Raw genomic sequence first — 144,179 nt, 5'->3', positions numbered from 1 at the left:
TTCTCCATTCTCCTGTAACTTCATCCCTCTTAGCCCCAAATATTTTCTTAAGAACCTTATTCTCAAATACCCTTAATCTCTGTTCCTCTCTCAAAGTGAGAGTCCAAGCTTCACAACCGTATAGAACAACCGGTAATATAACTGTTTTATAAGAAATCTACTAATATTTATGCAAATATGCTCTTCAGACGTTCAAAATATGCCACTAATAAATTAAAAGAAATCTCTGATTTAAGTTCTGGATGATATGTACATCTATTATCAGTAGGGAGCGGATTTTTCTGTGCTAAAAAATTTAAATATATTTATTTTTTATGTGCTAAAAAGTACGAAAATATTTGCTAAAAATAAAAAAGTATTTTTTTAATATGACAAAAATACCTTACTTAGCTGGAAAAAAAAAAAGTTACTAGATACTCACTAGCCACACTTGAGTGCTAGTAGTTGGCCGAGAATTGCAGTGAATAACAAAGGTCATCTCCAAATTCTCCATCACAAATGCATGCCGATTATCTCTGAACAACGACTGTGAAAACGATCTTTCCATATCACAGGATGTCAGACATGCATATTTAAAGGAAGGAATGTCACAAACACATACACCGTCAATTTCACCTACGGGCACATCTTCCAATACTTGAGCAACTTTACTCATTTTTTTATATCCACTGTTTATCCCAAACACATTCTGGAATTTGTTCCTTAGTAATTGTGCTTCTGAACCTAGTAGCGAGTCTAGTTTAATTTCCACGCCACGCACCTCCCTGTTTCAGACAACAGGTTTTTGGGCATTTCTAGATTTTATGGTGTCACACAAAAAGCTTAGATTTGCTAATAGGAAAGCCAAATCATTTTTTAAATAACCATCTTTCAGTATATCTTGAAGGATTGATTGACGAAGCCCGATAACAGGGAATCACAACAAGATATATTTATTGCCTTACTTGATAGGCATGAGCGAGAGGCGAGAGATTTGTTTAAATTAAATAATGTTCATACCCGAGCTCTTATATGTTGTGTTTCACAAACAAAGCGTGGGATGAAATCATCTTCAGCAACAATAAACATTCCTAACTATGTGTTGCAAGATCTCTCCTCCTTGTCCATGTTAATTTATTCTCTAATAATAACACTGATATGCTGCCTAGCAGTTCTCAGAACTTGAGGCGATACTACTACAAAAATGGATCACGGATACAACACACAGCGCTTAGAAACACGAAGCAACAAAGAATTCTTAAAAAAAGATAACGTACTTCTGAATTATATAATTGATTTAGTTTTAAAATAATTAAAAGATCTCGTAAAAAAATTATTGAAGTAAAAAAACTCCAAGATTTATGTGTTTATAATAGATTCCCTGAAAATATGTATTTACATAATGTTTTTTGTGAAAATATGTGTTTTTATGTGAAATAAAATTCGGGTTTTAAACTTGAAACTTCATGTTCGGAATTGTTAACTTTGTTAATTGTGTTTTATCACACGCAAAAAGAATATTTAATTGCATAGGAATCCGCTCCTTAATTATCAGGCAGTACATCTCACTTGACGATAAGTGTCAGAGGAAGAATAATTGTTTGTATACATCTGAAGTCTGATAAGTGTAATATCTATGTATAGTCGCGTCGCTGTTATTTCCGGCGTGACTCCTCCTCTTTGCTTACGCCTTTTATAGGAAGTGAAGGTTGTATAAAGTCTAGGTAAGTAGGTCTAGTATCATTCGTAATTTTTGTTCTTTCGTTGCCGAGCTACCAGACGAGGAATCTATTTGCCGCACCGTTAAACATTATCATGTCGTAGCTCCTATGATAATAAATCAAACGCACTGTAATTGAGCAATTAATTGAGCGGCAAATAACGTCCCCGTGTGCTTTCTGCGAACGCCAACGAAAGAACGAAAATGGCGGGCGATTATATTAAGTATTTATCGAGCCTTAGGAAGTGCCTAACGTCATCAGCAGCGAATGACAAGACGCACACATTTAAATGTAGCCGACCTGCAACGTGATTGGCTGCCGGAAATAAGATCGACGGGACTATAGCTAGTTGGAGATGTATGTAATGGAGGGGGAAAGGAACTGGCCATCCTACCCCATTGTCTCCTGTCTTAGTTGCCTCATGAGTGGTGCCTCATTGGTATCACTTTTGGGGTTCAGTCCTGTCTTAGGACAGTTGACTAAACAACAAATTTAAAAAAATTACTATTCCCGTAACAATACGGATGTTAAGTGAGTATTTTTTTTTTAGTCAGCAGTCAGTCCGAAGACTAGTTAGAATCATAAGTGTTTTTGTTTTTTTCTTATGACCCGAATAGAATACTTCATGCTTATAGTGTTTGAATCAGTGCAACAAATTTATGGAATGAAATATAGGATATCCCATTTAAAAACAACTTTTTGTTAGGGGCCTACTAGAAATTTCTGTAACAGCCTATATAATTATGCATTCCAAACGGCAGGCTTTCTTCAACCCTATAACGTAAACACAAAATTATTTTAGATACAGTCAGATACACTACTTATGGGAATGTCCTAAAGATTTTGGGACACTCTATATATAACTTGATCCTAAATGAAATGTATTAAAAATAAAAAGAATAAAAATCGATTCATAGACCTACACATCAACCTAATGTCTTAGAGCACACTTCCAAAGGTTTTACTGGATTATCGACCTCTAAGAACCAGAAGCAGACCTATTTGTGGGCATAAATAAAAATTGAAGGATATTTTACTCGAGAGCGGAACTGGTCATGCGCCTAATCCCTAATCCTTGTTTCGAAAAGAAGATAATACTATTAATACTGCTGCTAGTTCTACTACTAAAACTACTACTACTATTACTACTCCTACTACTACTACTACTACTACTACTACTACTACTACTACTACTACTACTACTACTACTAATCTATACTAATAATAAATCTGTAGCCAAAATTGTTCTGGTAATTTTCGATTTTCCAAAAATAATTGATGTTAACATGTATAATTAACCATCCTGAAACCGAAAATCGCTTTTTTGAAATTTTTGTTTGTATGTCTGTCTGTCTGTATGTTTGTTACCTTTTCACGCGATAATGGCTGAACCGATTTCGACGAAAATTGGAATAAAAATTAAGTTCGTTGTAACTTAGATTTTAGGCTATATGGCATTCAAAATACGTTATTTAAAAGGGGGGTTGTAAGGGAGCCTGAATTAAATAAATCGAAATATCTCGCTTATTATTGATTTTTGTGAAAAATATTACATAACAAAAGTTTCTTTAAAAATGATTTCTGATAAGTTTTATTCTTTGAAACATTTTGATAGGACTGATATTTAATGAGATAAATGAGTTTTAAAATTAAAATAACTGCCATCTAAGGCGGTGATATAAAATAAAAGCAAATGACTTCGTCTATAAGGGGTCTTGGACACAGCAATCGAAAGCTATGAAACATAGCCTACAAACAATGTTTCTGTGTTTGTATTAAGTAATATAGGAAGCTAAATTAACCGATTTGTATAATTAATTATTATTTCAACATTGGAAAGTGTAGTTTCTCTGGATGGACATAATGCTATAATGTTATTACAGTAACTTGTGAGTGAATTGAGGACAGGTAAGATTAAAATAGCTTCTTATGCACGGAAAACTTGATAGGTTAATCTGTATATTCATTTCCTGTATTTCTTAAAATAATGTTTATGAACATATTCATTTTTATCTCAGAGAATTAACGAACAACGAGAGTGTATTGATTTAGTATGCAGTATTAGTACGTTAGCTTAGCAATCCATTATTGTATAATTCAAATTTTAACTATGCTCAATTGAATCGTGTTAAAATACATAAAATATATATGCAATAAATGCAATGCAAAAAAATTGGGTAATGAGCCAAGCAGATTATGTTGCGCTGTTGTAAAAGCTGTTCCTCCTGAGATTCAAGAGCTCCCACAACAAATTAAAAACTTTCTAATTCGAGTACATCCGTTATCAATACAATTTTTACGTAATATTATATAATATAATATAAACATAATAATAAATTTGTACCCAAATTTTTTCTGTTAATTTTCTCTTTTCCAAAAATAATTGGTAATAACAATTAAGAAACATGTTAAAGGAATTGTCATTGCACCAAATGAGTGGTCTTTAGATCAAAATGATCGCATTTTAATATTTTAAATACAAGTTAAATTAAGTAACATATTAAACGATTTTTCCTTCTATCAAACACGAATATTCCCTGGATCAAATGTCCTATTTTAATTATGTAATTACGTTATATTTATTTCTAACGGGTGCAGCGGAGCGCACGGGTACGGCTAGTAATAATAATAATAATAATAATAATAATAATAATAATAATAATAAAAATAATAATTTATGAAAAGATGCATGATAAAATCACAATCTTCGGATCTCTTCTTGTAAAATCCAGAAATAATCTTGAATGGATCTCAGATGTACAACACACAAATTTTTTCTCTATTTCTAAACACCCTGTATATGCAATAAAATTATATTGGAGTTGTCAGAAATAGTCGAAATTCCCACCACTCCCTTCATGTGTAAAGTCCTTTGGCCCATTCCGTTTTCACCCTTGTGAGATAATTCACAAGAAGTTGTCATGTGATCAGCAAGGCGCTGAGTCACCGTTTACAACAAAAGAAAAAACAACAAAGAATACACATCCAGAGAGTTGTAAATGTCCCACGTTCTAGGGAATAAAAAACGAGTACGCTGCATTTAGAGCTACAAGAAACGCTACTGTTTGAGCAATATCATAGGCGGGGGGAAATAAATTTAAAAAATTAAAAGAAAGTTAGTACTTTGGAAAGAACATGTTACGTTTGACATAAATGGTTTAAATCAAGTTATAAAATTATTATTATTATTATTATTATTATTATTATTATTATTATTATTATTATTATTATTATTATATTACTTACTTACCTACTTACAAATGGCTTTTAAGGAACCCGGAGGTTCATTGCCGCTCTCACATAAGCCCGCCATTGGTCCCTATCCTGAGCAAGATTAATCCATTCTCTATCATCATATCCCACCTCCCTCAAATCCATTTTAATATTATCTTCCCATCTACGTCTCGGCCTCCCTAAAGGTCTTTTTCCCTCCGACCTCCCAACTAACACTCTATATGCATTTCTGGATTCGCCCATACGTGCTACATGCCCTGCCCAACTCAAACGTCTAGATTTAATGTTCCTAATTATATCAGGTGAAGAATACAATGCGTGCAGTTCTGTGTTGTGTTACTTTCTCCATTCTCCTGTAACTTCATCCCTCTTAGCCCCAAATATTTTCCTAAGCACCTTATTCTCAAACACTCTTAACATATGTTCCTCTCTCAAAATGAGAGTGCAAGTTTCACAACCATAAAGAACAACCGGTAATATAACTGTTTTATAAATTCTAACTTTCAGATTTTTCGACAGTAGACTGGATGATAAAAGCTTCTCAACCGAATAATAACAGGCATTTCCCATATTTATTCTGTGCTTAATTTCCTCCCGAGTATCATTTATATTTGTTACTGTTGCTCCCAGATATTTGAACTTCTCCACCTCTTCAAAAGATAAATTTCCAATTTTTATATTTCCATTTCGTACGATATTCCCGTCACGAGACATAATCATATACTTAGTCTTTTCGGGATTTACTTCCAAACCGATCGCTTTATTTGCTTCAACTAAAATTTCCGTGTTTTCCCTAATCGTTTGTGGATTTTCTCCTAATATATTCACGTCATCCGCATAGACAAGCAGCTGATGTAACCCGTTCAATTCCAAACCCTGTCTGTTACCCTGGACTTTCCTAATGGCATACTCTAGAGCAAAGTTAAAAAGTAAAGGTGATAGTGCATCTCCTTGCTTTAGCCCATACTGAATTGGAAACGCATCTGACAGAAACTGACCTATACGAACTCTGCTGTACGTTTCACTGAGACACATTTTAATTAATCGAACTATTTTCTTGGGAATACCAAATTCAATAAGAATATCATATAAAACTTCTCTCTTAACCGAGTCATATGCCTTTTTGAAATCTATGAATAACTGATGCAATGTACCCTTATACTCCCATTTTTTCTCCATTATCTGTCGAATACAAAATATCTGGTCAATAGTTGATCTATTAGGCTACGCCTAAAACCACATTGATGATCCCCAATAATTTCATCTACATATGGAGTTAATCTTCTCAAAAGAATATTGGACAAAATTTTGTACGACGTCAACAAAAGTGATATTCCTCGAAAGTTACTACAGTTAGGCCCAATTGTATAAAACTCCCTGACTAAAGATCAACTTCGATCGAAGATCGAAAAGTGAACCGAGTTCAGACACTTTTTCTATTGTATAAAACTTTTCTGCGATCAAATTACCTTGGTTCAAATGCAATCTAAGTTCACGTGAAAAGGATTTGGCAACATCGCATAAAAAGGTGAAATACGTGATGCGCGGACCATGTTATACAGGTTTGTTCAGTGTTGCCAATTTAGCGACTTCAACGCTTTTTCAACAACAATTTCTTTTAACTTTTGTATTCCTTAAATAGGGATTTAGTGACCTTTTTAGCACCCCATAGTGACAAAATTTAATCTTTCTTTGTTGATAATGAGAAATCTAGCGACTTTACAACTACTTTTTCGCGACTTTCCGTACACTCTGTTGCAGACGCTGTTTTTTTTTTTTTTTTTTTTTTTTTTGTGCAACGTAAATAATGGCGGACAAAAAGAAGAAGGCTGACTGTTCTCCAAGTTGTTACCATGTTATGGTGTTTGATACTGCTAAACATAATAAAGCTTTATAAAACGACAATTTTCGTTTAGTAATACAGTTAATTGAACATTTATGAATGTACCTATCATATCCATTAATAATTAATGGTTGTTATAAACATAATATAACTATAGGTTATGTTATTTGATACTGCTGAACACGATAGAGCCTTATAAAATATAAGAATGTTTGTGTATTAAGGCAAGAAATTGAAAGAAATATATATAAATGTACCTAACATATCTATTAATATTAATAATAATGGATATTTTATTTGCACAATCTGTCACTCGTATATTTCAAACAGAAAAGAAATAACTGAACTTGGATCATCTAACTTAATCGGAGAAATTTCTTCAGTCAAAGTTGACTTTAGTTTGAGACAAATTAATCTCAGATTAGACTTTATACAACACAAAATTCCAAGTTCAGATGAAACAAGGATTAATTTAACCTCTGATCTAAGATTAAATGGTTTATACAATCGGGCCTTAGTCTTGTCCCCCTTCTTAAAGATAGGTACGATAATGGACTCCTTCCATTGTTCTGGTACAATTTCCTTTTCCCAAATAACAATTACAAGTTTATAAATTTCGTTAGATAATGCGCTTCCACCCTCTTGTATTAATTCTGTATTCTGCTGGAATTTGATCGATACCTGGAGACTTATAATTTTTCAGATTTTCTATCCCAATTTCGACTTCAGAAAGTGTGGGTTCAGGTATAAATGGCTCAGCAGTTTGTATTTCAATTTCGTACCGATCATTTGTATTTGGATTATTATTATTATTATTATTATTATTATTATTATTATTATTATTATATTATCAATAGCAGTAACAGGCATGGCAGGCCACAAGGACTGAGTGCAGCAGACATGTCCCGCTATCATTTTCCGGTGTGTTCAGCTATGATGCGAACGAGACCCCCTGGATGTGACAGATCCTTCAACCACCCCCGCCAGCTCGCTCATTCAGCCCGTAGTGGCTTGTCCGGAGTATCATCATGTTCAACTGTCAAGGGACGAGAGAAGAGGACGAAATAAATAACGGAGCGAAGAGGAAGAGAGCGAGGCCGCTTTAAAAACCACGTCCGGCGGCGGTGAGCCGGTCTTCCTTTGTCCATTACTGAAATACATTCCAGCCTGTTTGTTTCTTTCTGGCTATTTAAAGCCGCTTGGGCCGCTTTGATCTGCTTACTACGATAGCTTGATCACGTAGCGGGATTATTTCCTCGTCTTATTCCCAACTCTGACCACTTTATTCAATTGTTTTCCCTCGTTATACGAAGCACAGTGTATCGTGACGGTGCCGAAATTGGTTTGGATGTTGTCATGAAAAACATCCGTTTTCAGCATTTTCGACTATTATACGATTATAGAACACAAGAAAAACAGTTTATGACATTGCATCTGTCTGTATTCATATCTCAGTCTGCCTGCCGCTATTTTTACCGTCGATTGTCTACCCGACATTTGACCATCTGCGTTGTCGGTACACCCGGTATAGCATACTGTACTCCAACCACGAGAAAGTCTCAGGGGAATGAGACGCAGCGGGGTAATGCTGTGAATGAATGTTGATGTCATAAGATGTCATAAGGTCACACACGTGGGTACACGCATCTCCATTGGCTAACTCTCAGAGCACAAACGATAACACTGATATACACATTTTTATACTACCCTAGTTACAAAATTAGATCACGGTTAATTTCCTGGTCTTTAATCCCTCCATACAGGAAATAACAATGCAGGAGAGCGCATGTTTTTTAAACTGACGTTATAACAGAACATCCTTCTACTCATCATCTTTCAGCATATCTATTCCACGCCTCTGGAATTCTCTCCCTGACCATGTCAGAGACTGTCGGACAATATCAAAATTCAAATTTAAATTAAAAAATCACATTCTAGTTCGTGGAATAGCTTGATGAACACATGTCAGGTTGCGCAACTTCACCTTAACCCATGACATATAGTAAATATTGTAACTATGCTGTTGTAAAATTGAAAATTAATATGAAATGTATTTATTATTATTATTATTATTATTATTATTATTATTATCATCATTGTCAGTTATCAATATCATCATTGCTATCTCTGTTTTCTTTCTTTTTTCTTGTATTAGCTCGATGAGAGCTCTACAGTGTTATTTTGACTCTGTTGACCCTCTATAGGGCTTTAACTTAATTTGTATTATTTTCATCAGTGTTTGTATTTCTTTTTTGTATTTATATGTGCTATCTGGTAGAATGGAAGATAAGGCCTTATAGCTTTAATCCTGTCAGATTAAATAAATAAATTACTAAATTACTACTATTATAACGGTAATATTATGTACTGTACTCCAACCACGGGAAAGTCTCCAGGGAATGAAACGAAGCTGGGTGATGCTGTGAATGAATGTTGATGTCATAAGATGTCATAAAGTCACACACGTGGGTACTCGTATATCCATTAGCTATCTCTCAAAGCACAAATCATAACATTGATATACACATTTTTATACTACCCTAGTTACACAATTAGATCACTGTTAATCTCCTGGTCTTTTAATCCCTCCATAAAGGAAATAACATATGCAGGAGAGCGCATGTTTTTTAAACTGACGTTATAACGGTAATATTATGTACAATACTATGCTCCAACCACGAGAAAGTCTCCAGGGAATGAAACGAAGAGGGGTGATGCTGTGAATGAATGTTGATGTCATAAGATGTCATAAGGTCACACACGTGGGTAGACGCATCTCCATTGTCTAAAGGCCCATTCACAATGAAAATTAAACATAACCGTAACATAAACACAGAAGTTTGCGCCAAGGCTACCAAATGGGATCATTCACAATGATTCACATAAGCATTGACATAAACATTACCGTAAGACGTTAACATGAAAGTTTGCAAACTCCAAACTTTCATGCTTATGCTTACGTGATTTGCAAACAGAGCACAATCGCGGAGCACTGAAGTATACGACAGAATATGAGGAAATGGCGTCGTTGTTATGTTTCCATGGTTACCAAGTATGTTTGCTGTTATGTTTATGTTCCCATCGTGAATGATGGTATGACTTCTTGATTTTACTGAAACGTTAAGTTAACGCTTACGTTATGTTTAATTTTCATTGTGAATGAGCCTTAACTCTCAAAGCACAAACGATAACACTGATACACATATTTATACTACTTCAGTTACAAAATTAGATCACGGTTAATTTTTTCCTAGTCTTTTTTTTTTTTTTTGTAGGTTATTTTACGACGCTTTATTAACATCTTTGGTTATTTAGCTTCTGAATGAGATGAAGGTGATAATGCCGATGAAATGAGTCCGGGGTCCAGCACCGAAAGTTACCCAGCATTTGCTCAAATTGGGTTTGAGGGAAACCCCCTGAAAAAACCTCAACCACATAACTTGTCCCGACCGGGAATCGAACCCGGGCCACCTGGTTTCGCGGCCAGACGCGCTGACCATTACTCCACAGGTGTGGACTTCCTGATCTTTTAATCCCTCCATGCAGGAAATAAGATATGCAGGAGAGCGCATGTTTTTTTTTTAAATTGACGTTATAACGGTAATATTATCTATCTACTTCGCTCCAATAGATGACGCAATAGTAAGCACATTCCTTTCACGGTTAATCTCCTGGTTGGAGAACAGTAACATAGTTGTACCATCAGTGTAGTATATACAGTCACGAAGCTTGAGTTGTTGAGGCTACTAGAAACAATATACTATGCCGGTACTAATTTGCATTGTCTTTAATGAGGCGATAGTAGCGATCCTAGTGGTTAGCAACTATCTATGGGTGCATATTTACTACGTATTGAACTTCGTGACTGTATGTACTAGACTGTGGTTGTATCCCCCGGTCAATCAATAGGCTTAGACATGGCATAGTTGCGCACCGACGAATTCTGGTAGCAGAATGGATAGGGGTATACAGAGTATTCCAAAATTAGACCGCATAACTTCAGGATTGTGTTCCTCATACGTAAACAATGAAAATAGCTTATACAGAGTGATTCAGGATCTCTGCGACAAACTTCGAGGATAGATAGATCTCGCAATGAAAATCATTTTTTCGTGAAATAACTCATGTTCTCCGATGCCTCGTTTAGAAGCTGCGCGACATCGGAAAAAAGATAGAGTTTTAGTGCTATTTACAATTAATTAAGAAATTAATTATTCATTTATTTCTTCAAGTACTCTTGCGGACAGGTTACAAGTGTCCTGTCATTTTACTGCCCCGTTTGAATGGAGCGCCCTTCGGAACATGCTTCACGCTTCCGCTGCTCATGGAGGATGTACTATTCACCATTGTTTATTTTCTTGAACGGGGCCAAAAATATTTGTTCAATATTTTGTTTTCAAAAATTATTAGTGCTTTCTCTGTTTTCTGTATTGTATTCCACGTTTCTGCTCCGTATATTAAAACGGGAAGAAATATTATTTTGTGTGAGATCGTGCGTATTTGCTTGGTTTCCGCACAAAACTAACCCGCGGTAAGTCTAAAATTCCACATTCAGTATTCCCAACCGAACACACATAACAATTTCCCTCTTCTTACCACTTAAGTGACATATTGATTTTACTGCTTTAGGCTTTTAACATATTATTTTTAGAGACGTTCAATATAGTAATAATTATAAATTGGAAACTTACCACTGCAGTTTCACCTAAATTGCACTGTTAATTATTGTTTTTAAATATTTGCAAAAATTAAGTAAACTCTACAACTCCACTAAAGTTACTGCATTTCGTGATGCATGTAACATTAAGGAAGCCGTTTGTTTTAAGTTCACATTTATAGACTGGGGGAAAAAAAAGACAGACGTATATCACGGCCTGCTGCAGTATAGTAAACACAGAAAACATTTTATAGGAACAATGTTGAAGATAGATATATTTGTTTTCCAAAGTTGCCGTCATTGAACAGAAACCAAGATGGAGATTTCATTGCAACTAATTAGAAATTCCTCTTTCAGGTATGTAATAAACGATCTTCGCACAAAATAATGTACGATACACGAGCGGTATGTTTTCTTTCAATTCTCGGAAATTAAAAAAGCTCAACTACGTTTCGCTTTTTCAAACTTTTCCTCGAACATGGAAACTTCAACATACCGCTCTTGTAACGCATAGGCCTATTATTATTGTAGAATCTTATTTTTGTGGCTATAGTGCCCTGCCTTTAGTTACTTTTAGGGCATTTTTATGTAAATTTAAGGGCATTTTGTTGGTCACTTTTCAGCTGTTTTATGTCATCAACATCCGGTCCCTATTTATAGCCTTGGATTTGTCCATAACAAATGCCACTTGGCCGAAATTTGAACTCAGTTCGCGACAGTTATAAGCTGCGCTCTGCCGCCGACTTACACTTAATGTCCTGGATAAATTAAAATTTAAGCAATGAATACAAATATAATATGCACCGGTTTTCAGCAGAAATAAACAGATATGTACAGACGTTCAGAAAAGCGGCGTACCGAATAAACAACTTTTCTTTATGAAAAAAATGCTGAATTGCTGAAAAATGGAATATCTTAATCTTTATGTGATGATAAAATAAAAACAAATCTATAAGTAAGAATTAATTTATATTTAGAAATATAATGCTTGTGTTAAGATAGATGTAGAATAAGGAGCGATGAAAGTAGATGTAAATCAAGCTGTTTCGAAAGTAACTTAAAGAACAATAGAACGTGGTAGAAGATTAATTAAATAATTATGTATTACTTTATATTAATTCTGTATTTTCAAAGTCAGTAATTAATTTTAACTTTCTTGCCTCCGCATTCTTGCTCTTTTCGCTCGCTTTTGTAAGTTCGATGCTATCTTCTCCCCAGCTATTTCTTTTCATTTCATTTAAAGGAAGCCAGCGAAACATTAATAATAATATGGATTCCCTTCCAACTCCGCTCTCCGTCTCACTGTCACACTTTCTTTTGTTTTAGAAATTAATTCTTAATTCGTTTTACTCAGCAGTTTCTTCTTTTTTGTTTCAGAAGTATAGTCTGTATATATGAAGCTTCCTCAAGTATCAGATCATTAAGTCTCGAAGTTAACACCGACGTATTTTATGTAGACGGTTACTTCTCACGTGGTGCAGTCAGAAACAAATGAACGCCGTGAAAGAATCAGAGTCAATTGAATGATCTGTTACGTCACGCAGAAACAAATGAATAACTAGGTAAGAAATTAAAGCCTTTAGATGAAATTAACAAGGACTTCAAAATCGTTTTGCTGTTAGTTAAGAAGGCAAGGACATTATAGGCGTGTTTAATTAACAGAGGAGACGAAATCAGTAATAAATCTTTCTCCCAGTAAATGCTATATTGTCCGTCGTTATGAATATCACTCCTCGAACCGAGATACAAATGCCATTGTTCTCATCCGCTGTGAAAGCAAGGGCTATGCAGGCGTAATGAATGGCTGACGGGTGCTGAAAAAGACTGACAGATACGACTGTCTCGTGCATACTATAAATACCGCAACGATTGATAAGGTGATAACATATCGAGTTTCATCTCCGGAATGTGCCTAACTAGAAGTACAGGGTGTTCATGTCACAACTATTTCATAGAAAATACACTCAAGTGGAATACATACTGGAACTCTAGTGTTAAAGGCTCTGTGACCAAGAAATTATTCTTTCCCAATGTACAAGACAGACTATGTTGCAGTCAGTTCTCAACCGACTTCTTTTACACCCAATTTATGACCGGCCATGGAAAATTCGGTTCCTACTTTGAAAGATTTAGGATCAAAAGTGCAGAAGAATCTCTGTGCATATGCAAAGAGAATCAGACTGTTGAACATTTGATTTTTCACTGTCCAGTGTTCGAAAGGAAAAGGCACTTTTTAAGATATCATATCTCGGACTGCAATTTAAATTACTGCACACCCCTTTACCATTTACTTAAGAAAAAATGTTGTTACAAACAATTCACAGAGTTTATACACCACATCCACGCTATTAATTGTGTGTAAATTAATGATGATATAAAATCCTAATGCACTATCTAAAACAAGGTGTCTCTCTTTGGGACATAATGATAGTAATAACAACAATAACTGTGTATTATAGATTTTACTATTATTCAGTATTTGATGACAGGTATATAGTTTGTAACCATAAGTAATTTTGTTTTTTTTTTTTTACTATCGCAAACCAACTATATAATAGGTGTTTTATTTGTAACTAAGCCAATTCTGTGCATTATCCCATTACTATTGCTTAAAATTATGTATAAAATCACAAATTAATGTAATAATCTTGCAATTTCTCTACACCTTCGATTATAATTTCTAATTTTATTTCATTTTGTTTTAACTGAAAGTAATTATTGCATAACGTATTTAGTATTGTTTACTGTCTCTTAATTAGTGTATTTATATTGTAACTATGACTCAGACCTACTATTAATTCTTTAAAATTGTGTATTATCACTACATAATGTATTTCACATGTAACAAACTACAACCCTAATATACCAAAGGTAAAATAGGGTTTCAATATTTGGATAACAATAATAAATTACTGTCGGTGACTCAGGAGAAGACGAGAGCGGACTGAGGAGGAAGGGATGTGAACAGATAACGTACGACAACACGTGCAATATTTGTACTGCAGTAAGCGGAAACATTAGGTCTCCTTCTGTTCAACTTAGCTTTAATTTCCATACGCATTGTTACTCATGTTTCCTGCACGAGTAATAACCTGGCTACTGGGATGATTATCTGAGCGATGTTTATAATAATCAGCATCGATAGTCAAGAAGGTCACATTCTTTCCGCTCGTCTTCTCCTGAGTAACGGACAGTACTTTCCTTTGAAAAGTCTTAAGAGCAGTTTGGCTTCAGAAAAGGAGAAGGTACAAAGGATGCAATTGGACTACTACGAACAATCGGCGAAAGATACCTAGAGAAGAATAAAGAAGTGTATATAGGGCAAGTATTTGTCGACCTAAAAAAGACGTTTGACAGAGCGGATTGGAACAAAGTGATGGACATCCTGAAGAAAATAAGTGTGTATTGGAAAGAAGGGAGGGTGTTCAGTAACCTATATATGAAACGACGAGTCAAAGTCAGGATAGGAGAAAAAATGTCTGAAGGAAGTGAAATAGGGAGAGGAGTACGACGAGGATGCCCTTTACCATCTACTCTGTTCAACATGTACTTGGGGGATTTGTGAAGAACTGTTTTCAGAATATGGGAGGCGTAAAAGTAGGAGGAAGAAGAATTAGAGTGCATAAGATTTGCTGATGATATGGCGTTGATAGCAGAAGAGGAGACGATACTGAAGGATATGCTACTGGAGCTAAATAACAGCTGTAAACAGTATGGGATGAAGATAAATTTAATGCATACAAGACGAAGACCATAGTTGTCGCAAGATAAATAAAGGAGGTAAACTTGCGAATTCTAAATGAGACAGTAGAGTAAGTTAACAACTTCAAATACTTGGGGTGTATTATAAGCAGTAACATGAGCTGCAGCCAGGAAGTCAAAAGGAGGATAGCAACGGCCAAGGAAGCTTTTAATAGAAGAAGGAGTATCTTCTGCGAACCTCTGGAAAAAGAACTAAGGAAGAGAATAGTGAAGTGCTTTGTGTCGGATGTGGCATTGTATAGGGCAGAAACAAGGACATTACGACGAAATGAGGAGAAACGAATATAAGCATTTCAAATGTGGATATGGATAAGAACGGAGTGTGTGAAGTGGACAGACAGAATAAGAAATGAAGTTGCGTTGGAAAGAGTGCGTGAAGAAAGAATGATGGTGAAACAGATCAGAAAGAGAAAAAGAAATTAGTTGGGTGACTGGCTGAGAAGAAACTGCCTACTGAAGGATGCACTGGAAGAAATAGTGAACGGGAGAAGAGTTCGAGGCAGAAGAAGATATCAGGTGATAGACGACATTAAGATATATGGGTCATATGCGGAGACTGAGAGGAAGGCAGAAAATAGAAAAGATTGGAGAATGCTGATTTTGCAGTAAAAAACCTGCCAGTATGTATGGTCTAGTATCGGCAATTCTGCTGTCTTTGTATACATTAGAGAGCTACAGAACAGGGTTTATAACCAGTTTAGATTCGACCAGTCAGAGAACTTCCGATAAGGATGAGCATCCGACCGAATGTTCGAATTTCAAGTGGTTACTCCTGATGTATTTTAGGGTAGACAGAACACCAGGAACACTTCATAATACGAGATAATTCACATTTTCTGAGTACAAAAACGGACTAACAATTGAAGGAAATTTACTTTAATTAATCGAAAAAAAATCGAAAAATCGAAAGAGAATTGGGAGGACAAATTTAAAAGGTACGCAAAACGCGTCCTTGCAAGGGGTTGGGGGCTGTACAAAACTAAATATGTGAGCTCCAAGCCTGTTGGCTACTAGTCTCACTCCGGGTTACGCTGCTCCACTGAAGGAGCTCTAGAAAATTTTGAAGGGGAAGCCGAAATTGGACGTAACCTCTTAGGTACCACATACGCGAGGGGGACGGAGATTTGATCAAGTGATCACGGAACGGGGCGAGGAGGAGATGGTTGGTGTTTGCCGTTAGGATGGCAAGACGCTGTCATCTGTTGTTCGATGACAAGGCATGTGAAGGCCGTCGGAAGAAGCGCCATGAAATCTAAATCTGCAATTTGAGAGAGCCCTGTCCCTTCAAATTGCGACTAATTGAGTGACCTCTTACATTTAATAGACAATTTATAGGTTCTGAACTAGGGCATACGTCGTTTACAAGAAAAGGGGAATATACTTGGGGAAGGGCATATAGGTCCGTGGCCCATTTCTTATAGGACTCATCCCGACATTCGTCTTACGCCTTAGGAAAACCAAGGAATAGGCAGGATGAGTTGTCTCATATATAAGAGACTAGCCAATTTGGCTATTATGCAGGAGGTGATTGTTGTCATGAGCCTTGTTGAATCGTCTCAATTTAGAGACCAGCCATTTGGCTTTATGGTGACTCAATTAAGAAGAGAGGGGAGAGATGTAATTATTAATTAATTTAGAGTAATTAGGGAGATTCATGGGGATATGAGTGCAGGTCCGTGGCCCATTTCTTTTAGGGCTCATCCCGACATTTGCCTTAGCGCCTTAGGAAAACCACGGAAAAACCTTAGGCAGGATGAGTTGTCTCAATATCAGAGACTAGCCAGTTGGCTCTTAGGTAGAATGACTCTACGAATCGATGGATATATACTAACCCATTGGCTCTATGATAGTTCCATCGATCAACAAAAGTAGATATTGTTAGGGAGGGATTTACTTTAATTAAAAAAAGTGTTTCTTTTATTTAGGCTTACAATTTATTGGATACTTGAATACATTTATCTTCATAAGTAGGCCTATTATATAAATGAACAAATGGACACCGATAATAGCAAAGGAAATAAGTGTATCGTGGGTGGAGGTTTGCCTTACAATTTTATGATTACGCTATGTGTATGCGCAGTCTTAATTATGAATGCCACCTAAACTATCTATTCACTATAAGTGGGCTTATAGAAAACTTTTAAGACACACACACACAAAGACATGAAAGGTGTGGTCAAATTAAGGCCTTTTGAGGCAAATAGAAAATATTAAATAAGGTGTATAAAAGTATGATAGGCCTATATATACAGAAATAACTAAGGAAGTGCTTCGTGTGAAGTGTGGCATTGTAGGGGAGAGTCGGGTAGTATCGGACATCGGGTAATATCGGACAGTGAGTTTCTTTCATCTACCACACGATGATAGTACCTGATTGACATGGTTACGTTTCTGTGATGTCGCACAGAGAAACGTAACCATGTCATTCAGGTACTACCATATGACGGTAGATGAAAGAAACGCACTGTCCGATATTACCCGATGTCCGATACTACCCGATTCTCCCCTATAGGGCAGAAACATGAAAATTACGACGAAGTGGAGAAAAGCGACTAGAAGTATTTGAAATGTGGATATGGAGACTAATGGAGCATGTGAAATGGACAGACAGAATAAGAAATGAAGCTGTGTTGGAAAGAGTGGGTGAAGAAAGAATGATGCTGAAACTGATCAGGAAGAGAAAAAGAAATTGTTGGATCATTGACTGGGAAGAAACTTCTACTGAAGGATGCATTGGTAGAAATGGTGAACGGGAGAAAAGTTCGTAGTAGAAGAAAATATCAGATGATACACGACATTAAGATATATGATGGATCATCTGCGGAGACTAAGAGAAAGGCAGAAAATAGGAAAGATTGAAGAATGCTGGGTTTGTAGTGAAAGACCTGCCCTTGGGCCAAGACAATGAATGATTGAATGCAAAAAGATTAACTTTTAAGAATACGTGAAATCAGAACGTGTGGTCATGAGAAGTCCCCATAGGTGGTACAAAATAGTACAATGTTAAATCAGTGATATGAAAATAATTTTAAAATATAAATAACAATAATAATAATTATTATTATTATTATTTATTTTAGCTGGCAGAGTTAAGGCCGTAAGGCCTTCTCTTCCACTCAACCAGCAAAAAGTATATATACATATGCATGAACTTACAAAGAATTCAACAATTTGATTTAGATGAGAGTTACATGTATACAAGAGTTATTTACGAATTAAACAACAAAATACTATGAATTATTAATTAAACACTGAAATAAACTGTGTAGCAGAATTAAGTTAAAATACATATAATGTCAATATATTTCAAATAATATTAGATAATAGAAAGAGATTATTATGAGAATTTTGAAAATACAGCACTATCAGGATGATGTCTAAAGAAAGAAGTAATAATGTAGTCAGTGATAGTTTAAATCAGTATCAAACGGGCTATATGGATATAATAAGTGCGAATAAATGTGAATCATAAATGTAGACAATCTAGAAAACAGCAAGCGACAGCGATAGACGAACGTTTAAGCTCACATCTCCTTAATCTGACTTCTCAGACTCCAAGTTCCTATCTCAGAATGTTCTGCAGAGCATCCCCTATTTGCTGTTCAATTTGTGCAAACTTTTGCTGAATCACCGTATATGATGCACTTATACTGCATTACACGAGTATATTTCTAGAATCATGGGAAAAATTCTTTTATGAACAGATTTTTTGTAAAAATTTTCCGTTGCATGCAGCTTGCATTGTATTATAAATGGGAATCAGCAACTGACCTCGTGAACCGAGACCTTCAACTTCTTGTATTTGCTTCTCCTATTTTAAACCCATGAACATAATGATCGTATTAAAGTTGAATGAAAGCATTATAGATTGTGTTCGGACGTTCGCAATTCCTGTTATGACTTCGATGAAAACTTGAACTACAAAACAGCGCGATTGAAAAAGTTATACAATGATTTATATATTTAAAGGTGAAGGTATTAAATAGAAAAGTGTTGACACAAACCTTTATGCTTTCAAAACTATGAGAGTAGAGGAAAGAATGGGGTTTTCGTACACAGTGGATAATAATGGTACGCACCGAAGTTTTAGGATATGGCAGCGCTCTATGGCAGTGTTCTGTTAGTTAATATAGCGGCAACATCGGTAACGTTAATCTACACCTTTTCCAGTTGTATTTCAGAAATTATCAATTGTATTTCAGATTTGTCAATTGTATTTCAGATGGTATCAATTGTATTTCAGATTTGTCAATTGTATTTCAGATGGTATCAAATGTATTTCAGATTAGTCAATTGCATTTCAGATTTGAGGGGCTTAGAACAAAAAGCAGGTAAGTGACATTATTTAAAAAAAAAATGAGGTAAGTGCGTGTTGTGATAGCCCAAACGATGTTTCTTTGGGATAAAATCAGGTAAGTGATCACACTGTGCGGTGCTGCTATATGGGCATCATTTCACCGAACTAGTGTATAATATTCCATTGCATGTAGAACTTTAACTGTAATTTTCTCAAAACTAGGTTTCCGTCACTTACCTGCTTTTTTGTTCTAAGCCCTTCATTTGTCAATTGTATTTCAGATGGTGTCAAATGTATTTCAGATTTGTCAATTGTATTTCAGATTTGTCAATTGTATTTCAGATTTGTCAAATGTATTTCAGATTTGTCAATTGTATTTCAGATTTGTCAATTGTATTTCAGATAGTATCAATTGTATTTCAGATGGTATCAATTGTATTTCAGATTTGTCAACTGTATTTAAGATAGTATCAATTGTATTTCAGATTTGTCAACTGTATTTCAGATGGTGTCAATTGTATTTCAGATTTGTCAACTGTATTTCAGATGGTGTCAAATGTATTCCAGATTTGTCAATTGTATTTCAGATTTGTCAACTGTATTTCAGATGGTATCAATTGTATTTCAGATTTGTCAACTGTATTTCAGATGGTATCAATTGTATTTCAGATTTGTCACCTGTATTTCAGATGGTATCAATTGTATTTCAGATTTGTCAATTGCATTTCAGATAGTATCAATTATATTTCAGATGGTATCAATTGTATTTCAGATTTGTCAACTGTATTTCAGATGGTGTCAATTGTATTTCAGATTTGTCAACTGTATTTCAGATGGTGTCAATTGTATTTCAGATTCGTCAATTGTATTTCAGATTTGCCAACTGTATTTCAGATGGTGTCAAATGTATTCCAGATTTGTCAATTGTATTTCAGTTTTGTCAACTGTATTTCAGATGGTATCAATTGTATTTCAGATTTGTCAACTGTATTTCAGATGGTATCAATTGTATTTCAGATTTGTCAATTGTATTTCAGATGGTATCAATTGTATTTCAGATTTGTCAATTGTATTTCAGATAGTATCAATTGTATTTCAGATGGTATCAATTGTATTTCAGATTTGTCAACTGTATTTCAGATGGTGTCAATTGTATTTCAGATTTGTCAACTGTATTTCAGATGGTGTCAATTGTATTTCAGATTCGTCAATTGTATTTCAGATTTGTCAACTGTATTTCAGATGGTGTCAAATGTATTCCAGATTTGTCAATTGTATTTCAGATTTGTCAACTATATTTCAGATGGTATCAATTGTATTTCAGATTTGTCAACTGTATTTCAGATGGTATCAATTGTATTTCAGATTTGTCAACTGTATTTCAGATGGTATCAATTGTATTTCAGATTTGTCACCTGTATTTCAGATGGTATCAATTGTATTTCAGATTTGTCAATTGTATTTCAGATAGTATCAATTATATTTCAGATGGTATCAATTGTATTTCAGATTTGTCAACTGTATTTCAGATGGTGTCAATTGTATTTCAGATTTGTCAACTGTATTTCAGATGGTGTCAATTGTATTTCAGATTCGTCAATTGTATTTCAGATTTGCCAACTGTATTTCAGATGGTGTCAAATGTATTCCAGATTTGTCAATTGTATTTCAGTTTTGTCAACTGTATTTCAGATGGTATCAATTGTATTTCAGATTTGTCAACTGTATTTCAGATGGTATCAATTGTATTTCAGATTTGTCAATTGTATTTCAGATGGTATCAATTGTATTTCAGATTTGTCAATTGTATTTCAGATAGTATCAATTGTATTTCAGATGGTATCAATTGTATTTCAGATTTGTCAACTGTATTTCAGATGGTGTCAATTGTATTTCAGATTTGTCAACTGTATTTCAGATGGTGTCAATTGTATTTCAGATTCGTCAATTGTATTTCAGATTTGTCAACTGTATTTCAGATGGTGTCAAATGTATTCCAGATTTGTCAATTGTATTTCAGATTTGTCAACTATATTTCAGATGGTATCAATTGTATTTCAGATTTGTCAACTGTATTTCAGATGGTATCAATTGTATTTCAGATTTGTCAACTGTATTTCAGATGGTATCAATTGTATTTCAGATTTGTCACCTGTATTTCAGATGGTATCAATTGTATTTCAGATTTGTCAATTGTATTTCAGATAGTATCAATTATATTTCAGATGGTATCAATTGTATTTCAGATTTGTCAACTGTATTTCAGATGGTGTCAATTGTATTTCAGATTTGTCAACTGTATTTCAGATGGTGTCAATTGTATTTCAGATTCGTCAATTGTATTTCAGATTTGCCAACTGTATTTCAGATGGTGTCAAATGTATTCCAGATTTGTCAATTGTATTTCAGTTTTGTCAACTGTATTTCAGATGGTATCAATTGTATTTCAGATTTGTCAACTGTATTTCAGATGGTATCAATTGTATTTCAGATTTGTCAATTGTATTTCAGATGGTATCAATTGTATTTCAGATTTGTCAATTGTATTTCAGATAGTATCAATTGTATTTCAGATGGTATCAATTGTATTTCAGATTTGTCAACTGTATTTCAGATGGTGTCAATTGTATTTCAGATTTGTCAACTGTATTTCAGATGGTGTCAATTGTATTTCAGATTCGTCAATTGTATTTCAGATTTGTCAACTGTATTTCAGATGGTGTCAAATGTATTCCAGATTTGTCAATTGTATTTCAGATTTGTCAACTATATTTCAGATGGTATCAATTGTATTTCAGATTTGTCAACTGTATTTCAGATGGTATCAATTGTATTTCAGATTTGTCAACTGTATTTCAGATGGTATCAATTGTATTTCAGATTTGTCACCTGTATTTCAGATGGTATCAATTGTATTTCAGATTTGTCAATTGTATTTCAGATAGTATCAATTATATTTCAGATGGTATCAATTGTATTTCAGATTTGTCAACTGTATTTCAGATGGTGTCAATTGTATTTCAGATTTGTCAACTGTATTTCAGATGGTGTCAATTGTATTTCAGATTCGTCAATTGTATTTCAGATTTGCCAACTGTATTTCAGATGGTGTCAAATGTATTCCAGATTTGTCAATTGTATTTCAGTTTTGTCAACTGTATTTCAGATGGTATCAATTGTATTTCAGATTTGTCAACTGTATTTCAGATGGTATCAATTGTATTTCAGATTTGTCAATTGTATTTCAGATGGTATCAATTGTATTTCAGATTTGTCAATTGTATTTCAGATAGTATCAATTGTATTTCAGATGGTATCAATTGTATTTCAGATTTGTCAACTGTATTTCAGATGGTGTCAATTGTATTTCAGATTTGTCAACTGTATTTCAGATGGTGTCAATTGTATTTCAGATTCGTCAATTGTATTTCAGATTTGTCAACTGTATTTCAGATGGTGTCAAATGTATTCCAGATTTGTCAATTGTATTTCAGATTTGTCAACTATATTTCAGATGGTATCAATTGTATTTCAGATTTGTCAACTGTATTTCAGATGGTATCAATTGTATTTCAGATTTGTCAACTGTATTTCAGATGGTATCAATTGTATTTCAGATTTGTCACCTGTATTTCAGATGGTATCAATTGTATTTCAGATTTGTCAATTGTATTTCAGATAGTATCAATTATATTTCAGATGGTATCAATTGTATTTCAGATTTGTCAACTGTATTTCAGATGGTGTCAATTGTATTTCAGATTTGTCAACTGTATTTCAGATGGTGTCAATTGTATTTCAGATTCGTCAATTGTATTTCAGATTTGTCAACTGTATTTCAGATGGTGTCAAATGTATTCCAGATTTGTCAATTGTATTTCAGTTTTATCAAATGTATTTCAGATGGTATCAATTGTATTTCAGATTTGTCAACTGTATTTCAGATGGTATCAATTGTATTTCAGATTTGTCAATTGTATTTCAGATGGTATCAATTGTATTTCAGATTTGTCAATTGTATTTCAGATAGTATCAATTGTATTTCAGATGGTATCAATTGTATTTCAGATTTGTCAACTTTATTTCAGATGGTGTCAATTGTATTTCAGATTTGTCAACTGTATTTCAGATGGTGTCAATTGTATTTCAGATTCGTCAATTGTATTTCAGATTTGTCAACTGTATTTCAGATGGTGTCAAATGTATTCCAGATTTGTCAATTGTATTTCAGATTTGTCAACTATATTTCAGATGGTATCAATTGTATTTCAGATTTGTCAACTGTATTTCAGATGGTATCAATTGTATTTCAGATTTGTCAACTGTATTTCAGATGGTATCAATTGTATTTCAGATTCGTCAACTGTATTTCAGATGGTGCCAATTGTATTTTAGATTTATCAATTGTATTTCAGATAGTATCAATTGTATTTCAGATGGTATCAATTGTATTTCAGATTTGTCAACTGTATTTCAGATGGTATCAATTGTATTTCAGATTTATCAATTGTATTTCAGATGGTGTCAAATGTATTCCAGATTTGTCAATTGTATTTCAGATTTGTCAACTGTATTTCAGATTTGTCAAATGTATTCCAGATTTGTCAATTGTATTTCAGATTTGTCAACTGTATTTCAGATGGTGTCAAATGTATTCCAGATTTGTCAATTGTATTTCAGATTTGTCAACTGTATTTCAGATGGTGTCAATTGTATTTCAGATTTGTCAATTCTATTTCAGATTTGTCAACTGTATTTCAGATGGTGTCAAATGTATTCCAGATTTGTCAATTGTATTTCAGATTTGTCAACTGTATTTCAGATTTATCAATTGTATTTAAGATGGTATCAATTGTATTTCAGATTTGTCAACTGTATTTCAGATGGTGTCAATTGTATTTCAGATTTGTCAATTGTATTTCAGATTTGTCAATTGTATTTCAGATAGTATCAATTGTATTTCAGATGGTATCAATTGTATTTCAGATTTGTCAACTGTATTTCAGATAGTATCAATTATATTTCAGATTTATCAATTGTATTTCAGATGGTGTCAGATGTATTCCAGATTTGTCAATTGTATTTCAGATTTGTCAATGTATTTCAGATGGTATCAATTGTATTTCAGATTTCTCAATTGTATTTAAGATGGTTTGAAATGTATTTCAGATTTCTCAATTGTATTTCAAATGATAGCAAATGTATTTCAGAAAATGAACAATGAATTTAAGATTACGTAGTCACTTTTATTTCACAAAATAACAGACGTACACCTAGGCTTACTTGAGATTTTAACATATATATAAAAAAAAATGAAAAATGGATTTAAAGAATCCTCAACGTCATTGCATTTTAGCGTCTGATAAGCATATTCTCCATAGCTAAATCTGCAGCACGAACACAATCATCACCAACAATATTGTGTGTGTTGCTTCATCAATTTTACTCTCTACAGTACGGTAGGTTAATTAGCCAGTGTGTGTTTTGCTTCATCAATTTTACTCTCTACAGTACAGTAGGTAAATTAGCCTACAACACCAGGAGTCATGACGTCAGGAATTCCAAGATGGGTGTTTACGTACGTCTTCACTTTACACCAAATGACCCACATTTGGATTTAACATTTTTTGAATAAGATGCCAACCGTAAGTTCTCAAATACAATTGATATTTTCTAAAATAAAATTGACAAATCTGAAATACATTTGATACCATCTGAAATACAATTGACAAATCTGAAATACAATTGATAATTTCTAAAATACAATTGAAAAATCTGAAATACATTTCATAACTTCTGAAATACAATTGACAAATCTGAAATACATTTGATACCATCTGAAATACAATTGACAAATTTGAAATACATTTGACACCATCTGAAATACAATTGACAAATCTGAAATATATTTGATACCATCTGAAATACAATTGATACCATCTGAAATACAATTGATACTATCTGAAATACAGTTGACAAATCTGAAATACAATTGATACCATCTGAAATACAATTGATACTATCTGAAATACAATTGACAAATCTGAAATACAATTGATACCATCTGAAATACAATTGATACTATCTGAAATACAGTTGACAAATCTGAAATACAATTGATACCATCTGAAATACAATTGATACTATCTGAAATACAATTGACAAATCTGAAATACAATTGACAAATCTGAAATACAATTGACAAATCTGAAATACAATTGACAAATCTGAAATACAATTGATATTTTCTGAAACACAACTGGAAAGGGTGTAGTCCATTGTTAGCGCTGTACTATTGATTCAAGCACTTCCAATGTGTCGGTCAATTTGTTTGCAGTTTTCTTATAATTCTGTGGCTTCATTGTGTTTCAGGTAAGTAATATGCATCTGAGTGATCTGGATTTTATAGAATGTGTCCTAAAAGTACAACTAATTACCTGCTAACTTGAGTGTGAAGATCTTCTGTTACATTGCTTCCGTGACCATTCAACTATTCTAATGGCGACAGTTGGGTTATTCGCACGCTGTTGTGCTTCCCAATATTCCTGCTTTCTAATATTCAATGAGAAGAAAATGAATCTAACAGTAAGTGTGGATTTTGTTGTGAATTCGGTAAAGACAATGAACTCTGGTAGCGTTGTGTCTTATGTTCAGGATGGGTTCACTTATAATTGCTGCTGAAACTCCTCAAAATTTCATTTGTGCCTTTTTCCAATCCACATGAAAGAAAATTTAGTGTTAGATTTCTCTAGTTTTTGCATATTGTTGCTAAATGTTGATTCTGTGCCTACTTATACATATTCAAATTGCATTTGTATCTGTGTACTACTACCCCAAATGCCTGCGTCTGATAGGGTAATTGCACGCATTACAACTTTTTCATATATAATCAATAGAAAATAATGTTTATAAATACATTTGAAGAGTCCACTGCAAGAATGATGGATGTCACTTTCTTGTCGAAAATGAACCAAGACTGTCAATGCATAGCTTAAGACATATAAATGTACATACCGATCGTCCAGTTCAAAAGTGCGACAACTCAAAAATTGCTATTTTTTAGTAATTCATACTACTGAAAGCCCCTTTCGGAACTCTTTCCGATTCAGTATTGAGATAAGTCATATTTACAACCAAAAAGAAAAAAAACTAGATAAACTGCTTTAGAAGTAATTATAACTATGGACTTTACTAATTAATTATTAGTACATTTCGAAATGTATTAATAATGAACTGGAAGATTGTGATATGCTCGTCCTGAATACTGACTCATTTCTACTTGTCGTGGTTATGAACCAGAACTCTGACCCTTTCTAAGTGATTTATTTGAAACTTTCAACAGAAGATATCTCAAAACTTGTTTTTTTTAGTTGTCGCACTTTTGACCTAGACGATCGATACAGAGTTATATGGCATTAACACTGATAGTCATTGTCCAGTAATGATCGGAAAATCACAGTCAAGTTTTGAGCGCTAAGCATTTCAAACTTTCAATTGCTTCTCCTGCAAAATGTATTCCAAATGACATCCATCATTTGGATGGACTCTTCATTTTGTAACTTGTAAATATTACTAGAACCTAATTGTTTTATTATCTATGAACGTTTCAGTTTACATTAAAATTATATTTGAATTTATAACAATACAAAGTTAGGTGCATGCAATTATCCCACTCTCCGAGATACTATGTGGAAAGATAAATTTATCCAAGTTGAAAGTGACACAACAATAAATAAAAATATTGAAAATTCAGCCTATGTCATGCATGCAGAAACTTTATCTAGATTAGAAACGAAGCTTTTTTTTTCAAACATATAAATAGGCCTTCATCTGCCACACAAAAATGTTTAAATAAGTTACAGGAAGTGGCCAAATGGAACATATAGGTCCTTACTTACTTACTTTACTTACTTTACTTACTTACTTACTTACTTACTTACTTACTTACTTACTTACTTACTTACTTACTTACTTACTTACTTACTGGCTTTTAAGGAACCCGGAGGTTCATTGCCGCCCTCACATAAGCCCGCCATCGGTCCCTATCCTGAGCAAGATTAATCCATTCTCTATCATCATATCCCACCTCCATCAAAACCATTTTAATATTATCTTCCCATCTACGTCTCGGCCTCCCTAAAGGTCTTTTTCCCTCTGGCCTCCCAACTAACACTCTATATGCATTTCTGGATTCACCCATATGTGCTACATGCCCTGCCCATCGCAAACGTATGGATTTAATGTTCCTAATTATGTCAGGTGAAGAATACAATGCGTGCAGTTCTGTGTTGTGTAACTTTCTCCATTCTCCTGTAACTTCATCCCTCTTAACCCCAAATATTTTCCTAAGCACCTTATTCTCAAACGCCCTTAACCTATGTTCCTCTCTCAAAGTGAGAGTCCAAGTTTCACAACCATAAAGAACAACCGGTAATATAACTGTTTTATAAATTCTAACTTTCAGATTTTTTGACAGCAGACTAGATGATGAAAGCTTCTCAACCGAATAATAACAGGCATTTCCCATATTTATTCTGTGTTTAATTTCCTCCCGAGTATCATTTATATTTGTTACTGTTGCTTCTAGATATCTGAACTTCTCCACCTCTTCAAAAGATAAATTTCCAATTTATATATTTCCATTTCGTGCAATATTCTTGTCACGAGACATAATCATATACTGTACTTTGTCTTTTCGGGATTTACTTCCAAACCTATCTCTTTACTTGCTTCCAGTAAAATTCCCGTGTTTTCCCTAATCGTTTGTGGATTTTCTCCTAACATATTCACGTCATCCGCATAGACAAACATATAGGTCATAAACAAAGAAAATTTAATATACTCTAGCCGAAAAAATGAGTGACGATATACAGGAAAATGACGAAAAGAAAACCCCGAAAGGAATAAGAGCTGTGGATAGTGGTGGTTTCAGCTGTGGACCCGTTGAGCCGCTCTGTCCCCACATACTTGAGGATTATGAATTAACAATAGCCATTCACAAGTAGTATAGTTCCTTTCTCATATGCTTAACATGGCACAATGCCACCTCTTAAAACAACGTAATATAAATACAAGACAAGGAACGCAAACCCAGTACCAATAGGAACAAGATACATTTCCATTTCCGTGTCGAGTATTCGAACCAGGTTCACCAGGAACGAGGTCAACTGAGCTAAGCGTAATACATTTATATTTTTATGAACAGAATCCGGATAGTCATGTCATTCCACGTTCCTATTTATTTCTTATACAGGTCCATAAACAAGGAATCTTTAAAAATTAGAGTACCTGTAATTCCTTTGATGTAATGAAGTTTAATATTAAATATTTTTAAGTATTTCACACAAATTGGAAATTTATCTTTTGAAGAGGTGGAGAAGTTCAAATATCTGGGAGCAACAGTAACAAATATAAATGATACTCGGGAGGAAATTAAACACAGAATAAGTATGGGAAATGCCTGTTATTGTTCGGTTCAGAAACTTTTATCATCCAGTCTGCTGTCAAAAAATCTTAAAGTTAGAATTTATAAAACCGTTATATTACCGGTTGTTCTTTATGGTTGTGAAACTTGGACTCTCACTTTGAGAGAGGAACATAGTTTAGGGTGTTTGAGAATAAGGCGCTTAGGAAAATGTTTGGGGCTAAGAGGGATGATGCTGGGTAACTTTCGGTGTTGGACCCCGGATTCATTTCACCGGCATTATCACCTTCATATCATTCAGACGCTAAATAACCTAGATGTTGATACAGCGTCGTAAAATAACCCAATTAAAAAAAAAGAGGGATGAAGTTACAGGAGAATGGAGAAAGTTACACAGCACAGAACTGCACGCATTGTATTCTTCACCTGACATAATTAGGAACATTAAATGCAGACGTTTGAGATGGGCAGGGCATGTAGCACGTATGGGCGAATCCAGAAATGCATATAGAGTGTTAGTTGGGAGGCCGGAGGGAAAAAGACCTTTAGGGAGGCCGAGACGTAGATGGGAAGATAATATTAAAATGGATTTGAGGGAGGTGGGATATGATGATAGAGAATGGATTAATCTTGCTCAGGATAGGGACCAATGGCGGGCTTATGTGAGGGCGGCAATGAACCTCCGGGTTCCTTAAAAGCCAATAAGTAAGTATTTCATACAAATTACATAAAGCCTATCCCAGTGTTGTTCAATATCAAACTGTACACTTTTCATTACGATATTGTTTTCAAACATGACACTTCAGTTTTGAAATAATCGCTAAATTAATAAACAGACATACCAATTGACCCAAACAAAAAGTAAAAACTCCAGTTAAGTAAACAAAACAAGTTGGAAATTGGTTTTAAATGCATTAGATGTACACTTCAATCACGGCCAAAAGTACAAATGTTTTCATTTATACCGAAGATTAAATATCAGCCGAGGGATAAACAATAATAACAGATTTCTCGTTTTTATGGACATTCAGAAACAAACAGCATTGTGTTTATTTTAATACTGCTCTTGAAGCTCACTATCTTTCATGTTGCAAAGCAGTAACCATAATTATAAATGTGTGAAAGTAATTATTAAATTTTGCAACGCTAGGATAAAATGAATTCTTATGCATTTGCTTGCGGAAGTAATGATAAAAAATGTCTTTACCATTTTGTTCGTTTGTTTGTGATTTCCGAGAAGACAAAATTATTCTCTGGACAGGCTTTGATGGTCCATACCAAGAAAACTATTTATAGCAGGGTCATTTCAAACAAAATTTTAAGAATATGCCAGCGTTGTCATGAATTTTTTTGGGCTTTTAATCTATACTAATAATAAATCTGTAGCCGAAATTTTTCTGGTAATTTTCGATTTTCCAAAAATAATTGGTCCTAACATATATAATTAACCACCCTGAAACCGAAAATAGCTTTTTTGAAATTTTTGTTTGTATGTCTGTCTGTCTGTCTGTATGTTTGTTACCTTTTCACGCGATAATAGCTGAACGGATTTCGATGAAAATTGGAATATAAATTAAGTTCGTTGTAACTTAGATTTTAGGCTATATGGCATTCAAAATACATTATTTAAAAGGGGGGTTATAAGGGGGCCTGAATTAAATAAATCGAAATATCTCGCTTATTATTGATTTTTGTGAAAAATGTTCCATAACAAACGTTCCTTTAAAAATCATTTTATTTTATTCCTTGAACAATTTTGATAGGACTGATATTTAATGAGATAAATGAGTTTTAAAATTAAAATAACTTTCATCTAAGGCCGTGTAGTGAATTAAAAAACAAATGACTTCGTCTATAAGGGGCCTTGGACAGCAACAATCGAAAGCTATGAAAGATAGCCTACAGAGAATGTTTCTGTGTTTGTATGAAGCAATATCGGAAGCTAAATTAACCGATTTGTATAATTAATTATTTCACCATTGTAAAGTGTAGTTTCTCTAGATGGACATAATGCTATAATGTTATTACAGTAACTTCTGATATAATATAATATAATATAATATAATATAATATAATATAATATAATATAATATAATATAATATAATATAATATAATAATAAAATAATGTAATATAATATAATATAATATAATATAGTATGTAATATTATATAATATAATTTAAGTTATTTGAAAGGTTCGCAACCATAGTGGGCCAAGCGACATTTACTGAATACGTAGAAAACAAGGGTTAACAAGTAATATAAAAGTATACGCATTAAATCTAAATGATGTCAATCTTCATTAAACTATGGTTGCATGTAATACAAATTAAGAAACAGGTTAAAGGAATTGTCATTGCACCAAATGAGTGTCTCTGGACCAAAATGATCGCATTTTAATTATTTGGATGCAATTTAAATTAAGTAACATATTAAACGATTTATCCTTCTATCAAACACGAATGTTCCCTGGATCAAATGTCCTATTTTAATTATGTAGCCTAATTACTTTATATTTATTTCTAACGGGTGCAGCGGAGCGCACGGGTACGGCTAGTATAATAATAATATTATGAAAATAAATTAAACTGCCAACTATGACCGCCATATCATTAATATTTTAGTCATACGGATGACTGAAAAATGGGTGGCAGTTACATGTTATCCATAATTTAAAATATTCTAGACACCCTATATGAAGTGTCATCGAAACTAAACAGACGCCATTGTAAACCTGAATAACCATATTTTAATACCTTGAAGACTAATCCTTATAATATTAAGGCATGCTCATAGAAACAGCTCACTGAAAAAAGAGATAGTTTTATATTCGAATGCAACAAATTAAATATATGCGAATTTCATTCGTATTAAAGAAAATCTTATTCCTAATCCATCTCCCACGTTTTATGACTTTATCTTAAAAAAACCTGTGAATAATTAAATTAATAAAATTATTAATTTTTGTTCCGACGGTTGAAAATCGCTTGCTATGTGTGGCGGTCGCAGCGTTCGCGAGACTTCATAACGATGAGTAATCTCAAACGTCCGTCTCCTTGACCTTGATCGCGCAACATTCTGTACGACGGGAGAGCCTACCTGCTGAACTCCTTTGTTCCGGTGAGTTATTTTTATTAAAAACTGACATGATATTTAAGTCAACATCCTGAAATTTTCACAGTGGAATCAATATACCCTAAAGAAGTAAACACATGTGTTTTCGTCTGTAAAACTGAATTGCATTTTGTGTTCTATATTTTTAAATTATTTTACGGTGGGTAACTATTTAAAAAATTATATATATTTTTAAAGGCATTTATAAACAAGGCTCTCCTTTTTCGAAATGCATTAAAATCACTTTTCCATTTTCCTTTACATAGTAAGAAAACTTCAATGAATAAAATCGTGTTCCTTGTTAAACCAATATTTTAAATTCTGATTCCTGCCAAACTATGAAATATATATATATATATATATATATATATATATATATATATATATATATATATATATACAGTATTGCTTGAAATTCATATTTAGAACATACAAAATAATCTACTACAATATTTTTAACTCCTGAAATATCATGGTTAAAAACATACCTTTTTGCATGGAATGACCCAACAGTTTGTAGGGAAATTCTGATTGAAATAATAAGTTCTGATAACGCTTTTTCTCTAAATCTACAGACTAGGAGTTATTCCCAATAAATAATTACAATATTTATCCATCATATTAATTTCAGTACAAGTTGAGAAGTTGCTAACAGGTAACATTCTGATCGGGCGAACAGGTTGAAGTGAGAGTTGTAATTATGTGATGTTTTCAACATATTGAGATGCGTAAAACGTTTAGATTGGCTTTAACCTTATTATCGTTTGTATTTTTCGTAGGTAGTTATTATTTCGTTAATTTTTATGATTTTCAGGTTTATATAATTATGAACAATTTGTATTATTTTCCCTTTGGCAATAGTCTGATTTACTTCTTCTTTGGCAGAAAATAATTGCTTTGCGGTGTTACACTAACAATCATTTATTTTACGATAAAATAATATAAACAAATTATAGATGTTAGAAGGTTTCAATTATGCTATTCTGGCTCTTCACAAGCTTCATTACCTTATCAATAAGTTCGAAATTTTTATTCCACCCTGTATATTATTAATTACACACTCCCATATTTTCGTAAATAATTACGTGTGTTTACTGTATGATATGTCATCGAAATACGGGTTATATTTGTTAGTTATTACTTAAATGCAAATAAGACGAAGAACATGGTCATCGGAGGAAAATTAAAGAAGGTAAAAGTACGAATTTTAAAATGGGGCAATAGAGCAACTGGGCAGCTTCAAACACTTGGGGTGTACTATAAGCACTAACATGAGCTGCTGTCAGGAAGTCAAGAGGAAGATAGTAATGGCAAAGGAAGTTTGTTGAGAAAATCCTTAGAGAAATTCTAAAGGACTCAATTCAAATTTTGCAATTTCATCCCTATTTCAAGTAATATGATTCACTTTAATTTTCTTTTGAAATTTTTTGTACCTATATATATTTTCATTGTTTCATTGTAAACTTTTACACATATAGGCCTATTTGTTTTCTCGATCCTTGTGGTCATCCTTATTGAAGGGCAGAAGGTTTTATTTTATAAATCCGATATATATATATATATATATATATATATATATATATATATATATATATATGTATGTATGTAGAGAGAGGAGCATCATCCAAGGACCTCTGGAAAAAGAATTAAGGAATAGACTAATGAAATATTACTACTTACTGGCTTTTAAGGAACCCGGAGGTTCATTGCCGCCCTCACATAAGCCCGCCATCGGTCCCTATTCTGAGCAAGATTAATCCAGTCTCTACCATCATATCCTACCTCCCTCAAATCCATTTTAATATTATCTTCCCATCTACGTCTCGGCCTCCCCAAAGATCTTTTGCCCTCCGGCCTCCCAACTAACACTCTATATGCATTTCTGGATTCGCCCATACGTGCTACATGCCCTGCCCATCTCAAACCTCTGGATTTAATTATGTCAGGTGAAGGATACAATGCGTGCAGTTCTGTGTTTTGTAACTTTCTCCATTCTCCTGTAACTTCATCCCTCTTAGCCCCAAATATTTTCCTAAGAACCTTATTCTCAAACACCCCTCAATCTCCGTTCCTCTCTCAAAGTGAGAGTCCAAGTTTAATGAAATATTAAATGTGTTTTAATTAATTTACATTAAACGTGTTTTTTTTTTCTATTTTTCTATCTTTTTTTTTTTTTTCTTGAGTGTCAGTTGTCGGTCTGAATTAAATTAATTAGTATATTTAATAAACTGTCTTTGTATATTTTATGTTATATTATTGGCTAAGACCACACCGTACACGAGCCTCGCTCTTGCGATAATGGCTGGAAACATTTCTTGTTGTATACTTTTGAATTTTATTGATGACTTTGATTACTAGCTAAATAAGTAAAATAAATGCTTTGTGTGAAGTTTGGAATTGTATGGGGCGGGAACATGAACATTACGACGAAGTGAAGAGAAGCGACTAGAAGCATTTGAAATGTGGGTATGGATAAGAATGGTGCATGTGACATGGACAGGCAGAATAAGAAATCAAGCTGTGCTAGAAAGATTTGATGAAGAAAGAATGATGCTGAAACTGATCAGGAAGAGAAAAAGGAATTGGTTGAGCCATTGACTGAGAAGGAACTGCCTACTGAAGGATGCACTGGAAGAAATGATGAACGGGAGAAGAGTTCGGGGCAGAAGAAGATATCAGATGGTAGATATCAGATGTGTGGATCATATGCGGAGTCTAAGAGGAAGACAGAAAATAGGAAAGATTGGAGAATGCTAGATTCCCCTTGGACAGAAAACTATGAAATAATGAATAACTGAATTTGAGTTTTCATAAAGAAATATATAGAGGTAATTTATAGGATCATTTTCTTCAACTAGTAAATTCTTAATAGAAGATGTGCATTACCTTCAGTGCCATATCTGGAATAGGGAAGATTTTCAGGAATTAAGTAAAAAAGTGAACTATAAATTCATACGTAACAAACGACGCTTTGTCGAGCGGAACAATAAGAACAAAGGAGGCTATACTGCAGCGTTTGCTATTTCCTACTGGCATAAATGGAGATAGATATAGAATTCTAAATGACTAATCTTGCGGACGTTACTAGAGCAAAAACTAGAGGGAAATTTAAAAGACAAAATAAATGAGATGTACGGCACAACGAAAGGTAAAAATTAAGAGATTTATAGTGAAGCCTCAATGAATCTAATAGATAAGGCTATACTGGAATGAACTCAGTAATAAATGAGAATGGTTCTGCGCATACGAACTAGCACTGCTTTCCGAGGAAGAAGAAATGCAATGGAGAAAGAGGTTCCAGGCTTTAAGTGGTGAAGTTTGAAGCCAAGGGGATTTTTAGTTGTATAATTCTTAACTTTTCTCAGTTTTTCTTCTCTCAAACGCTTCACCCAATATTGTGGCTCCTTTTATATAATCCTAAATAAAAGGCAATTTAGATACGTTCGATGAATAGAGTTTGAAGTGTTCTTTTCTTCTCTTTTAATATTCTTCTACTAATGATTGCCGGGAATAAAAACAACGAGAACGGAAGAATTGTTAAAATAAAAATACATATATTTAAATCTTAGCATTCACTATTACTGAGAAGCTTGCCGGAGCCCCGGGAACGGGAACGTAAAAGTTAGCGAAGTTTTAATTTTGCCGTTCTCGTTTCCGATCACAGCCTACTAGATTATTTCTGTTGCCATCTTAAAGCTATTTGGTCGTCGTATATTTTGTAGCAAAAAGTCCATGACATAATTTCTTCGTCGTTTCTAACTAACTCAGAAATTCAGTAGAATCACTTTCAATATATTAGTACCTAGTATTAGTATTTATTTATTTAACCTGGTAGAGATAAGGCCGTCAGGCCTTCTCTGCCCCTCTACCAGGGGATTATAACTATAACATGAACAATAAAATTACAATTAATATTAAATTTACAATTACAATTACAATAAAAATTAAAGTACGACAAGAATACCTGATTAATGAAAGCTAGACATTTTATCATAGAAGTTAAGAACAAAGAATATTTTTGTATTTATTGAATTACAAATTAAACCTACAATAACAAAATTCTATAGTGATGAAATTACCGGATATTGAAATATTTTGTGATAGATTAAGAGAACTATTTACAACAAACCATGTCTGAACGAGTCTCAATTACTGACCAAGTGCCTAGTAAGTTTGCGTTTGAATTGAATTTTATTTCGACAGTCCCTGATGCTAGCAGGTAACGAATTCCAGAGTCTTGGCAGGGCTATTGTGAAAGAGGATGAGTATGAGGAGGTGCGATGGGATGGTATTGTTAGTATTGTTTCATGGCGAGAGCGTGTGTTCAGATTGTGGTGGGAAGAAAGGTAAGTGAAGCGAGACGACAGGTACGAAGGAATAGAAGAGTTCAAGATTTCGAAGAGAAGGATAAGTGACGACGGTGTTTGGACAAAAGAGTTTAACCTTCATTTTCAAATGCGACTTTTTTTGCTGCAATTAATGTAAATAGCTAAAAATTTAATTACAGAACGTGAACATCTGTTTTTTTTACAATAATGTTTACATTCCTTCATATAAAGTAACTAATAATGTGTTAAAATGTAATTTCAGCTGTTACTGAAAATTTCTTATCTTATGGGATAAGCCCTTTTACCTGAACATCATCGATATTTTACGTGTACATGTAACCAGATTACCACGTGAATAGAATTCTTAAATATTCTGTGTCATAAATTTTGAAGTTGGTTAACCTGTGTTCATGTTGGCTGGCTTGTACTCATGAGAGAACGCCATTGGTCAATTATACACAACATCAGAATGCGTAATATCAACTTCACATATCGTTATTGACATGCATATCGAATGGATAGTCGTTACCGTTCTCGGTTTAATGTGAATCAAACATCTTCACGTTCATGTCCTCCGATTCCCGTTCTCGTTCTGATTCTAGTCCCAGTTTATTGTGAACCAGCCTTTATTCTGGCTCTCCGTTTCTTCTATAAATTAACATTGTATAATTATTCCATTATCGTCATGTCATTTCTTCACCATTTAATAATCTCATTCTTCAAGCATAAGTGAAAAAAGAAATATAGAATAAAAGAAAAAAAGAATATAAATTATTTTGTGAACAATATTATTTAAATAAGGACACTTTTGCAATTGCTGAAACTTCGTTATAAATAATATTTAGTCCACAGCTCTAGAGTAACGGTTATTCTGCCTGACCGTGAAACGAGCGGGCCCGGGTTCGAATCCTGATTGGGAAAAGTTGCCTGGTTTTTTCCGGGGGTTTCCCTCAACCCATTAAGGGCAAATTCTGGGTAATTTTCGGCGTTGGATTCCGGACTTATTTCACCGGCATTATCACCTTCATTTCATTCAGACGCTAGGTAACCATAGCAGTTGATAAAGTGTCGTAAAATAACCAATTAAAAAAATATGAAGATCAAAGAGAAAGTTTGAACAATTGAAGACATCCCCGGAAAAATGATGTAACATCAAATTAATGTAATATGTTACTTAAGTGGAAAAACTAATTTTGAAGCATTCATTCAGAACAATAAATTATTGAATCCAATCTATACTAATAATAAATCTGTAGCCAAAATTGTTCTGGTAATTTTCGATTTTCTAAAAATTATTGGTGTTAACATGTATAATTAACCATACTGAAACCGAAAATCGCCTTTTTTAAATTTTTGTTTGTATGTCTGTCTGTCTGGATGTTTGTTACCTTTTCACGCGATAATGCCTGAACTAATTTATATGAAAATTGGAATATAAATTAAGTTCGTTGTAACTTAGATCTTAGGCTATATGTCATTCAAAATACTTCATTTAAAAGGGGGGTTATAAGGGTGCCTGAATTAAATAAATCGTAATATCTCGCTTATTATTGATTATTCATGAAACTATTACATAACAAAAGTTTCTTTAAAAATAATTTCCGGTAAGTTTTATTCTACACAAAACTTTGATAGGACCGATATTTAATGAGATAAATGAGTTTTACAATTACAATAACAACGCCATCTAAGGCGCTGTACTGAAATAAAAACAAATGACTTGGTCTATAAGGGGCCTTGGACAACAATAATCGAAAGCTATTAAACATAGTCTAAGAGAATGTTTCTATGTTTTTATGAAGTAATATCGGAAGCTAATTATACACAATAAAACTAAATGTTATGTCAATCTTCATTAAACTATGATTGCATGTAATAACAAATAAGAAACATGTTAAAGGAATTGTCATTGCACCAAATGATTGCTCTCGGGACCAAAACGACCGCATTTTAATTATTTAAATACAATTTAAATTAAGTAACATATTAAACGATTTATCCTTCTATCAAACACGAATGTCCCCTGGATCAAATGTCATATTTTAATTATTTAATTACTTTATATTTATTTCTAACTGGTGCAGTGGAGCGCACGGGTACTGCTAGTAGCTGAATAAACTTGTATCCTTGATTAGTCAAATGGTTCTGCTAGTAAATATAGACCTAACGAAATATGTCCCTGAAATTATTTTCTTCCTTCTAAAACGTGTATTATAAATTTGTTGGTAACATCCTTATTCCGGGGAGATCTTCAATTAAATAAACAATAAATTAAGCATATACAATATGTGTGACTTAATAAAAAATTACAAACTAAATGGGATAAAAGGAATGTAGAGGAAACTACTACCTAAAATAGCTTTGAATTATAAACTTAAAGGTGAAATAAGCATTGGATAATCCAGGAAAACAAGGGTGGCCAATTTTAATGGTACCATATCGAAATAGATTATTGTGTCTAATTCGTGAAAACGATAATTTTTTGTGTAATGACAGGATCCTTAACTTGCCATCATTCACTACGACTCTACGAGGGGGCTCAAGATGTCGCTAGTGTCGAGATGCGTAGACCACTTAGTTCGTCAGAAACTATCCAGAGTGCTCCATAGGTGGTATATCTACATTACATTGGTGACGATATTAAATTGTTTAGATATCACAGGAGAATCGGAGTACCTAGAGAAAAAACCTGTGAGACGATGATAATGTTACGTGCTGTTTATTATACTTACTTACTTACTTACTGGCTTTTAAGGAACCCGGAGGTTCATTGCCGCCCTCACATAAGCCCTCCATTGGTCCCTATCCTGAGCAAGATTAATCCAGTCTCTACCATCATATCCCACGTCCCTCAAATCCATTTTTATATTATCTTCCCATCTACGTCTCGGCCTCCCTAAAGGTCTTTTCCCCTCTGGCCTCCCAACTAACACTCTATATGAATTTCTGGATTCGCCCATACGTGCTACATGCCCTGCCCATCTCAAACGTCTGGATTTAATGTTCCTAATTATGTCAGGTGAAGGATACAATGCGTACAGTTCTGCGTTGTGTAACTTTCTCCATTCTCCTGTAACTTCATCCCTTTTAGCCCCAAATATTTTTCTCAAAAACCCTCAATCTCTGTTCCTCTCTCAAAGTAAGAGTTTCACAGCTGTATAGAACAATCGGTAATATAACTGTTTTATAAATTCTAACTTTCAGATTTTTTGACAGCAGACTAGATGATAAAAGCTTCTCAACCGAATAATAACAGGCATTTCCAATATTTATTCTGCATTTAATTTCCTCCCGAGTGTCATTTACATTTGTTACTGTTGCTCCAAGGTATTTGAATTTTTCCACCTCTTCGAAGGATAAATCTCCAGCTTTTATAGTTCCATTTCGTACAATATTCTGATCACGAGACATAGGGTAAACTAGGGTCTGTTGGACAGTCGGGCATGTTGGACACTCTGTACTTTAACGTGTTACCTCGCCACTTGTGGGCACCACATTCCGCTAGAAGTCAATGACGGAAGTAGCCCCATTCGTGGCTACTTCCGTCATTGACTTCCAGCAGAATGTGGTGCCCACAAGTGGCGAGGTAACACGTTAAAGTATGAAGTGTCCAACATGCCCGACTGTCCAACAGACCCTAGTTTACCTTAATCATATACTTAGTCTTTTCGGGATTTACTTCCAACCCTATCTCTTTACTTGCTTCAAGTAGAATTTCCACGTTTTCCCTAATCGTTTGTGGATTTTCTCCTAACATATTATTATATGTTTTTATTTGATGTCAGAGAAAATCTCCTCTTTTATGTCATGCCTATTTCATGAAACGCATTTTTAGATTACATCGATCAGTTCTGATTTCGAGAGTTACTTCGTAACAACGTAAGATTCTTGGATGTTGCATAAAATAAAAAGAAAACCTACAGAAGTTCTTCTTGAAAAATAAAAGAAAACACGGGAAGATGACAAAATTATACGCAATCAAGCTTCCTTTCATTAAGTGTGCTGAGTTTTCTTTTTATTTTTTTCTTCCTCTCTCATACAAAAGTTTGTTTCTTATCCTGGCATAACGAACCGACAATGAATATGGGTAGTTAAGATACCTCTAGCATTAAAGTAAAAACTCCGGCAAGCTTTGAAAGCCATCGCGTGCATTGTGCTATCCCATCCCCACACCCCTCGCCCTCAGACTGGGGATTGGGATTTTATAATTATTTCTTCTTGCTGATTTATTCTTCCTACTTCTCGTTTCTTCTAGGCTGTTCTGCTAGGAAATTCTGGGCACGTGTTCGCCTCAGAGTTTGTAACAAATTTCAGCGATTTAATCCAATCTCCTCTAACAAGTTCTCATCAGAAAAGAGAAAGTAAATAAAAGGTATTTGCTTCCAACTTCCTCTATCTTCTCATGTAGGCTATATACAGTATGTAGATTAATTGTTTTTAATTTTGCTGCATTCTTTACCGCTGAATAGAGAAAATAAATAGAATGTAGTAAACAAGAGAAGAAAAATGAATGGAAACATAATCATCATCGTCGTTGCCATCATCATTACCTACCTCGAAGAATTAGGTCTCGTGGTCTGCACTATCACTCACACAAGAACTATAAATTAACATCATAAGACATTCGGTGTAGGTCCATCTTTTAATTAAGGGAACTAGGTATCACTCTAAATCAGTGATGTCAAAGTAAGCGCATTTTTCTGACCTTGACGTCGTGCGCAGGCAGCAAGCGCTAAGTATGGAAAGAGAAAGGTTGTGTATATAAATAAGCAACCTGTTGGATTAAGAAAACAGTGGTGTGAAAACTTCAAACGGAACGTGAAATTTTATGTCGTTATTTTTATATGGCTTCTTTCTGTTTAATATTATCTATATTGTCTGTAAAACAAAAGTACTAACACTGATTTCTTAATATTGCACTTGTGTTTTAAATCTTAATAACATAATAGAGAGTTAAGATGGAATATTCACTTAAATTCCATAGTAGTATAATATTATACTGTATTAAGTGGATGAAACACATCATTCATAAAGAAAGTGATATTCCAAATAAAGAGATTGGGTATAACATGATAAGTTGGAATTTATATTGATGGTATTTTTAGCCTTACAGAAGTAATCAATAAACTAATCAAAACAATATTACAGTACAAAGCAAAGTTACCTAGGTACTGTATCTGTTTTAAGTGTAACTAATATAACATAACAAACTCTTATCGCATTATGCTTTTAAGGTGATATTTGTGAGCAACTTCCTATCATCAGAATATTAAATTATTTTCTCGAAATCTGCTGAAGCTATAAAGCTGACATTTTTACAACATATGGGCACGTATCTTTTGCTTATGATGTTAATTCATTTCATTACAAACAATTTCCATGCGAATATTTTCAAAATGTTCAATACACTATCTTCAGTAATACGTAGGGTATATACGGTATATTAGATTTACGAAAACATTCTGTAAGGCTACTAAATAAATAGGCCTATACCTGAAAAATTTCACTTTTCTATACGAAAAGTTGAGAAAATATTTCTTTTGAATAAAAAAATCAAACTTGTGAAAAATGAGCATTAAAATTAAAACTTACATTCTTATAATGCACTTATACTGGGTGTTCATTTCAAAGTGTGTCATGACGTCACTGTTTTGAGTCAGCGATTTGAAGCGAGTTTCAGCTTTTATGTCAGAGAAGTTGCCTATTAATCAAGGCGTTCAATCTGAACTTGAGAACGTGTACGGTATAACTTGAACGTCGTAGCAACAGATGGCGGTCTGTACTGTCTGTGTGCTACCATAACCTCTTTCGAACTGTGTTTTGCGCGGCCAAGTCGTACGCAGGGTATTTGTTATCATCGGTTGAGTACGGCAACATTCCACAATACAAATCAAATGCTCCGTGTCCATGTTGACCGTCGAAGTTAATGTCAACAAATACGTAAATAATCATCTTAACCCTCTCCCCATATCCCGACAGTAAGGAAAAAACCCACTTCAGTACATGTTTCCAAACAGTTCACATTCCTGCCACTACCGACGTTACCGAACGTATCGGTAAGTAATCTTCAGAATGAACGCCGTACTTGCTAGGCAACTTCTCTGGCACACAGGTAATACGCCTCTGCGGAAGTGTAGGAAAATTGAATTTTCTAGGCTCATCGGCTAGCCACATGACGGCATACAGCGAGCCATGACACACTTTGAACTGAACACCCAGTACTTCTCAGGCAAATCTAAAAATTAGCATGGATACAGTTTTAATAAGTTCTCTTCCCTTTATCTATTGAATTAGTGCTGGCCATCCCTGAATATAGCTCGACCAAACGGCATATACCACCTCTTTCGTCTGTATCTTTCCTTTCCGCTGTAAAGCGCTCAGGCTCTCCTGGGCTCTAAAGCGCGCGCTTGCTCCTGTGGGCATCAATTGACATGCCTGTTCTAAATTCACCTTTACATTTGAACAGAAAATTGTAGAATAATGTGTCTACAGTGTGAAGGAAACTTATGACATCAATTCACAGAGGTAATAGATGAAGTCAATCCGAACAAGTTTTGTCAAATAAATGTTTTGTATATGTCCAATAGCTTTTAGAATCCTGGGTATATGCTGATGCAAATGCTAAAGTTAATCGAAACTCATGAATGAGGTTGACAATATAAATTAAATAATATGGTAACATTAATAAGACAATAATACCCAGTATATATTTTTAGAGTGCATTAAACGAACTCCACAGCCATGTTACGTTACGTCATATGCCATCTGTTTTAAGCTACGATTTATGTTACACCACAGTCTAGTATATACAGTCACGAAGCTCAATACGTAGTAAATATGCATCCATAGATAGTTGCTAACCTCTAGGATTGCTACTATCGCTACAGACAATGCGAAATAGTACCTCCACAGTCTATTGTTCCTATACTAAAAGCCAGGTTATGAACCGACGAAACAGGAAGTAGTTGGATGGGCGAGAGGAAGGTGCGGGTTAGAGGGGTAGCCTGTGCAGTGATGACACGTTGAGTGTGGGGGATGGAGGGGAGAACGAGAACGGAGCTTTTCATTGGACCTCGCGTGAAAATGTCGTCTGCTGACGAAAATCTGGCAACGGAATCACGGCGACAGTGTAGCCAGTTCATTTGCAGTACCATGTGCATTACGAGTCGCATTTCGTACCAGCGTCATTAGCTCGTGCTTTCTTAAAAAAACAGTAATTTTAATTACTAATATTGTGGATAGTGTTATCGAGAACTAGGCTATATACAGTAGTTATTTTAAACATATCGCTGACAAACACTGAACACGCTTTGAATCTCTCCCCACTATGTGGGAACAGAGCTCAGAAAGAGACCAACAGAACGTTGCTTCCGGTTTCGTCGGTTCATAACCTGGCTTTTAGTATAGTACCCTCACAACTCAAGCTTCGTGACTGTATATACTAGATTGTGGTTACACTATGTTATGTTTTATGTTACTCTATGTTATGTTATGTCTATATTCCGCTATATTATATTGTGACTTTTATTTCAACTCAACAATAGGATTTTATTCTTCCAACAATAATTCCTTTCTACAATTCGCCTTAAACGCTCTCGTCAACAATTGGATTTTCACTCAACACAGTATTCGTTATAGCACTCCACCGACGACAATGACAATTTACTTGGACTAGTACGAACAACAATGAACTGTTAATCTTAACTAATATTTACAAAGCACTATTTACAAATCAGAACTATCAGTTCTCAGTTCACAGTTCTTCTAGCTCAGTCACTCGAGTTCACAGTATCTCGAACCACAGACCTTCAGAGACAGTTCACTGTATTCGAACTCAGGTCCCTCCAACTGCGGTCCACTGCACTCGAACTCAGGTCCCTCCAACTGCGGTCCACTGCACTCGAACTCAGGCCTTCAGATGCTGGCACAGTTGCGGACGCACACTCGAGCCGAACTCCGGTACACAAGTTGGCTTGCTTGCTCTGGCTTACTCACTGACGGGCTGACTAATCAACTGAAACTGCTGCTCGAGTTCGCTGGCGTTTCTTCTTTTATAGCGAAATCATAGTTGCGAGAAATTTCTACAGGTGTGCAGAGAATTATCTGGATATCTCCACTTCGACGGACTTCTCGAAGAGTCGGGAGGGTCCGTCCCCCCTTTTCCGTACGCAGCAGTTGCGCGCGCACTCTCCCTCGTCGCTTAGGCCCTTTCCCCTTTCTTCTCTCCGCCGCGCGCCGTCCCTCGGTGCTTCGTGGAGCCTGTGTCGGCTCACGCGCGGTCTGCTCTCTTGCGGGACGCTGGTCGTGAGTTCGAATCTCACGTCGCTGTCACAATATTTTATGTTACGTAATGTTACCTTAAATGTTACGTTATGTTCTATGTTAGTAATGTTATGTTACTCTAAGTTATATGCACATTACGTTACGCTACGCCAAACTACGTTACGTTATGAAAGAAAATAAATGCAGCATTCGCCGCTTAAGTCGTTAGTATGTACGCCCACTGTAATTAATATTCAAACTACATTTATTTTTCTAATGGTGTGTTGCAGGTGGCATAGAAGCGCTCTCGCTAAGGAGTAGATGCGCGCAGAGTATTACATAAATTTTAACGGATATTTTTCCCGAACAAATGACCACATGTTAAAAATGAGTTAGCATTAAGTTATTAATTATATCTTCACCATTAATATATCGCGATACAGAATATAACAAAGTTCTTGCCGACATAAGTTGAAAAATGACAAAGGAGAAATTTGGTTTATAGAATGAAAATCTTAAAACTGCTTTCTTCTCAATTTTTTAGTTATCGATGTGTTGCATCGAGCTTTTCATTATAATATGTCTGAACTGATTTTCAATATATGAACTTATTTTGTAGTCCACAATCAAATATCTATCCTTGAATGTAATTTAAATTATTTATTACGAGTCAAATATAAACTCAACACAGTCGTCCATACCGCATGTAAAAGAAATAAGGGACAAATATGGCAATTCTGTCGAAGATGTCCTTTAAAAAGTTTCATTGAATACGTTTTTATTGGTTATTTAACGACTCTGCATCATTTCCTGTTACTATGTGATAGTGACATGATATTTAGTGAGATGAGGCTGAGGATTCGTCATGTGATTGCGTGATATTCGCTTTACAGTTGGGGAAACTTTGGAAAAATCCAACAAGTTAATTGGGTCCACACCAGTGGAGTAATGGTTAGCGCGTTTAATGCTTTAATGTTAATAGGCAGATCATTCCAAACTCGATACAAATAACACATTAAAGCAATAACCAGAGGACACAATACATCTACATACGCCGAACACATAACCAATGCTAACCACACATACAGTAACATAAATACACACATGGAAATCCTACACATACAACCCAAAAACCAAAAACTCAACACACTAGAACAATATGAAATATACAGACACACTAAAACACACCCTGATCAAATTCTCAACACACAGATCAATTTCAGAACACACACACTATTTTACACCACATTTCAACACTTTTCAACAATCGAACGCACCCACACAACAGGCAGCGAAGTTCGAGATGACGCCGAGATCTAGTGGGCTCTGAGGATGGTGTGAAGAAGCACCGAAACAGCTGTAAGCCGCACATACTTACACAATTAACACGAGTAACATCGCCATTTAATCAATTATTTATATTTAAGTGTTAAAAGTAGTGTACGAAAGATTCAACATGTATAATTTTTGAACTACCATCCCGAAACCTGTTGTATATTTTGAGCAGAAACATTCCTTATCTAGTTAGTTTCAAACTATATTTTATGCTCGACCATGCCGAAATGTAGTCATTATACACCTGGTAGCAGTCATTTAATGCATGTCATTAAAGTACACCCACTCATTAAAGTACAGGTGTTCAGCCAATGACAACTCAGCTTACAAGTGTTCAGCCAATGACAAGTCACCTTTGTACCGTTATAAAACTGCAAGTATCGATTATTCTCGGATATGCAATCGAAAGAGAATTAGCGAAAAGTCACGGAGGCTGGAAATCCAATACTGTCGCAGAAGGTTATGTTCTGTTACTAAAATAATTAGCGTTAATTGTAGATAATATTCAAATAAATTCAATTTGTCATCTCGTTTTTCAATGTCGAATTCAATAATCAAGGTTATATCAAGTTTAAAGGGATTACATTAAGGTCAATGACATTATTGTTCCTCGGAAAAAATCAATACTTTCACGTCTGGGCACATCTCACAATTCACGACCTAGAACAAGGTCACTTCCGATCTTGTCAGATACAAATAAAATGTATACATCTGAATAATTTCAAGTTAGAAATATGGTTGAGCATAAAAAGTCGTATGAAACTTGCCTATAATGGTAATTAAGACGCTCGTATGAATATTATGAAACTCGCTTGCGCTCGTTTCATAAATATCCATACTTGCGTCTTAATTACTATCATTTTAGGCTCGTTGCATAATGTACTATTTCTACACTAAACTATCAAAGCAATTTCTCAATTTCTTCGCATTCTCCTGATTCCCAATTAAGAAACATAGAACAGAAATTTGTATTTTTTGGATATCCATTCTCTTATCCTAGATCTGAGACAATCGGCAAGTCTACAGTCTTAGAAAAGAAATATGGCATCGTTTCAACATAGCCTATACGTTGTATCTGAAGAAGCTAGAACCGTATAAATATGAAATACATTTACAAAATTGGTTTTAGGGATGTATTCGTATGTATGGAGTACATTGTTCGTACAGATATTAGACACAATTTGGATGCGAACCAAAATGATAAAAGGGGAAACTATGAAGCCCATCAGATAAGAAGCTTGGAGCAGAAGCCCAGATTTGCATTGAGATACTTTTCAAGAACGTGCGTATTACACAAGACGCAACTTTGATGAGCTGACCATGCGGCAAGGAATCTTATTTATGAACCGGACTTCAGTTCACGGAAGTGGGTATCGACGTCAAATGTATTACGTAGATAGACAGACGAAAAATCGAGGTGTGCTGGTAGCAATCTTGTCAACACGCTTCGACATTTTAATTTTAAAAGTCTACAAACTCAGCTCCTAATGAAGACCAATAGATAATCATGTGACCATATGCAGTAGGAGTAGAACGATGCGAATTGGTCGTTGAAGTAGAAAGCATTCTTTCTCTTGCATTGTGCTGATAATCTAATGGAGAACATGTAGTAATTATGTGATTTATGTTTTAATTTGGCTTATTAAATGTTTTATTTAAATCTTTGATTTCTTTATTTATTATTATTATTATTATTATTATTATTATTATTATTATTATTATTATTATTATTATTATTATATCTGTTATTATTGTCTAAGTTGTACCAATAAATTTATACATCACATATTCATTTTGTCCCAAAGGACTAAAAATACCAGAAGTGAATTAGCCTAACCCTTAAACTGGCAAAACTTCATTTCTCAAACTAGTTTATTAAACCGTGTCGGACTGTGAAGAAAACAACTATCACAATGTCCATATTTTATATGTTGCAGAATATTACATTATTGTGAAATTTTAATTTTCCTACCAATTTTTTTCTATTGTTCTATTAAAATTATAGCATATAGCCCATCAACCTGTTGTATCCTATAGAATACTTCGCGAACTTAAGGCCCGGTTGCAGAAACACCGATCAAAATATGATTGGCAATCAAGGAGGGTTTTATTGGCCATCAGTTCTATTTCTGTTGCAGAAAGAACAATCAGTGTTTGATCGGAGATAAGTCTTCCATGAGATTTGATCAACAGATTTTTGCTGGTTATGTCACTGATCATCAATCAAGTAGGCTATTTATATTGTTCTGTTTATAATGCAGTAATGTATATAGTAAATAGTTATAGCGTAACAATATTGTTTTCCACATAATGGATTCTTCTGATGAAGAAATTTTAGAATGAAATTAAGAAGAAGGCGTTTCCGTGATAGACATGAATTGTTTTTATGTGTAACTAGCTTAAATTACCCGGCGTTGCCCGGGTTTTAAATTTTGGTCTGTTTCTAAATAAACTCTTTGTTAGACTTATCGGAGACCTCGGCAAGGGAACTATATAAAACCAAAACGAACCATATTTACTTATGTTTTCTCCTCCCTAGTGACGAATATTAAAGAAAGTGCCACTAATATCCAAAGAAACTGACTAATCGAAATAATTCCATCTCACCTATGAATAGAGTTTTAACAACATTAAGACCTTATGCTGCAGGGATATTTAAGATATTTAACATTGTGATTGATGATAATATTTATCGTACCACGGCATTATGCATTATTAAGCCTTTCTGCCCAAAATATATTTAATTTCCTTCAAGGCCAAACTACAATCTGTAACGGATGAATTCTATCAAAAACATGGATTTCAGGGTGTTTTGCAGTAACGGAGACTATACTCATCAGAATTCACTCTCCTGGAGAAGGCAATGTAGAACACTACCACAACAGAAAATCATATTTTTCTATAAACGGCCAAGTCATTAGTGACCATAACTTATAAATAAGAGACGGGTTAACAGTAACAGTAAAATAGGCTCTATATTGTGACAGCGACGTGAGATTCGAACTCACGACCAGCGTCCCGCAAGAGAGAGGATCGCGCGGAGCACTTTGGGATGGCGCGCGGCGGAGAGGGGAAAAGGGCCAACGCGGCGAGAGAGTGGAGAGAGAGTGCGCGCGCATCTGGTGCTGGTAGAGAGGAGAGGGCTCGGGATTTTTCTGGAGTGCCATCTCTAGAGACGCGTGGAACCTTCGAGGCTACGTCGCTGTGGTTATAAATTACGGACGCGAAGGAACGACAGCAGTTTCAGAGTTTTCAGTTATTCAGTCAGTGAGTAAGCCAGAGCAAGCAAGCCAGCCGGAGTTCGACTCGAGTGTGCGTCCGCATCTGCGTCAGCATCCGAAGCCCTGAGTTCGAGTGCAGTGGACCGCAGTTGGAGGGACCTGAGTTCGAGTGCAGTGGACCGCAGTTGGAGGGACCCGAGTTCGAGTACAGTGAACTGTCTCTGAAGGTCTGTGGTTCGAGATACCGTGAACTCGAGTGACTGAGATAGAAGAACTGAGAACTGATAGTTCTGATTTGTAAATAGTGCTTTGTAAATATTAGTTAAGATTAACAGTTCATTGTTGTGCGTAATAGTCCAAGTAAACTGTCATTGTCGTCGGTGGAGTGCTATAACGAATACTGTGTTGAGTGAAGATCCAATTGTTGACGAGAGCGTTTAAGGTGAATTGTAGAAAGGAATTATTGTTGTGACGAATAAATTACATTGTTGTTACAATAAAATTCACATTGGTGTCAGGAGTGGGACATTATCGACAATGGAGAACCTACAGCAGATCCTGCAAGCCATCACGGAAATGAAAGCAGAAATGAACAAACACATCAGTGAGGTGAAAAGTGATATAAGTGACGTGAAAGCAGAAATGAAAGACGACATGAACAAGCACATCAGTGAGGTTAAGAACGACATAAGTGAAGTGAAAGGCGACATAAGCGAAGTGAAAGGCGACATAAGCGGAGTGAAATATGACGTCACTACGCAAATTGAAAGCGTTTCGGCCCACGTAGATGGAATTGTCGCCATCGTAAAAGACGAACTTAAGGCCGATTTGGATAAACTAAACCAGAATTTTACAACTATAAACGAGACAGTAGCCGAGTTGAGACAGGAGGTAGACCATTTCGACGGCAAAATCCGCGATCTCGAGCGTCGTCAAGAGCAGACAAGCGAGTTGCTGGACAAGACGAGTGAGGTGATGGACAAACACACCGAAGAAAACAAGCACATCCTCGCGTTGGTGGATCGCCAGGCTAGAGATAATAAACAGATAATTGCTGAGGAAGTTCAACGGGCCGTGGAAAGATCGACCACAGAGTTGAGGACTCCATATAGTGGCCCTGGGGAACCATCGCCTTCAGCCAGACATTACAACGTCAAGACGCCGAAGTTCGACGGAACGACGTCTTGGGCGATATTCCGTCGCCAGTTCGAGGCCACCGCGGCACATAATGGGTGGACGCCAGCGGAGAAGACTACCCAGCTGTTGACCGCGCTTCAGGGACAGGCTTCAGAGATTCTTCACAGCGTTCCAGAAGATGGGACAGCCGCTGAGATAATGGCAGCCTTGGAGGGACGTTATGGTGACCATCAACTTGCGGTAGCATTTAGGACCCAACTAAAAACGAGGGTCCAACAGTCAGGCGAGTCCCTACAAGAATTCGCGATGGCGGTGGAACAACTGGCCCATAAGGCCCTCAGGGGCCTACCTAATGATTTCATCGCTGGAGAGGCGGCCTACACCTTCGGCAGCGGAGTTCGAGACACCGAAATCAGACAACAGCTACTCCTGGCAGAGCATCGTACCATCAACGCAGCTCTGGCGGCGGCCCTCAGGATGGAGGCGGCCAAGTCGGCGGCGGGAGTCTCAGCACCGCACTGGATCAGGAGCGTCACGGCGACGGATGCTGGGGGGCGCCAACCGAAGCCACCCGAGCGGCAGTCAACGGAGCGGCGGAGACGACGGGCGCCCACCTGCTGGTCCTGTGGCAAACCGGGACACTTGAGAAGGGACTGTGACCAATCCGGCCACAGGCAGGAGAGAGAGGTGGCCGACGTCGAGGAGCGCCAGCAGTCAACGGAGCGGCGGAAACGACGGGCGCCCACCTGCTGGTCCTGCGGCAGACCGGGACACCTGAGAAGGGACTGTGACCGGTCCGGTCACAGGCAGGAGAGAGAGGTGGCCGTCGTCGGGGAGCGCCAACAGTCAACGGAGCGGCGGAGACGACGGGCGCCCATCTGCTGGTCCTGCGGGAGGCCGGGACACCTAAGGAGGGACTGCGACCGCTCTGGCCACCGGCCGGAGAGAGAGGTGGCTGACACCGAGAGGAGTCAACAGTCGCCTGAGCAACGGGGACGACGGGTGCCCACCTGCTGGTCCTGCGGTGAACCTGGGCACTTGCGGAGGAGTTGCGACCGACCTGGCTACAGTCAGGAGAGAGAGGGGGCCGATGCTCGGAGGAGCACGTCGGCGCCATCATCACCGTCCCCTCGGCTCGTCCTGAAACCGGTCGACAGAAGATGCGACGATGGGCTGATTGCTGAAGGACGGATAAAAGGCCGTCCATGCAGAGTACTGGGGGACACCGGGGCGATGCTCACTATCGCCAGACCAGACGTCGTGCGGGGCCTACCTGGGAGGACGCCGCTGCGCCAATACGAGCTACGGACTGCTTCAGGCGAGAGCTTGCCCATCCAGAGAGAGGTCTTCCTGGACCTGACCTAGGGGAAGAGGAAACTGGAGATGTGGGTATTCGTCGCCAACATCACCGAGGACGTCATCCTGGGACTCGACGCCATGCGGTTACTCGATGCGACGGTGGACGTCCGGCGCCGTATACTCCGTCTTGGTCGGGATGAAGTGTTCCTGATGGACGCCGAGGACCAACCCGTGGCCAGCGAGCTCTCCTTGGAGGGCCAAGGGGAAGAGCAAGATGGCGCCCACGCAGTACGAGTATCGCTGCCCAGCCAAGCCAAGGATGGGGTGGCGCCACCATAAGGAGGGAGCAGCCGGAGGACCCCAAACGTTGGACCGATTAGCAGCCTACCAAGGGACTGCCCGAGACGAGCAGTCCTAAGGAGGGAGCAATGTGACAGCGACGTGAGATTCGAACTCACGACCAGAGTCCCGCAAGAGAGAGGATCGCGCGGAGCACTTTGGGATGGCGCGCGGCGGAGAGGGGAAAAGGGCCAACGCGGCGAGAGAGTGGAGAGAGAGTGCGCGCGCATCTGGTGCTGGTAGAGAGGAGAGGGCTCGGGATTTTTCTGGAGTGCCATCTCTAGAGACGCGTGGAACCTTCGAGGCTACGTCGCTGTGGTTATAAATTACGGACGCGAAGGAACGACAGCAGTTTCAGAGTTTTCAGTTATTCAGTCAGTGAGTAAGCCAGAGCAAGCAAGCCAGCCGGAGTTCGACTCGAGTGTGCGTCCGCATCTGCGTCAGCATCCGAAGCCCTGAGTTCGAGTGCAGTGGACCGCAGTTGGAGGGACCTGAGTTCGAGTGCAGTGGACCGCAGTTGGAGGGACCCGAGTTCGAGTACAGTGAACTGTCTCTGAAGGTCTGTGGTTCGAGATACCGTGAACTCGAGTGACTGAGATAGAAGAACTGAGAACTGATAGTTCTGATTTGTAAATAGTGCTTTGTAAATATTAGTTAAGATTAACAGTTCATTGTTGTGCGTAATAGTCCAAGTAAACTGTCATTGTCGTCGGTGGAGTGCTATAACGAATACTGTGTTGAGTGAAGATCCAATTGTTGACGAGAGCGTTTAAGGTGAATTGTAGAAAGGAATTATTGTTGTGACGAATAAATTACATTGTTGTAACTAATAAAATTCACAATATTATTATTGCAATATTACAATATTGTACTATTATCACAAATATTACTATAACTTATAATAATTGCTTAAAATCGAATGGCTATAATAGCAATACGTGGGATAAAAACATTATCTTCGTTCGTTTTTCCAGTTAATATTGCCACTCATATTACGTTTCGCATGAGTTTTTAACACAAATTCTTGTTAGTGCATAATTTTGGTGAGTCAATATTTCGCAATAGTAGGTCTACTATGGCTATTCAATATTAAGTAAATTATGTGGTAGCAATCCTTGTAGTTTGAAAGAATTCTAGAATTCAATTGGATAAAACAGTCTGCTTACTATCTAAAAAACTGCATCGAGGAATTCATATTACGGTCCTGGACTGCGTAAAGATACTTATTGAATGAATTATCTAGTTTTAGCCTTCATGATGTGTAACAACAATGTAATTTAATTTCGTGTTAAAATTTCCAAGGCCTCGTGAAAGTCTATGTTGAATACAACAGACAATAATAAAGAACAATTGACTGTAGAAGATTTTGCATTTTAATATAATACATGAATATTTGATCTATTTATTTTTATTTTTTATATATTTAATTAATTTAACCTCCATTTGCACAATTTTAATGTAGCCTATGTTCTTCTCCTGGTTATGAAGGTTAAATGTGCAAACTTTGGCACATATCGGTCAAAGCGTGTAGATTTGTATAGAGAACATACACACCCACATACATACATACATACATACATACATACATACATACATACATACATACATACATACATACATACATACATACATACATACATACATACATACATACATACATACATACATATATACATACATACATACCCACATTCAATTTTATATATTAAGATGACAGAGAATTTGAGCAAAGATTTAGGTTAAGTAAGGATTCGTGTATTTTGCTACTTTCAAAAATTGAAACAAATACATGCAGACAGACAAATCGAAACCTTCCACTTTCTCCTTTGAACCAAGTTCTAATAATGCTGAGATTTTATTCTCTTGGAATTTTTCAGGCGGTCTTGGGTTAACTTGTTAGGGTCCACAAATCAACTATTTGCCGACTAGTCTTAACGTATGAAATTGCTTTGTTGTGGCAGGGTCTCATAAATCCCCAAACTTCAAACAGGGAACGATTTGAAATCCAGAGAGAATTTTCAGCCATGTCAGGATTTCCAAGAATAGCCTAATATTGGTTGTATAGACTGCTCACATCCCCATCCAATCATCTGGTTGAAATGATGCCGAACTTTATCGAAATAGAAAAGATTTCTTTTCTGTGAATATAAAGGCAAATTGTAGTCTACACCATCATTGAAATTCTGGAATGTTGTAGCCCGTTGGCAGGGTTCTACACATGACAACACAATATTTTTAATGAGTAGGTTACGAGCTCCATTTGTAAACAGAGAGATGAGAAATGGAATTATTTTCGGTTATGGAGGCTATACATATTGCAATTTCTTGTCGACTCCCCTATCAAATCCCACAACAGAAGTCCCCTCACGTTTTTTTTTTTTGTTTGCTTCATTTTTTTTTTTTTTTTTTTTTCACTATATTGTAATCCATATACAAATAGAATCCGCCTATTTCCTTTCTACAAAAACAGCAAAACATTCACTTGAACATTCATTTGTTTTCCTAGTCACCACCCACTTGATGCATTCGTTTCGCGACTTTTAAAGAGCATCAAATTGGCTGTGGTTGTTAAATAGCGCTGTTGTCAAATGTATTTCTTTCTCAAATCAGCAATTAGTAAAATGAGACAAGTTGATTGGAGATTCACGTTTGTGCAACGCAATGAACAAATCAAATAAATCAGACATCAACTGATTGGCGAACAGGGACTGATTTGATTTGCGTTTCTGCAACCGGGCCTTAGGGTTAAATTAATATGCAATTTGAAAACTAAATGTAGAAAAACATACATTTTCTTACCAATGTCCTGATTTTTAACAAGCCACCGTGAAAGAGCAGTTAAAACTAACAAAACTTAATGGAGCAAGAATTTTCCCGGGCCACTCGCCACTGAAGATGTCTGCCGCAGCAGTAGACGAAACGTCTGGTAGAAAACCAACCAATGGACCAGCCCGGAAAACCCTTATTCCATTGACGCCGGACGTGAAAGCCTATATGCTAAGATTTAAAAAAGTTAATTCCAATGGACTCTTTCTTAATAAACAATTTATTAGTGCCTTGGCTAAGTACACCAGCGTATAGATAATTATACAGTATGGACACTTCGCGTCGGTACCTTTGATGTAGCAGGACTGACTTCAATGACCTTCAAACCAGTTTGAGCGTGAGATTCTGCTTTCTCCCAGGAGTTGGTACTGATATCACACCAGCTAGCAGTCAACACAGCGGTAATATAACACATACAATTAATACATCTAGGTACATTATGTACTCAAATAAAATAAATTGGACCGATTAAATAATAACTGTAATGTCTAGACTCTAGAGTTCCTTTATAATGAGAGTTGACGTTATATTATTATTATTATTATTATTATTATTATTATTATTATTATTATTATTATTATTATTATTATTACTAGCCGTACCCGTGCGCTCCGCTGCACCTGTTAGAAATAAATATAAAGTAATTACATAATTAAAATAGGACGTTTGATCCAGGGAACAACTTTTACAACAGCGCAACATAATCTGCTTCGCTCATTACCCAATTTTTTTGCATTGCATTTATTGCATATATATATATATATATATATATATATATATATATATATATAATGTATTTTAACACGATTCAATTGAGCATAGTTAAAATTTGAATTATGAAATAATGGATTGTTAAGCTAACGTACTATTACTGCATACTAAATCAATACACTCTCTTGTTCGTTAATTCTCTGAGATTAAAATGAGTGTACATAAATATTATTTTAAGTAATACAGACAACGAATGTACAAAATAGCCTATCAAATTTTTTGTGCATAAGAAGCTATTTTAATCTTACCTGTCCTCGATTTACTCGGACGTTACTGTAATAAATTATAGAATTACGTCCACCTAGAGAAACTACACTTTCAAATGGTGAAATAATAATTAATTATACAAATCGACTAATTTAGCTTCTCATATTACTTCATACAAACACAGAAACATTCTCTGTAGGCTATGTTTAATAGCTTTCGATTGTTGATGTCCAAGGCTCCTGTTTCGATTGTTGTTGTCCAAGGCCCCTTATAGACGAAGTCATTTGTTCTTAATTCATTGCACCGTCTTAGATGGCGTTATTTTAATTTTAAAACTCATTTATCTCATTAAATATCAGTCCTCTCAAAATTTTCTAAAGAATAAAACTTATCGGAAATCAGTTTTAAAGAAACTTTTGTTATGTAACAGTTTTCACAAAAATCAATAATAAGCGAGATATTTCGATTTATTTAATTCAAGCCCCCTTATAACCCCCCTTTTAAATAAAGTATTTTGAATGCCATATAGCCTAAAATCTAAGTTACAACGAACTTAATTTATATTCCAATTTTCATATAAATCGGTTCAGCGATTATCGCGTTAAAAGGTAACAAACATACAGACAGACATACAAACAAAAATTTCAAAAAAGCGATTTTCGGTTTCAGAGTGGTTAATTATATATGTTAGGACCAATTATTTTTGGAAAATCGAAAATTACTAGAAAAATTTCGGCTACAGATGTATTATTAGTATAGATTATTATTATTATTATTATTATTATTATTATTATTATTATTATTATTATTATTATTATTATTATTATTATTATTATTGTATCTGCAATGGGGGGTAGCTTTATTTTACATATGTATGCTAGGGCTATAGTTTTACACAAAAAATAAGCCTAAGCATAAAACAAATTGAAAAGAAAAATAAATTAGCTTACACAATGGAAATAAAACATAAACAATATGTAATTTAAACATTGCGATTGCAAATCAAACATCAGGCATCAAATGAGACATACAGAAAACAGTTACAACACATAAACATAACATTTCTTATAGCGGTACTCTACAACACAATTAAGCAACTTTCCCTAACATACATCATAAGAGACGTTGACCCCAACAACAATTAAAATATGTAATGATTTGATAGCGCTGAAAATGGAAGAACAAAACTCCTATGAGAATTAAAACCATATACCTATGTTATATTGTATACAAACATTAAACGAAATTGATACATAATTTTATGCTCGACCATGCCGAAATGTAGTAATTATACACCTGGTAGCAGACCTTTAATGCATGTCATTAAAGTACACCTACTCATTAAAGGTCAGGTCTTTCAGCCAATGACGACTCAGGTTACAACTGTTCAGCCAATGACAGGTCAGCTTTCTACCGTTATAAAACCGCAAGTATCGATTATTCTCGGATATGCAATCGAAAGAGAATTAGCGAAAAGTCACGGAGGTTGGAAATCCAATACTGTAGCAGAAGTTTATGTTCTGTTACTATAATAATTAGCGTTAATTGTAAATAATATTCAAATAAATTCAATTTGTCATCTCGTTTTCCAATGTCTAATTTAATTTCAATGTTATCTCTGTAGGTTCTTATGGCCTAGCAAGGTCATTGTGCACATCTGTTCCTCGGAAAAAATCAATACTTTCGCGTCTGCGCACATCTCACAACATACGGAACATTGCTCCAGGTCAGATACATTAAAATTAATAATATCAAGTTAGAAATATGGTCGAGCATAAAAAGTCGTATGAAACTCGCCTATAATGGTAATTAAGAAGCTCGTATGAAAATTATGAAACTCGCTTGCGCTCGTTTCATAAATATCCATACTCACTTCTTAATTACCTTCATTATAGGCTCGTTGCCTAATGTACTATTATAATGTATTATATTATTTTATAATATAATTTATTATATATAACATATAAATTTATTATTACAACTATTTTGTCACTGAGAAATAAAGAAAAGCTATTAACTGGCATTTATTTGAAGTAAAACGTTACTGGATTATGCAATAAGGTAGGCGATGTTTGAATCCTGTGTCTCAACTCTGCACTCAGTTATTGTCTCAGCGTGTGCTCGATTACACTAACCTCTAGCGCTTGAAAGTGGAACTAAACGCCGGCGCACAAAGAAACAAAATATTGCTTGTATTATTTTATTTCTATTTCTCTTGTTTGTTTTGTAATTATATTCTTTATTCTGTATATTTAAATTTAAATTCGCTCAGTGTCCATTCTATATAATCCCTATTCGCTGAGTACACTGCAATACTTACTCTCCCTTCTCAAGATAATATTGTACATTAATAAGTAAAAGGTAAAGGTAAAGGTATCCCCGTAACATGCCATGAAGACACTTGGGGGGCATGGAGGTAGAGCCCCATGCTTTCCATGACCTCGGCACTAGAATGAGGTGGTGTGGTCGGCACCACGCTCTGACCGCCTTTTACCCCCGGGAAAGACCCGGTACTCAATTTTATAGGAGGCTGAGTGAACCTCGGGGCCGTTCTGAAAGTTTGGCAACGAGAAAAAATCCTGTCACCACCTGGGATCGAACCCCGGACCTTCCAGTCCGTAGCCAGCTGCTCTACCAACTGAGCTACCCGGCCGCCACATTAATAAGTAGAGCCGGAAAATAAGAAACATTTGAGAATGCTGGGTTTGCAGTGAAAGACCTGCCTTTGGGCAGAACAATGAATGAATGACCGTCGAGTCTTTAAAAAATGCTTGAAATACTTTTAAGTTTGAAACGAATTAGAATACGAGGTATTTGTGTTAAGTTTCTATTCTTGATATCCATCTCAAATAAAACCTTCTTCAAATTGTTACAGCTTCATAACGAAACTTGAGACAAACATGTAACAAATATGGTGGAGAATATAATATACGGCCAGAGGGCCATTTTTTAGGGTACAGTAATGAATACATTTTGTTAGAAATTTTTTTCTGTGCTATCGAAAAAAAAAAAACAAAGCAATATCACTAATTATTTCCAGCGCGAAGCAATGAATTCGGCTGCTCGAGGCGTCGTCGTACGATATCATCGCCTACTAACATCCAGAACAACAAAGCGTTCTTGCATACGGCAGTACTAGCATTTACAAAAGCATTTATTCCAGACTATAAACAACACAACACTCACAAGACAAAATCCGCTTGCGCTTTGTCTCAATTTATTACCTCTAAGCATACTCAGCATCCCACAGAATACCCAACGTCTAGGCGTGCAGCTTTAACATTGTCACAGAGAGTTAAAATTCCGCCTAGGACAGTGGCTCTTGAATTTTATGAGTTCGAGGACCGCTTATGTGATGTGCACTTTGCTGGACTCTTAAAACATTAACCTAACTTTATACTTTTACTTACAAGAGAACACTCTCTACCTTACTTACTTACTTACTGGCTTTTAAGGAACCCGGAGGTTCATTGCCGCCCTCACATAAGCCCGCCATTGGTCCCTATCATGAGCAAGATTAATCCAGTCCCTACCATCATATCCCACCTCCCTCAAATCCATTTTAATATTATCTTCCCATCTACGTCTCGGCCTCCCCAAAGGTCTTTTCCCCTCTGGCCTCCCAACTAATACTCTATATGCATTTCTGGATTCGCCCATACGTGCTACATGCCCTGCCCATATCAAACGTCTGGATTTAATGTTCCTAATTATGTCAGGTGAAGGATACAATGCGTGCAGCTCTTCGTTGTGTAACTTTCTCCGTTCTCCTGTAACTTCATCCCTCTTAGCCCCAAATATTTTCCTAAGCACTTTATTCTCGAACACCCTTAATCTCTGTTCCTCTCTCAAAGTGAGAGTCCAAGTTTCACAACCATAAAGAACAACCGGTAATATAACTGTTTTATAAATTCTAACTTTCAGATTTTTGGACAGCAGACAAAAGCTTCTCAACCGAATAATAACAGGCATTTCCCATATTTATTCTGCGTTTAATTTCCTCCCGAGTGTCATTTACATTTGTTACTGTTGCTCCAAGATATTTGAATTTTTCCACCTCTTCGAAGGATAAATCTCCAACTTTTATAGTTCCATTTCGTACAATATTCTGATCACGAGACATAATCATATACTTTGTCTTTTCGGGATTTACTTCCAACCCTATCTCTATACTTGCTTCAAGTAGAATTTCCGCGTTTTCCCTAATCGTTTGTGGATTTTCACCTAACATATTCACGTCATCCGCATAGACAAGAAGCTGATGTAACCCGTTCAATTCCAAACCCTCTGTGTTATCCTGAACTTTCCTAATGGCATATTCTAGAGCAAAGTTAAAAAGTAAAGGTGATAGTGCATCTCCTTGCTTTAGCCCGCAGTGAATTGGAAAAGCATCAGATAGAAACTGGCGTATACGGACTCTACTGGAAGTTTCACTAAGACACATTTTAATTAATCGAACTAGTTTCTTGGGAATACCAAATTCAATAAGAATATTATATAAAACTTCTCTCTTAACCGAGTCATACGCCTTTTTCAAATCTATGAATAGCTGATGTACTGTACCCTTATACTCCCATTTTTTCTCCAATATCTGTCGAATACAAAAAATCTGATCAATAGTCGATCTATTACGCCTGAAACCGCACTGATGATCCCCAATAATTTCATCTACATATGGAGTTAATCTTCTCAAAAGGATATTCGACAAAATTTTGTACGACGTCAACAAAAGTGATATTCGTCGAAAGTTACTACAGTTAGTCTTGTCCCCCTTCTTAAAAATAGGTACGATTATGGATTCCTTCCATTGTTCTGGTACAATTTCCTTTTCCGAAATTGCAAGTATAAGTTTATAAATTTCGCTAGATAATACGCTTCCACCCTCTTGTATTAATTCTGCTGAAATTTGATCAATACCTGGAGACTTGTACTTTTTCAGATTTTCTATCGCAATTTCGACTTCAGAAAGTGTGGGTTCCGGTATAAATGGCTCAGCAGTTTGTATTTGAATTTCGTCCCGATCATTTCTATTTGGCCTATGTATATTTAGTAGCTGCCCAAAATAGTTTTTCCATCTGTTAAGGATTGAATGAGCGTCTGCAAGCAAGTCACCATTCTCATCCTTGATCACGTACACTCTCTACCTATGACCTGGAATTTCAATAAAAATTCTCACAATTGTTACGAATGAGACAGTAAATAATCTGGTAATAGTCACCTTTCTAGCTTATCCCCCATTCAAGAAATATTACGTATTTAATTACACGTCTTATAAACCGATCTTACACGCAACTAAAATTGCCACTATTGCCTGCTCACTATCAGTACACCTGCCTAGCAACATAGTGAAAACTTGTCGCTGGTTACAAATAGTATCGAAATAATCACTACGGGCCATATTCATAGACATTCTTAGCGCGGGCTTCCGGTGGATGATCAGCGAACTAACGTTTTTCGTATTCATAAACCAGTGTTAGCGATATGACGTGACGTGACGTGATATATGATATATGATGCCATGTGATATGATATGATATGATATGATATGATATGATATGATATGATATGATATGATATGATATGATATGATATGATATGATATGATATGATATGATATGATATGATATGATATGATATATGATATGAATCCTGTACAAGTAATCAGTCGATAGCCGGGGCTAGTTTAGCACGCTCGTAGCGCAGGCTAGCGAAATGTCTATGCATAGCACCCTAAAACTTCTTTCATTCGTCAGCGATTACAAGAATTTCCACATTATGCAACAAATATAAATATTACTAGTGGCTTGTGGAGCAAATGCTGCGAACTAAGTTCATTAGACGTTCAAATAAACATTTTTCAAATTTATTTTCAATGAAGAATACCAGACATTCTGAAAGTTATTTGCTTCCATAATAATGAAAGATACTCTCTCTCGAGCCAATACTGAAGAGAACCACGCATATAAATATCTACACCACACCGCCATTAAATATATGAAAAAGACCCAACCCCACTTGATTAATAACTATAAAAATATTTGATTTTTAATAATATTATTATCTTCCGTAAGTTTTATAGCTTTCAGTAACATATGCTATATAGCCACCACTCAGTAAAATATAGAAATCAAAATCTAATTTAAGTTATTCTCTACATCTACTTATATAACCCCAAAACGTTTCACTTTCATATCATCAATATAGCATTAATATTATGTATAATTAATGAAAAATAGTCACATCACGGCATTAACTACAATAATATTTAATTTCTAATGGTAATAATGTCATCAAACCACCTCAGGTTTTGTAATTTTTAATATTCAATACACAGCTGTACCCAGAAAATTACACACCACAGAATCGAACCTGTAAATTAAGTTTTTAATAACCAATTTAATTTGAGCTCTAAATATATCAGCATTCTTGCAGATCATGGCCTTCGTGTATTATTGTTTACTGTAGTGTGTGTTTTGTTTTATTCTGAAATGCAACATGGCCGATTGATGCTCGCTTCGCTTCTCCTGAATGCAATTAGCTATTTCTCAAAACTGACAACAGATGGATTTTGGAAAATAGGAAAATTATATAGGAAAATTGACATTTCACTGAAAACTACTATTTTTCCGAAAAACTTTGGGTTCCAAGCTTCAAAATGAGGGGCCATTTATTAAAATCCGTTCAGCCGTTTTCCTGTAATTTCCATTACCAGTTCAAATTATATATATATATATATATATATATATATATATTCTGTTAAGCTTACAACAGGGACGAGAGCATAAGTATCGGTAGAAATGTAAAATAATATATTCTGCATTTTCGTATATTAGTTTTAGAAAGATCACCGTTTGAAATCCTTACAGAACCTGAGGGTACTATTCATGGACATTTCGCTAGCCCGCGCTACGAGCGTGCTAAACTAGTCCCGGCTATCGACTGGTTACTTGTACAGGATTCATATCATATCATATCGCTAATACTGGTTTATGAATACGAAAAACGTTAGTTCGCTGATCATCCACCGGAAGCCCGCGCTAAGAATGTCTATGAATACGACCCTAAGGGATTAAAAATAAAACCCCATTTAGGTACCTAATACTTAATTTTTAGGGCCTGAAAGCACGCTGTTCACTTAAAACGGATTCTTGAGTTAGATTTGGCTGAAACGCTGTGTTTCCATGCGGAATGTAACATTAAAAGAGATTTCGTCGAGAGCTATCATAGCTGAGGGTTTTATTTTTAGTCTACAGGCGTAGATTTCAGAGTCTATACAAAACGGACCACATGCAAACACGGTCGGAGCAAATTTCCATAAAGCGAGAGCGTTTATTGACGATTCCAACTGCTGATAATTACATTACGACAGATGCGCTACTCCTATGTGATGGGGAGTGTATAAACAAATCTAGGAATGTCGAGAGATGGTCTAAATAATAACAAAAAAAAACCATCACGCAAAATATCGAACCGAATGCAACGGACATGTTCCGAGTATTGCTGGAAAATGGAGCAGTGTGAATGCGGATGCTAGCTCGCAGGGAGGGGACACGGGAACGGAAATGGCAGTGAAATTGCTATTCACTTTGACTAATTAGGTCCAAGCACTAATTGAACCTGGCACACAGGCTCTTGTCTGTCTTGCAGTTAATACGCTCGCAGACTCCGCTACTGTTCGTGCTAAAACAGTCGGCATGAGTCGCGACAGACGGGCGTTTGGTTCGTCAGCTTCGTACACTTCAGTTACACGAGGAGCATGATAACAAAATATTACTTCCTTATTTACTTATACACGGTGAAAGGGAGCCTATTACATTAATTCACGGAGATAGTAGATCAAGTCAATGTTAACAAAATTTTTAAAATAAGTTTTGTGCGGGATCGTGCGTATTTGCTTGTTTTCGGCACAGAACCAATACGCGGTAAGTGTGAAATACCACATTCAGTATTCCCAACGTAACACACATAACAATTTCCCTCCTCTTACCGCTTAAGCGCGACATTCATTTTACTGCTTTAGGCTTTTAACATATTATTTTTACAGACATTTAACATAGTAATAATTATAAATTGGAAACTTACCACTGCAATTTCACCTAAATTGCAATGTTAATTATTATTTTTCAATATTTGCACAAATTAAGTAAACTCTACTACTCCACGAAACTTATTGCATTCCTGATACAAGTAACATTAAGGAAGCCGTAAAAAAATTAACAAGATTCCAGATGCCGGTGTTATTACTGCAATATGTTATATAAATAATATTGTTAAAATATTAAAATGAAAAATAAATCATTACATAACCTTACCGTTTGTTTTAAGTTCGCATTTATAGACTGGGGGAAAAAAAAGACAGACATATATCACGGCCTGCTGGAGTATAGTAAACACAGAAAACATTTTATAGCAACAATGTTGAAGAAAGATATTTTGGTTTTCCGAAGTTGCTGTCATTAAACAGAAACAAACATGGAGATTCCATTGCAACTAATTAGAAATTCGTCTTTCAGGTATGTAATAAACGATCTTCGCACAAAATAATGTACGATATACGAGCGGTATGTTTGTTTTCATGTTCTCGGAAATTAAAAAAGCTCAACTACGTTTCGCTTTTTCAATCTTTTCCTCGAACATGAAAACGTCAACATACCGCTCTTGTAACGTATATTACTATTTCGATACGTCCAGTAGTTTTGAAAATACGAAATATAACGTGTTGCAACGCTGAAAAGAGTAGCAGAACTCCTTGAGCTCATTGCTCCGCATTGGGGATGAGTGTAACTCCAATTATCCACTCCGTAAGACTTACGAGAGGAGAATGTAAACAAAAACGTCTCATCGGATAAGTTTTTATCACGCTACTGTACAGTAGTGGCAAAAAAAACCGTAGTGACGCTTGTAGCTGATTTCAGAGCCTTGTTCATTCCAGAGCACTATAGACTGGCAACTAAGACTTTCGTGGTTCGAATCCTGCCTGGGAAGGAAACTTTTTTTGTTCTTTATTCAAATTTATTCCCAATACTTTTCGATTGCAGCGATATTTTACTACTTAATTAACTTATTATTCCCAGAACATCAATTTTACCAGCAATCGAAAAGTATTAGGAATAAATTCGAATAAGGAACAAAAAAAAAAGTTTCCTTCCCAGGCAGGATTCGAACCACGGAAGTCTTAGTTACCAGTCTATTGTGCTCTTAAGTGAACAAGATTCTGAAATCAGCTACAAGGGTCAGTTCGGTTTTTTTTTTTGCCACTATCGTACATACTTAAGACATTACTGTACACTTAATTTTTTTCTAAATTAATTTATTTTTAATTACTTCAAAGATAATCACATAAATGGAGATTGAATTACAGAATGTGTATTCGTAGTCTAACAATGTTATTTTTAGTTTACATCAAATGTAAAGGAATCTTTAATGAAAATAGTATTGTTTTAAAAGAATGTACATTACTTACTATTTCTTACGTAAAAAACAAACAAAACAAAAGATATTGCTAATCTATACTAATAATAAATCTGTAGCCGAAATTTTTCTGGTAATTTTCAATTTTCCAAAAATAATTGGTCCTAACATATATAATTAACCACCCTGAAACCGAAAATCGCTTTTTTGAAATTTTTGTTTGTATGTCTATCTGTCTGTCTGTCTGTATGTTTGTTTCCTTTTCAAGCAATAATGGCTGAACAGATTTCGATGAAAATTGGAATATAAATTATGTTCGTTGTAACTTAGATTTTAGGCTATATGGCATTCAAAATGCATTATTTAAAAGGGGGGTTATAAGGGGGCCTGAATTAAATAAATCGAAGTATCTCGCTTATTATTTGATTTTTGTGAAACTGTTACATAACAAACATTTCTTTAAAAATCATTTCCGATAAGTTTTATTCTTTGAAAAATTTTGATAGGACTGATATTTAATGAGTTACATGAGTTTTAAAATTAAAATAACTGCAATCTAAGGCGGTGTAATGAAATAAAGAACAAATGACTTCGTCTATAAGGGGCCTTGGTCAACAACAATCGAAAGCTATGAATCATAGCCTACAGGGAATGTTTCTGTGTTTGTATGAAGTAATATCGGAAGCTAAATTAACCGATTTGTGTAATTAATTATTATTTCACCATTGGAAAGTGTAGTTTCTCTATATGGACATAATGCTATAATCAGGGAAAGGATTTATATGTAAATACATATTTACTTATAAAGCTAATATAATTTATATTTTGCATTATCTTTATGTTTCACAATGTGTAGGGTTGAAAAATCCTACTTTTATTTTCCATATTTTTCCATATTTTAGAGTTTAGTACATATTTTCGTTAATTTCCATATATTTTCCATATTTCATATAAAACAGTCCATATTATATTAGGTTTAACAATAAAACAAAACAAAATTCCATTAACTTTTAAAAATACATTTCAACAATAGAGATTTAAACACATGTTCAGTAATCCCTTTAACATCAGAGTTATTTGAAAATTAGCAGTCCTATCAACAATGGGAAAGTAAGTTACAAAACTGTATTAATTTAATTTAAAATTTTTAACAGACTTCAGTTGTGCAGCTCAACAGTTAAATGCCAGTCAGAGTACACATAGGTTCAGTTTTGTAAATCATACTATAAAGACGGTAAATATGCCAAAAGTACGTCATTCAGTCAATTTAAAATCAAAACTAACAAGTTACATTTCAGAATTTAAAGAAGATGGTTTATCAACTGACAATAAAATATTATTTTGTAATTTGTGTCAGTGTGCAGTATCATCTACACAAAAGTTCCTGGTGCAACAACACATTACAACTAGTAAACATCAGGCCAACAAACAACTAAATTCCAAGCAGAGACAATTGTTTTTAACACAACCAACAACATCGAATGTAAGATCTGAGTTTAACATCGACCTGTGCCGTTCTCTCATCTCTGCTGATATTCCTCTCTACAAACTAAAGAATAAGGTCTTCAGGGAATTCCTTGAAAAATATACTCAACATACAATCCCGGATGAGTCAACACTTAGGAAGACGTATGCTCCATCCATCTACGATGAGACAATACAGAAGATAAGAGATGAAATTAAAGATAGTTCAATTTGGGTTTCCATTGATGAGACTCCCGACAAAGAAGGTAGACTTGTTGGTAATGTAGTTATCGGTTTGTTAAGTGAACAATATTCTGAACGAATTCTTTTACATTGTGATGTTCTAGAAAAGTGCAATAACAAAACTATAGTTAAACTGTTCAACGAAGCTATGGGTATCCTGTGGCCAAAGGGTATTATGTACGATAATGTGTTATTCTTTATTAGCGATGCTGCCCCTTATATGGTCAAAGCTGGACAAGCATTATCTGTTGTATATCCTAAATTGACTCATTTTACTTGTGTGGCGCATGCATTTCATCGTGTGGCAGAAGTGGTCAGAGACAATTTCCCTAAAGTAGATTTGTTGATTTCATCAGTGAAAAAAGTATTTCTCAAAGCTCCCAGTAGAGTTAACGTGTTGAAAGAAATGTACCCTGAAATTCCATTGCCACCAAAGCCAATTTTAACTAGATGGGGTACATGGCTAGAAGCAGTTGAATATTATGCCGAACATATAGACTCTATTAACAATGTTCTCCTTGCATTGGACTCTGAAGATGCAGTCTCAATTGATACTGCGAAAACAGTTACCTGTGACATAAGTGTGAAGAATGACTTAGCTCACATTCAGCATACATTTTCATGCATCATAAAAACGCTCAAAAGTCTCCAAAATAGGCACCTTTCACTATCTGAAAGTTTTGAAATTATAAATAGTACTGTGGAACAACTGAATCGTGGTAGAGGTAAAGTTGCAGATGCAGTAAGAGCTAAGGTGGACACTGTACTTTCAAAAAACCCTGGATATGAAGAACTACAAAAGGTTGTTGCTGTGATGAGTGGTGAATCAACAGTGAAGATTAACTTGGACTTATCCCCAGCAGACATTGTGAAATTGAATTATGTACCAGTTACTTCTTGTGACGTCGAACGCTCTTTTAGTCAGTATAAATCTATCCTCAGAGACAATAGAAGAAGATTCACTTTTCAGCACTTGAAAGAAATGTTTGTAACCTATTGTTATGGTAACAGACAATAAAAATTGTGCTTTGTTGAAACTACATTGGAAGATAAGGTACGTCCATTATATTTTTTGTTTAGTTTGATTAAAATGTACCAATATTTAACGTACATAGTCATTTTTTTATAATTTTAAGTCCATATTTAATTCCATATTTTGGTAAAAATCCATATTTAATTCCATATTTTGGTAAAAATAACTACATATATATTTACATATTTCATATATTTTTAGTCCATATAAATCCGTTCCCTGGCTATAATGTTATTACAGTAACGTCTAAGTGAATTGAGGACACGTAACATTAAAATAGCTTTTTATGCACAGGAAACTTGATAGGCTATTCTGTATATTCGTTTCCTGTATTTCTTAAAATAATGTTTATCTCAGAGAATTAACGAACAACGAGAGTGTATTCATTTAGTATGCAGTAATAATATATTAGCTTAACATTCCATTATTTTATAATCCAAATTTTAACTATGCTCAATTGAATCGTGTTAAAATACATAAAATACATATGCATTAAATGCAATGGAAAAAAATTGGGCAATGAGCCAAGCAGATTATGTTGCGCTGTTGTAAAATAAAATTTGTTCCTCCTGAGATTCAAGAGCCCCCATAACAAATTAAAAACTTACTTATGGGAGTACATCCGTTATCAACACACTTTTTATATAATGTAATATAATATAATATAATATAATATAATATAATATAATATAATATAATATAATTTAAGTTATTTCAAGAGTTCAGAACCATAGTGGGCCAAGCGCCATTTATTGAATACGTAGAAAACAAGGGTTAAAATTAAGTTATTACCATAATTCAATGGAAACATATAGCAAGTAAAATAAAGTATAGCCTACACATTAAATCTAAATGATGTCACTGTTCATTAAACTATGGTTGCATGTAATAAAAATTAAGAAACATGTTAAAGGAACTGTCATTGCACCAAATGATTGCTCTCTGGACCAAAATGATCGCATTTTAATTATTTAAATACAATTTAAATTAAGTAACATATTAAACGATTTATCCTTCTATCAAACACGAATGTTCTCTGGGTCAAATGTCCTATTTTAATTATGTAATTACTTTATATTTATTTCTAACGGGTGCAGCGGAGCGCACGGGTACGGCTAGTGTTAAATAAGTTTCATGGTATTAACTTTAGAGTTAAAGAGATTAAAGAGCAATAAAGAATAATAAAAACCAAATAATTTGCGTAATTAATTCATTGAATACTTTAAGTTTTGATCTACAGTAATTTAATCGAAACGTAGTATCTGATGAGACTTCCTGTTCAGACCTTCCTCTCGCAAGTCTTGCAAAGTGGATAACTGGAGTTACACTCACTCCATTGCGGAGCAATGAGCTCGAGGAGTTCTGCTATTCTTTGCAGCGTTGCAACACGTTACATTTCGTACTCTCATAACTACTGGACATTAAAATACTTATTTGACAAAACTTGTTCGCATTCACTTGATCTATTATCTCAGTGAATTTATGTAACTTAATAGATTTCCTTCCACCCTGAATATACAACCATCCATCCATCCATCGATCTGTATCCATTTAGCCATCTGTTCGAATACCCATAATCCTCATACACACAGCATCCATCTATGTACAGTCTTTCGTCATTCTATCTAGTGAGTGAAAAGCACGGAATATATCTTGCAGCTTTTCTATTTTTAATTTTACGAAGAAACTGTACATAAAAAAGTTATAGGTGGTGAAAAATGTAGTATTTTAACATGTATTTAAAAATTACGTTTTTTATTTATGGACTGCCAAGGAGTCTCTTTGGCGATATGTACTTATTTTTCAATTTTTAGATCCACTAGGTCTCAAAACTAGGGTTCCCAGACGTCCCGTTTTTCGCTAATGCGTCCCGTTGTCCCGAGAAAAAATTTTAAGGACGGCTTTCCGTTCCGTATTTTAGAGTTCTAAACTGAGAATAAATAGAAAAGTTACATTGTCTATTCTACAGTACAAATTACAGACATCAAACAACCTTATTGCATTAGGAAACAAATTATTGGCAAAACTTCATTTCTCACACTAGTTTATTAGACCGTGTCGGACTGTAAAGAAAATAACTATCGCAATGTCCATATTTTATATGTTGTACAATATCTTACGATCAGATTTGAAATCTCAGCCACTCAACCATCTGAAGTGAACGAAGAGAAAAAGAAAATCTACGAGCCCACGATTCAGTACCTATCGGCGAAATACAACATAGAAAAAATCACAGTTACCGGTCTCTTCTTCGGAGCGAGAGGCACCATTCCGAAAGCCTTTGTAAAGTGGAGGGAAAAATACAAGCTGACGAGAGATCTTCAAGATGCCATCGTCACCACCATTATAAAATGTTCTGTAGCGATATTTCGCCAGCATCTTTATGGAGTACATTCAATTTCAATTATACTTGGTTCTATTTTTTTTTAATGTCTTAACCACTTTTGTCTGAAACCTGTTTATATAATTTTTCTGTAGTAATGTCACGAGAGGCCTGAGATCTGCCGATAAATCCACGAGCGAAGCGAGTGGATTTATCTGGGAAATCTCAGACCTCGAGTGACATTTATTAGGACTATTTCGTGAATAAAATAAAAATGTAAATAATATATCCCTAAAATTCGATCACAAAATATTAATAATTGTATATTTACGAATACTTTACCTATTCAGACATTGTGAAGTTGAAATAGATGAATATCGATTACTGCAGTAAAGAAATTCGATGTTATTATTCAGTAATGCCAATTGCGAAAAGCGAAATACAGGCTTAACAATGTTAATTACATGTACTGCACTTTTCTCTTATTATTATAATATAAATACATTTTCGTTATCTGCTGAAATCATGATTTAATTTAAAATTTTATAATATAATTACATTAACCTGATTAATACATTAATTAAATGAAGAATTGTTGAAAACTCAGTTATCTAATCTGAATGAAGGAATGTAATTTTTTTCAGATAGTCTACAATGGACATGGAATTGGAAGATGAAGATGTATTTTATAGGCTACAGTTATAGGTTAGATTACCTATGTGAGCACGACCAGTGTCAGCTGTGCCTTATTTCGACCGTTAACTACGTGCTACAGGAAAGCATTTTTTATAGCTCGACAATCGCATTCTCGCTGTAGTGTGTAACGGAACTAAGGCTGCATCTACACAGTTCAATATTCCAATCGCGTATGCATGCAATTTGGGAAGAATATTGAAAGAATCAAGTTTAAAACGTACGTTAAATTAAGATGCATGAAGATTTTATGTCTACATGGAGCGCCGTTTTGAACGTCGTCTTCACTGCGTAAATATATTAATTAATATTAATATCAATCTTGCATTCATTGCTTTAAAGTTGAAAGAAATGTTTAACCGTATAGTTGCATCTCAATGTATTCATGATCATCAATTTACGGGGAACAGTTGGCGACAATGACTAAACAAAAGAACGACCATGCGATAAATTGATAGCGATAAATCTAGCTGCAAAAATTATCGCAAAGTGTGATTGTGATTGGTTGAAATTCAAAATTTCATTACACTTCATTGGTCGAAAATGGAATGACGTCATATAAACGAAATAGTCATTTTAAATTTTATTGGGAGCTATTCTTTGTCGCAGGGCAAACCCAAAATATTGGGTCAGACCAATAAATTAAATTAATAGTATTGTGAAATTTTAATTTTCCTACCAATTTTTTTTCTATTTTTCTATTAAAATTACAGCATATAGTCTATTAACCTGTTGTGTCTTATAGGATACTTTGCGAATTTAAGGGTTAATTTTTCAAGGCGAGTGATGGCAACACCAAACGTTTAGATGAAGTCTGGGTGGATCTTTTTAAAAGTACTGAAGGAGAACTCTCAAATTTGAAGAGGGTAGTGGAGTTCATTACGTGTATCCCTGGAACAAATGCGTGTGTCGAAAAGATTATTTTCTAGCATGAACGTTCTATGGACTGATAAGAAAAATAAATTGTCTGTAAAAAACAGTAAAATCAATGCTTGTCGTAAAACCATTCTTCAGTGAGGACTGTGATGCTTTTCATAACATGATTCTTCAAAATAAACAATTGTTCAGTGAAATTAATTCTTCAGAGAAATATTGCAAGGCCAAGGCGGATTGAGTTACAAGAATATTGTCACGTGAGTAAAGTATTTTGTAGCTATTTCTGTAATAACTTAGTAAAAACAATTTGAAGGCAACTTACATAAAGAAGCTTAAACTTAATGCAAATATGCTCTCTGACAATTTTGTTTACTATTTGTTTACTTACGCTTAGTTTAGCAAACTTTACTACACACACACTTTGAAAGGCTGGCATTTTGATGGGTGCGCGTACTAAACTTACTCAGTGAAAACTGATAACTGTCCCGTATTTTTTTCCAATATGTCTGGGAATCCTTCTCAAAACGTACAAAATCATATTTTTTTCTTTTATTTCACACTATATCGAATTTCATACGTTCACATTCCTCAAAAGAAAGCAGAAAATAGAAAAGTACGCTATTGTAATTACTTACGCCACTTAACTACTACCAACATAAAAGCATGCAATCAAAAATATTTCCAATGCATGTAAAACAGTAGTCTTAGATATGAACCAGATGGCAAGGCAGGGTAAAATGTAAAATGGAGAGTAAAATGTCCGACACTATGGTCCGTCCTAGGGATCTGTGGAGCAGAAAGACGAAACAAGAACTCTGCACAAGTGGTATGTGGGAGGGCTAGGGTCAATGACTGTTCTGGGGGGAGGCATTCCTTGAACGAAGCGAGCAATCGCTTGCAGGAGGGGATAATTTCTATCTGAACTCTACTCTACCTTCTACCACGAGCATCTTACCCCTTAGCGGACTCGAGCTGATGCTGCCCGCAATACACTCCGGCACAGATAGACTCCGCCCCATATGCCCGAAGTTACTCCACAGATTCCAGGGACGGACCATAGATCTCAGACATCTAGTTTGCCTGTTACGATGACCAGTAGAGCAGTGTCGCTGTGTAATGGAGAACTAGCAGAACAAATGAAGCACTTTAAATATCTCGGTCAGATATTGACTGAGGATCTTCACTGTAATATTGAAATTAAATACCGAATAGCTATGGGAAAACTGGCATTTCGAGGAACACGGTCACTGATATGTTGGCACACAATGTCCCTCAATTTGAAGAAATAACTTGTAAAGACCTACTGTACGTGTGGTGAGGGCACTGTACTCTTAACAGACTCAGAAGTATTTAGAAACGATTATGTAACATACAGACGCGACGGGATTTATCGTGGATTTATTAGTTTGTTTTGCTTGTGGTGGGTGAGCGAAAGCTCGTATTGTAGCCCTGAACCACCGGACTCCACTAATTTTTTTTCTTTTTTTTTTTTACCTTGGGGATTTAGTGAAGTGAATTTTAGTAGCAAGCAGAGTAACTATCTCATGCCCCCATGTTTTAGATTGCTACCAGTGCACTTCATTAGAACCAGCTTCGAAGCCGTTAGCCCTCTATATTGAATCATATTTTCGCACAGATACTGTCGTCCGTTTGCCTACGTCGCATCCCGGTTTCCCCCACCTGCTTCTCTTCGTCCCTCTGTAAAGTCTAGTAGCTGGGCTGTCTTAGCTCTTTTCTGAGAACATTAATTTCTGTTAGGAATTGGACGTCTACGTAATATTATACAACTGTTTAAAATAACTTAAATAAAAGGGCCTCGTTAAGTAATTAACTGTCACGTGATTTCTCCTCCCCCCTTTCCACGACCCTGCGACAAAACCACTTGAACGGACAGTAGATAGCATTCTGAGTAATTTTATCTTTTCGGATTGGGCAGAAGTGAAGATTAAATTTACAGTACGTAAGGTAGGCCTACTCTTTTATAGAGTAGGTATAGAATTATTTCAACATGAGTTACTCGTACGAAGGACGAAATTGGTAATTGGAATTAGGTACAATAGTCTATAGTGCGATAATATGCACAAAAGAACTGAAGCCTGTATCGAAATTACCATTTTCAAAAATGTGTTTAAATGTCCATATTTTGATAATTTTTCAATTTAACTTCATTCTCAGTATTGTACGGTAATGTGTTATAAACAGTATAATATACACTGCATAATGAATACGTTCGCATGAATAACTCAGTTCGTGAGTAAAAACACTTATTGTTAATACAGTACTCTATTTTGATTAAAGAAAAACCTAATAAAAATTATCGAACTCAAAATCGCGATATTTCCTAGTTTACGTAAATGGATGAACTACTTTTCTTCCCTCCTATATCTAGTAAAGTGATTTGCTTGTATTTTACGTCAGTATCATCGGACTCCAGTTGTGGAAGAGGTAGCAAACGGTGTTTCCGGCTCTCAACCATTAATCCAAAGGTTTAGCCAGGTTAATATTAAAAATGTTAGTAAAAATAAAATGATGTCCCTGTACTACACATCATGTTAGTTGGGTGGAGTAATACAGGCCGAACAAGGAAAACATAAGGTCATATTCACAGACATTCTTAGCGCGGGCTTCCGATGGATGATCAGCGAACTAACGTTTTTCGTATTCATAAACCAGTGTTAGCGATGTGATATGATATGAATCCTGTACAAGTAATCAGTCGATAGCCGGGGCTAGTTTAGCACGCTCGTAGCGCGGGCTAGCGAAATGTCTATGAATAGCACCCTTAAAGGATTAAAAATAAAACCCCATTTAGGTACCTAATACGTAATTTTTAGGACCTGAAAGCACGCTGTCCACTTAAAACGAATTCTTGAGCCAGGTTCCGCTGTAACGCCGTGTTCACATGCGGAATGCAACATTAAAAAAGCGACCGTGTAGGAACAGGGGGAGGAGTTTTTATATGTGTAAAAGAGTGTCTGCAGAGCACTGAAAATTATAAAGACTCGGATTTCGAAATGTTGGGTGTAGACATAGCGGATGATTATTCACTAAACATATTACACATCATCGGTTTATACAGGGCTCCGAAAGAAGGTTTGAACGTACTATGTAAAATAAGAGATATGTTGCAAAACAGACAAATCCGCGGACAATATGTTATCATTGCCGGAGACCTGAACTTGCCCCAGGTAAACTGGCAGGGTACAATAGAGGGAGGGATGGGTCAGGCCCAGTCATTAGTAAACTCACTCATCTGGAAACATAACTTAATACAAGTATACTGTATTTTTTTTTCATGGAGTGCAGTTTCATAGAAAGGACTTTGCCGACAGACCTTCTACTGCCCCCTGCTAATTGGTTGTCATAAATAAATGTCTTCCTTACGGTGACGGAAATCTTGTCTTCTCCTCTCAGTAACCAATCACAACCCTCGTTCAGAAGAATTGACAGACTCCCGTCAAATCCACGTGGAGGCAGACTTGCCGCGTCTTTTCCGAATTCCAAGAATGCCGTCGAGGGTCACCAGGATTGTGGCAGGATTATGGCAACTGTGCAATGTTGGGACGAGGTGATTATGTAGGAAGTCATATATCTGTAAGTAGGTGTTCAAAGGAACCACCGAACTGCACTCCTTGAAATAAAATAAGGTATAACAGATAGGGCTACAAGGGGAGATTCCTTACTAGACATATTTCTTTTAAGACCCTCAGAAATAGTCGCAGGTATTGAAGTGATTCCAGGTATTAGTGACCACGACGCGGTAATTCTTGAAATGTTATGGAATGCTAAGTACAAGCAAAGCGGAAAAAAGAACAAGAATATCTTGCAATATAACAAAGCGGACAGAGAAGGCTTCCAAAATTATCTTAGAGAAAAGTACTCATCATGGGTAGTAAAGGGCAGTAGTGTAGAAGAATGCTGGGCGGAGTTCAAGCAGATTATATTAACAGGAATACAGAAATTTATCCCGGTTAAACGCTTATCAAACAATCCCGATCCGGAATATTATAATAAATACATACGGAAACTGAAAAGAAAACTAAGGAAATCCTACAGACAGCGCAAGGAAAGCCTTGCAAAACAAACAAAATTCACACAACTATCGAAAGAACTGCTTAATGCGAAGAAGATAGCGCACGGAAATTACCTAAACAAACTTTTCAAAGGTGAACAAAACGGGTGGGGGGAATTTTATAAATATGTGAAGAGACGACGCAAGGAAAACTATTCGAGCCTCCCCCTGAAAAATGACCGCAATCAATTTATCGTACAGGACAGCGAAAAAGCAGAAAAATTAAATTCCTATTATGCCACTGTTTTTGGGATGAGGACAATAATATCACACTTAGCTTCTGTGGAAAATACGGGTCAGTTTTCTATCAAGCCTAGGGACATAAGGAGAAGGATCTCTAAATTGAAAGCTCATAAATCAATAGGACCTGATGGCATCGCCGGAGACATACTAAAATTGGGAGGGGAAGCCATGATTCCCTATCTAATGCGTATATTTGAAATATCAATTGGATGCACTTATGCAATATGGAACCAAGTTCTAAATACAGCTTTTGAGCTACAGCTGTTTTAGCAAATCGTTACAAATAAAATTCTACATCAATACTATTACGAAAGTAATGATTGCATTATTAACATTTTGAAATGCTCTTTCAGATCAATGGTGCAGCTCGCATCAGTATTTGACTCACACAGAGTAGAAGGGCAACATTAGAGTTGGTTCCATATTGCTTATTGCAAAAATGGATATTGGCACTTGGGTCCTACTTGTGTGATTCAAATGAGAGAGAGAGATGAGGCAACATTCTAGTTCAAATCCATGTTTAACATTTTATTATTGGAAAACTAAACATCCGAGACACTAATTGTGGGATTACAAATAAAATTTAAAAAATATATATTCATTAGCATTTGTTCATACATTGACTAATCATTCCAAGGTGAAGTCAAGGGGACCATTGATTCCATCAACATAATCCTGTCCACACCTGTGGAGTAACGGCTAGCGCGTCTGGCCGCGAAACCAGGTGACCCAGATTCGATTCCCGATTGGGGCAAGTTACCTGGTTGAGGTTTTTCCGGGGTTTTCCCTCAACCCAATATGAGCAAATGCTGAATAACTTTCGGTGTTGCATCCTGGGCTTATTTCACCGGCATAATCGCCTTCATCTCATTCAGACGCTAAATAACCTAAGCTGTTGATAAAGCGTCGTAAAATAACCTACTAAATTAAAAATTCATTGCATTTTCTTCTGCATTTACATATTTGATACCTAAACATCTTCGGTTCTACAACTTTCTTTGATACATTAACATTACTCTTGTTGCTATAATATAATATAATATAATATATTATAATATAATATAATATAATATAATATATCACTCCTATTAGCAAAAAATTGTATTCAAACTCCCATATTTACACAAAACAAATATGGGAACTGACAGCTTGGAGTTGGTTCTAAATTGCAAAACACTGCACTATGGATTCTGTTTTTGGTGGTTGGTTCAGATTTCTCTATAGGGCAGCACGTTACAGATAGGAGTTGGTTCTATTTTGTATAAGAAACTATAGACATTAAGACACATTTTGCAATAGAAATCCAGATATTCATAAAATGGTGGTTGGTTCCATATTGCATAAGTGCATCCAATTAACAATGGTACTGTCCCGCGAGATTGTAAAGATGCAATAGTGGTGTCAATTTATAAGTCAGGGTCTCGCTCAGATACAAAAAATTACAGACCGGTCAGCCTCACCTCTGCGGTTTGCAAACAGATGGAACACTTGATTTCAGCTTATCTAAGGCAGCATTGGGATGACTCAAATTGGTTACATAACTGTCAGCATGGATTTCGGGGGGGCTATTCATGTGAGAGTCAATTAGTAACTGTATGTCAGGATTTAGAAGACGGAATAGATTCCAGTAGCCAAGTAGATGCTTGACTTTTCACGCGCATTCGATGTAGTTCCACACGATATATTGTTGGTTAAACTACAATCAACGGGGATTGACTCAAGAGTACTCCAGTGGATCAAGGAATTTTTAACTTGTCGCACTCAGAGAGTACGGGTGGGGCAGGAATTATCGAACCCAATTGAAATTACTTCCGGAGTCCCACAGGGGAGTGTCTTGGGGCCTCTTCTATTCCTGGCTTTTGTAAATGATCTGCCAGTTAATATCTTGTCTAGGGTTCGCTTATTCGCGGATGATTGTATGGTATACAGGGAAATAAAAAGTTATGAAGATACTACTCTTCTTCAGAATGACCTCAATAGAATAAACGATTAGGCTATAGCCAACAAAATGAAAATAAATTCTCTAAAGAGCAAAGCCATCAGCTTTACAAGGAAAAGAAATAAAATAATCGCATCGTATACGTTAGGGAGTGAAATCATTCCGGAAGTTAACAAATGTAAATATCTCGGAATAACATTTAGCAGCGATCTTGGCTGGGGGGAACACGTTACAGACACAGCGGGAAAAGCATGGAGAGCGTTACACTTTGTGATGAGGGTACTAAGAAAAGGCTCTGATAAATCCAAAGAGATTGCATATAAATCACTAGTACGTCCAGTAATGGAATATGGTGCTGCATGTTGGGATCCTTACAGACTAGAACATATTAAGTCACTGGAAAAGATTAAAAAACGGGCTCTCAAGTATTGTCGGAAAAAATCACCATTAAAATGGGACACACTCGTGGACAGGAGAACGCGAATTCGATTATGCGCACTGTTCAAAACATACAGAGGTGAGCCTGCCTGGAGAGAAATAAAAAATAGATTGCAACCGCCAAATTACTCTTCAAGGAACGACCGCTCATATAAATTGAGGGAAAGAAGACAGAGGACGGACACTGGAAAGTTTTCTTCTCTCAATCGTACTATCAGGGACTGGAATGCTTTACCTGCAGACTTACTAAAGTCTTTACCAACAACCAAAAATGTATTTAAAAATAGGCTTAAGGACTTTACTAATAGACGATAATTATACACAGTATTTAAAGGGTGTAATTGATATTTTGTTATTGAAGTGTTCTATCAGTGAAGAATTATGTTGTGTCAGTGAAGTGTGTTGTGTCAGTGAAGTGTGTTGAGTAAGTGAAACGTGATCCTGTCAGTGAAGCTTTATAGTTTATAGTGGCAGAGCAAAGTATTTGAACAGTAAAATGTTTTTGAAGTGATAGTGAAATCAGGATAGAATCAGTGAAATGTGTCGTAGTTCCAGTGCAGTGAGTGAGTTGACAGCGAAATGAGTGTAGTGTTGAAAGGTACGAGGGGGATCCAGGAAATAACGACCGTTCGCGCATACCCGCCGCGCAGCTGACTCCCCTTCCTTCTTTGAAAGTCAACTGGCTTCCTTAACATGTGTTCTCATAATGTTGTGAGTACTGGTTGCAACAAGTCGCCATTGTGCATTTTGTGTTACTTCAAAATGAACGACGTGATTGATAATCCCGCCGACTGTGAGGTGAGGAGTGTGATTCGATTTTTGAATGCCCGACATTTGAAACCTGCAGAAATTTACCGGCAATTGAAAGAAGTGTATGGTGATACTGTAATGAATGAAAGAAATGTGAGAAAATGGTGCGAAATGTTCCACAATGTGCGAACAAATGTCCACGATGAAACTCGACCCGGACGCCCATCACTCATCACAGAAGACCTGAAGACTAAAGTGAACGACAGAATCTTGCAAGACAGGCGCACATCACTCGACGAATTGCATATTGCCTTTCCTGACATTTCTCGTTCTTTGCTTGGTGAAATTGTGTCGCAACATCTTGGCTACCACAAAATCTGTGCCCGCCCGCACACTGCTGCTTCAACTCGAGAATTGCTGGATCAATTCGGTTGGGAAATCTTTGATCATCCGCCCTATAGTCCAGACCTTGCTCCTAGCGATTTTCACCTTTTCACTAAGCTGAAAGACTTTCTGGGTGGTACGCGTTTTGGAAGTGATGAAGAGTTGAAGAAGACAGTGAACACTTGGCTTAATGAACTGGCGGCAGAGGAGTATAACACGGGAATTCTAAAGCTAGTGAACAGATACGACAAATGTTTAAATGTAGGTGGTGATTATGTAGAGAAGTAAAGGAAGCTTCAGTTATGTAACAGACTTTGTTTTTTTCAAATAAATATTTTTTTTTAATTATTACAACAAAACGATCGTTATTTCCTGGATCCCCCTCGTACTTGTGCAGATATGAACACATCATACTCGTGGGTTTCAGTTCGAACATAGGTTTAAGGTACAAATTAGATTTACTTTAAATGTCATTTTAACCGATCGTGCTTCATTTAATTTTGGATGTTCCCTGTTGTTGTTGTTGTTGTTGTTGTTATTATTATTATTATTATTATTATTATTATTAATTATTGTTAGTATTAATTATTAGTATTAGTATTAATTGTATTTTTTATTAATTGTGTTCATTATTGTCTTTATTGAGTGTAATTAGTTACCACTGCCACCGGGTATATACCCATTGCAGTGTGAATAAATACATACATATAGCGAGATCTGGCTAGGCTATGGTGTGAAATAAGCAGTGGCGTAGCATGAAATTTTGAGCAGGGGAAGCTAACTCATGTTGTCTTTCATGCAATATGAGAAAACGTATTACAAAAATACAATCTTAAAATAAATAGTAGTCAATATTAAGTCAGCAGTCGAAGATTGGTTGGAACATCGTAAGTAACACCAATAAGGCATGACCTCAAATGATACGTAGTAAAATATGATTTCACGGTTTACACATATCTCTTAACAAATAGACATGTATACGTATAACATTAGCTCACTCCCTGTTATACTTAGAGAAATCACAATATTAACGGTCAAGTATTCCACAAACAACAACGTATAAAGTCAAGATCAAGAGGACATAATAGAGTCATTCCACGTCAAATCGCACAAAATTACACAAATTTTGACCTTCATATTTCAGATTGCGTTTATATATTTTTTACCAACTCTATGGGTCTAACAAAGTAACAAGTGTATTTTTATTTCCACCTAAGTCCACATGTTTTTAAAATATAGCATGTTAAATTTCGTTAAAATGTCGCACAATGCAACATTTAAAGCGTCATATTTCTGAGCACATTGATGTTAAAAATTTTTTGAAAAAATGCATTTAAAAGCTTAAAATACTGTCTTTGATACATATTTACTAACTGATTTTATTATAATTACTAGCTGAAAGCACCCGGCGTTGCCCGGGTTTTCCTTCCTGCTTCTATTTCTAATTAACTAGTTTATCTAAACTAAATTATCTAGTTTTAGCCTTCATGATCTGTAACAACAACGTAATTTAATTTCGTGTTAAAATTTCCATGGCCTCGTGAAAGTCGATGTTGAATACAACAGACAATAATAAAAAAACAATTGACTATAGAAGAATGCATTTTAGTATTACACATGAATGTTTGACCGTATTTATTTATATTTTTTATATTTTTAATTAGTTTAGCTTCCATTTGCACAATTTTAATGCAGCCTATGTTCTTCTCCTGGTTATGAAGGTTAAATGTGCAAACTTTGGCACATATCGGTCAAAGCGTGTAGATTTCTATAGAGAACATACGCACATACATACATACCCACATTCAATTTTATATATTAAGATTACAAATATTGTTTATGATTCAATTTTTAAAATTTAGATATCAATGTGAATCCTCAACAAACACGTTGAGCATCAAAAGATTCAATACCAATCATCACAAATATAAAAATACATAAGGACTATCGCTAGGCAGTAACCTGAACACACGTTTCAGCGTCACATTGTTGACAAGTAACTCCATCTGTTAGCACAACCATAAAGCATCTAGTAGATGCTATAGAGTTACCAACAACGAAAAAAAAAAAATTCAATTGTTTTTCAAAGATTGATGGTGATGGTGATGGTGATGATGGTGATGGTGACGGTGACGTTGACGATGACGATGATTATGATGATGCTATGTCCAGTTTCTCTCGTATTATTTCATTATATACGGTATATATTTATTTATGATATTTTTTTTAAAAGCAGTCACTGTTTTGATTAATTCTGCAATATTATAGCCTGTCACAGTGTTGCCAGGTTCACGATTGCCAAGTCGTGTGCGGTCTCGATCACTCTGGACGTAACCAAATCACTGCAACCGACAAGTGAAACACGAGACTTGAGGCTGCTCATGTAAATCCCAACACTCCTGCAGGCAAGTGAATTCGAGGCCCGCTCAGGGCATTTGCTTGATGTATGACGTGTTCATTGCAGGTAGAGCAGCAGGGACAATGGAGTCCGGTGTACGTATTATCCGCGCTGAAACTTACGTCTGGTTTATAGAGTGGAAACGTGCGCACAGATTCATTAAAACGTAGCCTCGCCAGGCTATTTAACGTTAATAAAAATAATCAATTAACCTCAGATTAAGACATCATATTAATATTCAGTTACACTTAACTCGACTATTGATCAGATATTTTGTATTCGACAGATAATGTAGAAAAAATGGGAGTATAAGGGTACAGTGGATCTGTTATTCATTGATTTCAAAAAGGCATATGACTCGGTTAAGAGAGAAGTTTTATATGATATTCTTATTGAATTTGGTATTCCCAAGAATCTAGTTCGATTAATTAAGATGTGTCTCAGTGAAACATACAGCACATTCCGTATAGGTCAGTTTCTGTCAGATGCATTTCCAATTCACTGTGGACTAAAGCAAGGAGATGCACTATCACCTTTACTTTTTAACTTTGCTCTAGAGTATGCCATTAGGAAAGTCCAGGATAACAGAGAGGGTTTGGAATTGAACGGGTTACATCAGCTGCTTGTCTATTCGGATGACGTGAATATGTTAGGAGAAAATCTACAAACGATTAGGGAAAACACGGGAATTTTACTAGAAGCAAGTAAAGAGATAGGTTTGGAAGTAAATCCCCCCCGCCCCAAAAAGTATATGATTATGTCTCGTGACGAGAATATTGTAAGAAATGCAAATATAAAAACTGGAAATTTGTCTTTTGAAGAGGCGGAAAAATTCAAATATCTGGGAGCAACAGTAACAAATATAAATGATACTCGGAAGGAAATTAAACACAGAATAAATGTGGGAAATGCTTGTTATTATTCGGTTGAGAAGCTCTTATCAACCAGTCTGCTGTCAACAAATCTGAAAGTTAGAATTTATAAAACAGTTATATCACCGGTTGTTCTTTATGGTTGTGAAACTTGGACTGTCACTTTGAGAGAGGAACATAGGTTAAGAGTGTTTGAGAATAAGGTGCTTAGGAAAATATTTGGGGCTAAGAGGTATGAAGTTACAGGAGAATGGAGAAAGTTACACAACACAGAACTGCACGCATTGTATTCCTCACCTGACACAATTAGGAATATTAAATCCAGACGTTTGAGATGGACAGGGCATGTAGCACATATGGGCGAATCCAGAAATGCATATAGAGTGTTAGTTGGGAGGCCGGAGGGGAAAAAACCTTTGGGGAGGCCGAGACGTAGATGGGAAGATAATATTAAAATGGATTTGAGGGAGGTGGGATATGATGATAGAGACTGGATTGGTCTTGCTCAGGATAGGGACCAATGGCGGGCTTATGTGAGGGCGGCAATAAACCTCCGGGTTCCTTAAAAGCCAGTAAGTAAGTAAGTATTCTTTTACCCTAAAAACTAAAGAATAATGGTATTTTACAAATATATTCAAATTAACTCTGAAAATATTGAAATTAGGACACATGTTTGTATGACTTTCTTGCTCAGAATGTCTTCGGGAATAAGCTCCGTATATGACGGTAAATCCTCGTGAATCACCCTGTAGAATATTGTAACTAAATATCATGTACTGTAGCAGGGACAAATTTTGTAATGTCATCTTTCCGAGAACAAGCTGACCAAGAGACTGAAAACTAAACGTACATGGGAATATTAAGGAACTAAAAACTTGGCAGCAGAACACTTGGAAAACAAAAGAAGAGCGTTTGTTTCTTGTTTACTTCAAAAGTAATGCTCTAAAATGTCAAGATCAGCTCTGATCGATTTCACTTCAAACACTCACAAATACTTCCATCGCTGACTTTAAACATCCGTGTAAAGGAATCTTAGCGTTCTTTTTATTCCAATCTCGAGGTATGAGCGCTTCTCCAGATCCCTCTAAAAACTGGACTGATAATTGCATTGACTGCGATGCTGGCCCCGTGGAGCGGCAAGTCTCCGGAGGCTTGTGACGAGTATCATCACGACGTCGGCAGTAACGGTCGCGTCGCGATGCCTTGTGCTACTCCCTGGTGGCCAACATGGCTTCTGTCCGCAATGTCGTTTCCACTTGCAGTTTTTTGTCTTCTGCAACTCTTGTCCAGCATAGAAACCCTGGAGTACGTCTGGTACCCACGTCACGTCTGACAGCAATTCTAGGGATTAATCTTTCCAATGCTGTTGATGCTGGAAGATCCAGTTGAACTCCAGAACTTACACGTCGTATCTTAAGAATTTGAAATTACACAGTAAGCAATTCAAGGAAAACTGACAAAGAAAATCGTTAACTTCTCAACTGCTTTGTGCTTGAAATACTGGAAAATAAAGGTGTTCTTATGAAAAAAGTAATTCTTTTATTTGAGTTTTTGTTTATTTGTTATTTTTAAATTTATCCGCATGTATTATTTATAATTATATGTCATTTATTTATTTAGTGTCATTCATTTACACTTCATTCATTTAATAAAATTTATTTGTTTAATTCTTCATTTAATGTTATCCATTTCTTCACTCAATCTCATTTATTCATTCATGCATTTATTCTTACATTAATTAATTCATTTCTTTTTAATTCAATCCATTTTTCATTCATTCGTTCCTTTGTTCATTCATTCATTCATTCATTCACTTACTCATTCATTTTTTCATTCACTTATTCGTTCATTTACTTATTGACTGGCTGGCTCATTTATTTATTTATTTGTATGTTTGTTTATTTATTTATTTATTTATTTGTTTATTTATTTATTTATTTGCTTATTTATTTCTTTATTTGTTTATTTATTTATTTATTTATTTATTTATTTGCTTGTTTGTTTGTTTTTTGTTCTTTATTTATTTATTTATTTATTTATTTATTTGCTTATTTATTTATTTATTTGCTTATTTATTTCTTTATTTGTTTATTTATTTATTTATTTATTTATTTATTTATTTATTTGCTTGTTTGTTTGTTTTTTGTTCTTTATTTATTTATTTATTTATTTATTTGCTTATTTATTTATTTATTTGTTTATTTATTTATTTATTTATTTATTTATTTATTTATTTATTTATTTATTTATTTATTTATTTGTTTGTTTATTTATTTATTTATTTATTTATTTATTTATTTATTTGTTTGCTTGTTTGTTTGTTTTTTCTTTTTTTGTTCTTTATTTATTTATTTATTTATTTATCTATATATTTATTTATTTATTTGCTTGTTTGTTTCTTTGTTTGCTTGTTTGTTTGTTTTTTTCTTTTTTTGTTCTTTATTTATTTATTTATTTATTTATTTATATTCATTCATTTGTCTGTCTCACACACATTTTACTTACTGTATTTCCTTTCCTATTTGACTCTTATGCATTTGATGTACTTTCTGTACCTAAGAAGGTGGATATTATTACCACCACCACAATTATTATTATTATTATTATTATTATTATTATTATTATTATTATTATTATTATTATTATGCCATTAGGAAAGTCCAGGATAACAGAGAGGGTTTGGAATTGGACGTGTTATATCAGCTGCTTGTCTATGCGGATGACGTGAATACGTTAGGAGAAAACCCAGAAACGATTAGGGAAAACACAGTGGGCCGAATAGAAGTTCAATGTGGGCCGTAGGTTGCCGACTTCTGGTCTAAGCCACTGACGTGATTGTCTTTCCAAAGCCTCCATTAGATGTAACCTGAGCGATAAGGTAACCCGAGCAAGCTGACCTCGCGGACCCTTGCCAACATTGCGGCATGGAAAGCACCGGCAGATAGAACTAACCGGTCGTCGCCTGTTTGCCTTCATCACACCACTAATTTGGCTTCAGTCAGTGTTTGCATCCAACCGCAATGAGTTACAGCTCTGTTACATTCTTGTGACCTCTTACAACACCTCTGGATAAACTTCAGTGAACGACAAGTTCCTAAAGTATCAGTTTTCGATTTCAAGGAAAGTGGTTGTATTCCATGTCTTTAAGCTACTGATTTTTGTTAGTACGAAATAGTTGTGAAATTTCGTAATCATCTACATTCAAGGTTTTATTTCTTACATCCGTTCAGCCCTGTTTTGTCAAGAGTGTGAACCAATGTTAAACATTCACAAGTGGAGCGATAAATATTGTTTATTGTTTATTGTTATTAGTAAAATACAGTCTTAATTCTTCCCTGAAGGAGTAAAAACTCGTGCTCAGAGAGTTATCTAAACACATACTTAACACAAACAAAGATAATTATTTGACACAAAGTGGGTCAAGGAAAAAAATCATAGGAATAGCCTAAATTAACTTTAAAAGTACAATTTCAATTTTAACAATTTAACTCATACAAATACACATACATATTAAATCAATATAATCTTTAAAAATTAAATTCCTAACACTATTTTTGAAATGTATGATTTATTTTTTTAATGAAAGAATTGAGGTTCTGATGTTGATAGGATTTTGTGACAGATGACGTACACAACAAGAAGTATGCACACTAATTAACGAAACATCCAAATCGACCACATATTTCTCAACCGTTCATATTCCTTTCTTTCCGGTTTTTTTAATGTAACATATAAGTAATATTGATATGTAGTTATTCTGGGATCTTCGTTATAAACAATTGTGAAAGTGGTTGTCATAGAAAAGAGTGAGTTGTTTGATAAATAAATCGTGAATTTCAAAAACCCCACATGTCCATTTGAGTAAATTTTTCAGGAGGCGCAAAAAAAACTGATTATCTGTAGTAATTGCACGAGTGATGTTTCATCTTATTGATAATTTCGTGAAGTTTCTTCTGCCGAGTATAACAAGTTTCCAAGAAAGATTATTTATTTTGTGTATAGATCTAAGTTTTCTAAAATAAGTAATTGATTAACTAGCGGACTTACTCGAGTTAATTATGTAAGTTTGTGCGGCTTGCAGCTGTTTCGGTGTTTATCACACCATCCTCAGAGCCTACTAGATCTTGTCGTCATCTCGAACTTCTCTGCCTGTTATGTGGGTGCGTATGATTGTTGAAAGGTGTTGAATAGTGGAGTCAAATAGTGTGTGTGTACTGAAATTGATCTGTGTGTTGAGAATTTGATCGGGGTGTGTTTTAGTGTGTTTGTATATTTCGTATTGTTCTAGTGTGTTGAGTTTTTGGTTATTGGGTTGTATGTGTAGGATTTCCATGTCTGCATTTATGTTATTGTATGTATGGTTAGCATTGGTTATGTGATCGGCGTATGTAGATGTATTGTGTCCTCTGGTTATTGCTTTGATGTGTTCTTTGCAGAGAAGTTCGAGATGACGCCGAGATCTAGTAGGCTCTGAGGATGGTGTGATAAACACTTACTTATATCCAAGTGTTAAAAGTAGTGTACGCAGAATCAAAATGGATTTTCTAAAATGTTGTTGCATACTTTTCCAGTCTTTAAATCATCCATTTCCACTAAAACAGTGTGTTATTCATCATTTCAAATTTCGGAAATAGAACAGTAGAATTATACGAAGACCTAGTCTGTCTTAAGAGAAATAAAAAAAAATAGAATTTCGTGATTATCGTCACCACCACCAAAGACCTTCATTTCCTCTAGTTATCCTTTTCTCATGTTTACACTTAATTTTCTTCTCGCCTCCCTCGTTTTTATCTTTTTCTCCAACACCTCCACTTCTTCCCTTCCTTCTTGTCTCTTCCTTCTTCTGATCTTTCATCACCATTAGCATCTTCTTTTCCTTTTCTTTTTTTTTTTTTTCTTCTTTAATGGAACCACGCAGTTCCATTAAGTTTCTGTTCAGCAGACCTTCACTTTCTCGATCTAACGAGATTCCTTTTCCTTGTGTTTTGTATGACCATGACTTGTCTCGCAAATCTGCTTTAAATCATTTGCATTTCGTTTTACTCTCCTTACTAAGAACCTTTTAACTTCTCTAAAGGCTAATTCACACGGGGATAGTTTACAGGAGTCAAGTGCTTGGAGCAAGTCGACTTTCCTTCAACTTTCCCCGTGTGATATGGTCGAGACAGTCAAGTTGTGACTTGGCGGTCAAGCAGAATTTGAGTTGACGACTCGTCAACCTGTGTGTCCACTTTCCCGTCACGTGACCAACTTGATTCCACCACTTTCCGCGTGTGAATGCGAACTTGTAGGAACTTGGCAAGTAGAAAGTTTGTAGTTTTAGGCCTATTGTCGAAGTAAATTAATAATGTGCGCCCCTAAGTGGAATTCCAACGATATCACAAAGTTTTTGGAAGTGTATGAGAAGTATGAACTTGTATGGAATATACGTGACAAAGAATACCTCAATAAAAACAAGCGGGAATTATTATTCCAGAAACTAGTCAGTGAACTCGTGGAACAAGGTTTCGAAAACATAGACGTAGAAGTGGTTCGAAAAAAGTTAAAACCCCTTAAAACAGGACTCATTCTGAGATGTTTCCTGTATTCTGCAGGATCTTCTTCAGCTAATTCTTTCAACAAGGTATTAGTTGCACCGTGCATAATTCTTCTACGAATCCATTTCTTAACCATGTTCTCGTTTCCTTTTTTTCAAGAATATTTTGTAATTCATACAATAACAAGGCGCCAATTAGCTGTACACATGCTTGAATATGTGCTGGTGGCATCTTCAGTTTCACCAAACTAAAAATGCCAGTTCACTATTGATTTTTATTAACTATAACAGAATTCAAACACCACTACCAATACAACATTCAGCGCGCCCTTTTTTTCAAGCATGGTTTCAAGTTCAGTGTCTCCGTGTGATCACAAATATAGCATCAAGTTTAGAGGCTTCAAGCACTTGACTCCTGTAAACTATCCCCGTGTGACTCGGGTTTAAAAATGTTTCTCCTACATAACGCAGTTCAGATGGGCTACTCAAGAGGTTCTCAACAAATATTTACGACGTAAAATAAATTAATAACTGCACGCATTAATCGAAATAATCATACTCAGCAAAATGGCGAGCGTGACTTGCACATAATCTCCTATTGAATATGGCGGCTGCTCATACTTTTTATCGGGACCCAAATAAGGACAAATGATAGACTCCATACAACATCCTCTATATCACAGGATAATGTAAATTAATTGGACTAATAATGACAGAACATTAATTGGAAAGGTATCTCTGTTACTGCATTCGAATTCAATCAAACGGGATTTATGGAGCGGGGTAGCATTTGCAGCAATTACTGGTATGTCCCATCAAAATTACACGATGCATGTCTGAATTGTGGCTAAGTAGGGCAAGCTATTAGAAAATTATTACAATAATATGGTCGTTTGTCCAGATACGAGCACGTTCGACGGGTAATTATGTCACTAACAAGGCAAAATATTTTTATGTGCAATTTCACTCTAACAAATTTTATGTCTGGGCGTATGCTTCGCATTTTCAAAGTTCATTTGCTTTTTGTTCGAGACTGGTGAGCGTAGATAATTGAGTTAAAGGCTGCAGTACTCAGAAAATTTCAATACCGTCATTTCCCATAACTATGGTACTGGAACACAATTACTATGGTCCACGATATAACAATCCAAAAAGCATTTTAGAAGTAACATAGACTGTTCGTAGATAGCTCCAGTGACTTGACTTCAAACAACAGTACAGCAAAAATGTAGATAAACGAGGTACTGCGTTATGGAGTACAAAATTTGAATGGACCGTAGTTGTGTTTCAGGACCATAGTTATGGGAAATGATGGTACTATATTTGTGATTTGGAAAGTCAGTGGTGATACAAATTAATGTTATTTTAAATTCTTTATATAACTACTAGCCGTACCCGTGCGCTCCGCTGCATCCGTTAGAAATAAATATAAAGTAATTACATAATTAAAATAGGACATTTGATCCAGGGCACATTCGTGTTTGATAGAAGGATAAATCGTTTAATATGTTACTTAATTTAAATTGCGTTTAAATAATTAAAATGAGATCATTTTGGTCCAGAGACCACTCATTTGGTGCAATGACAATTCCTTTAACCTGTTTCTTAATTGTTATTACATGCAACCATAGTTTAATGAACATTGACATCATTTAGATTTAATATGTATACTTTATTTTACTTGCTATATGTTTCCATTGAATTATGGTAATAACTTAATTTTAACCCTTCCTTTCTACGTATTCAGTAAATGGTGTTTGGCCCACTATGGTTCTGAACCCTTAAATAACTTAAATTATATTATATAATATTATATTATATTATATTATATTATATTATATTATATTATATTATATTATATTATATTATATTATATTATATTATATTATATTATATTGTATTGTATTGTATTGTATTGTATTGTATTGTATTGTATTATATTATATTATATTATATTATATTATATTATATTATATTATATTATATTATATTATATTATATTATATTATATTATATTATATCAGAAGTTACTGTAATAACATTATAGCATTATGTCCATCTAGAGAAACTACACTTTCCAATGGTGCAATAATAATTAATTAATTTCGAGAGAAAAATTGTTCCGGAGCCGGGTATCGAACCCGGGACCTTTGGTTTAACGTACCAACGCTCTACCACTGAGCTACCCGGGAACTCTAACCGGCACCGATCCAATTTTTCCCTCTATATCCACAGACCTCAAAGTGGGCTGACAACCGTCAAGCAACCAACTTCGAGTGCACACTAACTCCGTGTGACTTAAATTGTGGTTTTCTGTTAACGAACAGTGACGTGTATTATGCAAATCAAGATTTCAGGTATAACTCCCTGTAAAGTTGATTTGAATAATTTCGAGGGAAAAATTGTTCCGGAGCCGGGTAGCTCAGTGGTAGAGCGTTGGCACGTTAAACCAAAGGTCCCGGGTTCGATACCCAGCTCCGGAACAATTTTTCCCTCGAAATTATTCAAATCAACTTTACAGGGAGTTATACCTGAAATCTTGATTTGAATAATTAATTATACAAATCGGTTAATTTAGCTTCCGATATTACTTCATACAAACACAGAAACATTCTCTGTAGGCTATCTTTCATAGCTTTCGATTGTTGCTGTCCAAGGCCCCTTATAGACGAAGTCATTTGTTTTTTAATTCATTACACGGCCTTAGATGGCAGTTATTTTAATTTTAAAACTCATTTATCTCATTAAATATCAGTCCTATCAAAATTTTTCAAGGAATAAAACTTATCGGACATTATTTTTAAAGAAACGTTTGTTATGTAACATTTTTCACAAAAATCAATAATAAGCGAGATATTTCGATTTATTTAATTCAGGCCCCCTTATAACCCCCCTTTTAAATAATGTATTTTGAATGCCATATAGCCTAAAATCTAAGTTACAACGAACTTAATTTATATTCCAATTTTCATCGAAATCCGTTTAGCCATTATTGCGTGAAAAGGTAACAAACATACAGACAGACAGACATTCAAACAAAAATTTCAAAAAAGCGATTTTCGGTTTCAGGGTGGTTAATTATATATGTTAGAACGAATTATTTTTGGAAAATCAAAAATTACCAGAAAAATTTCGGCTACAGATTTATTATTAGTATAGATTTAATGTTTATCACCATCTTTGGGATAGGATTTTAAGGTGCACCTTTCCAAAAAATATAGCCATTTTCGTACAGATAGGTCAAAATATGTATTTGGGGGCATGAATTGAAGCGAAATAAACACAATTTGTTGCACATTTTTGCACTTTTTCATTAGAGTACTACATTTCGCCACCTCTGTACATAGTGCGTTGGACATTGTGCCACTGTCACATATTCTATGACAGTACATGATGGTAGGGCAGCAAAGGGAAACTGAGGGGATTCGATCCGGCATCGCAACTGGAATCCGGTGTGGTTTAATGGATAAAGCGCCAGCATGTAGAGCTGAAAACCTGGGTTCGAGTCCCTGTGCCGGAAAGAATTTTTCTCTGTTCTATCCTTCCTTCATCATATGGTAACGCAGAATTCCTGCACGGTAATATATGTACTTCGGTACTTCATAATAAATTAAACATCAGACTGTATAAACAACGATAATTCAAATTCCAAAAGAAAGACAATTGTCTTTTTTAACTTAGTTTAAAGAATTGTATGCTAATACAACAGTCATATTTGATTAAATTTAATCATATTTTCATATTACTTCTGAATAAAAATGTTAGCTCTTCAGTTGTGTAATTGGTTAACAAAATAAAAATATGTTTGCATGAATCTAGTTTCTATGGAACGTGGTCTAATATCAAACACAGATTCAGACAGAAATTTCCATAGTAGCAAATTACACAGTACTGATCAGTGGCCTGTTACCAAAGAAAGTCTTCTACATTTGTATCCCATAATTGAAGAAATGGGACATGGTGCAGCTATGACTTGCATTTTCTGGAGATATATGTTGCCTATTTAACCATTGAACAAGACTTTCATAGTGTATTCTTTTATTGCCTCTTTGTCTTTCATTTGTTTGGATTATTTTAACCTCTCTCTTCAGCTAGTGACTTTATTATTTCAAATTTAATGTCACTATATGAGAGAAAATATTGAAAAATATGTCAATACTTAATAATACTCATTAAAACTATTACTTAACTTTCTAGTTATATGAAATGCTAAATGTTATGTCTTATAACACTTTATTTGCAGTAAAACGTTATAGTGTGTACAACTACTAGAGCTCAAGATATATAATAAAACTTAAAAAAGTCATATTATTGCAAAATCACTATCTATAACGTGTAACTTCGAAACTATTCAATTAAAAATAATATTTTACTGAAATCCACAAGTTGATTAGTATTATTTTATTTAAATTATAGTTTACAATTATGTATAAGTATTCAAATTACAGTTTTAAATTCAGACTTAAAATGTGTATTTCCAAGCCGTGAAGATATTTTCACTTAGTAATCTAAAGTATTTAAGGAAAACAAAACATGAAAAAATAATGCAAGTACACTTCTGATTAAGTCAGTGAAGATATTTTACTTAGTAATCTAAAGCATTTAAGGAAAACAAAACATGAAAAAATAATGCAAGTACACTTCTGATTAAGTCCGTGAAGGTATTTTTACTTAGTAATCTAAAGTATTTAAGGAAAACAAAACATGAAAAAATAATGCAAGTATACTTCTGATTAAGTCCGTGAAGATATTTTTACTTATTAATCTAAAGTATTTAAGGAAAACAAAACATTAAAAAATAATGCAAGTACACTTCTGATTAAGTCCGTGAAGATATTTTTACTTAGTAATCTAAAGTATTTAAGGAAAACAAAAAATGAAAAAATAATGCAAGTACACTTCTGATTAAGTCCGTGAAGATATTTTTACTTATTAATCTAAAGTATCTAAGGAAAACAAAACATGAAAAAATAATGCAAGTACACTTCTGATTAAGTCCGTGAAGGTATTTTACTTAGTAATCTAAAGTATTTAAGGAAAACAAAACATGAAAAAATAATGCAAGTATACTTCTGATTAAGTCCGTGAAGATATTTTTACTTATTAATCTAAAGTATTTAAAGAAAACAAAACATGAAAAAAATAATGCAAGTACACTTCTGATTAAATCCGTGAAGATATTTTACTTAGTAATCTAAAATATTTAAGGAAAACAATACATGAAAAAATAATGCAAGTATACTTCTGATTAAGTCCGTGAAGATATTTTTACTTATTAATCTAAAGTATTTAAGGAAAACAAAACATGAAAAAAATAATGCAAGTACACTTCTGATTAAGTCAGTGAAGATATTTTACTTAGTAATCTAAAGCATTTAAGGAAAACAAAACATGAAAAAATAATGCAAGTACACTTCTGATTAAGTCCGTGAAGGTATTTTTACTTAGTAATCTAAAGTATTTAAGGAAAACAAAACATGAAAAAATAATGCAAGTATACTTCTGATTAAGTCCGTGAAGATATTTTTACTTATTAATCTAAAGTATTTAAGGAAAACAAAACATGAAAAAATAATGCAAGTACACTTCTGATTAAGTCCGTGAAGATATTTTTACTTAGTAATCTAAAGTATTTAAGGAAAACAAAACATGAAAAAATAATGCAAGTATACTTCTGATTAAGTCCGTGAAGATATTTTTACTTATTAATCTAAAGTATCTAAGGAAAACAAAACATGAAAAAATAATGCAAGTACACTTCTGATTAAGTCCGTGAAGGTATTTTACTTAGTAATCTAAAGTATTTAAGGAAAACAAAACATGAAAAAATAATGCAAGTATACTTCTGATTAAGTCCGTGAAGATATTTTTACTTATTAATCTAAAGTATTTAAAGAAAACAAAACATGAAAAAAATAATGCAAGTACACTTCTGATTAAATCCGTGAAGATATTTTACTTAGTAATCTAAAATATTTAAGGAAAACAAAACATGAAAAAATAATGCAAGTATACTTCTGATTAAGTCCGTGAAGATATTTTTACTTATTAATCTAAAGTATTTAAGGAAAACAAAACATGAAAAAATAATGCAAGTACACTTCTGATTAAGTCCGTGAAGATATTTTTACTTAGTAATCTAAAGTATTTAAGGAAAACAAAACATGAAAAAATAATGCAAGTACACTTCTGATTAAGTCCGTGAAGATATTTTTACTTAGTAATGTAAAGTATTTAAGGAAAACAAAACATGAAAAAATAATTCAAGTATATTTCTGATTAAGTCCGTGAAGATATTTTACTTAGTAATCTAAAGTATTTAAGGAAAACAAAACATGAAAAAATAATGCAAGTATACTTCTGATTAAGTCCGTGAAGGTATTTTTACTTAGTAATCTAAAGTATTTAAGGAAATCAAAACATGAAAAAATAATGCAAGTATACTTCTGATTAAGTCCGTGAAGATATTTTTACTTAATAATCTAAAGTATTTAAGGAAAACAAAACATGAAAAAATAATTCAAGTATATTTCTGATTAAGTCCGTGAAGATATTTTACTTAGTAATCTAAAGTATTTAAGGAAAACAAAACATGAAAAAATAATGCAAGTACACTTCTGATTAAGCCCGTGAAGATATTTTTACTTAGTAATCTAAAGTATTTAAGGAAAACAAAACATGAAAAAATAATGCAAGTATACTTCTGATTAAATCCGTGAAGATATTTTTACTTAGTAATCTAAAGTATTTAAGGAAAACAAAACATGAAAAAATAATGCAAGTATACTTCTGATTAATTCCGTGAAGATATTTTTACTTAGTAATCTAAAGTATTTAAGGAAAACAAAACATGAAAAAATAATGCAAGTACACTTCCGATTAAGTCCGTGAAGATATTTTTACTTAGTAATCTAAAGTATTTAAGGAAAACAAAACATGAAAAAATAATGCAAGTACACTTCTAATTAAGTCCGTGAAGATATTTTTACTTAGTAATCTAAAGCATTTAAGGAAAATAAAACCTGAAAAAATAATGCAAGTACACTTCTGATTAAGTCCGTGAAGATATTTTTACTTAGTAATCTAAAGTATTTAAGGAAAACAAAACATGAAAAAATAATGCAGGTACACTTCTGATTAAATCCGTGAAGATATTTTACTTAGTAATCTAAAGTATTTAAGGAAAACAAAACATGAAAAAAATAATGCAAGTACACTTCTGATTAAATCCGTGAAGATATTTTACTTAGTAATCTAAAGCATTTAAGGAAAACAAAACATGAAAAAAATAATGCAAGTACACTTCTGATTAAATCCGTGAAGATATTTTACTTAGTAATCTAAAGCATTTAAGGAAAACAAAACATGAAAAAATAATGCAAGTACACTTCTGATTAAGTCCGTGAAGATATTTTTACTTAGTAATCTAAAGTATTTAAGGAAAACAAAACATGAAAATAATAATGCAAGTACACTTCTGATTAAACCCGTGAAGATATTTTACTTAGTAATCTAAAGCATTTAAGGAAAACAAAACATGAAAAAATAATGCAAGCATACTTCTGATTAAATCCGTGAAGATATTTTACTTAGTAATCTAAAGCATTTAAGGAAAACAAAACATGAAAAAATAATGCAAGCATACTTCTGATTAAATCCGTGAAGATATTTTACTTAGTAATCTAAAGTATTTAAGGAAAACAAAACATGAAAAAATAATGCAAGTACACTTCTGATTAAGTAACTTGATACAGAAAATCTCCTTTAGTGCAATATACAGATTTTATGAAGCAAAAAGCTACAGCCAACATTCTACACAAGAACGGGAGATGTGATTGTTAATAACATGGTTTTGGGAGCTCAAGTTAAAAGATTTAAGACTCAAAACAATGCGGCATGTCAACTATACAGTGGAACAGGAAACGACGAGTACATAATTCTAAACTGCCCATATTTTTTTGCTAGAAACCAGTACATCATAGTTGGCAAGACTTGAGCTACGAGTGAGAGAAAAGGGTAAAGAATGTATACCGAAACAAAAGAATACTTTCCAGCATTTAATAGAAACAAACAAAAGAAAAACAATAAAGTAGCAGTAAGTTGTAAATTCATTGAATATGCTAGAGTGTTATGTAAGATTCCTGCAGCCAGTACGGTCTAGTGAAGCGTATCATAATTTTAACTTTTATTGGCTAATTAAGATTTAGTAGAATGATTTGTCAGGAGCAAGACAAAAAAATAAACTGCAGAGCCTATCTCATTTTCAATCTGTCTCACATTATTATATTAGATTAATTTGAATGATGATGTACAATTTTTTATAGTTGTATTACATTTTTAAAAAAACGAACATTGTGTCTAGAGGTGTGAAAAATTTTGCACAGACGGCTGAGAAAGTCTTCATCGTTCACTGCAACACCACTGTCTCAACATGATTGGCGAGTATTTTTTTTAATACTTAAAATTTTTGAATATTGAAAAATGACTCGGTTAAGAAGGAAGTATTATATGATATTCTTATTGAATTTGGTATTCCCAAGAAACTAGTTCGATTAATTAAAATGTGTCTCAGTGAAACATACAGCAGAGTCCGTATAGGTCAGTTTCTATCTGATGCTTTTCCAATTCACTGCGGGCTAAAGCAGGGAGATGCACCATCACCTTTACTTTTTAACTTCGCTCTAGAATATGCCATTAGGAAAGTTCAGGATAACAGGCAGGGCTTGGAATTGAACGGGTTACATCAGCTTCTTGTCTATGCAGATGACGTGAATATGTTAGGAGAAAATAAACAAACGATTAGGGAAAACACGAAAATTCTACTTGAAGAAAGTAAAGCGATAGGGTTGGAAGTAAATCCCGAAAAGACTAAGTATATGATTATGTCTCGTGACCAGAATATTGTACGAAATGGAAATATAAAAATTGGAGATTTATCCTTCAAAGAGGTGGAAAAATTCAAATATCTTGGAGCAACAGTAACAAATATAAATGACACTCGGGAGGAAATTAAACGCAGAATAAATATGGGAAATGCGTGTTATTATTCGGTTGAGAAGCTCTTACAGTATCATCCAGTCTGCTGTCCAAAAATCTGAAAGTTAGAATTTATAAAACAGTTATATTACCGGTTGTTCTGTATGGTTGTGAAACTTGGACTCTCACTCTGAGAGAGGAACATAGGTTAAGAGTGTTTGAGAATAAGGTGCTTAGGAAAATATTTGGGGCTAAGCGGGATGAAGTTACAGGAGAATGGAGAAAGTTACACAACACAGAACTGCACGCATTGTATTCTTCACCTAACATAATTAGGAAGTTAAAATCCAGACGTTTGAGATGGGCAGGGCATGTAGCACGTATGGGCGAATCCAGAAATGCATATAGAGTGTTAGTTGGGAGACCGGAGGGAAAAAGACCTTTAGGGAGGCCGAGACGTAGATGGGAGGATAATATTAAAATGGATTTGAGGGAGGTGGGGTGTGATGATAGAGACTGGATTAATCTTGCACAGGATAGGGACCGATGGCGGGCTTATGTGAGGGTGGCAATGAACCTTCGGGTTCCTTAAAAGCCATTTGTAAGTAAGTAATATTGAAAAAAATATTTGTACAGTTTTTATATATATTTTCCATACTACATATGAAAATTAATATTTTCAAATTTTTTAGCTCATAAAAACCCCTAGTGTTGGTATAAACAACAAACTCACTTTAGTTGACAAGAGAGTTTATGCGACTTCATTACTCGTAGTGTCGTTATGGGTCGGCGGCTCAAGAATAGGACATTAAAAACCTACAACCTAAATCTTCACCCTCTACTTTAGAAGTTTCCCAATCAACGCCAGGCTCTTCTAATCCAAACGCTGTGATAACAGAAAAGTTTATTTTAGAAGTAAGCTACAGTGAAGAGGATGGATTCAGGCCTGCTCCATCTAAATGCGACGATATTTTAAATAAGAATCAACAATACAATGAATATTATCTCACGACAAGAATTATCTGCAATGTGTCGTAATTTAATGATGCCCGCTAAATTCAGTTACCATTTTAAAACCACACATTCGGATCATGATCAAAAAAAATTACAAAGAATTAAAGAAAATTTTAATGATTGTGTGGAAAGTCTACACTCGAAGTAATGCAATAAAACACAATATACGGACTACTTTAAGGGGTTAGGTACAGCTCACAGCAGTAAAAGTTCTGGAAATGTTGAACATTTTTTTCCTTCATTACTGTATCTTGTACAATAATGAAAATTGGTATGTGTAAAACACTGTCCTTCTGCTATATGAAAAAAATAATTTTGGTATTAAAAAAAATATATATATTTTTTCAAAATTCAAAATGGTGACAGTTTACTATGCAGTGATGAAGCGTTTCCCTTATAACTATAAACTTGTTAACTTTTTCATGTTCTCTCTCTTTTATTTTATTGCTGAAACTCATGTTTACAATATCATGCTCTTTCAACTACACTGTGGCTGGGAGGAAAAAGGTCTTAAGTAAAAATTTTATACTTTTCAGGAGAGCAGTAGAAACATTGAAATTGATTTCAATTATAGAGTTTTTTAACTAAGAGATTTTTGCTGGTTATCATTTGTTTATATTTCTTCTAAAATAGGTAATGTTGCTCATTTAACAATTTTCTTGATTATTTCCAAAAATAGTCGCACTTAAGCCCTTTTAAGACTACAAGCCAAACTGAGTAGAAGGGACTATTTAAACATAAGACCTTTTTAATATCAAAATAAAAGAGAAATGTAAATTATTAGTAATGCAAAATGGGTCTTAAACAATTATAGGACTGTTTACCCTGGTGCTTAAAATTGTAAAAGGAAAGGGCATCAGTATGTGATAAAATGACTAAAATACAAGTTGGACGTTTTTAATAGGGAAGCATGGAAAGTAAACACGTGATGGTTTGTAAGGAATAAAGTATTAAATATTAAGTCCTTTATTCTGTGTGTGCTCGATTCAAAAAGTACTTAAGACATTTGGTAACGCTCTATAAATCCAGCCAGGAGTCTTATTTGACTTTAACCGTTTTACCAGATTGTAGAGAATTGTTTCCGCTTTCAGAATATATAAAAATCTCATTTTAACAAAAAATTGACTTAAGACCTTTTTCCTCCCGGCCACAGCCTTAATAAATAATATTTGTTTTATTTTATGTTAGGAGAAAATACTGATATTTGACCATTTTTTTAAGTGAATTTATTTTTTATCAGACAATCTATCAAAGACAGAGAAGTGATCTTGTATCGTATTGTAGATACGACATGTATAAATACATACAAAAAATTTCATCACAGAATGTTGGATAGTTTTTGAGTTATGTGGGAAACGCTTCATCACTGCACAGTGAACTGAATTAAAAAAAAAAAAGTATAAATATTTTTTTTTATCGTAAAAATATTTTTTTTCATATAGCAGAAGGACAGTGTTTTACACATAGTAATTTTCATTAATGTACAATATACAGTAACGGAGGGAAAAAATATTGAATATTTCCAAAATTTTACTGCTGTGAGCTTAACTAGGTAGCGTACTTTATTTGATATGCATAACCGATGTACCCAATATTCCACGGCTGTTGTGTGGAACACCTTGAGGCACATTAAATAGAGAATGGAGCGAGACGGACCGACTGGAAAACCACGAAGTTCTGTTTCCTTGGTACCACGAGTGACGTCAGAGTAAATTTTTATGTCATAACGATACAATTTTTTCCATTGTGTTTCGAAAACATAGAGGTTTCATAGCAAAAATGTATTTTTCTTTGTACGCAAGCAAGATGAGTCATTACAAAACCACAAGTGCTTGGTTCAGATCTCGCAAACTATGAATGGAAAGGCCATTGAAGAATCGTACAAGGTGAGGAGACTTCTAACATTTTATCTGTGCTCTGAGCCGATGTCAGAACGGCGAGAGGGTTGCCTCGCTACAACTTCATACTGTTTTCGCTGTAAGAAAAATCCTAATGTAAACATAAGCACATTGCTGTCATACCCGTAATTGGCTCCCGTCGAAACACTCACATGACGCAGGAAAATATAGTTCGTATTTGAAAACCACAATCTTGTATTATTTGAAAATAAAACATTGAATTCTAGTTGTTAAATACGATGAAACGTTTAACTTCATCCATGTGTAAAACGCTATGTAAAAGAAAAGCTACTTTTATATTTTGTTATGTACTATGAACGCGGATGAATACCAACAGTAATACCGAAGTAGTCTGTTCTTGTAACAAGCTGGCGTCACTTGAGCTCGTAGTTGTTCACGTAAGCACGTGAAGTATGGCTTCTGCATCCTCAACTGTCCATTGTGAAGACATAAAACTTAAAAAATAATTTAATTGCAGTAATTATAAAGTAAATGTCTCCTAAGCAAAAGAATGCATAGTAGTGAGGTTAGACCTACTTGACGAGTAACGGGAAATGTTTAACATGGAACAGAATGTACAACAGTAGGCGGGAACACGTACTGAGAATCTATGGCGCCAAACAGCGGCCAATGAAGTCTCACTTCAGTCACGTGCTATTGCTTACATTAGGATTTTTCTTACAGCGAAAAATGATATATTCCGTATCGGCTTACTTCATACCCTAAGGGTGAAACATAAGATTATTTAGGGCCAAATTAAAGAAGTACCTAATTTCTCACGCCTTCTGTTCTGTAGGTGAATTCATGACATTCAATAACGCTTCATGAAATTGATACTAAAACTTTGTGTTGTACTAGTAGACTATATTGTAAATCTCTTCTATATATATTTCATCTAGACTGTGACTATAAATTAAGACTTTATAATAGTATTAAGTTTTTTGACTTGTTCCATATTCTAGCTGTGAAGCAATGTATGAATACCATGGAATATTAATAAATACAATACAACACACGCTCTTCGTGAATCACCCTGTATAATACCTACAATGCCCCATATCCCATTATCTCGAGAAATTCTATAGCTTTACACCTCATATTGTAAATAACTTATCATTAGCTTTCTTCTTACAAAATTCAATTTCGAACTCAACTTTCTAAAGAAGTGAGTCACTTTCTCAGAGTGCTTTGTTTTCACGGCGCGTTTTTCTAGGCCAATTAGGGGGATGGGCGTTTAAACTGCTGCACTTATGCTTCAAAATGCAGTATCTTCCCTTCTGAAGCTCCTTATCGGTAAATGCCCATGTCGATTCACTTTCCCTCCTAATCTCAAAGCGTAAGTCTACTTTCATTATGGGTACTTTCTTTGTAAGTTACAGGTTGCAATATCCTGTCTGTTAGAAGTTAATGTTCGATCACTCCTAATTTACTGGTGTAAAGAAATTGTGAAACAACTGGTCTTCTTTATTGATCATAATACCCTTTCCACATACAAATAAACTCGAAAGCCTGAGATACCTACCAATAAATATATTTGTGCGAGATCGTGCGTATTTGCTTGTTTTCCGCACAGAACCAATACGCGGTAAGTGAGAAATACCACATTCAGTATTCCCAACGTAACACACATAACAATTTCCCTCTTCTTACCGCTTAAGCGCGACATTCATTTTACTGCTTTAGGCTTTTAACATATTATTTTTAGATACGTTTAACATAGTAATAATTATAAATTGGAAACTTATCACTGCAATTTCACCTAAATTGCAATGTTAATTATTGTTTTTCAATATTTGCAAAAATTAAGTAAAGTCTACTACTCCACGAAACTTATTGCATTCCTGAAGCCGTGAAAAAATTAACGAGATTCCAGATGCCGATGTTATTACTGCAATATGTTATATAAATAATATTGTTAAAATATTAAAATGAAAAATAAATCATTACATAACCTTACCGTTTGTTTTAAATTCGCATTTATAGATTGGGGGAAAAACAGACAGACGTATATCACGGCCTGCTGGAGTATAGTAAACACAGAAAACATTTTATAGCAACAATGTTGAAGAAAGATATTTTGGTGTTCCGAAGTTGCCGTCATTAAACAGAAACCAACATGGAGATTTCATTGCAACTAATTAGAAATTCGTCTTTCAGGTATGTAATAAATGATCTTCGCACAAAATAATGTACGATACACGAGCGGTATGTTTGTTTTCATGTTCTCGGAAATTAAAAAGCTCAACTACGTTTCGCTTTTTCAATCTTTTCCTCGACCATGAAAACGTCAACATACCGCTCTTGTAACGTATATTACTATTATCTGTCATAATATTGCAATATGTCTTATTCATAATACACTGTGTCCGACTTAAACGTATAACATTTCATTATTTTATTAATTGAAAAGTATTGTTGATATTTACACTCGGTTTGCTTCTCAAAATGTTTCCTGCGTTTGCATGGCGGGAGTGTACATCGCATGCGCAAACTACGTCGTTCACGGAAGTAGCCAATTAGCGTCAGTAACCATGTGGACTCCACAGCAAAAGGCATTCTGTGTGCTTTCTCTCGCGGAGTTGAAATCTGTTAAGGTTGGTTCACAATAAACCGGGAACGAGAACCAGAATGAAAACGAGAAGCAGAGGACGCGAATATGAATTTTTTTTATTCACAATAAACCGAGAACATAGACGACTATGTATATCGATATGTATGTCAATAACGATATGTAAGGTCGATATTACGCATTCTGATGTTATATGTGTATAATTGACCAATGACGTTCTCTCATGAGTACAAGGTAGCCAACATAAACACAGGTTAACCAACTTCGAAATTTCAACTAAAACATTTCATTAGGTACGGTACTATAAATATGCCCATGCATCTTTATTATCACAATATATTTTAAGTCTACCATAACGTAAAATAATTAGAGAAGAAACATTTGTAATAGAACAAAAATGAACACAACAGTAGTTATTGAATTGAAGCATGAATATGTAGTGTGTAATACAACCAATACAGTAATAAACAGGGAACGGATTTATATGGACTAAAAATATATGAAATATGTAAATATATATGTAGTTATTTTTACCAAAATATGGAATTAAATATGGATTTTTACCAAAATATGGAATTAAATATGGACTTAAAATTATAAAAAAATGACTATGTACGTTAAATATTGGTACATTTTAATCAAAATAAACAAAAAATATAATGGACGTACCTTATCTTCCAATGTAGTTTCAACAAAACACAATTTTTATTGTCTGTTACCATAACAATAGGTTACAAACATTTCTTTCAAGTGCTGAAAAGTGAATCTTCTTCTATTGTCTCTGAGGATAGATTTATACTGACTAAAAGAGCGTTCGACGTCACAAGAAGTAACTGGTACATAATTCAATTTCACAATGTCTGCTGGGGATAAGTCCAAGTTAATCTTCACTGTTGATTCACCACTCATCACAGCAACAACCTTTTGTAGTTCTTCATATCCAGGGTTTTTTGAAAGTACAGTGTCCACCTTAGCTCTTACTGCATCTGCAACTTTACCTCTACCACGATTCAGTTGTTCCACAGTACTATTTATAATTTCAAAACTTTCAGATAGTGAAAGGTGCCTATTTTGGAGACTTTTGAGCGTTTTTATGATGCATGAAAATGTATGCTGAATGTGAGCTAAGTCATTCTTCACACTTATGTCACAGGTAACTGTTTTCGCAGTATCAATTGAGACTGCATCTTCAGAGTCCAATGCAAGGAGAACATTGTTAATAGAGTCTATATGTTCGGCATAATATTCAACTGCTTCTAGCCATGTACCCCATCTAGTTAAAATTGGCTTTGGTGGCAATGGAATTTCAGGGTACATTTCTTTCAACACGTTAACTCTACTGGGAGCTTTGAGAAATACTTTTTTCACTGATGAAATCAACAAATCTACTTTAGGGAAATTGTCTCTGACCACTTCTGCCACACGATGAAATGCATGCGCCACACAAGTAAAATGAGTCAATTTAGGATATACAACAGATAATGCTTGTCCAGCTTTGACCATATAAGGGGCAGCATCGCTAATAAAGAATAACACATTATCGTACATAATACCCTTTGGCCACAGGATACCCATAGCTTCGTTGAACAGTTTAACTATAGTTTTGTTATTGCACTTTTCTAGAACATCACAATGTAAAAGAATTCGTTCAGAATATTGTTCACTTAACAAACCGATAACTACATTACCAACAAGTCTACCTTCTTTGTCGGGAGTCTCATCAATGGAAACCCAAATTGAACTATCTTTAATTTCATCTCTTATCTTCTGTATTGTCTCATCGTAGATGGATGGAGCATACGTCTTCCTAAGTGTTGACTCATCCGGGATTGTATGTTGAGTATATTTTTCAAGGAATTCCCTGAAGACCTTATTCTTTAGTTTGTAGAGAGGAATATCAGCAGAGATGAGAGAACGGCACAGGTCGATGTTAAACTCAGATCTTACATTCGATGTTGTTGGTTGTGTTAAAAACAATTGTCTCTGCTTGGAATTTAGTTGTTTGTTGGCCTGATGTTTACTAGTTGTAATGTGTTGTTGCACCAGGAACTTTTGTGTAGATGATACTGCACACTGACACAAATTACAAAATAATATTTTATTGTCAGTTGATAAACCATCTTCTTTAAATTCTGAAATGTAACTTGTTAGTTTTGATTTTAAATTGACTGAATGACGTACTTTTGGCATATTTACCGTCTTTATAGTATGATTTACAAAACTGAACCTATGTGTACTCTGACTGGCATTTAACTGTTGAGCTGCACAACTGAAGTCTGTTAAAAATTTTAAATTAAATTAATACAGTTTTGTAACTTACTTTCCCATTGTTGATAGGACTGCTAATTTTCAAATAACTCTGATGTTAAAGGGATTACTGAACATGTGTTTAAATCTCTATTGTTGAAATGTATTTTTAAAAGTTAATGGAATTTTGTTTTGTTTTATTGTTAAACCTAATATAATATGGACTGTTTTATATGAAATATGGAAAATATATGGAAATTAACGAAAATATGTACTAAACTCTAAAATATGGAAAAATATGGAAAATAAAAGTAGGATTTTTCAACCCTACACATTGTGAAACATAAAGATAATGCAAAATATAAATTATATTAGCTTTATAAGTAAATATGTATTTACATATAAATCCTTTCCCTGGTAATAAAATATGATTCACTTATGACCGGTGCTCAAAGATGCAGCTATTGAAAGCCACGTATTCTCCTTCATTTTCTCATCTTTATACGAGGCGCGACGCTTATCGTAAACGTGAGGATTTTCCTCAACACTCAATATTAGAATCTCATCAAATAAAACTTGCTCCATGATGCACAGCACAGAACAAAATAATTCATAGGTTATGTCACGGTCTTCTTGCTAAAAAATATACGACGACAAAATAGCTTTTAGATGGCAATAGAATGATCAGAAACGTGAAAGCCAAAGTTGAAACTTGGCCAACTCTCCGTTCCCGATCCCGGGCTCCGGCAAGATTTTCGTTAATTGTGAATGCTCACATTTAAATGTACACATTTTAACAATTTTACCGTTTTCGTTTTCGTTCCGATTCTCGTTTCCGGTTTATTGTGAACCAGCCTTTACGCAGGTACAACGGCGATTTCGGCGTGAATATCAACTGCGACCAAATGACGATGTTCCAACGTACGTAACAATCATGAAATGGAACAAATGCCTTCGTGAAACTGGGAGTTCGGTTTCAAAGTCAGGCCACCACACCAAGCGTGCTTTTCCAGTGGCTGATGTTGAATTAATCCGTATGTCTTTCCAGCAGAGCCCCCGTAAATCAATCCGACCAGCGAGTAGGAAGCTAAATTTACCTCGTTCGACAGTACACGATGTCGTCCATAAAAGATTGCACCTACGGGCGTACAAACTTCACATTCGTCATCAAATCAAACCTGAAGACAAGCCGCGACGGAGGGCATTCGCGGAAATATGTTGCAGTTGCAAGCTGTGCCACAACTTCCTCTTCCAACAAGATGGGGCGCTATGCCATTATGCGGATATTGTGAGAGATTTCTTGGAAAATGAGTTCCCTCACGCTGGATTGGGAGAGGTAGTCCTTCGATTGCTTGGCCCCCTAGAAGCCCAGACATTACGCCACTCGATTTTTTTCGTGTGGGTTTGTCAAGAATTAAGTTTACCAGACAGTTCGTAATCTAAATTTAGAATAACATCATTGTATAGAGCACATCTAGGTCAGAAAGCATGGGTAGACATAACGGCTCGGTTAGAAAAGCCAACGTACTATGGTAGAAACGATCATGATTTTAAAATCAAATGTAGGGAACAGAAAACGGATGTAGGTAAATTCTCATTTTTAAATAGAACTATAAATGATTGGAATGACCTACCTGCAGCGGTCTTTGAGGGCTGTCCTTCCTTAAGGAGATTCAAGAATAATTTAAAAAGTTGTGTATAAAGTGCAAATTAAAATTAAGGTGACATTCAACATTTAATTTTTTAAGGTGACATGTATTTATCTAGCCTGACGAGTTTACTTCCTTGGTTTGAATTGTAAATTATTTAAAAATAGCGTGTAAGAGAGCCTTAGACTAGAAATGTTTAGTTTAAATGTAGTTCTGTTTATAAGTATGCATAAGGATGTAATTATTTGACTTATTTGAACTGTTGTATCAGTGAAGCGAGGTGAGTCAGTGAAGTTATGGTTTTACAGTGCAGTGAACAGTTCCGATCAGTGATAATTTATAGCTTCAATGAAATGTGTTCTGTAGTGTCAGTGAAATGTGTGCTAAAGTGTCAGTGAAATGCGTCATAGTGCCACTACAGGGAATGAGATGAGAGTAAAGTGAAAGACTATTGAAACTTATGTAGGACCTATACATAATTATGTAGGTTGTATTGTAAAATTAGGTATTTTATTTATGTTTTATTATTATTGTGTTAAATTGTATTGTGTATTCTTATTGTATTGTGTATAAAATTGTATATGTGTTGTAAAATTGTATTGTGTATTGTAAATTTTATTGTGTATTGCTTATCATTTTATTGTGTATTGTTAATATTGTATATACCACTGCCACTGGGTGCTTGCCCACTTGCAGTGTAAATAAATGCATTATAACATTATAAAGTTGCCTCGTTTAATTATTAGGCAGCGGCATTCCTTTTAAGATTCGTAGGTCTCTATTGCATGCACCGATAATAAAATGAAAATGCGACGTTGTCACGTCTTGTTTGTTGCTGCTATATATTAATATAACATGGATATGGGCTAGGCTTAATTGCTCAAAGCATGAGTTAATTTGAAGATTATTTATATTATTTAGATTATTTATTTTAAATTAATTATTTAAAGAAATAATTAAATGTTTCTCCATAAGGAAAACCGGAAAGTTTGAATTTTGTAATAATTCTTGTATTGTTAAGGATTGGCCCTTATTGTAAGAACTATATATTTCACGGCGAATGTAATCACACGTAAAACCATCTACTTTATTAAATTTTGTGGCTTTGTGTCCACGCTTTTTAGGTGTCTTAGATCCCCTTTTTTACAATTTTACTTACAGTATTTCTATTTAATTTAAGAATTTTAGATGTCTCCGAAATTTTTCCTTGACCTAAATTGTTTTTCAGAACATACGTGTGAGCATTGCACACAAACGTTTGACACTGCTTACATAATTTTGGTCTAGCTTTTGAATTTTAATTGTTATTTAACTCTGATGATTACCTCAGCTAAGGTCTGACAGAATGATGCGAAGTGGAAGCAGGCTCTGCATCTAGATGCGCGGCGGAAGAGTTCTTAAGGACCAACGGCGACATCGGAGATCTAATTACTAGATACTGCGTAAGGGAAGGTACCCTGAAATAAAACCATGCAGGTTGGAATGCTGAAAGGTGGCAACCCCACCGTCCAACTATATCTGCACAGCCCTCGTAAGGCGGTCAGATGAAATCTCAATTACTGGTAAGCTACAGAATAATGGACCCCGATCACATATATAAACCTCGGGGAAGAAGAGATATTGGAAGACCAGCCAAAAGATGGATGGACCAATTTCAGTAGCTGCTACAGGAATCAATTTCCTAATGCATGAAGGATGATGATGATGATTTAACTCTGATATATTATTATTTTATTATTATTATTATTATTATTATTATTATTATTATTATTATTATTATTATTATTATTACCATCGTCCTTATTGACGTTCATGGGTATCGGTTCCGACACTTCACTCGCTTCCCACGGCCTCCACATTTTTATTATACACTGAACTGTAATATAATTAATTTTCACTGTGAACTAGAACAAGACACACTGCTAAAATTTGCAACTCTGGTTTATACACTCCGCGTGGAGTATTGGAGCGGCCCTCAAAAGACTTGACGACGACAATGGACAGCGACATAATTAAAATTATTGAAACTACAAAGCTTCCGTCCTCTTTGACACCGCTAGTCTACTAATTGAACGTGGCTACTTTACCAGATCTGCACCATCGCATTGTTGCAGCTGTCGCAAATGTTACACCTGCAATGCTGCAAAACACATGGAGAGAGGTGGAATACAGATTGGACGTCTACCGCATCACTAATGGTGCGCATATCGAGGTGTATTAGTTATCTAAAAAACATTTTGAGTTACCCTATTTGTAGAAGCAAACCGAGTGTAAATATGAACAATACTTTTCAAGTAATAAAATAATGAAATGTTATACGTTTAAGCCGGATACACTGTATTAATCGAATCCTAGCATAGAGTCATACCACAGTCTAGTATATACAGTCACGAAGCTCAATATGTAGTAAATATGCATCCATAGATAGTTGCTAACCACTAGGATCGCTACTATTGCCTCATTACAGACAATGTGAAATAGTACCTGCACAGTCTATTGTTCCTAATACCCTCATAAACTCAAGCTTCGTGACTGTTTATACTAGACTGTGGTCATACGTTCCCCAGTATGCTAGCAATATTCTTCAATGTTGTAGCGGCATTATGGATACAGTCGATGACACAGCTCATCTGCCCTAAACCTTGGGGAAGTTAGGGGTGCGAGGCTAACTTTGGAGCAAGCGGCTGGCTAACGGTACTTTTGGTGTGAATACCCTCTGCTTAATCCCCTTTCTATTTTATCCAAAAAAAAAACATTTCTCTCTCTTCATTTGTACTTGGAACACGAAGGTGAACGTTTGCTTAATAGAACTGCTGGTGTAAATATATATTCAAAGTTAAGACGTAGCAATATAACTTTCATGTGTAGTGTACTCCATAGTAACGTGGCGCGGAATTGGTAAATCAATGTTTTTATAATGCACGGTACATTGTATTTCTAACTTTCCCTCCATCCACTTCATCCATTACTAGTGCGAAACTACTACCCCAACTCCGCATTCCTTCCAGGGCAGATGAACTGTGTCAGTGACAGTACCTACTTCAAACTTGATTCGTTAAATTCAACCATTTTCGTATAGTTAATTTCTGTGTGCTCAAAGCACATTTCAAAACACAATTTTTTAGACTGCCTGTAGTCGTCCTTACAAAGTTCCACACGCTACAAAACAACTTAGAGAACTACTTCCGTCCCCTACTGCGCTTCATCTAGGTTAAATTGCCTCTATCCCAGATCAGAAAGAGTTTCTCCATTGTTTAGACAACCTTCTTAGTTTCCTTTGCAGTTTGGTGTTTTATCTTTTGGAATAATTCGTAATCTTTCCATTCTATTCCTACACATTTTCGTTCAATGTAGTTTTGTCAATTTATTACATTTCTTTCTTCAATTCCAAAATCAAAATGGAACCAGCAAATTGCTTCCGAACACATAACATAAATTCCCTTCAAAACAATTACTAAAGAGAATTCCACAAATTATCAAAATCTCGCTAGAGGTTTTGATTTATCTAGAGAAAATCAAAACTCGAGTGGGATTTAATTGACTATTACACGACTAGAAGAAAGTATATAAAGATTAGAAGAAATATAGTACTGTAATACAATAAAATAAGTATTAACTGACTACTAAAATTCTATTTCACTAATGTGAGCTTCACCAAAATCGCCATTTTCAGTTGACTGTCTATGCGGGAAAGAAATGACGATCGCAAAGCATATTTTATAGTACAGTAAAGAATTTTTGCAGTTTGAAATGTTGGCAAACAAAGAAACAGATGGTAGGGAGGTGATAAAAACAGAAGAAAGTAGGATATAAAGATTAGAAGAAATAAAGCAGCTACTCTAATACAATAAAATAGGTATTAATTGTCTTACTAAAATTCTATTTCACTAATGTTAGCTTCACCAAAATGTTTGAACGGAGCCGCCATTTTTAGCCGACTATCTATGGGGAAACAAATTACGATCGCAAAGTATGTTTTATAGTACCATAAAGAATTTGCAGTTTGAAATGTTGGCAAACAAAAAAAAAAAAAAACAAATGCTAGCACAGTGATAAAAACAAACAAATGCTAGGGAAGCGTTAAAATTAAACAAATGCTAGGGAAGCGATAAAATTGTGTGATAAGTAGCCATGATTTATTGAAAGACGTCCTTTCGTACCGTTTTATTGGTCAAAAGTATGTAGTATGACGTAGTAAAAGTGTGATAGTCAAGATAAGTTTTCGTGTATTACAAAGCAATAATCGTTACGATTTTACAATATAAAATTCAACATATGGCTTAAAATTATACAACAAATTAATTTCTCAGCACCCTGTTTTAGTTAACTTAACTACGATTAAATATAAACTGAAAATTAAATAAATTATTAAGGGAATTTAACACAGAGTTAGACAATTAATTGCTTTATTAGTCTTATATTTATTTTCTTGGGTTATTTTACGACACTGTATCAACATCTAGGTTATTTAGCGTCTGAATGATATGAAGGTGATAATGCCGGTGAAATGAATCCGGGGTCCAACACCGAAAGTTACCCAGCATTTGCTCTTATTGGATTGAGGGAAAACCCCGGAAAAAACCTCAACCAGGTAACTTGCCCCGACCGGGATTCGAACCCGGGCCACCTGGTTTCGCAGCCAGACGCGCTGACCGTTACTCCACAGGTGTGGACTTAGTCTTATATACTTGTGAATATTGGTTATAAACTTTTCAATTGTGACTACTTTTTATCATATAGGCTCTTATTTTTGTAATCTGTGATATTTTATTGCTTATATTAATTGTTTATTTTGTCATCTTCTTCTTCTTCTCCTTCTTCTTCTTCTTCTTTCCGCTTACATACAGTGCGGTTTTGAATTCCGACCACGAACGTTTGCTCATACGGAGTAAATTCTTCATACATCTTGATTACACAACTTTTAACACTATATCACTTTGGAAAAAGTATTATATGTTCTGATGATGGCCAATAGCAGGCCGTAACCTGTTAACAAGGTAACGTAAAATTTATCACGCGAAAGACACATAATACGTTTTCCAAAGTAAAGTCTTTAATTTATATTTCTGTTTTGTTTAAATATATGACATGTTCATTCTTGTTTCATGTATGTAATAGCTTTTAATGTATTTTTGTTTCTATTACATTTTAATATGTATTTTTGTAATTACCTGATTGTAATAATTGTAATAAATGTGTATTAAAAGAATTACAGTCTAGGTAACATGACAAATCTATGCAGTTAAATGAAATTTATTTCTTTAATTTCTCTGTCAAACTCCAGTTTCATTTTCTTTTCACTTCCTACTTTTTCTCTTTTCCTTTCTTTCAACCTTCTTTCCTTTCAGCTTTATTTATTTCTCTCTTCCTTCTTATCTTATGTTTTTTCCTTCTTCATCTGCCTTTTTCTTTGTCTCTTGCTATCCTTCTTCTTCCGTTATTCACTGAAAATATTTTAAGTATATTTCTTTAGTGGTGCGTCGTAAACAAAAGAGAATTGTAGTTGTTGGTAATATAACAATAAATCTGAGCCTGGAGTTGTAAAGTTAAAAGGCGTTTCAAAAATAGTGCATTTGCATGTTTATAGACTATCTCCGAATACGACGGTTGATGACGTTACAAATTTTTTAAAGACAGAATTTCCTGAGGTAAAATGTGGAAAGTTAAACTTAAGACAACGGATGTATATTCTTCACTTAAAGTGTATCTATACGAGAACAATTTGGAAGCTGCAATGAATCCAGATAAATAGCCGAATAATAGGCCTACATACGGCTTTTTTTTTTTGTAACCATGACAACAGCAACAGTGATAAATGAAATCAGAAAAATTATATGTTTTTCACTCACGCATATTTAAAAGGTAATAGTTACACTATTTTATCTATTGTTGAACACTGATCGCACAAAGATGAAATTTTTTTAAAACTAAGTGGGCACTATGTGGTGAGTAATTTCTCTAGAACGATCCATTCTCATGGAGGTGTTTGTGTGTTTCTACTTGAAGATCTTAAGGCTCATCCGAGCATGTATTAAACTTTTCCGTTTGAAATAGCTTAAAGAATGATAATCCGTGGCGCTACAGCCCTTGAAGGGCCTAGACCGACCAGCCGGCTGATGGCCTCACGTTCACATGCCGAGGAAGAGGTGGACGATCATCCAACCAGAATGGAGGTATCGTGTGGTTAGCACGATGATCCCCCCCCCCAGCCGTTATAGTTGGTTTTCACAACCGGATTTCGCTACCTATCGTAGCTCCCCAAGTGCATCACGATACTGGGTGGGCACCGGTCCCCCGTGAGGACTCGAACCAGCGCGCATTCCGTAACACGAGTCCTAGGCAGGATGCCTTAGACCGGTGATGTCAAAGCAAGCGCATTTTTCTGACCTTGACGTCGTGCGCGGGCAGCAAGCGCTAAGTATGGAAAGAGGAAGGGTTGTGTATATGAATAAGTAACCTGTTGGATTAAGAAAACAGTGGTGCACAAACTTCAAACGAAACGTGAAATTTTATGTCGTTATCTCTATATGGCTTCTTTCTGTTTAATATTATCTATATTGTCTGTAAAACAAAAGTACTAACATTGATTTCTTAATATTGCACTTGTGTTTTAAATCTTAATAACATAATAGAGAGTTAAGATGGAATATTCACTTAAATTCCATAGTAGTATAATATTATACTGTATTAAGTGGATGAAACACATCATTCATAAAGAAAGTGATATTCCAAAGAAAGAGACTACTGATGAATTGATCACTTCTTTAGCAACTCAAAAGCATAAACCTCAGATATTATGTATAACTGAACATCACATGAAGCAACAGGAAATACTACAACTGTCTTTACATGGATATGTATTAGGTTCCCATTTCTGTAGACATGTCTTCCAAAAAGGGGGTGCCTGTATTTTTATCAGAGAGGATCTATTATTTAGTAAAATTGATATATCTGATTTTTGCCTTGAACAAGATATTGAAATCTGTGGAATACAAATTGGTTATGAGATATCAAATTTAATTATCTTATGTGTTTATAGGGCGCCAATGGGAGATTATAAGAAATTTACAACTAACTTAGATTCATTATTGAAAAGACTTTATAAACCACATACCGAATTTGTAATCTGTGGTGACATAAACATAGATTATCTATCAGAAAGCTCACGTAAAAGAAAATTAAACTCACTTCTTGAAACTTATAATCTTAGTCACACAGTAAGTTTTCCAACCAGAACACAAGCTGGAAGTAGTACTGCCATTGATAATATATTTATAGATAAAAGTAGATTGAATTCCTATTCAACAGTACCATTAGTCAATGGCCTGTCTGATCACGATGCACAAATTCTAAGTGTTTTCAATATGAGTGAAAAATTCCAAAGTGTTAATCTAAAAATAAAAAAAAGGATTATAAATGCTGAATCTCTTCATCATTTAAATACATGTCTACAAAATGAATCTTGGGAAAATGTATATAGTACCGATACCATTGATATTAATACTAAATTTAATGCATTTTTCACTACATTTACGAATTATTTCAATGAATGTTTTCCAGTCAAGGTGGTGAAAAAATGTAAAAGTAAAAACACGTGGATAACTCAGGGAATTAAAATATCATGTGCTAGAAAAAGGAATCTATATTTAATGAGTAGGAATAGTGATGATCCTCATATTCTTAATTACTACAAGAATTACTGTAAAACTTTGACAAAAGTTATAAAAGATGCAAAGAAAATGTATCTGAATGAAAAAATACAAAATTCAGATAATAAGATTAAAACTATTTGGGATATTATTAAAAATGAAACTAATCGATATTCAAAGAGTGAAAATATTACTTGCATTAAAATCAATGATAGTAAAATAGATAACCCAAAATCAATTGCAAATCATTTTAACGACTTCTATATAAATATTATTCAGAACTTAAACATTCAAGATTGTGCAGAAGATGCTGCACTTGGTTACCTAACTGATGCATTTAACACTGAGTTTTTAGGTCTCAAATTTATTCCCACTACCGCAGCAGAAATCATGCATGTGATAAAACTAAAAACAAAATATTCCTCTGGATATGATGAAATTCCAAGTAAAGTTCTGAAAGCTTGTTCTGAAATATTATCCCCTCCGTTAAGCTATCTATGCAATTTGTCAATGCAATGTGGTATTTTTCCAGAAAGACTCAAATATTCAATAGTAAAACCAATATACAAAAAGGGAGATAAATGTACTATTGCTAATTACAGACCCATATCATTATTAACAACATTTTCAAAAGTGTTTGAGAAAGTTATGTGTAATAGATTATATCATTACCTGGAGTCCAACAATATATTAGTTTTAGAACAGTTTGGATTTAGAAAACAAAAATCGACAGAGAATGCTGCTTTTAGTTTGGTGGATGAAATACTAAATTCATTAAATTCGAAACTACATGTAGGTGGGATTTTTTGTGACTTGGCTAAAGCATTTGATTGTGTAGACCATAGTATATTAGTAAAAAAATTGAAGTTTTATGGCATTAAAGATGAGATGTTGGGTTGGTTTACATCGTACTTATCAAATAGAAAACAAAAAGTAGAAATAAATGTACCAAATAGTCATAAAGTTACTTATTCAGAATTTAGAAATATTAAACATGGTGTTCCGCAGGGGTCAATTTTAGGTCCATTGTTGTTTCTAGTTTATATTAATGATTTAGCCTTGACCATAAACAATTCATCCCATGTAATTTTATTTGCAGATGATACAAGTGTAATTATTTCAAGCAAACAATACGATCATTTTATAAACACTTCTAATACAGTGCTGAATCTAATGAATGAATGGTTCCATGCAAATAAACTAGCACTTAATGTTGATAAAACCAGTGCAGTCAAATTTAGTACACACAATAGTGCTCAGGTTTCCTACAGTATTCGATTAAATGGAACTCATCTCAAAGAATCTATAAGCACAAAGTTTCTTGGTTTAGAATTGGATAATCACTTGAACTGGAAAACGCATATAGAATGTATTACTCGTAAATTGAGCTCTGCCTGTTATGCATTAAGATCCTTATCTACTATTGGTGATATAAACTTACTTAAAATGTCATACTTTGCATATTTTCACTCTGTAATGAAATATGGATTAATACTCTGGGGTAACTCGTCTGAAGCTAAACACGTTTTTGTTTTACAAAAGAAAGCTATAAGAATAATGGCCGGTGTGCATAAAAGGACCTCATGTAAAAATATTTTCCGAAACTTAGAAATCTTGACTTTACCTTGTGAATACATTCTTTCCCTAATGATGCTGTATATTAAGAACCAAGATAAATTCAGTACTAATGAAGACATTCATCATTTTAATACAAGACATAAATCAGATCTTCATCTACCCTCTGTTAGTCTAAGCTGTTTTAAAAAAGGAGTTCGCTATTCATGTATAACAGTCTTCAATGCACTGCCTAATTATCTTAAAGATTTGAAGAACAACGAGAAAAGGTTCAGAAAAGAATTAACCAAATTTCTACATACTCATACCTTCTACACAATTGATGAATTGTTTATGCTTGTGAATTGAATTATTCTACTTAAATGACATGTACAATTTTATATAGCTCAACTAAAATATGTTTTTATATTGACTTAATCTGTTTACTATGTATTGTATTTTTTGTTTAGCATAACTGATGAATTGTATGTACTGTAAATTGAATAGTATACTGTATAGGTCAACTGATGAATTGTTTAAGCTTATAAATTGAATTAATCTACTTCATATGAATTGTATAGCTTAACGAAAATAAGTTTGTAAATTGAACTAATTTGATTGTATATGTTTGTATAGTTTGGCTGATGAATTGTATATGTTCTTAAATGATTACTAGTCAGTGTAGCTCTACTGATGAATTGTATACAGACCTACTGTAAATTGAATGGTAATATGTATAGCTCAACTGATGAATTGTTTATGATTATAAATTGAATTAATCTACTTGATATTAATTGCACAAATTTGTATAGCTTAATGAAAGTATGCTACTTTGTATTGTATATATTTGTATAGATTTGGCCGATGAATTGTATATGCTTTATATTGAATAGTAATCTATATAGCTCTACTGATAAATTGTTTGTGTTTGTAATTTGAAGTAGTTTGCATGATATGTATTATCAATTTCTGTATATCACAACTGGTTGAATTGTTTATGCCTTAAATTTAATAAAATTGTTTTGTATTATAATATAGCTCAACTTATGAATGATCGTTTGCGTTTGTAAATTTAATAATCTGATTGGCTATGTATTGTATACTTTTAGTAGAGCCATCGATGTTGGTCAGTCGACAGACTCGCTGGGCTGCTGATCCGGAGCTGCGTTCGGGCTTGGGTTGGACCCCCCTTTGGACTTTGGTTTCTTCGGAGGTTTTCCCCAGCCGTGGGACTGAAGCCGGATGGTCTATGGCGAGTCCTTGACATCAACCCCTTTGATTTGATTACCCCCTTTGATTTGATTACCTGGTTGGGTTTTTCCGAGGTTTCCCCCACCGAAAAGGCAAATGCCGGGTAATATTTTGGCGAATCCTCGGACCTCATCTCATCTCACTACATCTCGCCAAAATGTAAAAAAATGTAAAAAAAATGTAGAAAAATGTAAAAAAATTGTACAAAATTGTAAAAATTGTAGAAAATTACTAAATTGTAAAACTATAAAAATTTGTAAAAATTGTAATTGTAATATTGTAAAATGTTGACATGTTCCACATCTTAAAGCTTCATTGCTCATGTAAGATCTATGGAATAAAATAAATAAATGAAAAAAAAAAAAAAATGACATGATTAAGTTGGAATTTATATTGATGGTATCTTTAGCCTTACAAAAGTAATCAATAAACTAATCAAAACAATATTACAGTACAAATCAAAGTTACCTAGGTACTGTATCTGTTTTAAGTGTAACTAATATTACATAACAAAACTCTTATCGCATTATGTTTTTAAGGTGATATTTGTGAGCAACTTCCTATCATCAGAATAACTTATTAAATTATTTTCTCGAAATCTGCTGAAGCTATAGAGCTGACATTTTTACAACACATGGGCACGTATCTTTTGTTTATGATGTAACAGTAGTTGCTTTGTTAATTAATTTCCTTACAAACAATTTCCATGCGAATATGTTCAAAATTTTCAATACACTATTTTCAGTAATACGTATATACGGTATATTAGATTTACGAAAACATTCTATAAGGCTACTAAATAAATAGGCCTATACCTGAAAATTTCACTTTTCTATACGAAAAGTTGAGAAAATATTTCTTTTGAATAAAAAAATCAAACTTGTGAAAAATGAGCATTAAAATTAAAACTTACATTCTTATAATGCACTTATAGTTCTCAGACAAATCTAAAAATTAACATGGGTACAGTTTTAGTAAGTTCTCTTCCCTTTATCTATTGGATCAGTGCTGGCTATCCCTGAATATAGCTCGATCAAGCGGCATATACCACCTCTTTCTTCTGTCTCTTTCCTTTCCGCTGTAAAGCGTTCAGGCTCTCCTGGGCTCTAAAGCGCTTGCTTGCTCCTGTGGGCATCAAATTGACATGCCCGCCTTAGACCATGACGCTACGGCGCGGGACATCTTAAAGAACCCCCTAAAATTCATTATATTATTTACGGTTCACTCCGTATAAATGCCTATGGAATTGTTTTGTAGTTTTAATAAAAATGTTTCGATAGTTTAGAGACTTTTTCCCCAACTAGGTTATCTAAAAATTACCCGAGACCAGGTTTCAGATATTAAAAATTAAGTATAAGCATATTAGGCTACAACTACTAATTTTATTGAAAGAATGGGAGAGATTAGAATTATTCTCCGTTAATTTTCCCTTGGATGTTATTTGCACCAGGTACCAGATTCAAACTTTGCCACGCTCCCGAACTTCGAGCCCGCTTTTCTTTAATAAATTGTAGGTTGTGATGGTTTCTATCTTGTGTACTAGTCTCCACCGACTCTTCCCCACCCACAGACATTTTAACCCCGATTCCTTTAACTTGGTGTTCTCTGCACAACAGCGCACACACACACAAACCCCTTCCCGTCACTCCGAAACTAAACTCCCTGGTTTTTTCCTCGAACTCTAAACCCCACGGGCGTTGTTCGATAATGCAAGTTATAACTAGTTAATTTAACAGATGAAAACACTCCTAAGTAAGAATTACAAACTCTGAAAGTGAATTATATTATAATGGAGCCTAATTTGTCTGCTGATAAGAAATATTGGATTGTCCGGGGCTTTGTGGAGATTGTAATTTCAGATAGAGGTATAGTATTTTAGTCGACAATAAGTGGGAGGAGGTGTGGCTTCTGCGAAGTGAGATACATGGAAGAGGGACGGAAGGAGACAGAGAAACCTCCTTGAATTTAGATTTTACATTGAGTTTACTGAAGAAGTGAATTCAGGAGCAAATACACGAGGAATTAAACTCAATCTTTCAATATTTCACAATGCATTAACTCAACGTAGCCCGTTATGCAATTTAAAACTAGGGGTGGGGGGTGGGCTTTACTTTCTCAAGGCTCGGATTCGATCCCAAGCGTTCTTGAATACTCAATTTCCCTAAACGTATATTACAAACGCTCCCGGCGCCGGAGAGAATTTTTCTCCGTTCCATTACTCTTTCATCGTATGATGACGCAGAATATCTGCATGGAAATATCATATGTACTTCGGTACATTAAAATAATATATATGATATGCGTAAATCACTTCGTGATTCAAGACGGCGCTTATTCCGTCGGATCCCGGCCAACTAGTCACTCATATCGAGTGCACCTCAGCACATGTGTGGACTTCGGTCCTGCGTTCATAGACATCTATGACGTAGTGCAGAGGGCGGCCACTATAGGGAACCCAAGAGTTGGAGCTTAATCTGAGACGATTCTAGCCGGCGTCGGAGTTGTATCCGGTGTGGCTTAGTGGATAAAGCATCAGCACGTAGAGCTGAAAACCCGGATTCAAATCCCGGCGCCGGAAAGAATTTTTCTCCGTTCCATTACTCTTTCATCGTATGATGACGCAGAATATCTGCATGGAAATATCATATGTACTTCGGTACATTAAAATAATATATATGATATGCGTAAATCACTTCGTGATTTAAGACGGCGCTTATTCCGTCGGATCCCGGCCAACTAGTCACTCATATCGAGTGCACCTCAGCACATGTGTGGACTTCGGTCGTGCGTTCATAGACATCTATGACGTAGTGGAGAGGGCGGCCACTAGAGGGAACCCAAGAGTTGGAGCTTAATCTGAGACGATTCTAGCCGGCGTCGGAGTTGTATCCGGTGTGGCTTAGTGGATAAAGCATCAGCACGTAGAGCTGAAAACCCGGGTTCAAATCCCGGCGCCGGAGAGAATTTTTCTCCGTTCCATTACTCTTTCATCGTAATTCTACTTGAAGCAAGTAAAGCGATAGGGTTGGAAGTAAATCCCGAAAAGACTAAGTATATGATTATGTCTCGTGATCAGAATATTGTACGAAATGGAACTATAAAAGTTGGAGATTTATCCTTCGAAGAGGTGGAAAAATTTAAATACTGTATATTGGAGCAACAGTAACAAATACATAGATTGGATAAAAATTAATGGCAATACTGCTGTCACGTGACGATGGTGCGTTCGAGAGCTGCCAGCTGTGTGGATATGAACAAGGACTGTTAGATGAGTTAGTGCAGCCAGCGGCGACAGTACTCCATCAATCTACTGCAGTGTGTAGAACGTTGACTTTCATAGGGATAGTGCGAGCGCCCTAAGACCATCCTTACAAAACTAGAGCAACGTTCCTGGATCAAAATTGAAATGGCACGAGTTCATAGTGCAGAAGAATGTTTTCAGGGACTGCGTGAAGCATGTGGCGATGCAGCGTTGCCATATCGCACAGTTGCACGATGGGTTAAAGCGTTCCGGGAAGGCCTTGTTGCACCGGTACCAAAGGGAAGGTGACGACTTTCTTGGACGAATCGTCGCTATGGACGAAACCTGGACTCGCTCGTATGAACCAAACTTGAAACGCCAATCAAATGAATGGAAGCATCCCGGTTCTCCTCGTCCAAAGAAAGTACGCCCTACACAAAGTGCTGTGAAGGAGATGTTCATTGTGGCGTATGACATTGATGGGGTAATACTGCACCACGCTGTACCTCCAAGGCAGACGGAAAACGCGGACTACTGGAACATCCACCGTACTCACCCGATATGATCCATGCGATTACGATCTTTTCACCAAAGTGAAAGAACCACTGCGAGGGACCCGGTACAATACCAGAGATGAACTTATCCGTGCTTTAGGGCGGTCAATACGGAACATCAACAAAGATGGACGCGCTGATGGTGTACGACGCCTTCCAAACATTTGGCAAAAGGTAATAAATAAGGGGGGCGACTATATAGAAGGTACGTAAATGTTGTATCCCTGTGAATAAAGCCATGTCAGAAATATCGAACTGTTGCCATTACTTTTTATCCAACCCTAGTATAAATGAAACTCGGGAGAAAATTAAACGCAGAATAAATATGGGAAATGCCTGTTATTATTCGGTTGAGAAGCTTTTGTCATCTAGTCTGCTGTCAAAAAATCTGCAAGTTAGAATTTATAAAACAGTTATATTACCGGTTGTTCTGTGAGGCTGTGAAACTTGGACTCTCACTTTGAGAGAGGAACAGAGGTTGAGGGTGTTTGAGAATAAGGTTCTTAGAAAAATATTTGGGGCTAAGAGGGTTGAAGTTACAGGAGAATTGAGAAAGTTACACCACGCAGAGCTGCACGCATTGTATCCTTCACGTGACATAATTAGGAACATTAAATCCAGATGTTTGAGATGAGCAGGGCATGTAGCACTTATGGGCGAATCCAGAAATGCATATAGAGTGTTAGTTGGGAGGCTGGAGGGGAAAAAGACCTTTGGGGAGGCCGAGACGTAGATGGGAGGATAATATTAAAATGGATTTGAGGGAGGTGGGATATGATGGTAGAGACTGGATTAATCTTGCTCAGGATAGGGACCAATGGCGGGCTTATGTGAGGGCGGCAATGAACCTCCGAGTTCCTTAAAAGCCAATAAGTAGGTATAAACGTATATTTTGATCATAAGTAGGACGAGATATATGCGGTATTTATTCTTATTTTTAAGGACAAAAAGGAAATATTGTAGATTGTTGTTTAGTCAACTGTCCGAAGACGGGTGTGCACCTCACAAGTGATACCAAGAAGGCACCACTTATAAGGCAACTAAGTCAGGAGATAATGGGGTAGGGTGGCCAGTTCCTTTTCCCCTCCATTGCATACATCGCCGACTAGCTACATATTACACTAGTCGAATTTCAAATAAATAAATGTCTAAATAATGGTTACTAAAAGGGACAAGTTTTCTACCATTAATTTATTGCAAATAGTAGGCCTAAGTTTGTTTCCTTCATACTGAATAAAACAACATTTAACCACTTATAATATTCAATTCCTCAATTTACAATTATAAACACTCGCGCCAGAGCGCTGCTTTCTCATATTAATGAAAACTTCACACCATTTTGTGACTTCTTTGATGTAGCTTTTGCAGATAATTATAAAAAAGTCTGTGATCACTATTTTTAATTATTATTTATTTATTTATTTATTTATTTATTTATTTATTTATTCATTCATTCATTCAGTCGACCTGGTTGGCGAGTTGATATAGCGCTGGCCTTCTATGCCCAAGGTTGCGGGTTCGATCCCGAGCCAGGTCGATGGCATTTAAGTGTGCTTAAATGCGACAAGCTCATGTCAGTAGGTTTACTGGCATGTAAAAAAACTCCTGCGGGACAAAATTCCGGCACATCCGGCGACGCTGATATAACCTCTGCAGTTGCGAGCGTCGTTAAATAAAACATAACATAATATTCATTCATTTATTTATTTATTTATTTATTTATTTATTCTGGTGTAGTTAAGGCCATCAGGCCTTCTCTTCCACACCACCAGAAATACAAATTCAATTTAAAGGCAAGTGCATTTAGTAACGAAAGTCAAGAGCGCTTTAATCTATTCTCTACTCCAACAGGCCAGGGAAGGATATATTAAAAAAAAAAATGTATGGCCTATTTTCCCGAATTCGGACACAGAATATATATAATATATTAACCCTATTCATAGATCTAGGCCTACTTAAAATTAAGTCAATACTTCATTTCTTCCTCATGTGCGAAGACTTCGACGTGATATTAAAATTTGCAGTTCTGAACTTATAGATCCATCTGCTTCAAATCTTCTTTTATAATGCAACAATTCATATACAGTATATTGCTTGGTGATTTTACATTTTCCTTTAAAAATTCTCATCGTTAAATTTAAATGGACAAAAAGGAGCTTTGTACTGCTTTATTTTTATATTGCCACAATTATTTATACCATGAATGTCTTCAATGTCCTCTGTACTTATTGAATAATCGTTTAAATATTCCATTTCGGTTGTATAACTTTCTTTACAGGAGGTATTTAGCTCAGTTTTCGAAGAAAAAAAAAGTCAGGAAACAAACGATCAGCTGTTTACGGAGTTGGCCATCTTGTCCTTCTATGTAAGGCTTATACTAGGGTGAAAGGCTGTGTAACGATTACATGTGTAACTGTACACCTCTTATATATAGAGAATAGCTTATACACTGTTTATTAGTTACGTTTTATGTTACAACGGTGTATAAGTCCTGTATAACCTTTACACTGTACATAGTTTATTAGTAAAATGAAAGTGTATACCTAAAACGTTGTTATTCATGTATATATATATATATATATATATATATATATATATATATATATATATATATAATATTTAATGTTATGTTTTATTTAACGACGCTCGCAACTGCAGAGGTTATATCAGCGTCGCCGGATGTGCCGGAATTTTGTCCCGCAGGAGTTCTTTTACATGTCAGTAAATCTACTGACATGAACCTATCGCATTTAAACACACTTAAATGCCATCGACCTCGCCCGGGATCGAACCCGCAACCTTGGGCATAGAAGGCCAGCGCTATACCAACTTTTTAACTATTGTAAATACACATGCATTATTATTTCATTAAGAAGTCATTTCTAAGAAGACAGAATGTCAGTTTTAAGAAAGAATATAATTCCTGATGGATGTAGTTTTACGCTGTAAGTTGTTGATCTTGAAGATAGGTAACTGTAATATCTGGATGGCTCAGTGCCGTGATCTGCTTTTATAACCAAAAGCCTCAGCCGTTCTCCCACAAGGAGAGCGAAACAAACCGAGCCTTCGGTAAACCGAATAATTAGGCAGTCCGCGTGGTGGAAAAGCTTTGCATACTGCCTATACCGCTAGGCGCTCAGTATCGTTGTAAAATTAAAATTATTTAGAACCGCTTTTGCAAGACTCTAGTACAGATCGTAACATTCGATTTCCTACAGCGCTCTCGAACCACCGGCCAAGCCAAGCCTCACACATCGCTCAAGGTTATATCAGACATGATGAAGTCAGCTAGTTTTTCATGTTGTAGTGTGATAAGTAGGGCAATTTATTCCGTGACAGGGAGGGCTTAGGGCTTAGGCTTCGGGCCCCTGGGGCTTATCAGGCTATTCGTTCGCAAAACGGGACTTCGTTCTATCAGGGGCTGAGGATGGATGGTCCACCTGTCAGTATCGAGTTCACGAATGTCACCCAGGCCATCTCTCGGACTCACACAATAGGCCAAGTGCCGGTTTCACCAACAAATGATGAGTTCGCGGGAAAAACGATGAATGTCACAGTTTTGTTAAGGTTGATGTCATTATCTAATTCAATGGATCACTAGGAAATTTAATGTTGTTCTTATGAAAAATGGTAAAAAGGAAAATTATCACCAAGGATGCAGTAATCCTTTCCTTTATTTTCTATAGAAACAGCACTGCATCTTGCAGTTATAGACTCAATTAGATCATTATCTAATCCTTAAGAGAAATTTGACATTCATCGTTTTTCCCGCGAACTCTTCAAATGTTAAAACTTAACAAACTCTTATAATAATTTATCAATAAATTAATCAGAATTAACCGTAAGTAATGTCACTAAATTCATGGGGCTATTCTTTGAGATATTTCGACAAAAAAAGTTAAATAGGTACAATTTTGCTCTTTTTCCTTTCTTTTCGAGAAAGAAATTATTTTGTATTAAACATTTCATAGCGTATTTTGGGAAAGCTATTAAATTAATTCCCAATATGCTCAGTCAATTTATGAGAGCAATGTATTATGATAAGAAATGACTGAAAGAATTTTAGTCTTGTTCTTTAAATGTGCAGAAATTTGATCCGAACAAATGTAATTTTTCGTTCTGCAAAGAAATTTTAAAACGTAATGTACACTGACAACGCTGTAAAGGTTACTGACTGGAGAGAGGCAGATTTACGTGGGCCCAGGTAAGTTACCTTGAACAGCTATCATGTTCGAGACGACTGACGAGAAAACGAGAAATGTGAACTTAACACACACAATTACTGTATAATTTTATCGTGAGTATACCTGCAGCGATTTACTACTTTCTCTTTGAAGCAATACGCAGAAAGTACAAATTATGTGTTTACCTGTGGATGTTCCCCTGTGTCTAAATTGGAACCAAATAGACGTAGAGCTTGTTATTTTGAATAGCCAGAGTTCAGATTCCTATACTGATTATTCATCTTATCTCCAATTTTACCCCAGTTCTCAAAAAAAAAATAAAAAAAAAAAGTTTTTATGACATGAAATTAATCGCAGAACTGAGTTCTGACTTTAAAAAACGGTTTGAATATCTGACCTCGAGTAGTTCTGTGAAAATAAGGCAGGGCTTTTCAACTGCTTACTACTTTGAGAACTACACTGCTCGCGGCATCTATGAGCGAAACCACGAACTTCGTGCATAAGCTTATTTGGAGAACTGGGTTACGTGGTCTCCTCACGTTCTCGCAATGCGAGGTCAGAGACCTCTAATAACACGTCCATAAACTAGCAAAATAAACTATACAACGCAAAAGAAATAATTTTCCTTTCTGCCCGTCAGTATCTTTCTCCCTTTCGCATCTGTCAATCTATCTGTCTGTGTAACTACCTAAATTGATTTAAATCCCCATTTCTAAGTGTCTCTCTGTCTACCTAGCCTACACTTATGTTAATCTCTGCATCCCAGGTTACCGGATCTCCACTCAGCCGAGGGTATGGGTTTTAAAAGGTGATAAATTCCTTAGTGCCAACTTCACCAAACATACTTAACTTTAATTATATTTTTAATTGACACTTAAAGGAACAATGCATTTCACCAACATAAATTGGGTTTTAAGTTCTCATTAAACTACACTAAAGTTAATTGATCAATGTTTTGTCATTTAAATAGTTGATTCTACATTAACGACGAAGAAAATGGACTTGATGCTGATGCTGATTTCGTCTTTGAAGATGATTTCTTACCAAGACGGGCAAGGATAATTTCTCAAAGAGAAGATTATTTAGTACAATGGACGAGAAAGATTTCCAAATGCGGTTTAGCGTACGCAAAATATCTGAAATATATATTTCGAATAGTATCTGACTCCTGAAATATAGGCCTATTGTTATTTTCTGTAAATACGTTTCGAACAAATTATACAGTGTGTCTCTAAGGTCGCGCAATGATTCACTGCTGACGATCTGAAGACCCTGAATTCCTGGGCTATGCGCTCTAAAGATTTTCGTGGAGACTTCTCGAACCCGACACCTCTAATTTCTCTTAAGTGAGAATGCAAAACGTATCAGATTTTTCAGAGCGGAGCGTGTTTCTTCTAATTTTACGGACTGCGGTTCCGTTACGAACGCTTTTATTTGAGATCACAAGTTCAAAAAAACGGCGATACTTTTCTGTATCACGGAATCTGTAATACTTCTTCACAAGAAATACACTTTGCTGAAAATTGTAGGCACATTCTCAGTACGACTACGACTAAATAAAGCTTGTGTAACAGACCGCCTATTGAACAACTGCTGCCTTCCGGCGACAGCGAATGAATCACCCCGAGTTCAGAGCCGATTACAAGTAGGGCTCTGTAAAATCGTTCGCCATTTTGGTTCTTTAGTTGCCGTTCTCATCAAGCAGACGAAAGGAGTCACGGTCATAATGTCCAAATAAAAATTTCCGAAGAAAAAATGTCCAAAGTGTAAAATGTCCAAATACAAAAATGTACGATACAAATATGTCCAAATAAAAAATGTCCAAACTGAAAAATGTCAAAAGTTAAAATGTCCAAACACAAACATGCCCGAAGCTAAAATGCCCAAACACAAAAATGTCCAAACCAAAAATGTCCAAATGAAAATGTCCGAAGCAAACATGTCCAAACCAAAAATGTCCAAATGAAAATGTCAGAAGAAAAAATGTCCAAACCAAAAATGTCCAAATGAAAATGTCTGAAGAAAAAATTTCCAAACCAAAATGTCAAAATCAAAATGTCCGAAGCAAAAATATCCAAACACAAAAATGTCCAAACCAAAAATGTCCAAATGAAAATGTCCGAAGCAAAAATGTCCAAACACAAAGTTGTTCAGTACAAATATATCCAAACTGAAAATGTCCAATGCTAAAATGTCTAAACGCAAATATGTCGAAAACAAAAATGTCCGAATGAAAATGTTCGAAGCAAAAATGTCCAAAGTGTAAAATGTCCAAACCAAAAATGTCCAAAGCTAAAAAGCCCGAAGCTAAAATGTCCAAACATAAAAATATCTGAACCAAAAATGTCCAAATGAAAATGTCTGAAGCAAAAATGTAAACACAAAAATGTCCAGTACAAATATGTCCAAACCGTAAAATGTCCAAACTGAAAAATGTGCAAAATGTAAAATGTCCAAACACAAATATTTCCAAACCAAAAATGTCTGAATGAAAATTTCCGAAGCATTAATGTCCAAAGTGTAAAATGTCCAAACACAAAAATGTCCAATACAAATATGTCCGAACTGAAAATTTTCCAAAGCATAAACGTCCAAAATGTAAAATGTCCAAACGACAATGGTCCAAATAAATAAACTTCAGAAGTAACTATGTTACATACTCGGGTGAGCCATTTTCGAGTGATTAAGTAGCCTATCATAAAATGGGGTTATAATAATAAGTACAAAACAAAAATGTCCAAATATAATAAAGCCATTTCCAAAGCAAGAATGTACGAAACGAAAATTTACGGTATATACTACTTAAATACTAACAACAAAAATTCAACACCAGCTGTGAATTGAAATTGCTGAGGCAATTCTTCAACAATGGAACAAATTAATTTTTAATTCTCGGAAAACACTTGTAATTACACATTTTAAATTTTTAACAGTATTTGTTGACTCTGACTCTTAATAGAGTGAGGTTAGCACTAGAATGTGGCTCAAATAATTGTCTCACAAATGTCAATCATTACCGTAGAAAAACTTAAAGGGGAACACAACACAAAAAAAATATATATTTTTTTTTTTTTAATGTACTCGTCTTTCAAAGCAACAAAGCAATAGTTTTTACTTTCAGCTCGCCACCGTTTTCACAGGATAGCGATTCTTAGAAATAGTATGACGTCACTTTGCCAATTGGTCGCGTAGGCACGTGTCACAATGAGTTTCTTCCTCATTCTGTGCAGTCGTTAAAATGTCTCAATGTGCGGTTTATGGATGTTCCAACATTTCTGGATATAAAGGCAAGGACAGAAAAGAGAGAAAATTATTCCACTCATTTCCTAAAAGAGATTTCTTTCCAAAGCGGCAGTCAGCCTAGGTGCACTTTTGCAAAAGAAAACACTTCATCTTAACATCTAATGCAGTTATTTGCTCTGATCATTTTTTTACCACTTGAGGTTTACCAATCTGAGGTTACGAAGTTTAAATTAATGTCCGATAAAAGAATTCACACACTATAAAATCCGGTGAACGGGGTGGCCATGTGTAGAAAGAAGGTTCTCTCTGCGTCCATTGCACGACCAATCCATCGACCAGGTAGGTGTTGATTTAGGAAAATTGGTTAATGCCAAAACTGAAGGACGAGGAGGAACAGGGGTTTATTTTCCAACAAGACGAAGCCCCTCCACATTGGCTATTGAGGTCCGGAGGTACCTAAATACCTAGTATTTATAGAGCCTTAGCTACAAGTGATGCGTCACTTTAGAGAATCCCTTTACGCCTGTAACGTTCTATACAACTAGTATTTATACAAAGTTTACGCATATTTATACCTGCTTCCACCTCTGGTAGATCAAAAGACTGAGGATTGCCATGACTTGGGGTCAATAGAGTAAAAATAATCTCCAGCTTGTACAATACATAACATCGCAAAATTACATATGAGAGATTTGAATCCATTACTCTGGCTCCATGCAATGTTATACTTGCGCGCCTAAGGTGTTACTCCGCTACGAGATAAATACGGTTCTTTCGCTAAAAGCCTATACATCTCAAAACAAAGAACGGAATTCCTGTGCTCGTATAATTTATGATTCTTCAATTCTTGAACTTTATGTAAAAATATAAGCATATAAATGATCGTTGTTGCCAAAAGTTAGCTAAAAACTTATTGGACTTCATAATTAGTTTACCCTACTATCGTTGAACTTTATACTAGCAAGTAACTGCTAAATTTCTAGGATATAAATATGCTGTTTTGTTGCCATCAAGTTTGATCTTCCTCCCCCCAAAATGATAATAACAAGCGTACAAAAATTATTGGTGGTAATGATATCGCGATGAAACGATCCAATATAAATACAGACCAAGAAACACGAAAACATAGAAATCACAATTTAGCTATCTACAAAAACGATAGACATAATTCGGTACTTACACATCGAACCCAGGAATTGGAAGATTCGGCCTCAGTCTTCATAACCGGCTGTGCTGAATTATGTTTCACATGGATTTCATTTTCATGTTTCTTCGAGCCTCGTTGAAACTGTAATATAACGCAGGGTATAACAGATTACCCAAAATGATTTCATTTCACTGAACATTTTGTTATTTCATTCCTATCTCATCAATCCGACTGACTAAAAGTTTGGTAACTAAAACAAGGTATAGTAACTCACAATAATAGCTAATCTAAATAATATCGTTTGTAAGAATTTTAGTTTAAAATAAAGCAACAAGATAAGATTTAAAGTCTCTCCTAACTGTGAAAAAAGGAATTAATTTTCCCCTTTTGCACAGAATCTGATATAACATACAATATTGGTTATAGGTCATTCGTTATCTCGTGAAACCAAATAGTTGCATACGACGTAGCATATAAGACCCTCATGGTGGGAGTAAGTGAGCTCGCTTGCTACAAGTAGAAGCGTTGCGAGGGAGGAAATCTTCTCAGTCCACTTTCTTCTTCCCCTGACCCGCAGGTAAGTTTCACGAGAAATCGAATGGTCTATAACAGCATTATTAAAAAAACTAATAACTTTAACAGTTTAAATCTAAAATCAGAAACAAGGTATTTTAAATGGTAGAAGGTAGACACACAACAAGCAGCTGTATCCTTGTAACAAATAATCTGAACGATTCTCAGTCAGAATCGCGGCAGGTTTAATTTTGGATATTTTCACTTGCATAGGAGAGCCCATTCCGGGGAACCTGCTAGAATCCTTACAGCCATGAGGGACCCCACCCCCACATTTATTACGCTGCTCAAAATCCTCATCCAATCCACTTCAAACTTGTCACATTCCTCGGCCTCATGTCACACAGCTATCCCCTCAACTAATCCATTCCAACCTTGTCACATTTCTCATGTCACTTAGCTATCCCTTCATCTAATCCACACCAACCTTGTCACATTCCTCGGCCTCATGTCACTTAGCTATCTGTTCATCTAATCCACTTCAACGGCCAGGGGCGTATTTTGCGGGCTACCGGCGGTAGCCGAAGGAAATTACAAAAGAAAAAGTTTATAATATAACATAATGTAATAATTTTGTATTATTAGTTTTACCATAGTAATTAAAATTAAAGTAATTGTTAGATATATTTTGTGTAATAATAGGTTCAGCGGTAGCCCAAACCCTTTAACCAGTATACGCCACTGATTCAACCTTGTCACATTCCTCGGCCTCATGTCACTTAGCTATCTCTTCATCTAATCCACTTCAACCTTGTCACATTCCTCGGCCTCATGTCACTTAGCTATCTCTTCATCTAATCCACTTCAACCTTGTCACATTCCTCGGCCTCATGTCACTTAGCTATCTCTTCATCTAATCCACTCCAACCTTGTCACATTCCTCGGCCTCATGTCACTTAGCTATCTCTTCATCTAATCCACTTCAACCTTGTCACATTCCTCGGCCTCATGTCACTTAGCTATCTCTTCATCTAATCCACTTCAACCTTGTCACATTCCTCGGCCTCATGTCACTTAGCTATCTCTTCATCTAATCCACTCCAACCTTGTCACATTCCTCGGCCTCATGTCACTTAGCTATCTCTTCATCTAATCCACTTCAACCTTGTCACATTCATCGGCCTCATATCACTTAGCTATCCCCTCATCTAATCCACTCCAACCTTGTCACATTCATCGGCCTCACATCACTTAGCTATCCCCTCATCTAATCCACTCCAACCTTGTCACATTCCTCAGCCTCATGTCACTTAGCTATCTCTTCATCTAATCCACTTCAACCTTGTCACATTCCTCGGCCTCATGTCACTTAGCTATCTCTTCATCTAATCCACTTCAACCTTGTCACATTCCTCGGCCTCATGTCACTTAGCTATCTCTTCATCTAATCCACTCCAACCTTGTCACATTCCTCGGCCTCATGTCACTTAGCTATCTCTTCATCTAATCCACTTCAACCTTGTCACATTCATCGGCCTCATATCACTTAGCTATCCCCTCATCTAATCCACTCCAACCTTGTCACATTCATCGGCCTCATGTCACCTAGCTATCCCTTCATCTAATCCACTTCAACCTTGTCACATCCCTGGCCTCATGTCACTTAGCTATCCCTTCATCTAATCCACTTCAACCTTGTCACATCCCTGGCCTCATATCACTTAGCTATCCCCTCATCTAATCCACTCCAAACTTGTCACATTTCTCGGCCTCATGTCACTCAGCTATCACCTCATCTAATCCACTCCAACCTTGTCACATTCCTCGGCCTCATGTCACTTAGCTATCTCTTCATCTAATCCACACCAACCTTGTCACATTCCTTGGCCTCATGTAACTTAGCTATCCCCTCTTCTAATCCACTCCAACCTTGTCACATTCCTCGGCCTCATGTCACTTAGCTATCCCTTCATCTAATCCACTTCAACCTTGTCACATCCCTGGCCTCATGTCACTTAGCTATCCCCTCATCTAATCCACTCCAAACTTGTCACATTTCTCGGCCTCATGTCACTCAGCTATCACCTCATCTAATCCACTCCAACCTTGTCACATTCCTTGGCCTCATGTCACTTAGCTATACCCTCATCTAATCCGCACCAACCTTGTCACATTCCTCGGCCTCTTGTCACTTAGCTATCCCTTCATCTAATCCACTTCAACCTTGTCACATCCTTGGCCTCATGTCACTTAGCTATCCCCTCATCTAATCCACTCCAAACTTGTCACATTCCTCGGCCTCATGTCACTTAGCTATTCTCTTATCTAATCCACTCCAAACTTGTCACATTTCTTGGCCTCATGTCACTCAGCTATCACCTCATCTAATCCACTCCAACTTTGTCACATTCATCGGCCTCAAGTCACCTAGCTATCCCTTCATCTAATCCACTCCAACCTTGTCACATTCATCAGTCTCATGTCACCTAGCTATTCCCTCATCTAATTCACTCTAACCTTGTCACATTCTTCGGCCTCATGTCACTTAGCTATCCTCTCATCTAATCCACTCTAACCTTCTCACATTTTTTTTGCTTTGACACTTAGCTATCCCTTCATCTAATCCATTCAAACCTTGTCACATTCCTTGACTTTATGTCACTTAGCTATTCCCTCATCTAGCCCACTTCAACCTTGTCACATTCCTCAGCCTCATGTCACTTAGCTATCCCCTCATCTAATCCACTCCAACCTTCTCACATTCCTTTGCTTTGTCACTCAGCTATCCCTTCGTCTAATCTATTCCAACCTTGTCATATTCCTTGACTTTATGTCACTTAGCTATCCCCTCATCTAATCCACTCCAAACTTGTCACATTCCTCGGCCTCATGTCACTTAGCTATTCTCTTATCTAATCCACTCCAAACTTGTCACATTTCTTGGCCTCATGTCACTCAGCTATCACCTCATCTAATCCACTCCAACTTTGTCACATTCATCGGCCTCAAGTCACCTAGCTATCCCTTCATCTAATCCACTCCAACCTTGTCACATTCATCAGTCTCATGTCACCTAGCTATTCCCTCATCTAATTCACTCTAACCTTGTCACATTCTTCGGCCTCATGTCACTTAGCTATCCTCTCATCTAATCCACTCTAACCTTCTCACATTTTTTTTGCTTTGACACTTAGCTATCCCTTCATCTAATCCATTCAAACCTTGTCACATTCCTTGACTTTATGTCACTTAGCTATTCCCTCATCTAGCCCACTTCAACCTTGTTACATTCCTCAGCCTCATGTCACTTAGCTATCCCCTCATCTAATCCACTCCAACCTTCTCACATTCCTTTGCTTTGTCACTCAGCTATCCCTTCGTCTAATCTATTCCAACCTTGTCATATTCCTTGACTTTATGTCACTTAGTTATCCCCTCATCTAATCCACTCCAACCTTCTCACATTCCTTTGCTTTGTCACTCAGCTATCCCTTCGTCTAATCTATTCCAACCTTGTCATATTCCTTGACTTTATGTCACTTAGTTATTCCCTCATCTAATCCACTTCAACCTTGTCACATTCCTTGGTTTTAGGTCACTTAGCTATCCCCTCATCTAACCCACTCCAACGTTGTCACATTCCTTGGCTTTATGTCACTTAGTTATCCCTTCATCTAATCCACTCCAACCTTGTCACATACCTCGGCATCATGTCAGTTAGCTATTCCCTCATCTAACCTACTTCAACCTTGTCACATTCCTCCCCTATGTCACTTAGTTATCCCCTTTTCTAACCCACTCAAACCTTGCCACAGTTCTCGGCCTCATGTCACTTAACTATACCATCAACTAACCCACTCTAAGCTTGTTATATTCCTCGGCCTCATGTCACTTAGACATCCTCTCATCTAATCCACTCTAACCTTGCCACATTCCTCAGCATCATGACACTTGCTTCATCTAACTCATTCTAACCTTGTAACAGTTTTCGACCTCATGTCCTTTAGTTATCGCCTCAGCTAACCCACTCTAACTTTGACATAGTCTGTCTCTTATCGCTTAGTTATCTCCTAATTTAACCCACTCTAACTTTACCATAGTCCTCAGGAACACGCTACGTAACTATCCCCTCATCTAACCTAACCTAACCTAACCTAACCTAACATTTAACTCATAATATTTTCCGAAATATACGCCGGTGAAGAATAAAAGACAGTGCAACACGGTCCCCATGATCAGATACTAACACTAATGTACCTGTGTCCGTGACAGTACAAGACAAAATGATAGGCCAATTCATTTTTACATTACAAAACCCTCTAGGTAATTATTTACTTTAGCTGGCGGCGTGGTTTTTCGACAAAATTTATTCGGAACTCCTTGATTTTACTTAGGAAATATGTAGAAACTACTAAAATTGAGCGGAAAGCAGTCATTTCAATTTTATCTAGTTAGTACTTACGACTGTTAGATATGTATTCTTTACAATTGCGTTACCACGTTAAAGTGCAAATGTATTTGCACATTTGGCTTCTAGTTGAGTCATATGTACCGTAAATAAAATAAAAATTGAGTGTCAACTCAATTACGCATCGAAATAAGGGTGAAAATTTGTTGTGAAAATGGAGGCCGGCGGAGAGGTCCGAGCAGGCGGAATTTCTCCGTCGAGGTGGAAGGATTAGCAGGGAGAGTCAACACATAAATCTCATTTCCTTGTGTTTTTTTTACTGATCACAGAAAAAGGCGAGTTTTCGTAAGGTCGAATCTGTGACAGATTAGGTAAGTTTAGGTTTGGTTAGGTTGGGTTAGTTTAGGCTTTTGGTATGTCTTGCATATTATACTCACAATGTCTAAGAATTTTCCCTTTCTTCAAAAGCATATCTCAACACCTCGAAGGAGCGATACCACCTGTCTGCACCTCTCCACCAGCTTATACTTTCACAGCAACTTTTCACCCTTATTTCGGTGCTAAATTGGGATCGGCACACAATTTTTCGTTTGCTTATGGTACATATGACTCGACTAAAAACCAAATAGGTGAATTACATTGTACATTAATGTGGTAACGCAATTGTAAAGAAATATCTTTTAAAAAAACCTGTGTAATTATAAAACAAAATTTAGGCCATTGGTAAAATACCGGAAAATATCGTTTTCTGCTTTACCCCAATTTCCTATCATAACATTATAGCACACATTTAACATACCGTACCTTGATTCGTTTATCTTGTACATGTTCTGGATCCTTGTCCTCCAAGCCATATTCTGGTAGACTACAGCGTTTTTACTAATGAATGGAAGAACACGTCTCCTACCGAGCATCTTCCAACAATCCTCTTCAATTGACGATACAAAAGTCAAACACAAGTCATCACTTTTGCTGGGTCGACCTTTCTTGTTTATATATTTCATAATGATCTTTGCTCTCCCAACATTCTCAATGAAACTAAATCAAGCACTACACTATGAGCGAACACACGCATTAGTACTATTTACCATCCAATTGTTTTCACGTTAACCGGTACCACACGAAACACTATTCTTGGGACCCTCACCCCTGTAGCCTAACCAGTAAACCGTACATAACACACACGCTATACCTCGATCTCTGTCGCTAACCGCCTGACATAATTTACCAGAATTCGTCAATTACATTCCTCTAGTACTGGTAGTATCCTTCATATTTAATATGGCAATACAACATAATAAACAAAACAGGCACATCCATATTCAGACTGTGGCAAACATACAACAAATTACGCAACATATGACGTCACGCCATTGCAAGATAGAAGCACAGTCTAGTATATACAGTCACGAAGCTCAATACGTAGCAAATATGCAAACATTAGGTAGTTGCTCGCCACTAGGATCGCTAATATCGGCTCATTACAGGCAATGCAAAATAGTCCCGGCACGCATCAAGACAAGCCCAAGGGCCAGACAACATTAGCATATTACTCATACAGAAAATACAAGACATAGCAATACCTACAATTGCACACATATTCAATAGTTCCTTAATCACTTCAACTTTCCCTAAAATATGGAAGCAAGCTTTCGTTCTTCCTCTTCCAAAAGTCAAAGTTCCCACCGACCCGAACGACTATAGACCAATCAGTATCCTGCCAGCCATATCAAAAGCACTGGAAAGAATCGTACACAGACAAATTACTAACTACATGAACGAACACAAACTATTCGACAAGTATCAGTCAGGTTTCAGAGCTGGACACAACACAAGCACTGCTCTACTTAAAGTGACCGAAGACATTCGTGAAGCAATCGACTCTAATAAAGTAACAATACTAACACTTCTTGACCTTAGCAAAGCTTTCAACTCTGTAAATTTCGACCTGTTCACCCATAAATTGAGAAATCTGCATTTGTCAGAGACTGCTGTGAGTTGGTTCGAATCCTACTTACGGGAAAGACAACAATGTGTTGTATCCGGGAATCGAAGCTCTTCCTGGCTTAACATAACATCAGGTATACCACAGGGTTCGGTACTCGGACCATTGTTGTTCACAATATATGTCAGTGATATTACATCTCATGTAAGGCATTGTAACTATCACTTGTATGCTGACGACCTTCAATGCTACATCTCTTCCCGCTTAGATCGAATAAATGACGCTATAGATAAATTGAACGAAGACATTGACTCGATTGTGACATGGACAAAGAAATTCCATCTTAATATCAATCCTGGAAAGACACAAGCAATCATATTAGGACACAAACGGCAAACCGACGCTGTAAAGCACCTCGACATTTCCCCCGTTAAAGTAAGTACAGTGCATATCCCTTTCAGTTCTTCGGTAAAAAATCTTGGCATTCACATGGATAATAATCTCAACTGGGACATGCAAATCACAGAAACCTGCAGAAAAGTATATTCTATTATTCATGTGCTAAAAAGGATAAATGTTCATCTTCCCTCTTGCTTAAAAAAGTCCCTTGTGCAGACCCTTGTATTTCCCTATTTTGACTATGCTGACATTTTACTGACTGACCTTTCCAGCGACAACAAAATGAAACTTCAACGTGCTCATAATTTGTGTGTACGTTTTGTAAGCAATGTTCGTAAATATGATCATATTACCCCATCCCTGGAAGCAATAGGTTGGCTTAAACTAGATAAGAAAAGAAATTTACATTCACTTCTCTTTCTCTTCGAAATCTTGAACTCTTCTATTCCTTCGTACCTGTCGTCTCGCTTCACTTACCTTTCTTCCCACCACAATCTGAACACACGCTCTCGCCATGAAACAATACTAACAATACCATCCCATCGCACCTCTTCATACTCATCCTCTTTCACAATAGCCCTGCCAAGACTCTGGAACTCGCTACCTGCTAGCATCAGGGACTGTCGAAATAAAATTCAATTCAAACGCAAACTTACTAGGCACTTGGTCAGTAATTGAGACTCGTTCAGACATGGTTTCTTGTAAATAGTTCTTTTAATCTATCACAAAATATCTCAATATCCGGTAATTTCATCACTATAGAATTTTGTTATTGTAGGTTTAATTTGTAATTTAGTAAATACAAAAATATTCTTTGTTCTTAACTTCTATGATAAAATGTCTAGCTTTCATTAATCAGGTATTCTTGTCGTACTTTAATTTTTATTGTAATTGTAATTGTAAATTTAATATTAATTGTAATCTTATTGTTCATGTTATAGTTGTAATCCCCTGGTAGAGGGGCAGAGAAGGCCTGACGGCCTTATCTCTACCAGGTTAAATAAATAAATCTAATCTAAAATCTAATCTAAATCTATTGTTTCTAGCACCCTCAAAACTCAAGCTTCGTGACTGTATATAGTAGACTGTGATAGAAGGTAGAAGAATAAGAAAGATACGTTCCAGAAAACTACTAAATTAATAATTTAACCATGAAATTTAAATACCGTTTCTTCCTGCTAGTGTAACGAAATTGACACTATTACACTAGATTTTTTTTTTTTAAATAGAAATTAAATAAGTAAAGAAATTAAAATGTTACCTATCTCAAAAGATAAACAGATGTTTCTTAGGACTTCCCTTTAAAGTTCATGGAGAGAAGAAGTCAAGAAGGGATTCCTGCTATATTTAGGGGCATGAATAACATTTGGACAACATTTAATATTCTCGGACATTCTTTATGCTTTTCGTAACATAATATGTACACTGACGTTCAAAGATATCTGACCCTACTAATCGATAATGATCGATAATTTGTTGGTGTAAGTGTGGATTCTTTAGTTATTACTTCTATGAATAGATGGCGAAGATAATAGTCACTGTTGCCAATCGTTGATAAATATACCCGTGTTTTAGAATTCAATTTTTCATTCCACTCTACTGATTGTACAGTAAAACAACACTTAGTTTGGGTGTAAACCGCTGATATTGTCTATTAGAAGAATAATTTATGCTTAATCTACATAATCATTTTCCCTGATACTTGTTTAGTGGCTCCCAATAATGGAGCCAACCAGGGTGCAAATTAACAGGGAGATGGGGGATCCTCCCCTGTTGGAAAGTTATCCCCTTCTCATAAATTCATATTAACATCCCTGCTAGGGATGACTTCTACCCCCCCCCTCACAAAATATAATTGTTTTAATACCAGTATATGTACTTTATAAAGTATAAAGTAAGCAAAGAAAACAATCATATATATAATATTGATGTATGATTATCACAGCCAAGCTGACAACAATAACTTAGGGATTATACATCTTATCTTAAGGGGAGAGGAGGGTATTTTTTTTAACTTTTTTCCTATTTGGTGTAAAATATTATTTTTTTGTATATAGAGCGCTCATAGCTGTGGCAACACAACCAAATAAAAATATTTTGAAAAAAAAAAAAATTTGGGGGTCCAGATTTGAAAAAAAAATATATACCCAATGGAGGATTGCACTAAAACCGATATAGCTAAACCGTTTTTTAAAGATAGATTCAAACAGTTTTTGCAATGTATTTGCAAAAGCATGTTCTACAATCTGTCTGTAACATAATTTTGATATTATGCCCCTACGTTTGTAAAATAAACAATTACAATTTAATAACAATTTTCTGATTTCCTTTCTTGTAAACAAACGGACGTATTTTTAAAATGAAATCAATTAACTAAATTCTGTTACAGAGAAAAGTTTCCTAATAGTCTAAAGAATGTGTGTTCTAAATTTCATACATGTATCTTTAATAGTTCAGAAATTGTATCCATTTTTGTCTGGCAATGTAGAAAAAAAATGAAGTTACTGGAAACCGATAAAACGGGCGTTTGATTTAAAATCCGTAGCGCAGAAAGTTTAAAAATGACGTCTCAACATCCGATAAGGGCACAAATACCCACAAAATGTTATGCTATGCATTCCACACATCACAGAGTATTTTAAAGATTTATTTTAATTTACTCATTTTTCACCAAAAAATACCATCCTCTCCCCTTAAGCAACTCAGTGCGACCACGCGCTGAGCCGTATAAAGTGAGAATAATAATAATTTTATGTATCGTATTCTCTACCCAGGATTCTACCCCCCCCCTCCCAAACAGAAATCTTAATTCGCACTCTGGTGCCATCTATTGAGAACTAGCGGAACTCTCTCAAAGTTCGTTAATTTTTCATATCTTTTTTGTTTTCACGCTGTTCATCCTGGTTATGACGGGAGTGTAGTATCATAAATGAAGTATAGGTCGCGCCAGGGATTTTGGCAGATGGATTTTCTCAATGTGAACTGGAAAGCGAGTCCCTTACCGCTGCAAGATCGGCTGTTATCTCTGTCGCAGCTGGAATGGGTAGGACATACGTAAGAGTAAACATGCACGCCCGAGTATTTGTGCACTCTGGACAGTCACCTCCAAAAACTAAACAAATATTACAGTAGTCTATGTGTGTCTTTGGTATTCCCAAGAAACTTGTTCGATTAATTAAAATGCGTCTCAATGAAACTTACAGCAGTTTCCAATTCACTGCGGGCTAAAGCAAGGAGATGCACTATCACCTTTACTTTTTAACTTCGCTCTAGAATATGCCATTAGGAAAGTTCAGGATAACAGAGAGGGTTTGGAATTGAACGGGCTACATCAGCTTTTTGTCTATGCGGATGACGTGAATATGTTAGGAAAAACTCCACAAACGATTAGGGAAAACACGGAAATTTTACTTGAAGCAAATAAAGCGATAGGTTTCGTAGTAAATCCCGAAAAGACAAAGTATATGATTATGTCTCGTGACCAGAATATTGTACGAAATGGAAATATAATCAGTTATATATATGGAAATATATATATATATATATATATATATATATATATATATATATATATATATATATATATATATATATATATATATGGAAATGTGTTAATCCTTAGTCAATAGATAAGACTGAGTTTTACGAAATACGAACATTAAGGGATGGAAAATGGGAGGCAGTAATGATCAAAATAATTATACCGATTCATTTTTTTAACCAGCAGACGTGCAGCCTTTAAATTTAAAACAAAGATTCACTCATAAAATTGGGTTAGACTATTCATCTCATCTCTCAGAATTGTTTCTAAAATGTATATGGAAAGTAAAAAAATTTTTTTTTTTTTTTTTTACTTCCGAGCAGAGAGGAGAGAGAAAGAAGTCGGCGATTTTAAAAATTCACTAAACTATATTTAACTAGAGACGTAAAATTTAAAATGAAGGTTACTCTCTACAATATTGGTTAAATATTCTTAGATTTTTTAAATACCATATCCTAAGGTACTGATGAGAAGGCAGAAGGGAGTGAGAAATCTCATGTCATCCGATCTCGATGAAAGTCGATATCTGGGGATCTTTACGATCACAGAATACGAATAAGGTATTATTTAGTCCGACTTTGTCCCTAAAGTGGTGGAGTGGGACAAAAATGGGTCAAAAATTAAATTAGATATCTTAGGGGTTTTCGAGACGAAAATTACGAATAATACAATTTGTGCGAATTCAATATGGCAGTTTCAGTACTATGAATTACATTTTAAAAAATTAAACATCAGATATCGCACAGCTAACACATGTACAGTATTTAAGGGGGTATGTAACACCTTTTGATAGTAGGCCTCTACATTTAGTAAAATCCAAAGTGTAATTTCTACATATTCTGAATGAATGTTGTGCTGGAATTTAATAGAGTCATCAGCCAATACTTCTAGATTAATAAACAACTTTTTAGAATCCATAAAATACAGTATTTATTGTGAATGGTAATTATATTTTTCAATTGGTGCAATTTGTGCAGGGAAAATTGGTTTCTCCGATATTTTGTACGATTTCGAATATTTTAAAATGCTTTCTTCTCTGTTCTATTCACAATGTGCGTGTGAAGAAGTTATTGCCCTTGTAATATCCATTACAATCCTATTTATTATACTTGGGTATATAAATCTAACTTCCGCAGCATGCAATTTTACCCAATTAACCAAATTATATTTTGATTATTAAGAAGAATCGTAATTTTATTAACTTGAATTGTCGCACCACCAGTAGACGATCCCTAGATTATTACTGGACAAATCTTGTTTATTGATCTGGTAAGGGTAGGATTATATATACATATATGCGCAATGCAATGCTTTTTCATTTTAAATAAGAATTAATTTAATTTAGAAAATGTAGGAGACTTATTGTAAAATCATTGCGAATGGAAGTCATTTACATTTATTAAAGGTATTCTTTGAGTAGGACTGTACCGTGGTGTGTTTCATAATAAGGATAACTGATATGAGCTGCTGTTATGAAAATATGAACGACTCAGAATGTTATCGCATCTTATTCTCGCAGCTTACGCAAACAATATTGGCTCGCCTACTGGAAATGTCATCGAGGTCATCTGCCAAAATCGGTGCCTCCGACTATACCTCTCAGCAATAAGCAGAAAGCAATTAGGAACAGTCGGGAGATCACTCAAATGATTTCGATACTGTATCCAAAAAGTTGACGAATTAAAAAAAAATCATATCTTTAATTCTGACTTATCCCGTGGCTGGAAAGTTCGCTTACACGATCATAAAATCGAAGGTCAGTGTACACAGACGTTCAAAGACATGTAACCTACGATTTTATAATCGTGTATGATGGGATAAGTCAGAACCAAAGATATTAAATAATAATAAAGTAAAAAAAAAAAAATTGTCAAAATTTGAAATAGTTCCGCTAATTCTCAATAGGTGACACCATTATTTGGGGGGGGGGGAATATTCCGGAAAAAGATGTATATTAAATATAAGCTATTCTCATAATTGACAACATCAGCGGTTTGCAGCTAAACCCAGTGTTGTTTTACAATCAGCAGGAATTCACTTGGCCCTTATAAACCCATTGTTGAAAACTAGGCTTAAATTCGTGAGCTCCTGAACCACTATGTAGCATGTTAAAAACACTACGGTGGAACTGTAGGCCTAAGTAACCCACTTAATTTATGAAAATATTTTATGGTACAGATTATCCGGTTTTTTTCGATTAACCATCCAGTCCACCCCCTTCATTACCACGGATAATAGACATTATACTGTAATCTGTTTCCTTATCCCATTGCCCCTGTCATCAAAATGTACTGAGAAATATATATATATATATATATATATATTTTTTTTTTTTTTTTTTTTGGAATACCGCCATTAATATTGGTATTCTGGCTTATTAATTAAAAATGCCCAAATACTATCAATAAAATTTAATCTGTGTTTAAGTACAGTGGAATAAACCATTGCAATCAAAATGTAACAGCCAGATTGATTACTAGGGAACGGATTTTTAGGTACGTACTTACTTACTTACAAATGGCTTTTAAGGAACCCGAAGGTTCATTGCCGCCCTCACATAAGCCCGCCATCGGTCCCTATCCTGTGCAAGATTAAGCCAGTCTCTATCATCATACCCCACCTCCCTCAAATCCATTTTAATATTATCCTCCCATCTACGTCTCGGCCTCCCTAAAGGTCTTTTTCCCTCCGGTCCCCCAACTAACACTCTATATGCATTTCTGGATTCGCCCATACGTGCTACATACCCTGCCCATCTCAAACGTCTGGATTTCAAGTTCCTAATTATGTCAGGTGAAGAATACAATGCGTGCAGTTCTGTGTTGTGTAACTTTCTCCATTCTCCTGTAACTTCATCCCGCTTAGCCCCAAATATTTTCCTAAGCACCTTATTCTCAAACACCCTTAACCTATGTTCCTCTCTCAGAGTGAGAGTCCAAGTTTCACTACCATACAGAAGAACCGGTAATATAACTGTTTTATAAATTCTAACTTTCAGATTTTTGGACAGCAGACTGGATGATAAGAGCTTCTCAACCGAATAATAACACGCATTTCCCATATTTATTCTGCGTTTAATTTCCTCCCTACTGTCATTTATATTTGTTACTGTTGCTCCAAGATATTTGAATTTTTCCACCTCTTCGAAGGATAAATCTCCAATATTTATATTTCCATTTCGTACAATATTCTGGTCACGAGACATAATCATATACTTTGTCTTTTCGGGATTTACTTCCAAACCGATCGCTTTACTTGCTTCAAGTAAAATTTCCGTGTTTTCCCTAACCGTTTGTGTATTTTCTCCTAACATATTCACGTCATCTGCATAGACAAGAAGCTGATGTAGCCCGTTCAATTCCAAACCCTGCCTGTTATCCTGAACTTTCCTAATGGCATATTCTAAAGCGAAGTTAAAAAGTAAAGATGATAGTGCATCTCCCTGCTTTAGCCCGCAGTGAATTGGAAAAGGATCAGATAGAAACTGACCTATACGGACTCTGCTTTAGGTACGTACTAAAAGCTAATATTCCAACTACTTAGCCATAATAAATAGGGGGCGGATTTTAGCATATTTACATGTTTTATTCCTTAGTTGCAATTCATACATCACCATTATATTAATACATTTCAAGTTATTTGCAACCAAAGGTCAAGATTTTGATTTTATAATGCATAAATAATAAAGAAATAAATGATGCAATAACTAAAATTAATGACGATCTCGACTCAATTTGGACATGGACACGGAAATTCCGACTTAAAC

This window comes from Periplaneta americana, chromosome 13 (genome assembly GCF_040183065.1).
Source record: "Periplaneta americana isolate PAMFEO1 chromosome 13, P.americana_PAMFEO1_priV1, whole genome shotgun sequence".
NCBI classification, from domain to species: Eukaryota; Metazoa; Arthropoda; class Insecta; order Blattodea; family Blattidae; genus Periplaneta; species Periplaneta americana.
The sequence above is the reverse complement of the archived record's forward strand: the minus strand, read 5'-3'. Positions refer to the sequence as shown.